At 39.3% G+C, this 121,896-nt stretch overlaps 4 protein-coding genes across 8 annotated transcripts; 2 read left to right on the plus strand and 2 right to left on the minus strand.

Moving 5' to 3' along the window:
• Positions 1–6,506: 6,506 nt before the first annotated feature.
• On the minus strand, positions 6,507–13,882 carry moxd1l (monooxygenase, DBH-like 1, like). Its single transcript, XM_035763584.2, has 12 exons — positions 13,322–13,882; positions 12,451–12,597; positions 11,397–11,549; positions 10,808–10,891; positions 10,524–10,679; positions 10,319–10,421; positions 9,932–10,104; positions 9,649–9,740; positions 7,999–8,095; positions 7,706–7,896; positions 7,152–7,260; positions 6,507–7,063 (listed from the first exon to the last, which is right to left on the minus strand). Exons 1-12 carry the CDS (start codon positions 13,586–13,588, stop codon positions 6,866–6,868), a joined length of 1,770 nt encoding a protein of 589 aa, XP_035619477.1. The 5' UTR covers positions 13,589–13,882; the 3' UTR covers positions 6,507–6,865.
• A 14,019-nt stretch (positions 13,883–27,901) lies between these two features.
• On the plus strand, positions 27,902–57,828 carry snx9b (sorting nexin 9b). Of its 5 annotated transcripts, XM_052523848.1 has the most exons (20): positions 27,902–28,333; positions 36,337–36,423; positions 36,976–37,050; positions 38,200–38,316; positions 46,594–46,671; positions 49,368–49,545; positions 49,992–50,027; positions 50,627–50,750; positions 51,045–51,129; positions 51,280–51,405; positions 51,606–51,723; positions 51,900–52,030; positions 52,166–52,269; positions 52,359–52,462; positions 52,548–52,625; positions 52,750–52,826; positions 55,138–55,227; positions 55,494–55,608; positions 55,814–55,905; positions 56,235–57,828. In XM_052523848.1, exons 1-20 carry the CDS (start codon positions 28,322–28,324, stop codon positions 56,280–56,282), a joined length of 1,875 nt encoding a protein of 624 aa, XP_052379808.1. In that variant the 5' UTR covers positions 27,902–28,321; the 3' UTR covers positions 56,283–57,828. The 5 variants fall into 5 exon arrangements, with proteins under 5 accessions (XP_052379808.1, XP_035619478.1, XP_035619479.1 ...); XM_035763585.2 differs by lacking the exon at positions 49,992–50,027 and having other exon boundaries at positions 27,904–28,333; positions 51,042–51,129; XM_035763586.2 differs by lacking the exon at positions 49,992–50,027 and having other exon boundaries at positions 27,904–28,333.
• Positions 57,829–63,521: 5,693 nt separating this feature from the next.
• Positions 63,522–103,920, minus strand: LOC118376803 (angiopoietin-related protein 7-like). The gene is made up of 8 exons (XM_052523850.1): positions 103,779–103,920; positions 102,680–103,144; positions 69,751–69,870; positions 69,299–69,413; positions 68,880–69,017; positions 68,270–68,486; positions 65,756–65,951; positions 63,522–65,469 (listed from the first exon to the last, which is right to left on the minus strand). The coding sequence occupies exons 2-8, from the start codon at positions 103,046–103,048 to the stop codon at positions 65,323–65,325; spliced, it is 1,302 nt and encodes a 433-aa protein (XP_052379810.1). The 5' UTR covers positions 103,049–103,144; positions 103,779–103,920; the 3' UTR covers positions 63,522–65,322.
• An 8,478-nt stretch (positions 103,921–112,398) lies between these two features.
• LOC118387016 (pro-opiomelanocortin-like) lies at positions 112,399–121,341 on the plus strand. The gene is made up of 3 exons (XM_035775102.2): positions 112,399–112,566; positions 119,547–119,679; positions 119,872–121,341. Exons 2-3 carry the CDS (start codon positions 119,560–119,562, stop codon positions 120,430–120,432), a joined length of 681 nt encoding a protein of 226 aa, XP_035630995.1. The 5' UTR covers positions 112,399–112,566; positions 119,547–119,559; the 3' UTR covers positions 120,433–121,341.
• Positions 121,342–121,896: the final 555 nt, after the last annotated feature.

Below are 121,896 nucleotides of genomic sequence, written 5' to 3' on the forward strand. Positions count from 1 at the left end.
ACGTAGGTATAACTCTGTGGGCGCAATTCAGATAATACATTTCATAACAACAAGATAACCTCCATCCTCTCTCACGCTCTCCCCACTGCCAAATTTCAGTCACGTCTCTTGCCCTACACTTCTCTGTCCAATGCATGTAAATAGCTTGCCCGCTCCATAGCTATCTGCACTGATTGTGAAGTAATTTAATGTTGAGTTAAATGTTTAAAAAAAATAAAAATAACAGAAAGGAACAATTTAACTTGTCAATTTTGGGGGTTTGAACCGGTTCAGAACTTTGTTTTGGTGTTCGGAACAATGGAACGGAACAAAAAAATAGAATTATGTATAGAACTAAACGATTGGAAAATCATTTTGGTTCCAGCCCCTGCTCTTCTCCACTTTTTCCTCCTTAATCCTCCACCTCCTCCATCTCTCAGTCCAACTGAGTCCACTGGTCTCATTCACACAGTACTACGTTACGCCTTGACCTCTTTCTCCCCTCTCTCTCCAGATTAAATTCTGTGACTAGTGAAGTCTGGTTGTCCGACAACCTGCCCCCATCCCCTCCTGCCTTCTCCAGACCTCTTTGCAGACCTTCTCACTTCCCTCATCAACTCATCCCTGACCATTGGCTGCGTCCTCTCTGACTTCAAGATGGTCAAAGCCGCTTCCCTCTTCAAGAAACCAACACTCAACCCATATGACATGAAAAACTATAGACCATCATCCCTTATTTATTTTCTTTCCAAAACACTTCAGTGTGCTGTCTATGACCAACTCCTTTGTTATGTCTCTCAGAATGATCTTCTTCACCTTAACCAGTCAGGCTTCAAGGAGGCTCACTCAACTGACACCCCTCTCCATTGTGTCACAGAGGCTTTCCGCTCTACCAAAGCTGACTCTCTCTCCTATGTTCTCATCCTCCTAGATATATCCACTGCCTCGCCACCGTTATCCATCAGATCCTCCTCTCCACCCTCTCAGGACTGGGCATCTCATCTCATCCTGTGTCTGCACCATGGGTTTGTACTACAGGGCTCGGTTCTAGGCCCTCTCCTCTTTACACTAAGTCACTCTGCTCGATCATATCCTCAAATTTATTTTATTTTTATTTTTTTATTTCACCTATATTTAACCAGGTAGGCTAGTTGAGAACAAGTTCTCATTTGCAACTGCGACCTGGCCAAGATAAAGCATAGCAGTGTGAACAGACAACACAGAGTTACACATGGAGTAAACAATTAGCAAGTCAATAACACAGTAGAAAAAATGGGCAGTCTATATACAATGTGTGCAAAAGGCATGAGGAGGTAGGCGAATAATACAATTTTGCAGATTAACACTGGAGTGATAAATGATCAGATGGTCATGTACAGGTAGAGATATTGGTGTGCAAAAGAGCAGAAAAGTAAATAAATAAAAACAGTATAAAAACAGTGTGGGAATGAAGTAGGTGAAAATGGGTGGGCTATTTACCTATAAACTATGTACAGCTGCAGCGATCGGTTAGCTGCTCGGATAGCTGATGTTTGAAGTTGGTGAGGGAGATAAAAGTCTCCAACTTCAGCGATTTTTGCAATTCGTTCCAGTCACAGGCAGCAGAGTACTGGAACGAAAGGCGGCCAAATGAGGTGTTGGCTTTAGGGATGATCAGTGAGATACACCTGCTGGAGCGTGTGCTACGGATGGGTGTTGCCATCGTGACCAGTGAACTGAGATAAGGCGGAGCTTTACCTAGCATGGACTTGTAGATGACCTGGAGCCAGTGGGTCTGGCGAAGAATATGTAGTGAGGGCCAGCCGACTAGAGCATACAAGTCGCAGTGGTGGGTGGTATAAGGTGCTTTAGTGACAAAACGGATGGCACTGTGATAGACTGCATCCAGTTTGCTGAGTAGAGTGTTGGAAGCCATTTTGTAGATGACATCGCCGAAGTCGAGGATCGGTAGGATAGTCAGTTTTACTAGGGTAAGCTTGGCAGCGTGAGTGAAGGAGGCTTTGTTGCGGAATAGAAAGCCGACTCTTGATTTGATTTTCGATTGGAGATGTTTGATGTGAGTCTGGAAGGAGAGTTTGCAGTCTAGCCAGACACCTAGGTACTTATAGATGTCCAAATATTCAAGGTCGGAACCATCCAGGGTGGTGATGCTAGTCGGGCATGCGGGTGCAGGCAGCGATCGGTTGAAAAGCATGCATTTGGTTTTACTCGCGTTTAAGAGCAGTTGGAGGCCACGGAAGGAGTGCTGTATGGCATTGAAGCTCGTTTGGAGGTTTGATAGCACAGTGTCCAATGACGGGCCGAAAGTATATAGAATGGTGTCGTCTGCGTAGAGGTGGATCAGGGAATCGCCCGCAGCAAGAGCAACATCATTGATATATACAGAGAAAAGAGTCGGCCCGAGAATTGAACCCTGTGGCACCCCCATAGAGACTGCCAGAGGACCGGACAGCATGCCCTCCGATTTGACACACTGACCTCTGTCTGCAAAGTAATTGGTGAACCAGGCAAGGCAGTCATCCGAAAAACCGAGGCTGTTGAGTCTGCCGATAAGAATATGGTGATTGACAGAGTCGAAAGCCTTGGCGAGGTCGATGAAGACGGCTGCACAGTACTGTCTTTTATCGATGGCGGTTATGATATCGTTTAGTAACTTGAGTGTGGCTGAGGTGCACCCGTGACCGGCTCGAAAACCAGATTGCACAGTGGAGAAGGTACGGTGGCATTCGAGATGGTCAGTGACCTGTTTGTTGACTTGGCTTTCGAAGACCTTAGATAGGCAGGGCAGGATGGATATAGGTCTATAGCAGTTTGGGTCCAGGGTGTCTCCCCCTTTGAAGAGGGGGATGACTGCGGCAGCTTTCCAATCCTTGGGGATCTCAGACGATATGAAAGAGAGGTTGAACAGGCTGGTAATAGGGGTTGCGACAATGGCGGCAGATAGTTTCAGAAATAGCGGGTCCAGATTGTCAAGCCCAGCTGATTTGTACGGGTCCAGGTTTTGCAGCTCTTTCAGAACATCTGCTATCTGGATTTGGGTAAAGGAGAACCTGGAGAGGCTTGGGTGAGGAACTACGGGGGGCGGAGCTGTTGGCCGAGGTTGGAGTAGCCAGGTGGAAGGCATGGCCAGCCGTTGAGAAGTGCTTATTGAAGTTTTCGATAATCATGGATTTATCGGTGGAGACCGTGTTTCCTAGCCTCAGTGCAGTGGGCAGCTGGGAGGAGGTGCTCTTGTTCTCCATGGACTTCACAGTGTCCCAGAACTGTTTGGAGTTGGAGCTACAGGATGCAAACTTCTGCCTGAAGAAGCTGGCCTTAGCTTTCCTGACTGACTGCGTGTGTTGGTTCCTGACTTCCCTGAACAGTTGCATATCACGGGGGCTATTCGATGCTATTGCAGTCCGCCACAGGATGTTTTTGTGCTGGTCGAGGGCAGTCAGGTCTGGAGTGAACCAAGGGCTGTATCTGTTCTTGGTTCTGCATTTTTTGAACGGAGCATGCTTATCTAAAATGGTGAGGAAGTTACTTTTAAAGAATGACCATGCATCCTCAACTGACGGGATGAGGTCAATGTCCTTCCAGGATACCCGGGCCAGGTCGATTAAAAAGGCCTGCTCACAGAAGTGTTTTAGGGAGCGTTTGACAGTGATTAGGGGTGGTCGTACTGCGGCTCCGTGGCGGATACAGGCGATGAGGCAGTGATCGCTGAGATCCTGGTTGAAGACAGCGGAGGTATATTTGGAGGGCCAGTTGGTCAGGATGACGTCTATGAGGGTGCCCTTGTTTACAGAGTTAGGGTTGTACCTGGTGGGTTCCTTGATGATTTGAGTGAGATTGAGGGCATCTAGCTTAGATTGTAGGACTGCCGGGGTGTTAAGCATATCCCAGTTTAGGTAACCTAACAGAACAAACTCTGAAGCTAGATGGGGGCAATCAATTCACAAATGGTGTCCAGGGCACAGCTGGGAGCTGAGGGGGTCGGTAGCAGGCGGCAACAGTGAGAGACTTGTTTCTGGAGAGAGTAATTTTCAAAATTAGTAGTTCAAACTGTTTGGGTATGGACCTGGAAAGTATGACATTACTTTGCAGGCTATCTCTGCAGTAGACTGCGACTCCGCCCCCTTTGGCAGTTCTATCTTGACGGAAGATGTTATAGTTGGGTATGGAAATCTCTGAATTTTTGGTGGCCTTCCTGAGCCAGGATTCAGACACGGCAAGGACATCAGGGTTAGCAGAGTGTGCTAAAGCAGTGAGTAAAACAAACTTAGGGAGGATGCTTCTGATGTTGACATGCATAAAACCAATACTTTTTCGATCACAGAAGTCAACAAATGAGGGTACCTGGGGACATGCAGGGCCTGGGTTTACCTCCACATCACCCGCGGAACAGAGAAGGAGTAGTATGAGGGTGCGGCTTAAGGCTATCAAAACTGGTCGCCTAGAGCGTTGGGGGCAGAGGATAAGAGGAGCAGGTTTCTGGGCATGGTAGAATATATTCAGGGCATAATGCACAGACAGGGGTATGGTGGGGTGCGGGTACAGCGGAGGTAAGCCCAGGCACTGGGTGATGATGAGAGAGGTTGTATCTCTGGACATGCTGGTTGTAATGGGTGAGGTCACCGCATGTGTGGGGGTGGGACAAAGGAGGTAACAGGGGTATGCAGAGTGGATCTAGGGGCTCCATTGTGAACTAAAACAATGATAACTAACCTGAACAACAGTATACAAGGCATATTGACATTTGAGAGAGACATACAGCGAGGCATACAGTAATCACAGGTGTTGAATTGGGAAAGCTAGCTAAAAACAGTAGGCGAGGCTAATCAGCTAGCACAACAAACAGCAGGTAAAATGGCGTTGACTAGGCAACTGGGCCGACAGATAAACAAACAAGCAGAATGGGGTACCGTGATTAATGTCCTCCTATCATTGCTATGCAGAAAACACTATACTACTTTTCTCATCCTCCCTTTCTGATACTCAGGTAGCAACGCACATCTCTGTGTGCCTGCCAAACATCTCAGCTTGGATGTCAGCCCACCACCTCAAGCTCAACCTTGATAAGACAGAGCTCCTCTTAAATGCCACCGTGGGGAGGCAGGAATAGCTAGTAGCATTAGCTAGCATGCCTTGGCAAGTTAGCTAGTCTGGTTAACATGCTATGCAGTGTTTATCTAACCTTGTCTCAACAGTCTCATAGAACCAGATCACTGAGGCGAGCCTGACCCTTCTTTGACCAAGTCTGGGAAATTAGGAAAGTGGCGCTTTACCAAGGCAGGCACAGAAGGCAGGGAGTCCCCACCGAACCTGGCCGACCTCTCCCTTCAAGAGTAGCCTCCCGCAACCGGCGACAATGCGCACAAGACCCAGGTTGAACGAGAGCAGCTTCTGCATGCAACAAGCCCAGGCTAAACAAGACATTTGATCCGACCAAAGACCCAAATCCATCCCGCAACTCAGACTCAGCCGAGGGACAGGCCTCCGGGAGAGGACGGTCACTATTGGAAACACCAAGCAGCCGGTGACAATGTGCACGTGAACTGGTTAAAGCAAGGGCAGCCTGAGCATGCACCAAACCGAGACATACAAAACAACAAACATGAGTATATTTTGTTGATATGGTGTGATATGGCATGACTGGGCGCATGGTCGCTAACCTGAACCCGGTTTGTTGGCTTTTGTCGTTTCGTTTGCGTTAGCCATCTCACTCTTTGCTATAGCCAGGCGTAGCAACCTGAAGAATAACTAATTGGTTTGTAGGTAGGAAACTACAAAAACAAAATACAAACTTTATCAGGGAACATCCAAAGGGGGGCTCAACCACAAAAGGAGAGTTTAGTTGGAGCAAAGTATGATAAACAAGCTGAACTGAATTGTTCTGCTCAGCTCAATGCGAAGAGCAAAATTGAAGGAATGAATCAGAGCCTCAGTGTTATCACCTGTGGAAGGCGGGGCTTCTAGCGAGGCACGGCTTTCATTGGCCTTGTCAGGCTTGATTGTAAGTTCTTCAGTCGAGCTCGTGAGAATGCGTCTCAGTGTTCTATTGAGGTAGCCTAGCGGTGAAGAGTGTTGGGACAGTAACAATGGTTTGAATCCCTGGGAAGACAAGGTGGAAAAATATGCTGTTCTCCCAATAGCGACTGCTCCCTGGGCATCAATGACGTGGACGTCGATTAAGGCAGCCCCCATAACTTTCTGATTCAGAGGGGTTGGGTTAAATGTGGAAAACACATTTCGGTTGAATGCATTCAGTTGTGCTTCTGACTAGGTATCCCCTTTCCCCTGAAATGGAACAGATAGACGGAGAGAAGTCTATCATTTGGGTCAAGCGACTTGCATCTATCCCTCCTGGCATGTTCATCATGAACCATGAAGCATCCATGTCTGACGAGATGCCAGAGATGACACCTTTAATCTGTACCTTACTCCACTTAATGAGTCAATATTTTTCTCAGCCACAATGCATGTATGATTTTGATTTTTAGACCAATGAGATAAAACAGAATAGAAGACAGACACAAAGAGCGTCAAGGTGATGAAACACATTTTAATCTAATCACAAGAGTACAAACATATGCAGTAACATTGAATAGACCTACTTTACAGAAATATCATGGAAGCTCCAGGCTAATATTTATTGCCATGAATAAACAAAGACCTGTCATCAAAATCAAAGTTTGGTTGATTTAATGTAGTGCAATCAAAGAGCAATCAATGCTAAATAGGCATAGCCAGTGGCTATTTTGATTAATTCATTGTAATCATTAGAGCATGAATGGGGGGATTTATATAATGGACAAAAAAAAACATTCAGGGACCTACCCAGAGCAGGGCGAAATTTAATGCATATGTTGATGTTTATTCTCATCTTGGCCTGGACGGATTCTTATAGCATTGTCGTCCAGAGCATCAGGAAGATACTTCCAGCAGCAGAGGTCACGACCCAGGAACCGCTTCCTCTGGGGGACGTGTTGTAGTTAAATGGCCCCAAGGGCCCAGCCTGTAAGGATGAATCACTCCTGCAACTCACTGAAAGAGTAGCCGTCATGTTGCGGATGTTTCCCTCATACATGGAGTAGTTTTTCTGTAGATGGAACAAACATGACATGGATGGAGAGGATGTTTTGAAATGACAGCATGAGCATTTACATTTTTATTGAGTGGATGCTTACATTGACATCTATGATGAACCCAATCTGAGGGACCCTCTTCATTGTGGCCTCGTGCACGGCAGTAGACGACTGGTCCCAAGCTGCAGTCTTCAACATCTCCTCAATGTTTCTGTGGGGCACACAAAGTCATTCTGGTTTACATGTAACAACTTAATATAATATGCCATTTAGCAGATACTTTTATCCAAGCGACTTACATTAATATTATTTTACTGCTCTAGGGATGTAATTATTCTTTGGATTACCTTACTTACTATTATGTATTGATTTACTTATTATTATTTTTTCACCCTTTCAGTGATGCGCAATGCAGAGAACGCCAGAAGAAGAATTATCATTTAATTACCACAGTGAATTATGGTAATGTTTGTTTTTGTGTCAATTAATCCCACCAATTGGTGATTTGACACCTATTTTTTTTCATTCATTCATTCATTCATTCATTCATTCATTCATTCATTCAGTCATGCGTAACTAGCCACCAAAACAAACAGGCACAGTATCAGTCTAAAAATGTAAATGTGTGAAAACTGTGACAATGTGAAGGCTCTTACTGGTTGACTGTCTTCCCCATCATGGCCATGTATGCATGCATGTCAGGGTGGCTGCAGCAGCTGGTGACGGGGATGGCTGGGTAGTAGAAGACAAAGGCTAGACACATCTCATCAGTGGTGGCCAGCCCTAACTGTGTGATTCCTTTGCGATTGGTTGTGTTATAGGTGCACTCCACAACAATCTCATCGCCCTGCAGTGGAGAAGAGATACTGCTTTAAGAAAGATCTAATGACTAACAATACCACTCATCCATGACACCCATTTGAAATACAGCAAATACGTGGATGCTCACTGGTTTGATGGTCTTAATATTTCCCAGATTGGTGGCCTGCTGCATCTCAAAGTTGAAGTTCTCATCCAAACCCAGGAAGTCTATATGCTCTCCATTCCTGTGGAGGTTAGAATCAAGAGCACATCAGTGGTGAGAGTGAAGAATCATCCAGAAGGATCATCAAAGCTTATCGCTAATTATCCAGACAATGAGACCATGTACGGGTCATATCATAGGCTGGTATCATGGATCATATTTTTGGCTGTCCTCTCTCCAGGGACACAACTTTGGTTTTAGAATTGGGGGGGACATATACAGTGGGGCAAAAAAGTATTTAGTCAGCCACCAATTGTGCAAGATCTCCCACTTAAAAATATGAGAGAGGACTGTAATTTTCATCACTTCAACTATGACAGACAAAATGAGAGAGAAGAAATCCAGAAAATCACATTGTAGGATTTTCAGAATTTATTTGCAAATTATGGTGGAAAATAAGTATTTGGTCACCTACAAAAAAGAAAGATTTCTTGCTCTCACAGACCTGTAACTTCGTCTTTAAGAGGCTCCTCTGTCCTCCACTTGTTACCTGTATTAATGGCACCTGTTTGAACTTGTTATCAGTATAAAAGACACCTGTCCACAACCTCAAACAGTCACACTCCAAACTCCACTATGGCCAAGACCAAAGAGCTGCCAAAGGACACCAGAAACAAAATTGTAGACCTGCACCAGGCTGGGAAGACTGAATCTGCAATAGGTAAGCAGCTTGGTTTGAAGAAATCAACTGTAGGAACAATTATTAGGAAATGGAAGACATACAAGACCACTGATAATCTCCGTCGATCTGGGGCTCCATGCAAGATCTCACCCCTTGGGGTCAAAATTATCACAAGAACGGTGAGCAAAAATCCCAGAACCACACAGGGGGACCTAGTGAATGACCTGCAGAGAGCTGGGACTAAGGGCATTGAAGATGAAACGTGGCTGGGTTTTTCAGCATGACAATGATCCCAAACACACCGCCCGGGCAACGAAGGAGTGGCTTCGTAAGAAGCATTTCAAGGTCCTGGAGTGGCCTAGCCAGTCTCCAGATCTCAACCCCATAGAAAATATTTGGAAAACATCACTGCTCTAGAGGAGATCTGCATGGAGGAATGGGCCAAAATACCAGCAACAGTGTGTGAAAACCTTGACCTCTGTCATTGCCAACAAAGGGTATATAACAAAGTATTGAGAAACTTTTGTTATTGACCAAATACTTATTTTTCACCATAATTTGCAAATAAATTCATTAAAAATCCTACAATGTGATTTTCTGGATTTTCTCCCCTCATTTTGTCTGTCATAGTTGAAGTGTACCTATGATGAAAATTACAGGCCTCTCTCATCTTTTTAAGTGGGAGAACTTGCACAATTGGTGGCTGACTAAATACTTTTTTGCCCCACTGTATATATGTGTATATATATATATAAATAAAAAGTATATATTTGTTTGTTTTTTCCAGTCGGATAAACACTTCAAACAGCCTACCCAACCACTCGGAGGAGTCCTCGTGGTCCTAAAGCGCACCGTTGCCCTGTATCACATTCCAATGATAGAACTGGGGGGGAACAAAAATGAAATTTCAGAATTTCCCAAGTATAAGTTACGACCCCGCTGCTCTCTCTCACCTGATGTGGCCAGCTTGCACCTTCCTCCCAGCCAGGTGAGTGTGCAGTGCCACGGAGAACACAGAGAGGTCAGGGACAGGGTCAGGCATGATCTGGGGAAAGACAGAAAGCAGGCTAATTTTGAACAAAATCCTGTTTTGTTGAATTCAGAGATGGCTATGCATAGTATACCAGAAAGGAAAGAGTAAGCTGGTGCTTTCCTTTTTTGACGACAATCTGCTCTACAATGTCATCAAATTCAACCATCCTTCTTCAATCTAGTGTCAAAGGGCACTGAACGTACGTCTGAGAAGTGTGATGTGTTGCAGAGGCCGTAGCTGTGGAATGCTGTGGCATTGGGAGGGATAGCGTAGCCCCAGCCAATGGCCACCATTAGGCCTGTAGTCATGATGCCCACGTCATGCTGCCTGAGCTGGGCAGTGTAGTACAGCCTCAGGCCTGAGCTATCCCTCCGGCCTGCAGGGGGGGACAGAGGAGAAGACATGATGATGAGGGCTTTAGATGATCGCTAAATTCAATCCAAGTCTTGAAGAACCTCAGGGTGTGCAGGCTTTGTTCTGTTCAAGGACTAGCACATGGTTCACCTTTCATCAAGATTGGAGCAGGGTAAACCTGTTAATCCTGTGTTAGTGGATTGGAACATTTTAATTATTAGCTAGTGAATGGTTACCTGCTTCTTGGGCCAGGTTGTTGTAGTGAATTTCCAGCCTGTAGAACTCATCATTATTCTGTCCTCCAATAGGAATCCCAGCTATTTCTGGAAGCTCAAAAGCCTGGAATGGAGAAGACAATGTAGAGACAGAGATCAGACTAGCATGTGTGTTCATGCATGCATGTGTGTATATTAATGTTTTCAGAAGGGGGCAGTCTCTCACCCCTCCTCCCACCCCCCAGGCAGACACCACTCTGATGCAGTCCTCCCCTGATCCTTCCGTGTAGCATTTCTTCTCGTAGGTCTGGTTCACAGAGGAGGGGCAGCCATAGAGAAGCATGTGGTGGACCAGGTCCAGGTGCTCAATCACCGGCTCAATCTGAGCGACAGGGAGAGAGAAGGAGGCATAGAGAGAAGACGCAGGGAGAGGGAGAGATGACTCCAATGACAAACATATGATGTAATTGCAAAATGATTAGACCATGAAATGAGAGAGGGCTCATTTACCCGATAGATATGATGTTTGCCGTTGAGCTTTGGCACCTTCATGACTTTGCAGTGGTAGTATGTACGTTCGGCAGGGACAGTAAGCTGCAATGGAAGAAGGACTAGTGTTAACGATGCAGTCCGGGATCTTAAGTACAACAGATTTGTAACATATTGTATGAATTGGATTCATAACCTATCATACGAATTGCAAAGAAAATAACAGATGATAATAAGAATTTGCAGGACATAACATTTCATACAAAACGGATGAAGTAGTACACAAAAAACAGGGACCCGTCTTGGCTCGTGAGCACCACTTTGAAAACTACTGGCTGAAATTATACAGAAGTTCTGGAGCACCACTTTAATAGTATAAGTGTTGCCAGTCCATTCTGTTCCACAGTCACATGTTGTAGACTAAAGATACCACCTCCTGTATATTCAATATCACAATATTAATTCAAATTAATTTCATTCAATCATCTTTGACCTGTTCCACCCCAGGAGTAAAGTAAAATATTTGACTTCAAACTAAAAGTCCCGCTGTGCCTGATCTAGAGGAAATAGATGATTCCCCTTCAGGACATGTGTGTGAGGTCACTCTTACATTCTCCACAACGAAGTCTAGATAGTTGCTTTCTGGGGGTCTGGATCTGGGCATGAACTTGAGTAGATTGACCTCCTTGGTCCCCCTTCTATTGGCATGGTACCTTATGTCATCAGATGTACCATAGGCATAGATCAGCTTCACTGGACTGTCCTATGAGAAGGATGGAACAAAACAACATCAATTGACATAAAACATACAAAAATCACAGAGTGAGGACTAGATGTGAAGAAAAGGCCTAGAAGCCAGTAGACACTTAGACACCTGCATAATTTAGTGACATTGGTGTTTTGACACTTGTTATGGCACCATTGTCTTTATTAATGCTGTTTTTTGTAAACCATCTAGGGTTACAACTGCTCACTTTTGAAAATGTTTGCCTGCCTCCCTGTGTTTAGGCCATTGTTCCAATCCCCTGATTAATTGTGTTGAATTACTCTAAATAAAATAATCAGTAGGTGCATGTAAACCAGAGATGGTCTCCAGAGTGCTTTCAAAGAGCAGGTACATTGAACACACTGAACAGACGATAAATTAATCCGGGGATTAGGAGGAAACTGGAGCTTTGCATGGAGGCCTGTTGTGAGATTATGAGAAGATGTAAAAGTACAAACAATGAAGCACAACAATGAAATGCCAGAGAACCACAATAGTGTAAAAAGATTGTGGTCCAAACAATGGAACGTATCACACCTTAATCTCAGCATTGAACCATGGGAACGGCCATAGGAGCAGATCTTATTTCTCAGGGGTGTGAGCGCCTGAAGGCCATACCATTATTACCATGGCAACAGACGGGGAAAGGATATTTTGGCCCACCATCACTTGAGAAACTAACTAACTCTATGTGTTATTAAAGAACACATTTATTTAGGTTAAAAAGGAACAACTCTCAAAACCGGCTTCGGTTGCTTAGATATTTGTAAACTAACCTTTTATGAATAGAAATAGTCAATCATGATAACGGAACATGATTTTCCTCTTCAATCCTTTCAAGACTTTTAGTACAGATGAATTGTTAACAGTTTGTGTCTGTGTGAAAACGTTGACTTACGGTGATGTGGAAGTCTTCCTCGTCACAAGACTGGATGGGCCTCCTGAAGGTCATGGTGGTTTGACCATCTGCCTCGGTCAGGGACAGGAGGGTGTAGCTCTGTTTCTTATCCACCAGGGGAAATGAGTTCCCTGTGGCATGATAATCCTGAAAGAGAGACAACACAGAAATACTGAAGTTATCTGGAGTCTATATGAAGCTTAATAGAGTTCTGTGTTGTTAAACAAAAATGTTGTGGCATTTCTGAAAGAGCAACACATTCACAGGTAACTTTAAATAGTAATTTAATCTTCCAACGGTTTGCAGGTGTTGAAAACCAATACACCTACAACTCCTCCTTCTTTGGGTCGGCAGATAGCGTAGCGGTTAGCGCGTTAGTCCAGTAACCGAAAGGTAAAAATATGTCATTCTGCCCCTGAACAAGTCAGTTAACCCATTGTAGGCCGTCATTGCAAATAAGAATTTGTTCTTCCCTAGTTAAATAAAGGTAAAAATAAACTCCATATGACAAGATCAGTGTTCCCCAACAGCGCACATTTTTGCTGTAGCACCGGACAATCACACCTGATTCAACTTTTCAACTAATCAAGTCCTTAATGAGTTGAATCAGATGAGCTTGTTCAGGGCAACAACAAAATTGTTGGGGGTACTTGAGGACTGGAGTTGGGAAACACTGAACTAGATAATCATGATTACTGCTACTACTATAGCCACTTCACTGTTACAGTAGCCTACTTCTATCCCTACAATATAACTACTGCTATTCCTGCACGTAACAGAACAACAACTACTACAATACATTACCACTCATTCTCTTGTGTCTAATAGTAATAGATTAGAAACTAGAATAACAGGTTAATAGTTTAGATACCATGAAATAGGTGCCATTTGGTCCGACCCCTCCCATAACGATGTCCGATGCAGCCATGTCTCCATTTGGGCTGAACCCGAATCCCAGCCAGCCAATCGTCTTAATGGTCAGCTGGAACATGATGGTGCCCTGGACCTCACTGAACCCCCACTTCAGGATGACGTTACTGTCTGCGTCAAGGTTCTCCATGAAGGGCATGAGTGGGTCCTGCTGTGCCCCTGACCCTGGAGGCCAAGCCAGGAGCAGGGAGAGAAGTAGAGGGATCATACTGTCTTGTCACCCTCAGATAGACCCTGAGACCTCTACCTGCTGAGAGACACACACTCCCAAACAAACAGCTGTTTCTAGCTACGGAGCACCGCTAAGATTCTGATACACACTCACTCACTCAAACAACAGAGTCCTACAGGGTCGCTACATGCTCACACACACTCCCTAGCTCTAACTTATCTCAGATGTTCTCTCTCCTTTTGCCACCCTCCTCTCCTCTTCCTGGGTCCTTCCTACCTCCTCCTTCCTTCCTCATATAAACCTGTTCCCACATCTCCCTCCTGCCGAAATGACACTGTCAGTGGATTACTGGAAGTCCTGAGTCTGGAGTCATATACTGTGGGAGTGATATATGATATGAGGAGGAGAGGAGGGATGCCTTTGATTTGGAGTTGGGGAACAGGTGAACAGTTCTGTATGTTTTGATCCAAAAGAATGGAAGGAATCCCAACAAACATGTTCACATTGGGACAATGTGTACGCTCCACACATTGGGCCAATGCACCTTTCCACATTGCACCCAAGGCATGAGCCGAGTGTGGGAAACCCATATCTGGTGAGGGCAGCCCCCATCTTTTCTCAGTAAACATGCCCACATTAGCACTGTACAGAATTCCGCCTCCTGGACATTATGGGCATACAGTGTTTCTAGCCTCTGATTGGCCAGTTGGTCCGACCCATGCTCTTACAAGGGTATAAATAGATCCCAGTCCCCGACCGTCCTTTGTCCCTGTGTGATTTGTTGTGAGAGCATGGTCAGACTTATGCCTTTCGGATGTGTAGAAAAACATAAGTTCACTATTTTTGGTAGCATTGTTATTATTGCAGTGTGTGCTAGCTTAGCTTAGGGTTTATTTAGTTACTCCTTGTTGTTATTGTGTTATTGTTACCTTCGAAACAAAGTTGTTTGATATTGGGGACGCTGACGTAGATAGATGAAGTTAACAAGCTAGCTAGTTTCATAATTAACTCCATCACGATATGGTATTTGGTCACGGTATGGCGCTTGTATTTGCTAGTGTGATATATTACTGCTTCCCTGATTTGGCCATGAGAATGTTGTCATGGCATTGATATTTTCCACGGCAAACTAAATTGTGTTAAGCCATAAGCACAGCTGGTTCTCTAAAAACAACTAGCTAACTCAGGAACGCTTAACTCCGTTCTCTTATATTGAGGCGGTTCGGAAAGTATTCAGACCCCTTGACTTTTTCCACATTTTGTTACCTTACAGCTTTATTCAAAAATGTATACAATTATTTTATTCCCCTCATCAATCTACACACAATACACCATAATGACAAAGTGAAAGCAGGTTTTTAGAAATTGTTGCAAATTAAATAAAATTAAAAACAGAAATACTTTATTTACATGAGTGCTCAGACCCTTTGCTATGAGACTCGAAATTGAGCTCAGGTGCATCCTGTTTCCATTGATTGCTATGTAGAGTAGGCAGACAGGCATTGAGGCATTCAGTTATTCAGTTACTGTTTGATTGAACGTTAGACTGGGAAAAACGAGTGACCTAAGCGACTTTGAGTGCCAGGAGTGCCAGTTCCAGTATCTAAGAAATGGATGGCCTCCTGGGCCTTTCAGTACAAAACGGTGCAGTACAAGAATGGTGTGCAGAATGGCATCTCGGAACACACAACTCGTCGGTCCTTGTCACGGATGGGCTATTGCAGCAGACAACCAAACCGGGTTCCACTCCTATCAGTTTAAAACAAGAAGAAGAGGCTCCAGTGGGAATGCGATCACCAACACTGGACAACTGAGGAGTGGAAAAACATCACCTGGAAATCTCAGTTCCTGTTACATCATGCAGAGTCAGGATTTGGCGTAAACAGCTTAAGTCCATGGCCCCATCCTGCCTGGTGTCAACAGTACAGGCTGGTGGTGTAATGGTATGGGGAATATATTCCTGGCACACATTAGGTCCCTTGACACCAATTGAGCAACGTGTCCATGCCCCAAAGAATTCAGGCTGTTCTGGATGAAACCTGGCCGACCCGGTACTAATTAATAAACTTGCCACTGAATGTATATCAATATAAGAGAACAGAGGTGAGCATTCCTCAGCTAACATCTAGCTAGTTAGACCTGTTTACAGTGAAGAAAGGGTCCCGAGGATCCCCATTGTTTTTTGTTGTATACTTGCCTGTGAAAGTGAATATCTAACTAACTCACCGTTTGAACAGGTTGTTGGTGAGTGGAGGAGGTATTTTGTTATATTTTAGCTAAAATGGTGTTGCAGCTGGTAACGCACGTACATTATTATTTCTGTTACAATCATATACATAACATAGCTATCCATAGCCTACACATTTGTATGATAGCTAGCTAAATCTATCCAGCTGGGCTGTTGGATAGAGCTACAAAGGGAAGCACAACCGAGAGCTGCCCAGTGACACGAGCCTACCAGACGAGCTGAATAACTTCTGTGCTCACTTCGAGGCAAGTAACACTGAAACATACATGAGAGCATCAGCTGGTCCGGATGACTGTGATCACGCTCTCAGCAGCCAATGTGTAAACAGGTCAACATTCACAAAGCTGCGGGGCCAGACAGATTACCAGGATGTGTATTCTGAACATGGCGGACTAACATGGCAGACCACCATAGTCCCTGTGCACAAGAACACTAAAGTAACCGACCTAAATGACTACCGACCCGTAGCACTCACGTCTGTAGCCATGAAATGCTTTGAAAGACTGGTCATGGCTCACATCAACACCAATATCCCAGACCCAGAAACCCTAGACCCACTCCAATTTGCATACCGCACCAACAGATCCACAGATGATGAAATCTCTATTGCACTTCACACTGCCCTTTCCCACCTGGACAAAAGGAACATCTGTGTGAGAATGCTATTCATTGACTACAGTCCATCGTTCAACACCATAGTGCCCTCAAAGCTCATCACTAAGCTAAGGATCCTGGGACTAAACAACTCCCTCTACAACTGGATCCTGGACTTCCTGACGTGCCGCCCCCAGGTGGTAAGGGTAGGGAACAACACATCCGCTACGCTGATCCTCAACACAGAGGCCTCTCAGGGGTGCGTGCTCAGTCTCCTCCTGTACTCCCTGTTCACTCAGGACTGCACGGCCAGGCACAACTCCAACACCATCATTAAGTTTGCTGATGACACAACAGTGGTAGGCCTAATCACCGACAATGATTAAACAGCCTATAGGGAGGAGGTCAGAGACCTGACCGTGTGGTGTAAGGACAACAACCTCTCCCTCAATGTGATCAAGACAAAGGAGATGATTGTGGACTACAGGAAAAGGAGGACCGAGCACCCCCCCTTTGTCATTGATGGGGCTGTAGTGGAGCAGGTTGAGAGCTTCAAGTTCCTTGGCGTCCATATCACCAACAAAATAACATGGTCCAAGAACATCAAGACAATCGTGGAGAGGGCACGACAAAATCTATTCCCCCTTAAGAGACTGAAAATATTTGGCATGGGTCCTCAGATCCTCAAAAGGTTTTACAGCTGCACCATCGAGAGCACCCTGACAGGTTGCATCACTGCCTGATATGGCAACTGCTCGGCCTCCGACCACAAGGCACTACAGAGGATAGTGCGTACGGACCAGTACATCACCAGGGCCATGCTTCCTGCCATTCAGGACCTCTGTACCAGGCGGTGTCAGAGGAAGGCCCTAAAAATTGTCAAAGACTCCAGCAACCCTAGCGGTACCACAAGTCTAGGTCCAAGAGGCTTCTAAACAGCTTCTAACACATATGGAATCGTGGAGTAACCATAAAAGTGTTAAACAAATCAAAATATATTTTATATTTGAGATTCTTCAAAGTAGCCACCCTTTGCCTTGATGACAGAGGATGGAAGTTCAGTATGTAGCTAGATGTAGAAGGCAAATGTTAACTACAGTAGCTAACATTGCCCATGAATGGAAGAGAGGCTTGCGAGCAAGCATTTTAGCCAGGTAGCCTAGGACAACAAAAAATAAAAGCGTGTACAATATGACAGGGTGATAGACCGTTTCGTGAACAGGAAGGAGAGGAGGATGGCATTGGCGTTTCTCTACAATTAGGGTGAGTCAACTTGCTACCTGCATGAACGCACACGCACACACAAACACACACGCACACAGAAATCAGAACCATGGACAGCCACATCATATTTAGCTTTCAGTTGATTGGAATAAATTGTTTATGGTATCCTTAGTTGTCACTGTATTAAACTAAGCAGAGGTGATTTGATCATGTTGAAATGTTGAAGTTGAAATGGCGCTGGAATAGTGGAGGCAGCTCTTGTTTTCATTGCAACTTGCCGTAACTCTGTGGTTCTCAATCAATAGTTGTTTAGACCTGCCTAAAATAAATAATGGATTTATTGTGATGGTGTATATTCAGCTGATTTAATAGACTTTTAAAATGTAGATGTTCCAAAGGTGCGCATCAACATTTGTATGAGGCTTGTATGTGTGAAGGCCTGGATATGCTAAACATGTTTATGTTAGCTCCTTGACTACCTGGGTAAACAATGACTACCACAGCCCTACTCTGAGCTCCTTGACTACCTGGGTAAACAATGACTACCACAGCCCTACTCTGAGCTCCTTGACTACCTGGGTAAACAATGACTACCACAGCCCTACTCTGAGCTCCTTGACTACCTGGGTAAACAATGACTATCACAGCCCTACTCTGAGCTCCTTGACTACCTGGGTAAACAATGACTACCACAGCCCTACTCTGAGCTCCTTGACTACCTGGGTAAACAATGACTACCACAGCCCTACTCTGAGCTCCTTGACTACCTGGGTAAACAATGACTACCACAGCCCTACTCTGAGCTCCTTGACTACCTGGGTAAACAATGACTACCACAGCCCTACTCTGAGCTCCTTGACTACATGGGTAAACAATGACTACCACAGCCCTACTCTGAGCTCCTTGGCTACCTGGGTAAACAATGACTACCACAGCCCTACTCTGAGCTCCTTGACTACCTGGGTAAACAATGACTACCACAGCCCTACTCTGAGCTCCTTGACTACCTGGGTAAACAATGACTATCACTTTTTTTTATTTTTCTACTGTATTATTGACTGTATGTTTTGTTTATCTCCATGTGTAACTCTGTGTTGTTATATGTGTCGAACTGCTTTGCTTTATCTTGGCCAGGTCACAGTTGCAAATGAGAACTTGTTCTCAACAAGCCTACCTGGTTAAATAAAGGTGAAATAAAAAAATAAAAAAATAAACTCAGTCACTGTGTTTCTCAAATACTTCACCATAACCCACCAGTGTTATTACTCCGTGAGGTAGACATTCATCATGCAGTCAATTCTCCAATCAGTCAGTGTTATTACTCCGTGAGGTAGACATTCATCATGCAGTCAATTCAGTGTTATGATTTATTATATGTTTCCTTAACTCAAGGTTTTTCCATTTAAGTAGTACATTCTTCACATTGTTATTGATATGTTTAGTCATTATGTTGTGTCTCTCTTTCAGACTCTCAAGACAGTGGCTGTCTGTGCTTCTGTTCCTGTTGGTTACTGATCTGAGTTCTCCTTCGAGAACATCCTGTCCCTTTGTGAGTTGAATGGATGTGGGCGGATACTACTGTACAGTACACACACACTCACACACATAACACTCATTAGAAACACTCACATGTAGCCGACACACACAGCATGGAAAAAAACACCCATATCTTTACAATATCAGGAAACACAATATATGCAGCTTGTATGTAAATGAATATACACTGAGTTTACAAAACTTTAAGAACTGCTCTTTCTATGACAGACTAACCAATCCCTGATTGATGTCACTTGTTAAATACACTTCAATTAGTTTAGATGATGGGGAGAAGCAGGGGCGCAACATTCAACGGGGTTATGTCCCCCCACATACTGAAATTGCATGTTTGTCTCCCCCAGTTTTATCAAAACAATGTGATACAAAAGGCGGCAATGGTGTGCTTTAGGACCATGCGGACACCTAGAGTGGTCGGGTAGGCTGTTTGGAGTGTTGAGAAGGCTGGATTTAGGACTGAGTGGACACCACAGAGCGGCTGATAGGCTGTGTGAAAGCAAAGCTTCTGGAAGTCTGGCTGGACCAGCAAGGGAGAGTTGAGCATATTTCAGTGTGTTGAGCTCTTTCACCGAGTTGTAAAAGTAAGCAGAGCAGAAACTGGCTACTCTTTAGTTGACTGATGTAGCTGGCAAGATAACTGCTGTTGAAATTAAAACCTCTTATGGATCGGCTCCTTTTTTTCAATTTTCGCCTAAAATGACAAACCCAAATCTAACTGCCTGTAGCTCAGGCACTGAAGCAAGGATATGCATTTTCTTGGTACCATTTGAAAGGAAACACTTTTAAGTTTGTGGAAATGTGAAAGGAATGTGGGAGAATGTATATTTTATTTTTTTAAATTTATCTGTTATTTTATCTGGTAATTTGACTGAGAACACATTCTCATTTAAAGCAACGACCTGGGGAATAGTTACAGGGGAAAGGAGGGGGATAAATGAGCCAATTGTAAACTGGAGATTTTTAGGTGACCGTGATGGTTTGAGGGCCACCGGGGTTAACACCCCTACTCTTACGATAAGTGCCATGGGATCCTTAATGTCCTCAGAGAGTCAGGACACCCGTTTAATGTCCCATCCGAAAGACGGCACCCTACACAGGGCAGTGTCCCCAATCACTGCCCTGGGGTATTGAGATATATTTTTAGATCAGAGGAAAGAGTGCCTCCTACTGGCCCTCCAACACCACTTCCAGCAGCATCTGGTCTCCCATCTAGGGACTGACCAGGACCAATATAACACATTAGATCGGGTAGAAGATAATACAAAGGGGAAATAACTATGTTTTTTTGTATTTTCATTGTACCATCATCTTTGAAATGCATGGCCATAATGATGTATTCCAGTCCAGGTTTAATTTAGATATTGCCCACTAGATGCCAGCAGTGTATGTGCAAAGTTTTAGTCTGATCCAATGAGCCATTGCATTTCTATTCAAAATGTTCCATCAAGACTGCCCAAATGTGCCTAATTTGTTTATCTACTAACTTTTCATGTTCAAAACTGTGCACTCTCCTCAAACAATAGCTTGGTATTCTTGCATAATAATAGCTACTGTAAATTGGACAGTGCAGTTAGATTAACAAGAATTTAAGCTTTCTGCCAATATCAGATATGTATATGTCCTGGGAAATGTTCTTGTTACTTACAAAATCATGCTAATCGCATTAGCCTACGTTAGCTCAACCGTCCCGCAAGGGACCCACCAATCCTGAAGAAGTTTAACAGAAACAAACTAAACTAGTGTTTATTGACAGAGCCGAGCTAGTATTTTAACTGTCATGTAACGTTAGCAAATGTTTCATCCCCTCTCGACTGAGGTGAATGAATTAGCTACGCTACCTAGTACAGCTACCACAGCCAGGTCTAGCATCTAGCTATATGTCAGATAGCAATATGAGGTGGTTATTACTACTATCTAACAGCTGTTGTTTGTTTGGACATGCTTTGAATCCTTTGTTTTGTCCCGTTTCAACAAAAGTAAATGAACTTGGCTAGCTTTCGCCAGTTGATGTACAGTTAGCGAGAGAGCTGGCCAAGAGTTGGCAAACATGAGCTATTATTTTTGCCACAATCACACTAGACCTGAATCAAACGATGAAACCATAGGCCAAACGATTGAAGATTGATATTGTGATGTTTTTTCAGTGTAATGTGAGTTTTATTAGTCAGTATGGCAATGTAATGTTATTGATCTGTCAGTTTCCCCAGCTAATGCCCTACTTTTCACACTGACACAGTAATAAACAGCTCTAACTTTACAGGCTTCACGGTCTACAGCAGAGGTCTGGACCGATTTCTTCATCCTGCTCCTGCCTGCACCTACAGCTTTTCATATTGCACCCGCTGGCTTTCTGTCCAACTCCCACTACCTCAAGAACTGGTCCCAAACCCAACCAACCATAGTCCCACAATGTTATTTTAGGCGTATGTGACGCAGCTCACTTACCAGCCATGGTCCCAGCAATTTTGCACCCTATAGGCAATATTAAATGCCCAAAAATAACTTAAGAAATAGGTTAAATTTACAGAGATTCTTACACGGCCCTTATATTTGGCTATCTGTATTACTGGGCTAGATCAGTCAATATGCTGGAGGTACAGTACCAGTCAAAAGTTTGGACACACCTACTCAAGGGTTTTTCTTTATTTGCCAAGCGTGTAAAAGCTGTCATCAAGGCAACGGGTGGCTACTTTGAAGAATCTCAAATTTAAAATATATTTTGATTTGTTTAACACTTTTTTGGTTGCTACATGATTCCGTATGTGTTATTTCATAGTTTTGACCTATTATTCTACAATATAGAAAATAGTAAAAAATTAAGAAAAACCCAGTAATGAGTAGATGTGTCCAAACTTTTGACTGGTACTGCATGTAATAATGATCTCTCCCCTAGCTTGAAGACTGTGGGCATTTTTACATTTTAAAAAAGGGCCAACACTGATTTTGAAGTTGCATTACGTGACCTTGAGCAACCATGACCGGCTCATGTCCGCTACACACTGTATAAACTAGCTTGACTGATTTTGAAGTTGCAGGCGGGGCTATCTTATTAAGTGACCTTTTGGGCTAATGGCCAACTGTAAGGGGTGCGTAACTGGTGGCAGGGAAGTCAGACGCAGGAGAGCAGAACTAGGTAATAGCCGGAGCAGTTTAATTGAAAAACCAACGGCATAAAGAAATAACCAACATGGGTACAAAACCCGACGCGCACCAGTAAACATGTGCACAAGCACTTACAACAAACAATTCCACACAAAGACATGGGGGGAACAGATGGTTAAATACACAACAATAAATGAGGGAAATGAATACCAGGTGTGCAGGAAAACAAGACAAAACAAATGGAAAAATGAAAAATGGATCAACGATGGCTAGAAGACCGGTGACACCGAACGCCGAACGCAGCCCAAACAAGGAGAGGAACCGACTTCGGTGGAAGTCGGGACACCAACACTGATTTTGAAGTTGCAGGCGGGGCTACTTCATTGCATGACCATGAGCAACCATGACAGACTCAAGTCCACTACATATAAATTAGCTTGATTGCTAATTCCAGAAGTTAGATGTGTCGATTGTATCCCCTGAACTACTATCTTCAGCCCCTAACTATGTTAGCTAGCTAACAGGCTAAGAAGCTAGCTAGCAAGTTGATTCACACAAATGTCTGTGGTCATTTAGCTAAATAGCTGCAGTGCAACATAACCAAAGCCAAAACCAACTTTTCCTAAACACATCAATCTATGAATATATGGCCAGTAACAATATCATCAGAGTAGATTACATAACCTTGGCCTTAACATTCTTTGATTAGTTGAGTTAGTCCTCGGTGAGGCAGTTAACAAAGCTGTTTCTTAACTCAATACTGTTAAAGCTGCAAGACATGAGGTGTTATTGCAGGTTTTTCCTTTCTAATGTAAACTGGAAAATGAGAGGCATAAAGCAGATAACAGTGTTCAATTAATTTATTGATTTGTCATGTCCATATCGATTTGTCATGTCCATACCGTAGCAATCAGTCTGCAAAATTAACTATCACAAATGATTTGATGAAGGCTGTATCCCTTACTGTACACTTGGAGATCTGTGATAGAGACAGGTAACACAGGTAACACAGGTAACACTGTTGTTATTATTCTTAAAATAATCACTGGTGTTCAAGAAACAGGTTAGAATTTCAACTAGTTTACCTTGATAATGATTTACAACTTACAACAAAGATTGGAAGAACTTCACGAAAGAGCAAGAACATTTTTGTATTGAAAAATTATGTGAACCCTTTGGAATTACCAGGATTTCTGCATAAATTGGTCATATAATTTGATCTGTTCTTCATTTAAATCACAACAATAGACAAACACAGTCTGCTTAATCTGATAACACACAAACAATTATATGTTTTATGTCTTTATTGAACGCACCGAGTAAACATTCACAGTGCAGGGTGGGAAAAGTATATGAACCCTTGGATTTAATAACTGGTTGACCCTCCTTTTACAGCAATAACCTCAACCAAACGTTTTCCGTAGTTGCGCATCAGACCTGCACAACAGTCAGGAGGAATTTTGGACCATTCCCCTTTACAAAACTGTTTCAGTTCAGCAATATTCTTTGGATGTCTGATGTGAACCACTCTCGAGGTCATGCCACAGCATCTCAATCGGGGTGAGGTCAGGCGTATTTTCTTCTGTTGAAGCCATTCTGTTGTTGATTTACTTCTGTGTTTTTGGTCATTGTCCTGTTGCATCACCCAATTTCTGTTGAGCTTCAGTTGGCAGATAGATAGCCTTACATTCTCCTGCTAAATGTCTTGATAAACATGGGAATTCATTTTTCCGTCGATGATAGCAAGTTGTCCAGACCTTGAGGCAGCAAAGCAGTCCGAACCATGATGCTCCCTCCACCATACTTTACAGTTGGGATGAGGTTTTGATGTTGGTGTGCTGTGACTTTTTTTTCTCCACACATAGTGTTGTGTGTTCCTTCCAAACAACTCAACTTTAGTTTCATCTGTCCACAGAATATTTTGCCAGTAGCGTTGTGGAACATCCAGGTGCTCTTTTGCGAACTTCAGACTTGCCGCAATGGTTTTTTTTGGAGAGGAGTGGCTTCTTCCGTGGTGTCCTCGCATGACCATCCTTCTTGTTTAGTGTTTTACGTATCGTAGACTCATCAGCAGAGATGTTAACATGTTCCAGAGATTTCTGTAAGTCTTTAGCTGACACTAGGATTCTTCTTAACCTTATTGAGCATTCTGCACTGTGCTCTTGCAGTCATCTTTGCAGGACGGCCACTCCTAGGGAGAGTAGCAACAGTGCTGAACTTTCTCAATATATAGACAATTTGTCTTAACGTGGACTGATGAACATCAAGGCTTTTAGAGATACTTTTGTAAGCATTTCCAGCTTCATGCAAGTCAACAATTCTTAATGTTAGGTCTTCTGAGATCTCTATTGTTCGAGGCATGGTTCACATCAGGCAATACCTCATGTGAATAGCAAACTGACATTTTGTGAGTGTTTTTTTATATTGCAGGGCAGCTCTAACCAACATCTCCAATCTCGTCTCATTGATTGGACTCCAGGTTAGCTGACTCCTGACTCCAATGATCTTTTCTCCAATACTTTTCCCGAGCTACACTGTGAATGTTTAAATTATGTATTCAATATAGACAAGAAAAATACAATAATGTGCGGGTTATTAGTTTAAGCACATTGTGTTAGTCTGTTGTTGTGACTTAGAGGAAGATCAGATCACTTTTTTGACCAATTTATGAAGAAATCCAGGTAATTCCAAAGGGTTCACATACTTTTCCTTTCAACTGTATTTGCAAAATTATTGAACATGTGACTAGTAGCTAACAAATTGACACTGTAAACTTGACTGAACACAGCTGAGTGGCAATGGATACCCTTGCAAAAGTAATAATTAGCTGCAAACTTCCAGCAAGTTTGTGGCAAATTTGCTGCAAACTAAATTGTGTGCCACAAAACGTTGCCAGAAGTTTGCAAATGTTGCCACTAGTGGTGAAACTGCGGCAAACCTTTGGCAACAATAAAATGTATTGGCACTAGTTGCAAACAGTTCAACAGCGTTCTTTCTGGCAAATAATTATCTCGAGATTCTGTTTCAATCTGTGGCAAAAATGTGGCAACAACATGTATTTGCCACAAGTGGCAAGCAGTTTACCAGAATTACACATGCGTTTCAAGACCAGTAACCGGTAATTTTTCTGCCCTTTTGGTGCCACTCCAGCCTTTGCTTACGATGGGAGAGCATCTCCACCTGGCTGATGGGGGCAGCTTGGTCAGCAGCATCTGGAAGGCAGGAGGGGGCAGTCTGCTGGAAAAGCTACTGGGGTTTGCCTGCACACAGCAATGACTTTAGCAGAGAGGAAGAGGCAAAATGAGAGGTTTCACTCTTGACAAGATCTGTCCAAAATAAGCCCAATGTGTTTCCATGGGCTTATTTTGGACCTATGGGCTTGTTCCCTGCCTTCCCGCTTTTGGGACAATGATTCCCATTGTTAGGGCGGAGACATAAACATCTCGTCATGATATAGGCCTACAGATCTTTGACGTTAGTCAGGTGAACCACTCCCTTCTCATAGTTTCCAAAGGGTAAGATCACAAAATAGATGAGTTGAAAGGAACAACGTAAGGTCTGGACTGGACCAAATAAGTGAATATAGGAAAGGCTTTTCATCCCCCAAAATGTTTTGTACCCTTTAGACAACAGAAATTCAGAAGAATCAGATTGATTACAGTCCATATCATAGATCAGCCCCCTTACAGAGTCTCTGGTATTGTCCCCTGTGAGATATAATAACTCACTACTGTAGTGTTGACAATTGACAATATTTACTACTTGTATGCAAACAGAAACTTTACTTGCAAACAAAATGTCACAAGAACTGTGGTGGAGGATGGGACTACAATAACCTGAACACTACCATGCTGTAGAGTAGCACTTACATCCAGAATATTTTGCTGTAGGCTTCAGCTACAGGACTTGGCATAGAAGGTGGCTGAGAGAGCGCTGTAGGCTTCAACTACAAGGGCTCTTCTCCACCCTTCTCCTGAAGTGTGCAGTTGCACACTCCTCGTCATGGATTTAAAAGCATAGGATAGTTTCCAGCATTGCTTTGCTAAATCCGTACAAGAAAGTGTGCTTTGGGAAAAAGGTGGGGAATCGGGATGCAATTCACACAGAAACATTACATTTAGGTCAAACTCATATTAGTACTGCCTATGAGGAGAAACAGTGCCAAGTAATGACTTGCAACTATAGAATTAGATACTGTAGACATTATCAACATTTATCCTCCACCTCCTATCTATCCAAATAGTAATAGTGAAGAAAAGGACTAGGGCAAGGACAGACTGTAAGCTAGTTTCAGGACTGTTGTTTCCACCGTGGCACATTGGTCAGAATGCAAATGAGGAGATTGAGTAGGAATCCAGGTTTAGGGGTATTTATTACACAAACACACTTGAACACAGGAACGAACAGAGGCACGTTGGGAGAGGGTTTGGAATGAAGGTTTTGTAGGGCTTGTAAGGCCGGTGGGAAGGTTAGGAAGGATGCTTTAGGAGTGGTGTCTTGTAAAGGCCTTGGAGATAGGATGTGGATAACAAGGATGTGATGATCTGGACAGAAGATACAAAAGGGAAACTTTATCAACACATAACATAGAGGTGCAGACATGACAAAGTAGTGCCAGGTGACTATGGGGAATTGGCTTAACATATAGCATCCAACGCAGGAGACTGCCAGGATAAACATAACAAAGGAGTAATTAGCATTATCAAACTGATGACATGGGTATCAAAGGAATATAACGTAGGGCAACAAATATAAATATATACTGTATATATATGATTATTTAGTGCTTACATTTCTCCAAACAGTACAATAACAAGGGGCACATATTTCATCATATCATACACATTGGAAGGAGTAAGGATAGGGCCGCCCCGTGGCATCACCAAGCATAAACTGAACTGGACTCAGTTTCCCAAAAGCATCTTAAAGCTACGTTCATCGTTAGAACCTTTGTTCTAACAGGAATAAGTTAAACTATTAAATTACTTTCCTCACAAGATTTGTATTACATTTCCAGAATCTACCTATAACTATGACTCCAAATCATTTTAAACAGTGGGACAAACTCCTGAGCAAATTTATCTAGGAAGGAAGAAAAGCCTGTGTCAAACTTAAAACAATTTGAATGCGTTTCTACTGGACTGACACTGTAAATTCATTAGGCCTTTGGACCTTTAACCATGCTTTAGTCCAGCAGATGGCGACATTTTTATTAGTCCTCTTTTGAACAGCGCCCTTCACACCTGCATGTCATGTGCTGTCAAACTGTCAAAACTTTTTCACAGGGATACATTGTAACAATTAAATGATTATATTGAAATATCATGGCACTAACCAATTCTTATTTGAATCTAATTTGACATACAATTAAATGCTATTCACTGATCTTTCTGTATGATAAATACAATTTCAAAATAAAAGACAACATACCTAAATGTTTTAAAATAAATTATTATTATTATTATTAGAAGTATACGTAGTAGTAGCGGTAGTTTTATGTTATTATTAGGCCTTACTATTATTGTTGTTAGTATTATTATACGTTTGATTATTATTATTGTTTTTTTAGCTTGGCCAAGGCTACTAGGGAAAGGAGAGTCCTGACCTGGATCTACAAACTCACACAACTAACTTGTCATATACATAGTCTATAGGCCTGCTTGTCTTGGGAGAACCATTGGACTGAGCCCACTATCTTTCCGGTTTCTTACTACCGGTAGGCTACAGGAATCTTGCTCCCCGGGCTCTGGAGTCAATTCAGCTATTTACCCGCTATAAAGAAATGTCCTATTTTTGTTGACTGGATATACACAATTGGGATTGACTGTCGCGGATTTTTTCGCACTCAACCATTTTAGCTGTCTCTCTCAGGTTTGAGGTTAAAGGGCATCTCGTATTTAGTGATGTATTAAAATTTGTTCTGCGACGACTCGCCCCAAGAAGTGCCTTGTTTTCGCCCAGTTGAGCTGCGAGGAAATGTCTGGCTGAGGATTTGTAACCCACGAAAACCTTGGCCCGTTTTGTAATGATAGATTAATGCACCGACAATGGCAAACAAGGTAGGATGACATCTTTACAGAAGTGTTTTTTTTTCTTAAAGCTGGCGATCTATCCATTTTGAATTGTTTTAGCACCAGAGTTAGTCGGAGAAGGAGAATATCGGGGCTGTGAGAGTTATATTTTCAGTCTGGCGCTCACCTCGAAATTGGTTACATTTGTGAACTATTTCCCCGGTATGACAGGGGAGAAGACATTTTATTTTCTCTGTTGTTCGTACTTCAAAATGGCTTAGGAACGCTTTTATATGAACATGGAAAATATGTATCATTAAAAAGTGTCTTGTGACATTTTATTACCCTTCCAGTGCGGGTCATTTCTTTACGCTAAGAACTCTGGGAAGTGTAGTGCTTTGAGCACAGAACTTTGTGGCAGAGGGTGAAAATGTTAAACGCTATGGTGTTAACTTATTGATACGCATAAAAGCCCACTAAAGATAACTAAGGTACCAAGCTACTAACATTGCACTATGCAGGGTACTATGTAATCTATAGCTGTTATTATTATGTGCAAAATGCTACGATGAGGCTAGGCGTGAAATAGACTGGCTTGGAATGAAAGGGAAAGGCCCATTCGTTCTATGAAGGATTCCTCCTCTAACATTCTATAATGGACCATCCTAGAATTCTATGGAGGTGTACGTTGTAAAAAAGATGCTGTCTTTTGAGTTAATCTCTGGTGATTTCGCTTGAGACTGCATGCTTCCTTTTGGGGTAGCGTTTGAAGGACAGAATTGAAATTGATTTCACATTCTAAGGAATCTTGACTATGTGGTTCCGCCTTTCTATGGAGTATTCAACTGAAACATGTCAGACATTCCTGTACTTTTATCATCAGCAAGAGTATGTAGGCTACACGAGGGCCACATCAAGAGTATGTAGGCTACACGAGGGCCACATCAAATAGATCCTATTAAGTTCTGCATTCCTTTTTATGGTCTGTCCAGACGTTCCAAAGAATGTTGGCTATTTGCTTCCACCCTCTCTCTCATTGTAATCCATTCTATGAATCATTAGGAATGTTGTATTAGCCAACGCTCTTCTCTTCCATCAGCTTCAGTGTGTAGCCTAGCTGTAGATCCAGACACTGAGCTAAAGAGCACCCAAAAGTCTTCTGACAACTTGCATTTCTGCCAAAACTGACTGACTCACTCTGTCTATGGTATCATTCTTTCTTCCTCCCCCTCTCTGTCCCCCGTCTTCTCCCGGCCTAGTGGAAGCTGGCTGGGAGGCTAACATTAAAATAGACCTCTATTCAGAGGCTGAAGGTGCTAAGCAGACAGACAGGCAGACAGACAGACAAGCAGACAGACAGAGACAGAGACAGACAGGGGCATTTCCATGGAAAAGGACCCGTGAGTACCAACATGTGAAATTCATAGGAGCATATCAAATTGGGTGTCAAATGAAAGTATATATTTTTGGGAAATTAAGGCATAGATATGTTTTTCAACCATTTTACATCCTAAAAATTAGGTATAAGAAAGGCTTTGATTTCTGGAAAAAAACAGATGGAAAAGGGGTCTTAGAAAACATATACCAGAAAGTCTTAAAGGGTATCAGAAATAGATAAAGACCGCTGTCAACTAATATCAACACTTATATTTCGTTTTGGAGAAATTCCTTACCTTCTGTAAAATTAAGACATCTTGCCTTGTGCCTTTAAATTCCGTTACCAAAAACCCACATACTGTATCTTTAAAATATTTTCTAATTTCATGCCCTTATGAAGAGGGACGATAATGAAATTTCATAGAACTAGCAAATACAGTGTCTTCAGAAAGTATTCACACCCCTTGACTTTTTCCACATTTTGTTGTTACACATTCTGAATGTAAAATTGATTAAATTTAGATGTATTTTGTCACTGGCCTACACAAGACCAGGGAAGTTTTCTAATGCTTCACGAAGAAGGGCAACTTCAAACATTGAATATCCCTTTGAGCATGGTGAAGTTATTAATTACACTTTGGATGGTGTATCAATACACCCAGTCACTACAACGATGCAGGCATCATTCCTAATTCAGTTGCCGGAGAGGAAGGAAACCGCTCAGGGATTTCGCTATGAGGTCAATGGTGACTTTAAAACAGTTACAGGGTTTAATGGCTGTGATAGGAGAAAACTGAGGATGGATCAACAACATTGTAGTTATTCCACAATAGTAACCTAATTCACAGAGTGAAAAGGAGGCATGTACAGAATAAAAATATTCCAAAACATGCATCATGTTTGCAACAGGGCACTAAAGTAAAATTGTAAAAAAGGTGGAAAAAGCTATTCAAAAAGCTATTCAAGCTATTTTCAAGCATAGTGGTGGCTGCATCATGTTATGGGTATGCTTGTAATTGTTTAGGACTGGGGGGTGTTTCAGGATAAAAAAAGAAACAGAAGGGAGCTCAGCACAGGCAAAATCCAATAGGAAAGCCTGGTTCAGGGTGCTTTCCACCAGCCACTGGGAGATGTGCGCCAAATCTACACTGGAGTTGCTTACCAAGAAGACAGTGAATGTTCCTGATTGGCCGAGTTACAGTTTTTCCTTAAATCTACTTCAAAATCTATTGCAAGACATAAATGGTTGTCTAGCAATGACCAGCAACCAATTTGACAGCGCTTGAAAAATGAAAATAATAATGTGAAATGTTGCACAATCCAGGTATTGAAAGCTATTAGACTTACACAGAAAGACTCACAACTGTAATCGCTACCAAAGGTGCTTCTACAAAGTATTGCCTGAGCTGTGCATGCTTATATGAATGAGATATTCTGTATTCCATCTTCAATACATTTGCTAACATTTTTTAAAACATGTTTTCACTTTGTCATTATGGGCTATTGTGTGTGTATATTGGTGAAAAACTCAAATGTAATCAATTTTGAGTTCAGAATGTAACACAACAAAATGTGGAATCAAGTCAAGAGGTAGGAACACTTCTTGGCACACCCATCCCGTTTGCGGGATCATTTTCGTCAACATTCGCTGAATTGCAGAGCGCCAAATTCAAATGAAATTACTGAAAATATTACATTTTCATGAAATCACAAGTGCAATATAGCAAAACACAGTTTAGCTTGTTGTTAATCCACCTGGCGTGTCAGATTTCAAAAAAGCTTTTCGGCGAAAGCAAACCAAGCGTTTTATGTAAGGACATCTCTCTCAGCAGACAAAACATTACAAACAGCTAGCAGCAAAGTAGATTGGTCATGAAAGTCAGAAAAGCAATAAAATGAATCGTTTACCTTTTATCTTCGGATGTTTGCACTCACGAGACTCCCAGTTACACAATAAATGTTCCTTTTGTTCCATAAAGATTATTTTTATATCCAAAACACCTCCATTTGGTTGGCGCGTTATGTTCAGAAATCCACAGGCTCGAGCGGTCACGATGGGGCAGACGAAAATTCCAAATAGTATCCGTAAAGTTTGTAGAAATATGTCAAACGTTTTTTATAATCAATCCTCAGGTTGTTTTTACAATAAATAATCGATAATATTTGAACCGGACCGTAGCTTTTTCAATAGGAGAGAGAGAGAGAAAATGTCTGCTCCAAGCTGTTGGCGCATGCAAAACTCTGCTGGCACCCAGCCATCCACTGACGTGATGTGATTGTTCTTGCTCATTTTTCAGAATAAAAGGCTGAAACTATGTCTAAAGACTGTTCAGACCATGTCGAAGCTATAGGAAAAGGAATCTGGTTGATATCCCTTTTAAATGGAGCGAAGGCAGGCAATGGAACAGGGAGCTTTCAAAATAGAAGGCACTTCCTTGTTGAATTTTCCTTAGGTTTTCGCCTGCAATATCAGTTCTGTTATACTCACAGACAACATTTTGACAGTTTTGGAAACTTTAGAGTGTTTTCTATCCTAATCTGACAATTGTATGCATATTCTAGTTTCTGGGCCTGAGAAATAGGCAGTTTCATTTGGGTATGTTTTTCATCCAAACATCAAAATACTGCCCCCTACACTCAACAGGTTAATGAAGGCACTGGTTAAAGGCACTGTTAATGAAGGCACTGGTAGACCTACCAATGAGTTATAGTAATTTTACTCCTCTTTGTTTGAATGATTAAGTGATTCATTACTAAATTGTTAATGGAATTACCAAAAAATCAGTAACGGAATTACTGCAACGGAAGTTGCTACAATGGGAAATCATGATAGTCACAAACCACAGTTGGGTTACCTGCTACTGTCCTCCCTTCCACTGGCATACTGTTCAGCTCATAATTGTTTTCTTTGAAGAATCTCCAATACAGCACCAGTCGAAAGTTTGGACACACCTACTCATTCAAGGGTTTTTATTTAATGTCTACATTGTAGAATAATAGTGAAGACATCAACTATGAAATAACACATGGAATCATGTAGTAACCAAAAAACTGTTAAACAAATCAAAACGTATCTATTTAAGATTCTTCAAAGTAGCCACCCTTTGCACACTCTTGGTATTCTCTCAACCAGCTTCATGAGGTAGTCACCTGGAATGCATTTCAATTAAGTGTGCCTTGTTAATTTGTGGAATTTCTTCCCTTAATGCGTTTGAGCCAACAGTTGTGTTGTGACAAGTTAGAGGTGGTATACAGAAGATAGCACTATTTGGTAAAAGACCAAGTCCATATTATGGAAAGAACAGCTCAAATAAGCAAAGAGAAATAACAGTCCATCATTACTTTAAGACATGAAGGTCAGTCAATCCAGAACATTTCAAGAACTTTGAACGTTTCTTCAAGTGCAGTCGCAAAAAGCTTTCAAGTGCAATGATTAAACTGGCTCTCATGAGGACCACCACAGGAAAGGAAGACCCAGAATTACCTCTGCTGCAGAGGATAAGTTCGTTAGAGTTACCAGCCTCAGAAATTGCAGCCCAAATAAATGCTTCACAGAATTGAGGAAACAGACACATCTCAACATCAAATGTTCAGAGGAGACTGTGAATCAGGCCTTCATGGTCAAATTGCTGCGAAGAAACCACTACTTAAGGACATCAATAAGAAGAGACTTGCTTGGGCCAAGAAACATTAGCAATGGACCATAGACCGGTAGAAATCTGTCCTTTGGTCTGATGACTAAAAAATCTCAAATTTGGGTTCCAACCACCGTGTCTTTGTGAGATGCAGAGTAGGTGAACGGATGATCTCTGCATGTGTGGTTCCCACCGTGAAGCATGGTGGAGGAGGTGTGGGGGTGCTTTGCTGGTGACACTGTCAGTGATTTATTTAGAATTCAAGGCACACGTAACCTGCATGGCTCCAAAGCATTCTGCAGAAATACGACATCCCATCTGGTTTGCACTTAGTGGGACTATCATTTGTTTTTCTACAGGACAATGACCCAACACACCTCCAGGCTATGTACGGGCTATTTGACCAAGAAGGAGGGTGATGGAGCTCTGCATCAGATGACCTGGCCTCCACTATCACCCAACCTCAACCCAATTGAGAGAGTTTGGAATGAGTTGTACTGCAGAGTGAAGGAAAAGCAGCCAACAAGTGCTCAGCATATGTGGGAACTCCTTCAAGACTGTTGGAAAAGCATTCCAGGTGAAGCTGGTTGAGAGAATGACAAGTGTGCAAAGCTGTCATCAGGGCAAAGGGTGGCTACTTTGAAGAATCTAAAATATATTTTCATTTAACACTTTTTTTGTTTACTACGTGTGGGCGTCACTACAGTCCCTGGTTCGATTCCAGGCTGTATCACAACCGGCCGAGATTGGGAGTTCCATAGCCCCAATTGGCCCAATTGTTGGGGTTAGTTGTTAGGGTTAGGGTCATTGTAAATAAGAATTTGTTCTTAACTGACTTGCCTTTTTAAATAAAGGTTAAATAAATAAATAACATGATTCCAATTGTGTTATTTCATAGTTTTGATGTCTTCACTGTTATTCTACAATGTAGAAAATAGTAAAAAATAAAGAAAAACCCTTCAATGAGTAGGTGTGTCCAAACTTTTGACTGGTACTGTATGTTTCACAAGTTTGGACAGTACAGTGAGTAGAGTACAGTATTGAGTACAATACTGTCAGTAGAGCACTGTCGAGTACTGTACAATTTTGCTTTTACACCTGCATTGTTTGCTGTTTGGGGTTTTAGGCTGGGTTTCTGTACAGCACTTTGAGATATCAGCTGATGTACGAAGGGCTATATAAATAAATTTGATTTGATTTTGATTTACAATAGTGAGTAGGGCACCACAATATAGTGTAGTAGAGCACAGTAGAGTACAGTCCGATGTGGTATAGTACAGTATATTGGACTGTATTGAACTATGCTCTACTTTACTGTACTGAACTCTACCCTACTCTGCTGTACTGTATTGTATCGTACTGCACTGTACTCTCCTGTGCTCCGCTGCACTGGGCTGTGATGTCCAAAGTTACACATCAGGGACCCATGATGTAATTCTGTTACCGTAATTCTGTTGCAGGGTGTAAATCCACTTCACTTACTGTAGTTCAATAACCAAAATATATATATTTTTTACTCAAGGTGCCATGTCATTGCTGACACACAATTCTTTCTGCAGACATCTTTGTATCTTAATTTAGAATACATAAAACATCTGGTCCCATTAACCTGATGTAGATTTTCCCGTAATTCCATTACCAAAGATTGCATTGGCACAGTTCTTTTTTTAATTTAATTTTTCTACATTTTCTGTTGAAGTTATTAAATTGTTGAACTTTGGAATCAATGTTTTAAATTTTTTTTTTGGTAAATTTTAAAGTGAAAATACTGAGTCAAAGTCTAATTCCGTTACCGTGGAATTGCCCACAGACATTGCTTCAGTCTGTCTAATCGATACGCTAGCTGCCCAAGCACTGACGTAGCTCTGTGAATTCTACACCATTATGACAGTAGCATTCCCTCTTCTGTCCGGGACTCTCATCCCCTCTTTTATCTTCTGTACATAGCATAGGCCAGGAGGTTTCCCTGACCATGTGACCTAACCAGGACCTAACTCTTGGCCCTAGCTATGGCTTCCTACCTCTCCCAGAGGCCTTTCATACTGAAATGCTACAATGTTCTTTGAAGTTACTGCTGTAGCCTTGGGCTAATCAATAGACCAATCTGTGCAGAGGTCAAGCTGAGCTGTCTAAAAATGGCATCAGTGAAGAAGTGAACGAGGTTCATCTTGGAGTGATATGATCACTTGTTTCTCTCTCACTTCCCTCTTAGAGAGGCGTAGAGGGAATTGGGGGGGGGGGTTACTGTTTCTCGAAGGAGCCCCTTGTCAAGAACACTGTTCCCACTGTCAGATCCCTCCCTGCACACGCGCTTATTTCTATGGGCACAAGCTCTGTTTATCTCACAAACTGTTCACACCCCTCTTGTTGGCGGAGAGAACATTTAGCAGGTTTAAAGCTTATTTCCTTTAATTCTACATATTTTGTCATGCGGTGCATAGAAAATGTTTCCATTTTTAAGATAACTCTGCACATTTTGCCAAGTCTAATGTGTATTCATGTGATGTTTGAGTGACTCAAACATTACAACAATCTATGGGAAAAACATCATAGCTAAATAACATTAACATGGGCTTGTTGATCTGGACATTTCTGACAAGTTATAAATATCTATAAATGTTTAAGTATGTAATGACTGACATGACAAGAGGAACTGATGATGCACTACCCCATTTCTAAATGACACCTTGTGCTTTCTACTATTACAACTTTCAAGAGTAAGTTTATAACCCCCCACACACACACACACACACGCACACACACAGTTTGAGAACCACTGATCTAGTGAACTGAGTCACTAGGGTGAGTTGAGGCCGTCGGAATGGGCCTATCAGGGTTCAAGCTCTGTGTTTGAGATGTATATACAGGTGCTGAGGTTGAGTCCGCACAGCAGAAGTCCTTGGCAGCAGAAGTAGTTTAGCTTGTTTGAGGTTGAGATTTCCTCACTCCACTCCTCAGCAGATAAACGATGATGTGTGTCTGTGTTTGGCCTGATTGGCCTGGCCCTGATTGTGTTGACTCTTGTTGTGTTTCTCTCAGGCACAGGTTTTGTATGACTTCACTGCTGAGCCTGGAAACAATGAGCTGACCGTGAGAGAGGGAGAGACAGTCACTATCACCAATCAGGTGAGCATGTGACTGACCCCCCCCCCCTTCATTACCCCGTTTCTCTCTTTCTTTTCCTATCGTTACCCATCTCTTTTTCTATCGCTGTCTTTCTCTTCCACATATCTCTCTATCTGTCTCTATTTTTGTCCTCATACAGTATCTTTTTCTCTCAAACTCCCTTTCTCTCGTGCTCGCTCTTACCCCCCCATCTAACTTTCTCTCATTTTCCCCCTCACACCACACTATGCACATCATCAGTTCTGTGTGCATTTATGTGAGTATAAAAGTATCATGTCTTGCTGGCTCAACTGTATTCTGTGTCCTGTTTACAGCCCTGTAAAGTCACATGATCAATATCTCACATGATCACATAGACAATAAAAGCTCCTCTCTGTAGTGTAATGAGCCAACGTGATGTCACTACTATCATGCGGGAACGGCAGTTCAAAGGTCACTGCAGTGACTAACTGTTTCATCATCAAATCTGTCATCAGCCAATCACGTCATATCATGACACTCTCTTCTCACAAAGCCAATCACAGTCTCTCTTATTGGTGTGTTTTGTTTCAGGGTGTTGGAGGAGGCTGGATAGAAGCACAGAATTCCAGAGGAGAGGTTGGACTAGTGCCAGAAGACTACATTGAGGTTAGGGAGTGGCTTGGAGTGTTGTCGATGGAACTGGCTTCATTTACACTTTATATCAATGTCTTATTCCTTCTCATATATTGTTTCACCGTTTTTAAAATCTTAATTGTATGTATAATGTATAATTTACTTTTCTTTTTCTTTTTTTACCAGTTGTTTTCGCCTTGTAGCCTGAACCTGTTAGTAGTGTACCTACAGTGTTACTACACATGGATAAGCAGCTTGTGTCGTGTTACTGGGATTGTCAATGGGAATGGGCTCAGGGTTGTGGAAAGGGGTCAAGGAAAAGGCAGCACTCGCCAAGTTTCTCTGCTTTTGGGAAACCAGGACAGGATATACCTCCTTCGGGACTGGGGGTTGTATCACTATGTTTATGTAATGCAGTGGTGTAGGGACCCTTCTGAGTAGTGTGTTTCTGTGATACAGTATCAACTTCAGTATGGCGTGAGTCACTCTGTGGTCTTCTTAAAGCCAAGACAGAGATGTGAGTTCTGTCCAGTCAGTCGATGGCAGAGAGAGGAGAGGTCTGCTAAACAGTTTAGTCTTACTCCAAACAGCACCGAGTAGTCACAGATCACGCTGTGTGTGTGTGTGTGTGTGTTTGGAGGACCAGTAAAAACTCATCACCCTAACTGCTCAGTGCTTACTTTCTTTATTCACAAGATGGAAGTGCGTGTTTGTTACTATAGGGCAGACTCCCACCAGCTATTTGACCCTTAGTTACCTCCCCAGCTGTCCTAGATAGTTTTGGTTCCACACAGGGTCATAATATTCCCATTGACAACTGATATCCACATGCTGTTATTGTTCTCTTCAGTGAAAACAGCAGGACTAAAGTTCACTGTGTCTCTAAAGCAAGTGGATTCTATCTCCGTACACCAGGCTACAATCTCGGGGGGAGGTGTATACAAAACAGGGCTACTTCTGCTGAGTAAAGAGTTAGTTAGGATTTAATTTTGTTCATCAGTGTATGGCTACTCAATTAGTTTCACTATACCATTTCAGTGGCCTCCCAGGTGGTTAGCCACTCAACCTTCTGTAAATCAACCATAACTTGAGTTTAGAACTTGAAGGTGTAAAATGTGGTTGTTTGTAAATATGTTTGTCTCTCTCTGTGTCTCTCCTTTGTCGCTTCTCTTCTGTCTGCAGCTCCCAGGAGGAGGGGGAAATATAGGACATGTAGCTGCCCCAGTATCTGCCCACGCCCCAGACCTATCATTCTTTGACGCCTTCGCTGCCCCAGCCAACAACACCACTCAGAACCAGGTAGCACACTGAAGAAGTAATGACATGTTTATCCACAGTGAGAAAATATTTAATTTCAAATAGGAGCTAATGTCTTTTAAATCATCATAATTGTGGTGTAACCTCATGTCTCTGTCTGCCTCTGGGTTTTATATCATACTTCCCTTGTCTCTTCTCCTCTGCTTTTACATGTGACTCGCCCCTTACTAATTCTTATCACTCTATACTAGTCCCTCCCTGCTACAGTGGCCTCTGTGCCAAGCTAGACCACAATGCACTGCTCCCAACGATACCATGGTGGTGTGACGTTTTGAGTGAAAGAGATAGCAGAGTGCAGAATTGAGGGATGACCTCAGTCTTTTATTCATCTAATGAATATTATTCTACCCATCCGAACCTTTGAAATGAAGAAGGAAGAGCAGCTGCCGTAACTATTTCTGCACGGTTGTGGGTTTTAAATGATCCCTGTTTTTAGATATTGGTCTTAGGACTCAGCAAAAGACAGGGGGTTACATTGTGTGATTGTGTATGTATTGAAAAATACAATGGAATGTGAGTATGAGTGAATGGGAACTACAGTGCCTTGCAAAAGTATTCGCATCTCTTCGATTTAATTTTGTTGCAAAGTTGGATGAAAATGTATTTAATTTCCATTTTGTTGTCAATAATCTACACAAAATACTCATGTCAAAGTGGAAGAAAAATTATATATATTTTTTGTAAATTAATAAAATAACTCAAATATAGTCATTGCATAAGTATTCAGCTCCCTCAGCCCATACATGTTAGAATCCCCTTTGGCAGCCATTACAGCTTTAAGTCTCCTTGGAGCTTTACACACCTGGATTGTGCAATATTTGCCTATTATTATTTTAAGATTCTTCAAGCTCTGTCAAGCTGTAGGGGGTCATGGCTAGACAGCAATTTTCAGGTCTTGCCATAGTATTTCTAGCAGATTTAAGTAAAAACTTGGTAAGTAACTACTGTGTAGATATGGCCTTGTGTTGTAGGTTATTGTCCTTCTGAAAGGTGACCTCCTCGCCCAGTGTCTAGTGGAAAGCAGACTGAAGCAGGTTTTGCTTTAGGATTTTGCATGTGCTTAGCCCCATCCCGTTTATTTTAATCCTGGAAAAACTCCCCAGTATTTGCTGATGTCAAGCATACTCATACCATGATGCAGCCACCACCATGCTTGAAAATAAGGAGGCAGTTACTCAGTGATGTGTGGTGTTGGATTTGCCCAAAGGCCAAAACATGTATTCGTTTGCCATGTTTAATTTTCACTATTACTTTAGTGCCTTGTTGCATACAATATGCATGTTTTGGAATATATTTATTTAGTATGTTTGTGTTCTTCTTTTCACCCTTGTCATTTAGGTCATTTATTGTGGAGTCACTACAATGTTGATCTATCCTCAGGTTTCTCCCATCAGTCATTGTATCTGTTTTAAAATCACCAATGGCCTCATGGTATCATTCCCTGAGCAGTTTCCTTCCTGCTCAGTTCAGAAGGATGACTGACTATCTTTGAGGTGTCTGGGTGGTTTAATACATAATGCACAGCATAATTATTCATTATACAACAGGTGGTTCGAATACTGAATGCTGATTGGTTAAAACCACATTCCAGCCGGTGTCTGTTCCACAAGTTACCACTGGCTAGATCTATGACTTTAAAATGCCTATTTACTCTTCCATCTGACTGCGCAATCCAGTGTCTCATCAGCCCAGCCAGGCAATTTATAAACTTGATTTCCACTATAAATAGCATCTAGACATTCTCACATTTATTTTAGACTAACATTTAGTTTTGAACAGCAGAGATTTGTATAACCTTGCTGTCTGTCTCTCTGACATTTGCAACATTGTTTCAATATTCCAATTCGATCTCCAGCTGTTCCATAGTAAATGAGTCGGGACGAGAGAGAGAGAGGCAGGCAGTGTTTCTCAGCCAGTCGAAATCATGAATCAGCTGACATAATTTTTATGGATATATACAAAGAAATGTAAATTGATAAAAGGTAGAACATAAACAAAGGTCAGCTGGTTTGTGGTCTTTCCAGCTAAGTTTGAAGTTATTGTGTTAGGTGTGTTGTTGGCTAGCTCCTCTGAACTAATCGATTGCAGAGGCCATGGGGATGGTACAGTCCAAGAAGAAGGGGAGTGTGGCTAAGATGCACATCTCTGTCCAGAATGCGCTCTCTCCGCCAATTATGTACTCAGTATATTATTCCAGTCTTTTGCTGTTCGCATTGTCGGAGTGGACACGTTGTTTCCAGAGTGCACAACCTATGCTACACTTGTGAGAAACATTTTTTGGGTCATTTCATTCCACTTCCAAGTTGTCAATTTAGTCATTGTCTTTTGTTTGGAGCACTCCCGTCAATGTTGATTACCCATAGAACTAGGCCTATAGGCTACCTGGCCTGCGCACTGATGTAGGCATATAAATGTGCCAATGTGCCACCAGTAATGAGCTGTGGAGCTTCTCAAAGTAATGTTTTCCTCACCTCAAACAGCAAACAAGCGAAGTCTGTTTTTACATCCATTGAGAATGACAATAGTTCCTCAATGAATTTAAAAACTCTTTCCAGCTCTCTCCCTAAGGATATTTAATTTTATCCAAATATTTTCTACCTGCAGGCTGCAGTGGTTTATTTGTTGGCTTTATAGGCTATATTTACGTAGTGTGCATGGTACCAAATGGTAAGATTAAATTGGCATTCCACATGAGAAAGATTGCAGTCACGGCAGAATCTGCAAAAGCAGGTAGGAGTGGGAAGAGGATGGTCAAAAATCTTAATCTTAATCTCGGGCTCCGTCTTTAGTCATTTGTGTCTTATTTCATCAAACAGTGGGCTTAAAGCATCAGACAAGCTCAATGTGAATTTATAGTTGATTTTATTAAAACACAAAGGGTGTGTCTAGGGCTGTGTCGGTGACTATTACCGCCACACCGGCGGTCACAAGTCATGAAGGCAGTCAAATTCCACATAACCATTTAGTCACGGTAATTAGGCTTCTCCAAGCTCTGATGCTGCTGATGGTCATTAGTAGCCCTTCAAACTTGCTAACTGCCTGGTACTCAGCACTCTATTGTCCCTCTAATCACTTTGACATCAATGCAAATGTGTAGAAAATCCCGCTACCCCTGTGTGTGATAATGGTCTATTCTATATCAAAACAAATGTCACATGTATTATTTAGTATATGTAAAGACAATATTAAATCAAGAATAGTCTGATGGATGACAATATTAGCCTATTACTGATATGATATATTATCACTTGTAATTTATGTCTAGCATAAGAAGCAATGACTTTTTATAATCATAGTCGCAAACCTCATGTAGCCTAGCCCATAGACCTATATGTTTTAAATGTTTGTAATCACAACTAAAGTGGCTGGCCAAATAATTTCTTAAAGTGATGCACATTAATCTGCTTTACAAGGGGTGTAGAGCCTAACATGTGAGTTTCAAGTTTGGGGAAGATCATTTTCAGCATAAAAATGCACCTTTTTATAATCAAATAAATACATGCATAATTGCATTTTGTGGTCACTTTTGATAATGGTGTTTTCCCGCTAATGGACTATTTGCATTTATAGCCTACTATCCATGTATGTGTGCATTGCTGCGCTGTTAATGTGAAGAAGTAGCCTAATAGTTTATCAACATTTTAAGCTAAACATTCTGATCCGTTGCATCAGCCTCATTGCATAAAAACATTTTTTTAATGCTAGTGGTTATATTAATGTGTCTATCGCATCCCACAACGGTCTAAGACGATGTTTGGAATAGTTATTTATTACACAAAATATAATTACTTTTGTGCTATGGGGGATAGTAGATTGACATAGGCTAGTGCTTTTGCCGTTTGTTAGGTCTACTCATCTTTTTGTCTGACGAAAAGTGAACGAGGACAGTTATTCTATTATCTTCAATATGCACTTCGGAATTGGAAAAGGACGTGCGCAGTTACGTCCCGGATGTGTCTGTCTTCACTTGTAAGCCTGTAAGAAAGATCTGATCAAGTGACTGAAAGCCATGTGAGTGAGAGGCGCTTCAGATTGCGCCGCACACTCATGGAGAAGAGCGCAACGCAGCACTCCGAGCCACAAAAGGCATGGATTTTTTAGGATGCATTACGGCCACGAAGGGGATGCCACCGTGAAATTCGAGGCATTATCATGTGCTTGTCAAATTGTGAATGAGAGACTATTGTGGTGTGTACAGCCTGCACAAAAAGCCTGCGCAAAAAAAAACAAAGCAGAGCTCATGCCTTTCAAGCAACTTTTTTCAAATCATCATTCGTCTAATCATATATATAGCCCAACGTTTGTAGAACAACTAAAGTTACATGAATAACTCTATATTAAGCATATAGGAAGACCTATTTTTTTCTTAACACAGAATAGGCGCATGTGCGCACTCCCTCAAATCGTTTGGAGAAAATATATATATTTTATTCAGCTTTGTTCAATTGTATTCTTCATACTATAAAATAATGCCACGGAATTATAAGCAAATCTTGTCTGCTAAATGAACTAGTGTAGCCCACATCAGGATCTAACATAAGGACAACTCAGAGTATGCTATTCTTTTCTTCTGAAAGAGACTACATTTTCTTCATATCATGCTTCTTTAGAACTGTCTAAAATAAATAGTGGATTTATTGTGTAGGTGTAGGCTATATTACATGGATTTATTGTACTTTTTAAAATGGCTTGTAGGCTATGTGTGAAAGCCAGGAGATGCTAAATGTGTTTGTTAATTAACAGTCAATTACTGTGAGACCGACAGTTATTTGCTTGACAATCACCAGCTGACCAAATGTTGTGACCTCCACAACCCCAGGTGTGCCCAATGTTCCCTCAATTGTTTTCCCGGCACTGAGCAAATTTCAGGTATGCCGAGTGCAAACTTGAAGTTGTTCAAATCCTGTTCAAATTCCAGTGCGCGTTTACTGTGAACACTGAGTCTGTACCCGCTTTAAGTTAACAGTGGCCATGGCTATTTCATCATGATGTAGGCCTACCAGAGTGGCATAGCATCAAAATCAATGGAGAAAATGCATCCCATAACATTTTAACATGGAAACCATTCAGCCTACAGTAGCAGCCACTGTGTGGTGTTCAATGTAGGCCTACATTCCGTGAGACTTTTGGAGAAGAAAAAAAGCATGCAGGGCTTGACATTAACCTGTTAATCTACTTGTCCTTCAGACAAGGTGACTGAAAGTGTTGTGGAATGCAAGAAACCACTTGACAAAATAAAATGCATTATTATTCCCATACCGTTATTACAGAGAATCAGACAAATTATGCTTCCCTCTGCCTATTGGTTTCTTAGCTTATTCAAGACTGTCTCAAAATACAACACTACCTGTTTATGACAAAAAAAGCTCTTTACTTTACTCGCTTTTCAAAGATGTCTAGAAATGTACATATTCTGTGCTCTTGTAGGAAGCAATCACTCCCCTATTGCTGACTACAAGTGATCTATAACTGGGCTAATAGCTCAGTAACTAGCAAAGGATATGAACAAACTGTGCACACGTGGCTACATGCAGCTCTCACTTTGATCTCAAAACAAGCGCATCAACTCACGACCACTCATGCTGTAAACACAGTCCAGTTCAAAGTAAATGGTACAGATCCATATACAGTGCATACAGAAAGTATTCACTTTTTCCACCTTTTGTTACATTACTGCCTTATTCTAAAGTGGATTCAATTGGTGAGGGGGAAAAAAACAATCTACACACAATACCCCATAATGACAAAGCAGATTCCCGGGACCACCCATACGTAGAATGTATGCACACATGACTGTAAGTCGCTTTGGATAAAAGCGTCTGCTAAATGGCATATATATTATATATATATATATATATAAACAGGTTTTTAGAAATGTTTGCAAATTAAACTGAAGTATCACTTTTACTCCCATTCGTCTCTACAGATCCTCTCAAGCTCTGTCAGGTTGGATGGGGAGCATTGCTGCACAGCTATTTGCAGGTCTCTCCAGAGATGTTAGGTCGGGTTCAAGTCTGGGCTCTGGCTGGGCCACTCAAGGACATTCAGAGACTTGTCCCGAAGCCACTCCTGCATTGTCTTGGCTATGTGCTTAGGGTCATTGTCCTTTTGGAAGTTGATCCTTCTCCCCAGTCTGAGGTCCTGAGCATCCTGGAGCAGGTTTTCATCAAGGATCTCTCAGTACTTAGCTCCTTTCAGCTTTTTCGATCCTGACAAATCTCCCACTCCCTGCCGCTGAAAAACATCCCCACAGCATAATGCTGCCACCACAGTGCTTCACCATAGGGATGGTTTTGGCCAGGTGATGAGCAGTGCCTGGCTGTAATGTGATGCTTGTTATTCAGGCCAAATAGTTCAATCTTGGTTTCATCAGAACAGAGAATCTTGTTTCTCATTGTTCGAGAGTCCTTTTGGGGCCTTTTGGCAAACTCTATTTGGCCGAGCGTCTTGGTGGAAAATGCTTTATTCAATCAATTTTAGAATAAGGCTGTAACGTAAGAACATTTGAAAAGTTAATATGATCACACCAGTAATAGAATTGACGTTGTATTACTTGTGAAGCACAGCTGAGTAAGCATTTAATTAATTCGCTTTTTATTTTTATTTTACTGGGCTGATGGTGCCTGCATCTGATGGTCAGTCTCAGCAGAGGGAGAGAGCAGCAGACTGAGGGTCCACTTCTCAACATCCCTCCGCTCTTCCTTTCCTCCACTGACCAAAAAGTCACACTGTCTTCCAGCTAATGGAGAAACTTGAGTCGCACCGCATTATTTCTGCCTCATCCACAGATTCATGTTGTTACTATGAACAGAGAAAGTTAAATATTCCTCGATATAAAAAAAAGACCCAAGCTGTTAATGATAATAATAATATCCTATAGATAACACTTTCCTACTCGTTCATTACTGCTGCAGTGCTTGTTGTAGCGCTGAGTGGAAATAGGAAGAACGCACATTTTATGGTTTATAAAAGTGTTGAATACAAAGTGCTGAGTAAGAACATGAACTCCTACAAACAGCAGCTCTTTGATTTATTCGCTGACAGTCTCTCTCCTGTCATGGTTTTAAACTTTTTCAAATATCACAGTATGAATTTTACTGTAGATTTATTTTATGCCTGTTACGTTACTGTAGACACGGTCATCTGAGCCAGCCGATTGGCCAGCGGTAGACCTATAGTGCACTTGATATGCTTTCTGGCCCGCTGGAAAGGCTGAGTTTGTACCTTCAGACACATTAAATGGTTCAGAATGGCAACAGTTCGCCTACCTGGCGCAGGGAAGCTAAATCGGGTGCATCTATCGCCAACAGCCTGAGACAAATACAAAACAAAAGAGGAAAACAAGGCTTTATCGTTGTTGTTTTTTTACAGAAATGTTTGGCGATCGACTAGAAATGCCTTGGAGATCGACCAGTCAATCGCGATCGACCTGTTGGTGACCACTGCTCTAGAAAGTGAAGTTTAATCTTGTGCTTCTCTCTGTGGGCTGGTATTTCTGCGCGGCAGTCCCGGAGGAGCTGCTTGGCAATCTTGGGCTACTGTGCACACGCATGCAGCTTAGAGGGAACATTGGGTGTGTCTATATATATATGCAAAAAATACATGTTTTAAAATTTCGACCAATCGATTGTTTGAAAGAACAGACTACTTCCGGTCGACAATAAAAAATTAAAAAATGTTTTTATGTTGTTGTCGGCGACAGCCCTATTTGTTACCTATCTACCAAACCTATTATTTCACGCATAAGTGAATCCATGTAACTTTTTATGTGATTTGTTAAGCCAAATTTGACTCCTGAACTAATTTAGGCTTGCCTAAACAAAGGGACCGAACACTTATGCAACAACTATATTTTAGTTATTACATTTTTTATTCAGAATATTTTTTTTTTACTTATCCACTTTGTCATTACAGAGTATTTTGTGTATATTATTGACAAAATATGACAATTAAATCCCTTTTAATGCCACTATGTAACACAATAAATCCAAGAGGAATCCAAGGGGTCTGAATACTTTTACAAGGCACTGTATGCTAGATGCAAGCTATTTATTTTTCTTGGAAAATGGGATAGCTATACAACTGTGAAGACATGGTACCCCTATTATAAGTTAGAGGTGAGTCAACAACAGAACACCAAATTACTGTCTCTCATCAAATATTCCTACTTCACTGTGGCCCCTGCTTGGGGTCTGCGTTGCCCAGGTTACCCTTCACTCGCAGGCGCTTTGTGATGATGTCACCTTCTCTCCCCTCAAGGTGGATGTTGGGGCCTGTAGTCCTCAGCCGGACACCCCCGACACCCAGGCCCCCCCTTCCTCCTCTTCCCCTGACGAGGTAACCAGCACTGAGCGGTGGTCAGGGCCCCGTCCCCCACCTCCCATCTCAAATCCCACCCCCCCACCCCCCTGCAACCCCCCCCACACCCCCAGCTCAGCCTGCAAGAGCATGATCTTACATTGTACCACCCCCACCCTCTCCTACACCCCACTCCCTAAACCAGGGTCCACTTACTTTCTGTCCATCAAACTACAACTGACCTGGAGCCAGTTGATAAGGGTAACTGTTAACTGGAACCTCCAAATCAGAGGCCGAATCAAGCCTACCGACCCCCTACACCTCCAGACACGCATCCCATCACAGATGAATGAAATTGATCAGCACATCTCTGATACAACATGTACCGCTATGGATCAATGTTTCTTATTACCAGCACTAAACACCAAACGAATGATCTCAACATTCACGGTTCCCAATAACCAATCAATTATTGCAGTGATCAGTGAACAAACTCTCCCACCAGGCAAGAGCCAGCAATCATTTGTCTCAATTTTACCATTGTTTTTATATGTTGTAAACAAATTGTTGGACAATTCAGCAGAATAAGTCAAAACTCCTGCAGTTTGTTCTGTGGTAACACACTACAGCTGCTATGAGCTTGTGTTCCCCACCACTGTGGTCCTCTAATGTACTCTCTCTCCCTCTGTTTGTTTTGTGGCTTACTGTAAGTAGCCTATAATGGAGATGTTTGGTCAGCAACTTCCTATCCAAACGTGCACACATACACACACATCCACACAGGGCTCTCCAACCCTGTTCCTGGAGCGCTACCATCCTGTAGGTTTTTTGCTCCAACCCTAATCTAGCGCACCTGATTCTAATAATTCGCTAGTTGATGAGATGAATCAGGTCAGTTACAACTGGGGTTGGGGTGAAAACCTAGAGAAGGGTAGCACTCCAGGAACAGTCCTGATCTACACACACATGCTTGCGGCATGGCCAACGTCTGCCCCATACGCATGGCATGCAGTTGTCCTGTCGATTGTCTTGATGCAACATTTTTCTATAGTCTCAGTGAATGAATGACTGTAGAACGCATGAGATGTGTGTCTGTTCTGCTTGTGTTGTCCTTCACCACATGTAGTCCTCCAGCCATGGAAATGACTGGGAGAAAGGCTTACAGTGACGTGCTGCCTCCTGCCGTGCCTTGGCATGATCTAAATGGTACAGTGCAGTGCGTCACAATGCTGGACTTGAATACGAGGCATGAATTTCTCAATTATTTAGATAAGCGTGAGAGTGGCATTGTGCGCGAGAGACGTTTTTGCATAATTTTGTGTGACTTGAGGAAACACGCTGTACCTGCAAGTCCAGGGTTCAACTTCCATACCATTCAACACACAGTCACATGTGAGTGTGTTGCCTGACTCTGTATTTTGAGTGGGATGTGTGGGGAGGGAGTCTGCCAGGTAAGGGTTGGAGTGAGAACACCATCTTTTCTTCCTTGTTTTATGTCCATTTTTCTCAAGCAGTCTTACAGTGGGGCAAAAAAGTATTTAGTCAGCCACCAATTGTGCAAGTTCTCCCACTTAAAAAGATGAGAGAGGCCTGTAATTTTCATCATGTACACATCAACTATGACAGACAAAATGAGAGAAAAAATCCAGAAAATCACATTGTAGGATTTTTTATGAATTTATTTGCAAATTATGGTGGAAAATAAGTATTTGGTCACCTACAAACAAGCAAGATTTCTGGCTCTCACAGACCTGTAACTTCTTCTTTAAGAGGCTCCTTGGTCCTCCACTCATTGACCTATATTAATGGCACCTGTTTGAACTTGTTATCAGTATAAAAGACACAATACATTTTTTTTTAAAGAGCAATTATTAGGAAATGGAAGACATACAAGACTACTGATAAACTCCCTCGATCTGGGGCTCCACGCAAGATCTCACCCCATGGGGTCAAAATGATCACAAGAACGGTGAGCAAAAATCCCAGAACCACACGGGGGGACCTAGTGAATGACCTGCAGAGAGCTGGGACCAAAGTAACAAAGCCTACCATCAGCAAGTGCATTGAAGATGAAACGTGGCTGGGTCTTTCAGCATGACAATGATCCCAAACACACCGCCCGGGCAATGAAGGAGTGGCTTCGTTAGAAGCATTTCAAGGTCCTGGAGTGGCCTAGCCAGTCTCCAGATCTCAACCCCATAGAAAATCTTTGGAGGGAGTTGAAAGTCCATGTTGCCCAGCAACAGCCCCAAAACATCACTGCTCTAGAGGAGATCTGCATGGAGGAATGGCCAAAATACCAGCAACAGTGTGTGAAAACCTTGTGAAGACTCACAGAAAACGTTTGGCCTCTGTCATTGCCAACAAAGGGTATATAACAAAGTATTGTGATAAACTTTTGTTATTGACCAAATACTTATTTTCCACCATAATTTGAAAATAAATTCATTAAAAATCCTACAATGTGATTTTCTGGATTTCTTTTCCTCCTTTTGTCTGTCATAGTTGAAGTGTACCTATGATGAAAATTACAGGCCTCTCATCTTTTTAAGTGGGAGAACTTGCACAATTGGTGGCTGACTAAATACTTTTTTGCACCACTGTATATTTAAATTTCTATCAAGTCAAGTTATATACCCTGTAATTTCTTTCCCTGACAAGTCATTTAAAACCAGTATTGGTTGATTGTTAAAAAGGCTGTCCTCTACCCCTACCTATTTTTCTCGCTCCTCTAGGCGAGTAACGGTAAAGACCCGTGGTCGGTATGGAACCAGGACACCACGGGAGGTTCCTCCAACAACTGGGCGGCCCAGCCAGAGGGCACCATTACAGGCACCATTACAGGCAAGAGTGCTGCCCCTGACCCCTGGGGCTCCACAGCACAGAGCCATCCTCAGGCCTACCAGGGCCCAGGTAAGAGTCACTGTTCTAGAGGAACTAAAGGGCAATGAGGGCCCCTTTATTGACCTTAACACTTTGGTAATAATTTGCTCGTAATACTGTAGGGAAGACCTACTTTAGCAAGTTTCTGGCAAAAGACTTGCAGAAATGTCTACAGAAATGATTTTTCCCCCTTGTTATACCTCTTCTTAGGAACTTTATCCATTGTTAATATCTATGTTCTGGGTTTTAAGAATATAGCCTTTGGCATACATGAAGGGTGGTGTTTTGCAATGCATTTTCTAGGTGTGGTCTTAAACAGGGGACGGTGTTGTCATCGATAGTTATGAGATCACTTGCCTTTGCAGAGTTTTTGCTGGCTTTGGTTTTTCACTTCCCGTTTTAAAACTATATTCTGAATTAAGACGTGACTGACTGAATGAACGAAATAACAGTGCCTCTTCTTTTTCCTTCCAAAGATATCTATCCATATCCCTACCTTATTGACTGGTCAGGTATCCCACCATGCATTGCCTGCTGGGAGGGTTTCCCTGTTTGTGCGAGTGACTGTTTCTTGTTTTAAGAAAATGTCTGGCATGTGTATAACCAGTAAATGTACATTATTTTCTCTATTGCAGGCATGTGTTTGCATTGTGTGTATTTTCTCTCGAGAAAGCTATTCACAGTATTTATAGCTTAACACTTAATTGGTTGGTTTTGAGGATATATCTAACTGATTATCTAGACTGATATAATAGGTTTGTTGTTTCTGTTTGGATACATACTGTACAGTATATTTACAATTTTTCTCTCAAAACATAGCACGGGGTAGTGCAATGCAGTGGTCTTCAAACCTCTCATCGGGCACCCAAGATTTTCCCTGAAGTAGCTCACCTAATTCTCTCATCAAGGGCTTAATGATTAGTGATTGGAATCAGGTGTGTTAGCTCTGGAATAAGAATGTCTGGGGGTCCTGGAGGAGAGGTTTGAAACCCACTGGTCTAGTGCATGTTCTCTGATCTCGGTTTTAGGCTTTTTATGCTGTATGATCTCTCTTCCATGTATTTGGTTACTAAGGGTGTGTGGGTGTGTGTGTGTGTGTGTGTGTGGGTAGGAGCGGAGGACGATGAGTGGGATGATGAGTGGGATGATGTGAAGTCGAACTCCGAGTCTGGAGATGGAGGGGCCATCCAGAGAGGAGGGGCTACTGGCTCCTCCATGAAGATCTCCCTCAACAAGTAAGACAGCTGACTACTACTCCAAACCATCACACTGAATCCACAAACACTAGCCATGACCTGAAGACCACTTTTACCCAGATTTTACCCACGGTAAACATAAACATTGAGTCAATATACAGAGTTTGTCCATCTTAGTTTGCGGTTTAGAATCTGAGACGTTTGGCGGAGGATAGTTGGCCCAACTCTGTTAAACCATTGCTGTTGGATTTCCAGACTGTCAAGTGTCCCTTTCTACCTAACCACTGACACTTAACCCCTGACCTTTACCCCTGTGTGTTCCTCTTTGAGCAGGTTCCCCGGGTTCTCCAAGTCTGGTCCTGAGCTGTTCCTCCTCTGCAAGCAACCACCCAAGGGAAAGGAGAAGATAACCATCTATGTGAGTTGGTGGAGGACTTTCATCAGGACTGGACATTGAATGGAGTGTGGTTGGCTGTGTTGTTTAGCCATTTTTTGTACTGTAGTCTTTTCAAATTGATGTAGGATTTATCTTGTAGGATTTAGTAGGGTTGTCTCTGCTCCGTCTCAGATGGGGGAGGTTGGTCCAGTGTGGTCCTATCCAGAGGCTCAGCTGGACTGTGTCGTAGCCGACCCTAAGAAGGGTACCAAGATGTACGGCCTGAAGAGCTACATCGAGTACCATGTCATACCCAACGTAAGTGTCTGTGGGACCACTACTAGTATCAATGTGAATGGTCATTAATGTTTCTGGCTCGATCATTTCTAGGGACAGATACATTGTCCAAATGCCTGATAACAAGCTGTCTCAGATAAAAGCTGCAGTTGCGGAAAGCCAATATTATGCCAACCCATTGGCATTATAGTGCATGTTAACTTTGTGTGATTGGTTTGCAGACCACAAACAGACCTGTCAATCACCGATACAAGCACTTTGATTGGCTGTATGAGCGGCTACTGGACAAGTTTGGTTCAGCCATCCCCATTCCCTCTCTACCGGACAAGCAGGTCACAGGTGAGAGACTGACCTGCTAACCTCTCCTCTCCTCCACTGAGAAACCCTCTGTCTATCCTATAGGAGAGGAGTTCACTTAATGTAGGAAGGTATATGTGGAGCCTGGGGTGCTCCTTTCAATGCACACCGCTTATATCTGCTCTCTCTCCCTTTCTCCCTCCCTCCCTCTCTGCCAGGGCGTTTTGAGGAGGAGTTTATCAAGATGAGGATGGAGAGGTTGCAGGGCTGGATGACCAGGATGTGTCGGCACCCTGTGGTCTCCAACAGTGACGTCTTCCAACTCTTCCTGACCTACAAGGACGAGAAGGTACAGTAGGAGTCTTCCTCATCTTCCTCCCCCAGGAACAGCAGAGGGGTACAGTATCAGACTGGACATGGAGCTCTGACTGTACAGGACTGGTAGTGACACTGAGGATTGGCTATTGAGCACTGTGTGTTGCAGGACTGGAAAACAGGGAAGAGAAAAGCAGAGAAAGACGAGGATGGGGGAGTGATGATCTTCTCCTCCATAGAGCCTGAAGCCCCCGACCTGGACCCCATCGAAGTGTGAGTGACATCACACCACTCTGCAGTAGACATACACAATATGAAATGTTATGGGGTGTTTTTCTTCATTTGTTTCCATTGCGTAACAGGGAGCAGAAGTGTGATCAGTTCAGTCGTTTCACCAAAGCTATGGATGATGGTGTGAAGGATCTACTCACAGTGGGCCAGGAGCACTGGAAGAGATGCACAGGACGTATGTATGCACTACATAAACTCTACATAGCAGCTATGCAGGCTACATAGTTATAACACATGACCGAATCTGTGTGTGTCCTCAGCTTTGCCCAAAGAGTACCAGAGGATTGGCAAGGCCTTCCAGAACCTCTCGTCTGTCTTCACCAGCAGTGGATACCAAGGTAGGCCTGCTTGGACAGACATTTACCCCACTAAATGGGATATATATGGATCTCTGTATGTTTTAGTTTGTTCTATATAAGTGTTGTTGTATAATATTTAAAAAACAGGTTCTTGTATCTGCAGGAGAGGCCACCCTCACCGATGCCATGACTTCAGCAGGAAAGACCTATGAGGAGATAGCTCAGATGGTGGCTGAGCAGGTACAGTACCAGTACAGATGTGTCATAACCTGCAGATCTCTCTCTTAACCCTATATCTCCTCTGGGTTCAAATAAATTATCAGAATGTGTGGTTATTTTCAGTGTCAGAATTTAATTTCCATGTTATTTTATTTGATCATTTAAAAGCAAGATACTGTTAGGTTCTGAACAAACAGAGTGAAAACTCAAACGGATGACTAGGAAAAATCTGCAAAGACAATGCATGATTACACAAGCACATATGTTTATAACCTCCTACTAGGCAGGGTCAACTCCTTACACGTCTAGACAGCCAATACATCTCTGTCGCCAGGCAGGAGCTCAATTGGTTTCTCTCACTGGTGTAGTCATGGTCCTTCCTGATGCTCGAGTGGAAGTGTGTGTGTGAGATAGGACTGTTGTGGTGGGCCCCTCTGGCCCCCCTCCCAGAGGTTTCTTCTCACTTCATCTGTTGACTTAACCTCGAGCCGAATTCCACGCTCCTCTCTAGTTTCGCAGCTGGCCTGCCCTAACAGAGACTAACTACACTGTTGCCCTTTACCTCCCTCCTTAGGACACACACCAGATTCCTATCCACCCTTCATTGACCCCAACATATACATTCCTTGTACATGTAAAGTATCAATACGTTTTAGTATAGTAAAAGTATATTTCAAGCTAGAATCCAACAATATGCATACAAAATTATTCAATTGATTAAGAATCATTGAGGATGAACACAAAAAAGCACAAATGTCTGTGACTTATTTCCATTGTGGTCCTCTTTCATGATAGTGTTTGGCATAATGTGGCACGATAAAAAAAATATACATCTAAATTTGGCAGGTCAATTTGGTTAATTAATCATAAGAACACAAAAACATCCAGTTTACACACTATACACAAAGGAACTAGGAGGGATGGCTCACACAAGCACACTATCCATTAACTAGGATTTCACCTTCATTTTAATGCTACTCAGAGAGGGAATCGTTTTAACACAGACAGATTATTCTACTCAGAGGCTGCCGAAGAGTCTCCTGTTGAGAGTGTAGTTGCTCAAGGGCTGTAAATATGTGTATTAGTATTTGAAAGGGAATGTGTGCTATACGTCAGATGTAGCCTTGGTTTTTTTTTTGTCTCAGTTGTTGAGGCCTTGGAATCCAAAATAAGCCTTTGAGGGAATGTATGCTAGTCTACGTTGAGGAGCAGCTTTGGGCGAGTGGGGGCAACTTCCTGTTGCTCTGTGTACTTCCTTTAGCCCCAAAGGCCTTGTGCTCTATTCCCGTTCCTTTGGTCTCTCTTTTTTTCTTCATCGCCCCAAGCTGCTCCTGTCTGATGTCACTTCCTGGATGTCTGCGTGCGTTTCCTGTGACCTCACAGTGTCTGTTTTACATCCTTGTTCTGACCTTCTTCTGACCCTTTCACTAAGCATCCTGTGTGTGAGGTGTGTGTTATCTGCAGGGAAGAGGTCAAGACTTGTATGATTACTCCATGACATTCATTTAAGGCCACCAGCACTAAATATAAGGCCACCAGAGCAAAATATGTTCTCTATGTTCCTCTGACAATTCAGTTGAACATAATGTTTGAATATCAGGTCTCTGATTTATGTCCATGACGGTGTAGTGTGGTTTGTAATGAAATCAAAGCCCCACCATGTTTTTGATGTTGTCGCAGCAGCATCGACAAGGAGGACTCATCTGGTAAGCATGTGTTGCTCCAGTCCAGAGGTTTCTGTCCTTGGTCCAGACTCTGTTTGACTTCTTTTTGACCTTTTGACCTCCACCAATCATTAGCATTAGCTGTGTAGTTCCAGTCCTAGGTAGTTACTAGCACTCAGACACAGTGCTGTCTATATATACACGTGTGTGTGTGTGTGTGTGTGTGTGTGTGTGTGTGTGTGTGTGTGTGTGTGTGTGTGTGTGTGTGTGTGTGTGTGTGAGAGAGAGTTCCACATTATAGTAAACCTACAGTTCCCTACCTTGGTTCTCTGGTAATGTTTGGATGGATGTGTTATGGATCTCTTCCATGACCAAACACGCCTTTGTGGATGTCGTTTTCCCTACATGGTCCTTTATTATCTCTGTTTTTGGTCATATTTCTATAGTTTTTAAGTGGTTTCCTGTTTTTTGCTATTTGAGACATTGCTACTACATTTCTTTGTGAAGATGTCACAGTTGTATTATTGTACTCATCTTGTTCATTGGCTTTTCTGGCTCAGTACCAAAAGTGTAATGTGAATTGGCTTTTGCTCTGTTTACAGAGGATATTGGGTTGTGCGGCTGTGTGTGTGATTTGATATCTAATTGTCCATGTTCTCTCCCTGTAGCCCAGGAAAGACCTGCACTTCCTCATGGAGAACAACAATGAGTACAAAGGCCTTCTGGGATGTTTCCCTGACACCATTGGAGTACACAAGGTAGGCTCCTACAGGGGGGGAGGGAGAGCGAGAGAGAGAGAAATTGGTATTCACATGATACTGAGCCTAGGGCAGAGGAGAGCGAGCGAGAGAATAACAACCATATGAAAATAACATTGCTAAAAGAACAAAACCATTTTATTTTGGTTAGGACCTACAGTGTCTTTGCTATTAATGTAGATCCCTGTTTAATCCAGTATAGCTGTAAAGTTGAATCCCTGGGATTTTGTGTAAAGCTCAAGACTGCTCTGTCTTTTCACTGTTAGGCGGCCATAGAGAAGGTGAAGGAGGGAGACCGGCTGGTGGCAGCTAGCAAGATCACCCCTCAAGACAAAGTGACCATGGCTAAACGTGTTAGCACCATGTCATATGCACTACAAGGTAAGGCTACTGGTCTAATGCTAAACGTGTTAGCACCATGTCATATGCACTACAAGGTAAGGCTACTGGTCTAATTCTAAATGTGTTAGCGATGGTTAAATGTGCTAGCACAAAGTACTGTAAGCCTATGGCGTATAAAGAGATGGTTCCATCATCTATACTAAATCACGTGACAGTGGATTTCCTGTTTTCCCCCCGCCCACAGCTGAGATGAACCACTTCCATAGCAACCGTATCTACGACTACAACAGGGTGATGCAGCTGTACCTGGAGGAGCAAGTGAAGTTCTACGAGACGGTAAGAACACAATTTTAAAATGTCAGTAGCTTATTTTTCTCAAATAGAAAACCTAGGAGTTCTTTGCCTGAATGACAGTGGATCTAAAGCAAATGAGTATTTCTCGCATTGAAATTATATTAATGAATGGGTCATTTCCACATGCTCACATGCAATTGTCTCTGACCCTGGTCACAAGGTCTGCTATGAGAGGGACTGCTTTGAATAGATGCATCTGTACATACAAATAGTAGTCCATCAACAATGCTTCAATCTGATGAATATTTTTATTTAGGTATTCAGCACATGGCTTTCAATGGGATTTTTCTCTTTATTCCTGGTTTGGGCAGATTGCTGAGAAGCTGAAGCAAGCACACAGTCAATTCACCACCATGTAAACCTGCCTCCTAAGACTGAAAATGCAAGAAACAGCTTAACACCCAAGAGATCTCTCTTTTTCTATTTCTCACTCTGTTGCTTTTTCCCTTTGCGCAATTTCATTTCCTGCAGTCGTTAGCTAATGATGCTAATGTAATCCGTTTTAAACAGTCTAGGAACTGTTTAGGAAGAGGTGTAGACAGTCGAAACCCAGATGGGTGGATTGCAGCAGTGCCTGATGCACAGTGGGTGCCACATACAGCACCAAACAGCCCAGTCCCACAGGAAACAACACTGACTTCTTCCTGTGTCTCAGGTCAGGGTAACATGACAAACCATCAGGCCCTCATTGAACATATTGCACAGTTAAGCATTGCCCTCACTGCCTCAGTGATTCACTCAAAATGCAGAGGTCAAAGAGCAGCTCTCTTCCCCTGGCAAAGAGGATACTGTTTGCATTTCCTTGTTTGACTGAATCCATGGGCTAGTCATGTGGAACTGACTTCCTCAGTTCCACATTATAGTAAACCTACAGTTCCCTACCTTGGTTCTCTTGTAATGTTTGGATGGATGTGTTATGGATCTCTCCCATGACCAAACACGCCTTTGTGGATGTTGTTTTTTGCTCCATGGTTCTTTACTATCCCCTGGTCATCTTTTGGACCTTACCCCAGCATCACAGCATTTCAACACAAATTGTGTTTATGATTTTTTTAAGTGATTGAAACACACTCACAGTTCAGAGTAGAGATGTTGCATTATGCCTTGTCAGTTAAGTTCCAGCAGATATGAGAGAGAGTGTGTCACCACGCCCCTTGCTTGTGAGTGTGTCTGAACACTGCTGGCAGTGCCCCGCCTCTTCCTTCACTCACTTCCTCGATCTCTAACAGGAAGCTCGACCCTTTCCTGCCACTGTGCCTTGTTGACGTTCTGTAGAAAATAGAACTGCATGCTTCGCTAATTCCCCCCCCGACTCATTTTTAAAAAAACATTTTTTTTTACTATTCACATCTTTCCAAAAACATGGAGTTCTGCTTTTCTCCCTTCTGGAAGGACAAATCCTGGTGGGGAATGTTAGAGGTTATGCAATGGGAGCCTACTCCTCGTCCATGGAAGCCAAACATCAGCGAGCCAATGCTTCTCCCAAAGCCAGTGCCAAACATGGTGGCTGGGTCCCAATACTCGTAAATTACTCCCTTGTTTTCTTTCCTTCAAAAACAGCTGAGCGGTTTCACAATATTGCTTTCACCTATCAAATCCTTACATAGCAGTGGTTAGTAAGGAAATGTGTTAAGACAATTGGGACACAGCCATGCCTTTATCCAGGTGTCTATGACAGCTCTTCTCTGCCTCACTCCACTTAATACCGCAGTGCAATCTTCCATCATTATTTAATCTCCCTCTTTCTATTCTTGTCACATAAATACAAATAAATCTATATTCTATCTGATGCATGTGCTTTTTGGTTGTTGAGGTATTATTTTATGTATAGAAATATTTGCGATACGTTGTCACCCAGAAAGAGGAGAAACTAAGTTTGATTTAATAAAAATGATTTGTACTCTCCGTGTACACGTTTGCATTTCTTTGAGTGTGTTTGTGGGAGTGAGTGTGAGTCATGTCTTGTTCTGCCGGACTTGTGTATTTGGGACGACACCCACCCACCCACACACACTCATATACACACACAGCCGGCCCCGTCTGAAAATTCTGTAGAGATGGATAGGAATGAAAATGAGTTGGTCTATAAGCAGAGCGGAGCGTCAAAGAGCGTGTTTGTGCTGATTATGAGGGTGGAATGAAAGAGGTCTTTCACCCTGTACTCTGCCTGCACCCAGCTATGACTGAAATCAGGTGCAGCTGGGTCTCTATCTCTACACCCAGAAAGAATGAAATATTTCACTCCATAAAGAGTTAAATACGCTATATATACAGAAGTATGTGGACACCTCTTAAAATGTGTGGATGTGGCTGTTTCAGCCACACTCATTGCTGACCGGTGTTCAAAATCGACTACACAGCCATGGAATCTCCATAAACAAACATTGGCAGTAGAATGGCCTTACTGAAGAGCTTAGTGACTTTCAACGTGGCAGTGTCATAGGATGCCACCTTTCCAACAAGTCAGGTTGTCAAATTTCTGCCCTGTTAGAGCTGCCCCGGTCTACTGTAAGTACTGTTATTGTGAAGTGGAAATGTCTAAGAGCAACAACGGCTCAGATGTGAAGTGGTAAGCCATACAAGCTCACAAAATGGGACCACCGAGTGCTGTAGTGCATACAAAACTGTCTGTCCTCGGTTGCAACACTCACTACCGAGTTCCAAACTGCCTTTGGAAGCAAGGTCGGCACAATAACTGTTCATCGGGACTTCATGAAATGGGTTTCTATGACCGAGCAGCCGCACGCACATAAGACCAGTAGCGATTTTAGCATGTAAATCTTGATGGGGGAAAATAAATAAAAGAGGGATGCATCCTAGCAAAGCCACTACACAACACAACACTAAACAATACATAAATTGCACTATAACAGTGACAAACAATGCCCACAAACTGTTAGGGCCTACATAAAGCTTTCCCAACCAACAGCAGTCCCAACACCTTACCACTGCTACACCTGGCTATCAGCAGAGCCTTGTCTGGCAGTGAAAAACTGTTTATTCAGCCTCATTTACTGCCTTTAAAAAAACATAGCTGATATGGCTGACTTGCTTAAACAAATGTGGTGTCTACTGACAATTGAGATGTACAAACTATGATATAAGGTGACGACAAGCAGATGAGGCTATCTGTAATTTCGATTAAGACATTGAGCGAGCTACAGTAGGACGGACATAGTCAATATAACTATTTGTTTTGCACTATTGAAATGTACAGTGACACAATTCAGAACATGGGCCATTCTTATAGTGTTCTCCCTGTACACCAAGTCAGAAGAACCGTAGGATAAATAAAGGGGGCATATAAGCAGACAATGAAAGCTCTTACAATATTCGATGATTACAGTTCTCTAAAACAGGTTAAATGCTACATGTACACCACCAAGTCAGAACAGTAGGCAAAATTTAAGAGGGGTATATGGACCAAATGATTAGTGTGAGGCACATGGGGTACTAACATCTTACTGCACAACATACACTTAGTATTACTTTCTTAGCTACAGTATGCATATGTCCCTGGTGTATTACATAATTTATGCAGGAGCATACAATACATTTTTGGACTCACCTTGTTGTGCTGTGCTCACTTGAACAGGAAGGTGGCACGTCCTTCATGGGCATATTTTGTCATCAAAGTCTGTCATTCTCTGGATTTATGGTGGTTTCAAAACAACTGGGAACTCTGGGGGCAAGCTAGCTGCTATCTGAGTGTCTACTCCTGGCTAACGTCTCTGTCCGGAAGCAAGTACCAGTTATCTTGGAGCTAGCCTTGAGCTAGGCCCATCTCCTGGCTAGCTGAAGAGGTCCATCAGCCAATTTTTGGGGTTACAATACCTATTTTGCCAATTGGCCTGGACCCTTTTACTGCCGACACGGAGTGCCAACGATCCATCACAACTGGTGTGCCGATGTAATCTTCCGAGGGGGTCCACCGAAGGCCCTTCTGCTAGCCTGCTAGCTCCGGCCCCCTAGCTGTCTAAATTGCCGTGTCTCCAGCTCGCCTAGCTACTCACTGGACGCTATGATCACTCAGCTACGCATGTCTCTCCCTAATGTCAATATGTCTTGTCCATTGCTGTTTTGGCTAGTGATTATTGTGTTATTTCGATGTAGAGCCTCCAGCCCTGCTCAATATGCCTTAGCTAGCCCTTTTGTTCCACTCCCCACTCATGTGGTGACCTCACCTGGCTTAAATGGTGCCTCGAGAGACAAAACCTCTCTCATCGCCACTCAATGCCTAGGTTTACCTCCACTGTATTGATATCCTACCATACCCTTATCTGTACATTATTCCTTGAATCTATTCTTCCGCGCCCAGAAATCTGCTCCTTTTACTCTCTGTTCTGAACGCACTAGACAACCAGTTCTTATAGCCTTTATCTGTATCCTTATCCTACTCCTCCTCTGTTCCTCTGGTGATATAGAGGTTTACCCAGGCCCTGCAGCACCTATCTCCACTCCCATTCCCCATGTGCTCTCATTTGTTGACTTCTGTAACTATAAAAGCCTTGGTTTCATGCATGTTAACATCAGAAGCCTTCTCCCTAAGTTTGTTTTATTCACTGCTTTAGCACACTCCACCAACCCAGATGTCCTAGCCATATCTCAATCCTGGTTTAGGAAGGCCACCAAAAATCCTGAAATTTCCATCCCCAACTACAACATTTTCCGACAAGATAGAACTGCCAAGGTGGACCGAGTGCCTGCAGAGTTCTGTTATACTATCCAGGTCTGTTCCCAAACAATTCAAGCTTCTACTTTTAAAAATCCACCTTTCCAGAAACAAGTCTCTCACTGTTGCCGCTTGTTATAGACCCCCTTCAGCCCCCAGCTGTGACCTGGACACTAGGTGACCTAAACTGGGATATGCTTAACACCCCGGCCGTCCTACAATCTATGCTCAATGCCCTCAATCTCACACAAATTATCAAGGAACTTACATTTACATTACATTACATTTAAGTCATTTAGCAGACGCTCTTATCCAGAGCGACTTACAAATTGGTGCATTCACCTTATGACATCCAGTGGAACAGCCACTTTACAATAGTGCATCTAAATCTTTTAAGGGGGGTGAGAAGGATTACTTTATCCTATCCTAGGTATTCCTTAAAGAGGTGGGGTTTCAGGTGTCTCCGGAAGGTGGTGATTGACTCCGCTGTCCGGCGTCGTGAGGGAGTTTGTTCCACCATTGGGGAGCCAGGGCAGCGAACAGTTTTGACTGGGCTGAGCGGGAACTGTACTTCCTCAGTGGTAGGGAGGCGAGCAGGCCAGAGGTGGATGAACGCAGTGCCCTTGTTTGGGTGTAGGGCCTGATCAGAGCCTGGAGGTACTGAGGTGCCGTTCCCCTCACAGCTCCGTAGGCAAGCACCATGGTCTTGTAGCGGAGGCGAGCTTCAACTGGAAGCCAGTGGAGAGAGCGGAGGAGCGGGGTGACGTGAGAAAACTTGGGAAGGTTGAACACCAGACGGGCTGCGGCGTTCTGGATGAGTTGTAGGGGTTTAATGGCACAGGCAGGGAGCCCAGCCAACAGCGAGTTGCAGTAATCCAGACGGGAGATGACAAGTGCCTGGATTAGGACCTGCGCTGCTTCCTGTGTGAGGCAGGGTCGTACTCTGCGGATGTTGTAGAGCATGAACCTACAGGAACGGGCCACCGCCTTGATGTTAGTTGAATATATATATATATATTTTTTTTCACCTTTATTTAACCAAGTAAGCTAGTTGAGAACAAGTTCTCATTTACAACTGCAACCTGGCCAAGATAAAGCAAAACAGTGCGACAGAAACAACAACAGAGTTACACATGGAATAAACAAGCGCACAGTCAATAACTAAATAGAAAAAAAAGAAAGCCTATATACAGTGTGTACAAATAGCATGAGGAGGTATGGCAATAAATAGGCCATAGTAGCAAAGTATTTACAATTTAGCAGATTAACACTGGAGTGATAGATGAGCAGATGATGATGATCAGATGATGGTGTGTAAGTAGTGATACTGGTGTGCAAAAGAGCAGCAAAGTAAATCAAAACAATATGGGGATGAGGTAGGTAGGTGGGCTATTTACAGATGTACAGCTGCAGCGATCGGTTAGCTGCTCAGATAGCTTACCAGGTACAACCCTAAATCCGTAACCATGGGCACCCTCTTAGATATCATCCTAACCAACTTGCCCTCTAAATACACCTCTGCTGTCTTCAACCAGGATCTCAGTGATCATTGCCTCATTGTAAAACTGACTATCCTACCGATCCTTGACTTCGGCGATGTCATTTACAAAATAGCGTCAAACACTACTCAGCAAACTGGATGTAGTCTATCACAGTGCCATCTGTTTTGTCACCAAAACCCCATATACTCCCCACCACTGCGACCTGTATGCTCTCGTTGGCTGGCCCTCACTACATATTCGTCGCCAAACCCACTGGCTCCAGGGCATCTGTAAGTCTATCCTAGGCAAAGCCCCGCCTTATCTCAGCTCAATGGTCACCATAGCAATACCCACCCGTAGCACGCGCTCCAGCAGGTATATTTCACTGGTCACCCCCAAAGTCAACACTTACTTTGCCCGCCTTTCCTTCCAGTTCTCTGCTACCAATGACTGGAACTAATTGTAAAAATCACTGAAGCTGGAGACTTATATCTCCCTCTCTAACTTTAAGCATCAGCTGTCAGAGCAGCTTACCGATCACTGTACCTGTACACAGCCTATCTGTAAATAGCACACCCAACTACCTCATCCCCATATTGTTACTTATCCTCTTGCTCTTTTGCACCCCAGTATCTCTACTTGCACATCATCATCTGCATATCTATCACTCCAATGTTAATGCTAAATTGTAATTATTTCGCTTCCATGGCCTATTTATTGCCTACCTCCCTACTCTTCTACATTTGCACACACTGTACATAGATTGTTCTATTGTGTTATTGACTGTACGTTTGTTTATGTGTAATTCTCTGTTGTTGTATTTGTCGCACTGTTTTTCTTTATCTTGGCCAGGTTGCAGTTGTAAATGAGAACTTATTCTCAACTGGCCTACCTGGTTAAATAAAGGTGAAATACAAATAAATAAAACATGATCAGTCTAATCAAAGCTGCTGTACATATAACTTCATTTGATGTCATTTTATCTGTGGCCAATGACCTTGAGCTTTCTTGGATGGGCACTTCTAATGTAACTCTATGGCAGCACCCAAGGGACTAGAATTTTCTAGCTCTAATTTTCTAGTTCTTGTGGGGCGGCAGGTAGCCTAGTGTTTAGAGCGTTGGGACAGAAACTGTAAGGTTGCTGGATCGAATCCCCGAGCTGACAAGGTAAAAATATGTCGTTCTGCCCTTGAACAAGGCAGTTAACCCACTGTTCCCCGGTAGGCCGTCATTGTAAATAAGAATGTGTTCTTCACTGACTTGCCTAGTTAAATAAAGGTTGCATTACCATTAGACTTGGCAGTGACATAGTGTCCTCATGAGTGACAGAACACTGAGCTAGGCTGAAACACCTGCATTTTGGAGTTGCCTTACTCAAGAAAACAAAAAGGAGACCGTGTTTGTATGCGGCTTTATTAGTAACATGCCCCCCCCCCCAAAAAAAATAAATAATTGTTTTTGTAAAAATGTTGGCCTCAAAACAGGTTTCCAGCGTTTCAACTGCACAAGACTAAGATCACCATGCCAAGCGTCACCTGGAGTCCGACGAATCTGGGTTTGACAAATGCCAGGAGAACGCTACCTGCCCAAATGCATAGTGCCAACTGTAATGTTTGGTGAAGGAGGAATAATGGTCTGGGGCTGTTTTTCATGGTTAGGTTTAGGCCCGTTACTTCCAGTGAAGGGAAATCTTAACGCTACAGCATACAATGACATAATAGATGATTCTGTGGTTCCAACTTTGTGGCAACAGTTTGGGGAAGGCCCTTTCCAGTTTCAGCATGACAAAGCCCCTGTGTTCAAAGCGAGCTCCATACAGAAATGGTTTGTCGCAAATCGGTGTGGAAGATCTTGACTGGCTTGCACAGATCCCTGACCTTAACCCTATTAAACACTTTTGGGATGAATTGGAACGCGGACTGCTTATCGCCCAACACCAGCGCCACTCCTCACTAATGCTCTTGATGCTGAATGGAAGCAAGTCCCTGCAGCAATGTGGAAAGCCTTCCCAGAAGAGTGGAGGCTGTTATAGCAGCAAAGGGGGGACCAACTCCCATGTTAGTGCCCATGAATTTGGAATGAGATGTTCGACAAGTAGGTGTCCACATACTTTTGGTCATGTAGTGTATCTCAATCTACACACACAAATAGGTAAATATCTCAATCTGCACACAAGCCGTAAACACCCCCACTTCCTTGTGTTTGAACGCTAACTGCAGTTTAAGAACTGCGGCAGTTAGCCTAGTGGTTAATAGTGTTGGGCCAATAACCGAAAGTTTGCTGGTTTGAATCCCCAAACCGACAATGTGAAAAATCTGTCTGTGCCCGTGAGTAAGGTACTTAACCCTAATTGCTCCTTTAAGTCAGTCTGGTTAAGAGCTAAAATGTAAGAACGTTATATTTACATTAATCTGAGTTTTGTGTTTTTCTAGTTGGGATTCAGCCCTTAGTCTTCACACTAACACACATTGCAGTTTAAACAGTGTCTTTTCTCATCTATATATTATGTATGGTATAATATATAGCATTTTATGTAATGTATTGTCCACCTGCCTGTGGATCTATAGGAGGGAAGTTCCCCTTCATCCCTCCAGCAATAGGCTGTTAGTTTGGCACAGTCATGTTATTATAGTACAGGACTGTGGAATCTATGTAACTCCAGCCATCTTCTAGACAGGTCAACACACACACAAAGAACTTCTCGACGTGTGCCACACCTTTCATTCAATACTTGTTTCTCAGAGTTCACTGGACAATATCTGTTGCTGTGTCTGTATTGGTCAGAAGACTTTAGTACAACATGCCACAGTATCCAGGACTGAGCTTCTCACTGAGCACAGGTGGCTGGTGGCACCTTCATTTGGGAGGATGGACTCAGTAATGGTTGGAACGGAATAAATTGAATGGTATCAAACATGTGGTTTCCATGTGTTTGATAATATTCCATTCACTCTATTCCAGACATTATTATGAGCCGTCCTCGCCTCACCAGCCTCCTGTGCCTGTCAGGCTTATTGGTGGCATGGCCACATATGCAAATTTAAACATTATGCAAAAATATATCCACACACATTCAAAAATATGTGCACACACTGAAAATCCATCTCCAGACCGGTGAGTAAGGTTTACAGCACATTTCACTGTAAAGTGTGGAGCATGTACGTCTGGTGATGTCATCAGATCAGACGAGCCATTATGGAGCCTGACCGTCATCAGGGGTGGTTGTCATGGCCATGCGGTGGTTTCTCAGGGCGACATGCGTGGGCGGAAGGTACGTGGGCGGATCATCATACTGACTTTCCTTAGAGAGTAGTAGTCCGAGTCCTTCCAGGAATACCACACGATTCCGTCTGGTCCTAGAGGGTTCTTCCCCTTGGGGGAATACCGGCCTCCCTGTGGGGTCACAAACACAGTCAGAGTCAGCGGTCAGGGTGGTAACAGGGAGGAATACTGGTGACCAGATACCTATAGGTCTGTAAATATCTGTCAAGCACTTTGTGACAACTGCTGATGTAAAAAGGGGATTATAAAAAACATTTGATTGTTTGATTGGTTATGAATATACTTTTGATTACCATTAGACACATACCTCTATCAAACATTCACATACCATTCACATTCTATCTGACAAGGTCATTTATTGTGCAGTGTGTGTGTGTCTGTATGGTGAGGTTGTTACTCTGTAGTAGACTCCGTTGAGGTTGGCGTAGAAGCACTGGTTGTACCACCAGCCTCCGTGGGATATCTCAGCACAGATGTTGCCAGTGTCGGGGGTGCTGAAGCCCTGCTTGTCATGGTACCAGCTGAATGAGTCCTCCGTCGTCCCACTGAACCCAGACACATGGAGACAGTACTGGCTATCCTCCCCATCCACACTGTATGGACGCACATGGACAAGCAAAAGTTAAAATGCCACCCAAAAGAGAATGTCTAGGTCATTCCAAATTACATTAACAGTGTGTGTTTTCATTCAAATAAAAATTGAAACTCCGCAGAAAATTACCATTTTGAAATGTCCAACTTCTGAAAAAATGTTAACCCACTCAACCCCAAGGTTTTCACAAGTTTTCACCATTGTTGTTAAGCCCTGGTTATTTTGTTGCTTTGGACAAGTAATGTTACTTATTTAATGCGATTAGTGATTAATTAAGGTTAATCAGCTTTAAGGTCTACCCTGAAATGTGAACTGGACTCTCGTTTTAAAATGGTAAAACTATTTCTTTTGAAAAGGGAACATTGAACATTAATAGTCAAATCATAGTGTAGAAGCAGATGAGATGATTCTACTGTTTTTTGGGGGTGTTTTGTGTTGGAAAATTGAGTACATTGAGTATAACATGTCAACCCTGTTACTCATTATAGGCTAGAAATGTTTTAACATGTTAAAATATTATTGTTAAGCTTGCATTCAATTCCCCCTCCCTGTTCCACACAACAAGCTTCCATTTCCCCTGTCACATGGGGAGTTACGGCTGATAAAGATTCAATTGTCAACCCTTTTACTGTCAACCCAGTCCCTTTTACTGTCAACCCAGTCCCTTTTACAGTCCGTTTTCTAGTCATTTGTCTTAATTTAACCTCTTGAAGTTGGAAAAGTTTTCTTATTGACAATGTTCAAATTACACTACCCATCACACTACCCAAAAGGCACTCTATTGGTAGAATGTTTGTGTGTGATGTGACTGCATGCCTAGGCGTGTTTGTCTCTAACCCCCACCTGAAGCTCTGGGAGAGGGCGTGTTTGTATCTAACCCCCACCTGAAGCTCTGGGAGAGGGTGTGTTTGTCTCTAACCCCCACCTGAAGCTCTGGTAGAGGGCGTGTTTGTCTCTAAACCCCACCTGAAGCTCTCGTAGAGGGCGTGTTTGTCTCTAATCCCCACCTGAAGCTCTCGTAGAGGGCGTGTTTGTCTCTAAACCCCACCTGAAGCTCTGGTAGAGGGCGTGTTTGTCTCTAACCCCCACCTGAAGCTCTCGTAGAGGGCATGTTTGTCTCTAACCCCCACCTGAAGCTCTCGTAGAGGGCGTGTTTGTATCTAACCCACACCTGAAGCTCTCGTAGAGGGCGTGTTTGTATCTAACCCACACCTGAAGCTCTCGTAGAGGGTGTGTTTGTTTCTAACCCCCACCTGAAGCTCTCGTAGAGGCCGTGTTTGTCTCTAACCCCCACCTGAAGCTCTCATAGAGGGCGTGTTTGTATCTAACCCCCACCTGAAGCTCTGGGAGAGGGCGTGTTTGTCTCTAACCCCCACCTGAAGCTCTCATAGAGGGCGTCTTTGTATCTAACCCCCACCTGAAGCTCTGAGAGAGGGCGTGTTTGTCTCTAACCCCCACCTGAAGCTCTCGTAGAGGGCGTGTTTGTATCTAACCCCCACCTGAAGCTCTGGTAGAGGGCGTGTTTGTCTCTAACCCCCACCTGAAGCTCTCGTAGAGGGCGTGTTTGTCTCTAACCCCCACCTGAAGCTCTGGGAGAGGGCGTGTTTGTTTCTAACCCCCACCTGAAGCTCTCGTAGAGGGTGTGTTTGTCTCTAACCCCCACCTGAAGCTCTGGTAGAGGGCGTGTTTGTCTCTAATCGCCACCTGAAGCTCTGGGAGAGGGCGTGTTTGTCTCTAACCCCCACCTGAAGCTCTGGTAGAGAGCGTGTTTGTCTCTAACCCCCACCTGAAGCTATCGTTGAGGGCGTGTTTGTCTCTAACCCCCACCTGAAGCTATCGTTGAGGGCGTGTTTGTCTCTAACCCCCACCTGAAGCTCTGGTAGAGGGCGTGTTTGTCTCTAACCCCCACCTGAAGCTCTGGTAGAGGGCGTGTTTGTCTCTTACCCCCACCTGAAGCTCTGGGAGAGGGCGTGTTTGTCTCTAACCCCCACCTGAAGCTGTGGTAGAGGGCGTCTTTGTCTCTAACCCCCACCTGAAGCTGTGGTAGAGGGCGTGTTTGTCTCTAACCCCCACTTGAAGCTGTGGTAGAGGGCGTGTTTGTCTCTTACCCCCACCTGAAGCTCTGGGAGAGGGCGTGTTTGTCTCTAACCCCCACCTGAAGCTCTGGTAGAGGGCGTGTTTGTCTCTAACCCCCACCTGAAGCTGTGGTAGAGGGCGTGTTTGTCTCTAACCCCCACCTGAAGCTGTGGTAGAGGGCGTGTTTGTCTCTAACCCCCACTTGAAGCTGTGGTAGAGGGCGTGTTTGTTTCTAACCCCCACCTGAAGCTCTGGTAGAGGGCGTGTTTGTGCTTGTTGCTCCAGTCCTCTAGGTCAATCCTGAGGCTATAGTCTCCCTGGCTGGTCAGGTCATGGATGTGGTCGTTACCCAGCCAGAACTCAGAATGCATATCACCAAACCCGTCCTTATACTCCCTCCAGCTCCGGTCAAAGGTCACAGAGCCATCCACACGCCGCTGGAGCATCGTCCAGCCACCACCTGGGAGAAGGAGAGGATACGTATACATTAAATATGACATACACTACCGGTCAAAAGGTTTAGAACACCTACTTATTCAATAGTTTTTCTTTATTTTTACTATTTTCTACATTGTCGAATAATAGTGAAGACATCAAAACTATGAAATAACACATATGGAATCATGTAATAACCAAAAAAGTGTTAACCAAGTTAAAATATATTTTATATTTAAGATTCTTCAAATAGCCACCCTTTGCCTTGGTGACAGCTTTGCACACTCTTGGCATTGGTGGTGTACAAGTTATGTAAACACACATTATGAGGATATGTTATTGACTGATCAAACTGGTTCTTCAAACCACAAACCAACTCTGTTCATGTGTGACACTTGTGAGTGTATATAACCCTCACCCTCTGTCTCCATGTCACAGTAAACCTCGACAGGCATAACCCCCAGTGAAGGCACCACCGTGTACAGACCAGAGCGCCTCACACCGTTATAGTAGATAGACGCACAATCTATAGGACAGTTCCTCACATGCTGTACCTCTGGCGGACAGAGAAAACACAGAGTGTTTCATCAGTATTTGACACAAATTTAAAAATGCAGTATTTGAGCAGAGATTAACAGTGGGATATTGGACTCAGAGAATACTTTTAAAGAGGTTTGTCACCCCCTACTGGTAAATTGTAGACCTTGGCTACAATGAATTCTAGATATGTTAAATAAGTCCAAAATGAGGCAATAATCATTTATATATATATATATATATATATATATATATATATATGATAGTGTGTGTGTTTATCAATAATGGGTATCTATGTACCTGGATGCAGGGCCTCCTCTGAACTCATCTGAGGGCTGGTACCGACAATGTTGATCATACAGCCAGGGTTCCTCCGTACACTCTCTACCAGCCGAGACAGGTTATGGATCTGGGCCTAGAGAGACAGGTTATGGATCTGGGCCTAGAGAGACAGGTTATGAATCTGGGCCTAGAGAAACAGGTTATGGATCTGGGCCTAGAGAGACAGGTTATGGATCTGGGCCTAGAGAGACAGGTTATGGATCTGGGCCTAGAGAGACAGGTTATGGATCTGGGCCTAGAGAGACAGGTTATGGATCTGGGCCTAGAGAGACAGGTTATGGATTTGGGCCTAGAGAGACAGGTTATGGATCTGGGCCTAGAGAGACAGACGACAAGCTCTCAACATGTTTGAAAAATGTACTTCGATTATTACATTACTGGTACTATAAGATGTGTACTGTAATGTGTACCTGAAGGTCGTAGATGAGGGTCCCTTGTAAGTGCACTAGTGTGGTGGCCTCGGCATAGTGAGTCTCCAATTCATGGAAACGATGCTCCAAGGATGAGTTAATACGGGTCTTCTCCTCGCTCTGATATATATATACACACACACACATTAAGACAACATTGCATGGATATTTACACAGCAAAGAATAAACTCCACAGCTGGCCATTTCAAAATCCATGCAAGTAATGGAACAATGCTTGAAAGTGTTGATTGTTTGAAATATCTGGGTTTGAGGATATATTCTGAATGATCTTTTGAAAAGCACATTGATTATATTCGAAAAACAATTAACTATAAGCTTAGATAACTACACAGATCTAATAATTGTTTTACTTAATCCATTAGAAAGACCTTAGTAACTCAACTGCTGCTTCCTATAATAGATTATGGTGACATCATCTATAAAAACACAACCACGACCTTACTTTATGAATGAGATGTAATTGATATCAATCTTTGAAGATTGATTCCTGGATGCCATTATAAGGCACATCATTGCACAATGTGTGAATCACTAAATGGTCTGTCACTGTCAAACAGAAGACAACTGCATTGGTACCAATTTATTTCTAAATGTATCTATTTAAATCTCTCTGTATCAGTGGAGGCTGCGGAGGAGGAGGACAGCTCATAATGTCTGGAACGGAGTGAATGGAATGATACCATTCCACATATTCCCCTCCAGCCACTATCACGAGCCCATCTTCCCCAATTAAGGTGCCACCAACCTCCTGTGCCCTGTATATACTCACTTTACAAGACACACACTGCTCCTTTCAAAAACAGTAGCAATCATACATTCTACAGGTATATCATGAGGTTGGAGTAAGATCTTTCAGATACAAAGGCCCAACTTACTGAAATAATTTACATACAGAAATCAGGACATTACAATCGCACAGGGAATTTAAGAAAGGCCTTTTTCGAATGTTAAGAACAAACTGTGTTTTTAAGTAATAGAAACATCACCATGTGAAGATGTTTGTAAATATGTATCTATGTATTATAGGTACTTGGTTGTATTAGTAGTGTTTGCAGTAGTTTTTATTAGTTGTATTAGTAGTGTTAACAGTAGTTTTTATTAGTTGTATTAGTAGTGTTAGCAGTAGTTTTTATTAGTTGTATTAGTAGTGTTAGCAGTAGTTTTTATTAGTTGTATTAGTTGTATTAGTAGTGTTAGCAGTAGTTTTTATTAGTTGTATTAGTAGTGTTAGCAGTAGTTTTTATTAGTTGTATTAGTAGTGTTAGCAGTAGTTTTTATTAGTTGTATTAGTAGTGTTAGCAGTAGTTTTTATTAGTTGTATTAGTAGTGTTAGCAGTAGTTTTTATTAGTTGTATTAGTAGTGTTAGCAGTAGTTTTTATTAGTTGTATTAGTAGTGTTAGCAGTAGTTTTTATTAGTTGTATTAGTAGTGTTAGCAGTAGTTTTTATTAGTTGTATTAGTAGTGTTAGCAGTAGTTTTTATTAGTTGTATTAGTAGTGTTAGCAGTAGTTTTTATTAGTAGTGTTAGCAGTAGTTTTTATTAGTTGTATTAGTAGTGTAATGACCTGACTAGATCATAAATGAACAATTGTCCAGACAGAGTCTTGAGTTTGCGAATTGACGGTTTATTAAACCAACTTTACACAGGCTACTGTTTGGGCCGTAGCACACGCCAAATAGATGACAGATAACCCACAAGCCAATCGTGACCTTCTCTTGTGAAGCCCAGATGTAAGAGAGAGAGAACAAAGGCTGAACCTGGTCTTAACTTCCAATGCTCCACCCCCCTGCCCAACCCCCCTCCACGCCACTCCGCCAACCACCAGGATGCCCGGCATCAGAACATTCCAGGCATTCCCGTGATTGGCAGATAGCAGGTTGATTGACATGTCGGACCCCGCGAACACCGGGTACTGGTCAGTACAACACAACCACCTTCTAGCCTAACACATAACACACAGCTGTCTGTGCGGGTCGCTACAGTAGTGTTAGCAGTAGTTTTTATTAGTTGTATTAGTAGTGTTAGCAGTAGTTTTTATTACTTGTATTTGTAGTGTTAGCAGTAGTTTTTATTAGTTGTATTAGTAGTGTTAGCAGTAGTTTTTATTAGTTGTATTAGTAGTGTTAGCAGTAGTTTTTATTAGTAGTGTTAGCAGTAGTTTTTATTACTTGTATTTGTAGTGTTAGCAGTAGTTTTTATTACTTGTATTTGTAGTGTTAGCAGTAGTTTTTATTAGTAGTGTTAGCAGTAGTTTTTATTAGTTGTATTCGTAGTGTTAGCAGTAGTTTTTATTAGTTGTATTAGCAGTGTTAGCAGTAGTTGTATTATTTGTATTAGTAGTGTTAGCAGTAGTTTTTATTAGTTGTATTAGTAGTGTTAGCAGTAGTTTTTATTAGTTGTATTAGTAGTGTTAGCAGTAGTTTTTATTAGTTGTATTAGTAGTGTTAGCTGTAGTTTTTATTAGTTGTATTAGTAGTGTTAGCAGTAGTTGTATTAGTAGTGTTAGCAGTAGTTGTATTAGTAGTGTTAGCAGTAGTTGTATTAGTTGTATTAGTAGTGTTAGCAGTAGTTTTTATTAGTTGTATTAGTAGTGTTAGCAGTAGTTTTTATTACTTGTATTTGTAGTGTTAGCAGTAGTTTTTATTAGTTGTATTAGTAGTGTTAGCAGTAGTTTTTATTAGTTGTATTAGTAGTGTTAGCAGTAGTTTTTATTAGTAGTGTTAGCAGTAGTTTTTATTACTTGTATTTGTAGTGTTAGCAGTAGTTTTTATTAGTTGTATTAGTAGTGTTAGCAGTAGTTTTTATTAGTAGTGTTAGCAGTAGTTTTTATTACTTGTATTAGTAGTGTTAGCAGTAGTTTTTATTACTTGTATTTGTAGTGTTAGCAGTAGTTTTTATTAGTTGTATTAGTAGTGTTAGCAGTAGTTTTTATTAGTTGTATTAGTAGTGTTAGCAGTAGTTTTTATTAGTTGTATTAGTAGTGTTAGCAGTAGTTTTTATTAGTTGTATTAGTAGTGTTAGCAGTAGTTTTTATTAGTTGTATTCGTAGTGTTAGCAGTAGTTTTTATTAGTTGTATTAGCAGTGTTAGCAGTAGTTGTATTATTTGTATTAGTAGTGTTAGCAGTAGTTTTTATTAGTTGTATTAGTAGTGTTAGCAGTAGTTTTTATTAGTTGTATTAGTAGTGTTAGCAGTAGTTTTTATTAGTTGTATTAGTAGTGTTAGCAGTAGTTTTTATTAGTTGTATTGGTAGTGTTAGCAGTAGTTGTATTAGTAGTGTTAGCAGTAGTTTTATTAGTAGTGTTAGCAGTAGTTGTATTAGTAGTGTTAGCAGTAGTTTTTATTAGTTGTATTAGTAGTGTTAGCAGTAGTTTTTATTACTTGTATTTGTAGTGTTAGCAGTAGTTTTTATTAGTTGTATTAGTAGTGTTAGCAGTAGTTTTTATTAGTTGTATTAGTAGTGTTAGCAGTAGTTTTTATTAGTTGTATTAGTAGTGTTAGCAGTAGTTTTTATTAGTTGTATTAGTAGTGTTAGCAGTAGTTTTTATTAGTTGTATTAGTAGTGTTAGCAGTAGTTTTTATTACTTTTATTAGTAGTGTTAGCAGTAGTTTTTATTAGTTGTATTCGTAGTGTTAGCAGTAGTTTTTATTAGTTGTATTAGCAGTGTTAGCAGTAGTTGTATTATTTGTATTAGTAGTGTTAGCAGTAGTTTTTATTAGTTGTATTAGTAGTGTTAGCAGTAGTTTTTATTAGTTGTATTAGTAGTGTTAGCAGTAGTTTTTATTAGTTGTATAAGTAGTGTTAGCAGTAGTTTTTATTAGTTGTATTCGTAGTGTTAGCAGTAGTTTTTATTAGTTGTATAATCAGTGTTAGCAGTAGTTGTATTATTTGTATTAGTAGTGTTAGCAGTAGTTTTTATTAGTTGTATTAGTAGTGTTAGCAGTAGTTTTTATTAGTTGTATTAGTTGTATTAGTAGTGTTAGCAGTAGTTTTTATTAGTTGTATTAGTAGTGTTAGCAGTAGTTTTTATTAGTTGTATTAGTAGTGTTAGCAGTAGTTGTATTAGTAGTGTTAGCAGTAGTTGTATTAGTAGTGTTTGCAGTAGTTGTATTAGTAGTGTTAGCAGTAGTTTTTATTAGTTGTATTAGTAGTGTTAGCAGTAGTTTTTATTACTTGTATTTGTAGTGTTAGCAGTAGTTTTTATTACTTGTATTTGTAGTGTTAGCAGTAGTTTTTATTAGTTGTATTAGTAGTGTTAGCAGTAGTTTTTATTAGTTGTATTAGTAGTGTTAGCAGTAGTTTTTATTAGTTGTATTCGTAGTGTTAGCAGTAGTTTTTATTAGTTGTATTAGCAGTGTTAGCAGTAGTTGTATTATTTGTATTAGTAGTGTTAGCAGTAGTTTTTATTAGTTGTATTAGTAGTGTTAGCAGTAGTTTTTATTAGTTGTATTAGTAGTGTTAGCAGTAGTTTTTATTAGTTGTATTAGTAGTGTTAGCAGTAGTTTTTATTAGTTGTATTGGTAGTGTTAGCAGTAGTTTTTATTAGTTGTATTAGTAGTGTTAGCAGTAGTTTTTATTAGTTGTATTAGTAGTGTTAGCAGTAGTTTTTATTAGTTGTATTAGTAGTGTTAGCAGTAGTTTTTATTAGTTGTATTAGTAGTGTTTGCAGTAGTTTTTATTAGTTGTATTAGTGGTGTTAGCAGTAGTTTTTATTAGTTGTATTAGTAGTGTTAGCAGTAGTTTTTATTACTTTTATTAGTAGTGTTAGCAGTAGTTTTTATTAGTTGTATTCGTAGTGTTAGCAGTAGTTTTTATTAGTTGTATTAGTGGTGTTAGCAGTAGTTTTTATTAGTTGTATTAGTAGTGTTAGCAGTAGTTTTTATTACTTTTATTAGTAGTGTTAGCAGTAGTTTTTATTAGTTGTATTCGTAGTGTTAGCAGTAGTTTTTATTATTTGTATTAGTAGTGTTAGCAGTAGTTTTTATTAGTTGTATTAGTAGTGTTAGCAGTAGTTTTTATTAGTTGTATTAGTAGTGTTAGCAGTAGTTTTTATTAGTTGTATTAGTAGTGTTAGCAGTAGTTTTTATTAGTTGTATTAGTTGTATTAGTAGTGTTAGCAGTAGTTTTTATTAGTTGTATTAGTTGTATTAGTAGTGTTAGCAGTAGTTTTTATTAGTTGTATTAGTAGTGTTAGCAGTAGTTTTTATTAGTTGTATTAGTAGTGTTAGCAGTAGTTGTATTAGTAGTGTTAGCAGTAGTTTTATTAGTAGTGTTTTCAGTAGTTGTATTAGTTGTATTAGTAGTGTTAGCAGTAGTTTTTATTAGTTGTATTAGTAGTGTTAGCAGTAGTTTTTATTACTTGTATTTGTAGTGTTAGCAGTAGTTTTTATTAGTTGTATTAGTAGTGTTAGCAGTAGTTTTTATTAGTTGTATTAGTAGTGTTAGCAGTAGTTTTTATTAGTTGTATTAGTAGTGTTAGCAGTAGTTTTTATTAGTTGTATTAGTAGTGTTAGCAGTAGTTTTTATTAGTTGTATTAGTAGTGTTAGCAGTAGTTTTTATTACTTGTATTAGTAGTGTTAGCAGTAGTTTTTATTAGTTGTATTAGTAGTGTTAGCAGTAGTTTTTATTAGTTGTATTAGCAGTGTTAGCAGTAGTTGTATTATTTGTATTAGTAGTGTTAGCAGTAGTTTTTATTAGTTGTATTAGTAGTGTTAGCAGTAGTTTTTATTAGTTGTATTAGTAGTGTTAGCAGTAGTTTTTATTAGTTGTATTAGTAGTGTTAGCAGTAGTTTTTATTAGTTGTATTAGTAGTGTTAGCAGTAGTTTTTATTAGTTGTATTAGTAGTGTTAGCAGTAGTTTTTATTAGTTGTATTAGTAGTGTTTGCAGTAGTTTTTATTAGTTGTATTAGTGGTGTTAGCAGTAGTTTTTATTAGTTGTATTAGTAGTGTTAGCAGTAGTTTTTATTACTTTTATTAGTAGTGTTAGCAGTAGTTTTTATTAGTTGTATTCGTAGTGTTAGCAGTAGTTTTTATTAGTTGTATTAGTGGTGTTAGCAGTAGTTTTTATTAGTTGTATTAGTAGTGTTAGCAGTAGTTTTTATTACTTTTATTAGTAGTGTTAGCAGTAGTTTTTATTAGTTGTATTCGTAGTGTTAGCAGTAGTTTTTATTATTTGTATTAGTAGTGTTAGCAGTAGTTTTTATTAGTTGTATTAGTAGTGTTAGCAGTAGTTTTTATTAGTTGTATTAGTAGTGTTAGCAGTAGTTTTTATTAGTTGTATTAGTAGTGTTAGCAGTAGTTTTTATTAGTTGTATTCGTAGTGTTAGCAGTAGTTTTTATTAGTTGTATTAGCAGTGTTAGCAGTAGTTGTATTATTTGTATTAGTAGTGTTAGCAGTAGTTTTTATTAGTTGTATTAGTAGTGTTAGCAGTAGTTTTTATTAGTTGTATTGGTAGTGTTAGCAGTAGTTGTATTAGTAGTGTTAGCAGTAGTTTTATTAGTAGTGTTAGCAGTAGTTGTATTAGTTGTATTAGTAGTGTTAGCAGTAGTTTTTATTAGTTGTATTGGTAGTGTTAGCAGTAGTTTTTATTACTTGTATTTGTAGTGTTAGCAGTAGTTTTTATTAGTTGTATTAGTAGTGTTAGCAGTAGTTTTTATTAGTTGTATTAGTAGTGTTAGCAGTAGTTTTTATTAGTTGTATTAGTAGTGTTAGCAGTAGTTTTTATTAGTTGTATTAGTAGTGTTAGCAGTAGTTTTTATTAGTTGTATTAGTAGTGTTAGCAGTAGTTTTTATTACTTTTATTAGTAGTGTTAGCAGTAGTTTTTATTAGTTGTATTCGTAGTGTTAGCAGTAGTTTTTATTAGTTGTATTAGCAGTGTTAGCAGTAGTTGTATTATTTGTATTAGTAGTGTTAGCAGTAGTTTTTATTAGTTGTATTAGTAGTGTTAGCAGTAGTTTTTATTAGTTGTATTAGTAGTGTTAGCAGTAGTTTTTATTAGTTGTATTAGTAGTGTTAGCAGTAGTTTTTATTAGTTGTATTAGTAGTGTTAGCAGTAGTTTTTATTAGTTGTATTATCAGTGTTAGCAGTAGTTGTATTATTTGTATTAGTAGTGTTAGCAGTAGTTTTTATTAGTTGTATTAGTAGTGTTAGCAGTAGTTTTTATTAGTTGTATTAGTAGTGTTAGCAGTAGTTTTTATTAGTTGTATTAGTAGTGTTAGCAGTAGTTTTTATTAGTGTTAGCATTAGTTGTATTAGTAGTGTTAGCAGTAGTTTTTATTAGTTGTATTAGTAGTGTTAGCAGTAGTTTTTATTAGTTGTATTAGTAGTGTTTAGCAGTTTTAGTTGTATTAGTAGTGTTAGCAGTAGTTTTATTAGTTGTTTAGTAGCAGTAGTTGTTTTATTAGTTGTATTAGTAGTGTTAGCAGTAGTTTTTATTAGTTGTATTAGTAGTGTTAGCAGTAGTTTTTATTACTTGTATTTGTAGTGTTAGCAGTAGTTTTTATTAGTTGTATTAGTAGTGTTAGCAGTAGTTTTTATTAGTTGTATTAGTAGTGTTAGCAGTAGTTTTTATTAGTTGTATTCGTAGTGTTAGCAGTAGTTTTTATTAGTTGTATTAGTAGTGTTAGCAGTAGTTTTATTATTTGTATTAGTAGTGTTAGCAGTAGTTTTTATTAGTTGTATTAGTAGTGTTAGCAGTAGTTTTTATTAGTTGTATTAGTAGTGTTAGCAGTAGTTTTTATTAGTTGTATTAGTAGTGTTAGCAGTAGTTTTTATTAGTTGTATTAGTAGTGTTAGCAGTAGTTTTTATTAGTTGTATTAGTAGTGTTAGCAGTAGTTTTTATTAGTTGTATTAGTGGTGTTAGCAGTAGTTTTTATTAGTTGTATTAGTAGTGTTAGCAGTAGTTTTTATTAGTTTATTAGTAGTGTTAGCAGTAGTTGTATTATTTGTATTAGTAGTGTTAGCAGTAGTTTTTATTAGTTGTATTAGTAGTGTTAGCAGTAGTTTTTATTAGTTGTATTAGTAGTGTTAGCAGTAGTTTTTATTACTTTTATTAGTAGTGTTAGCAGTAGTTTTTATTAGTTGTATTCGTAGTGTTAGCAGTAGTTTTTATTAGTTGTATTCGTAGTGTTAGCAGTAGTTTTTATTAGTTGTATTAGTAGTGTTAGTAGTAGTTTTTATTAGTTGTATTAGTAGTGTTAGCAGTAGTTTTTATTAGTTGTATTCGTAGTGTTAGCAGTAGTTTTTATTAGTTGTATTAGTAGTGTTAGCAGTAGTTTTTATTAGTTGTATTAGCAGTGTTAGCAGTAGTTGTATTATTAGCAGTGTTTTTATTAGTAGTGTTAGCAGTAGTTTTTATTAGTTGTATTAGTAGTGTTAGCAGTAGTTTTTATTAGTTGTATTAGTAGTGTTAGCAGTAGTTTTTATTAGTTTTATTAGTAGTGTTAGCAGTAGTTTTTATTAGTTGTATTCGTAGTGTTAGCAGTAGTTTTTATTAGTTGTATTAGTAGTGTTAGCAGTAGTTTTTATTAGTTGTATTAGTAGTGTTAGTAGTAGTTTTTATTAGTTGTATTAGTAGTGTTAGCAGTAGTTTTTATTAGTTGTATTAGTAGTGTTAGCAGTAGTTTTTATTAGTTGTATTAGCAGTGTTAGCAGTAGTTGTATTATTTGTATTAGTAGTGTTAGCAGTAGTTTTTAGTTGTATTAGTAGTGTTAGCAGTAGTTTTTATTAGTTGTATTAGTAGTGTTAGCAGTTTTTAGTTGTATTAGTAGTGTTAGCAGTAGTTGTATTAGTAGTGTTAGCAGTAGTTGTATTAGTTGTATTAGTAGTGTTAGCAGTAGTTTTTATTAGTTGTATTAGTAGTGTTAGCAGTAGTTTTTATTACTTGTATTTGTAGTGTTAGCAGTAGTTTTTATTAGTTGTATTAGTAGTGTTAGCAGTAGTTTTTATTAGTTGTATTAGTAGTGTTAGCAGTAGTTTTTATTAGTTGTATTCGTAGTGTTAGCAGTAGTTTTTATTAGTTGTATTAGCAGTGTTAGCAGTAGTTGTATTATTTGTATTAGTAGTGTTAGCAGTAGTTTTTATTAGTTGTATTAGTAGTGTTAGCAGTAGTTTTTATTAGTTGTATTAGTAGTGTTAGCAGTAGTTTTTATTAGTTGTATTAGTAGTGTTAGCAGTAGTTTTTATTAGTTGTATTGGTAGTGTTAGCAGTAGTTGTATTAGTAGTGTTAGCAGTAGTTTTATTAGTAGTGTTAGCAGTAGTTGTATTAGTTGTATTAGTAGTGTTAGCAGTAGTTTTTATTAGTTGTATTAGTAGTGTTAGCAGTAGTTTTTATTACTTGTATTTGTAGTGTTAGCAGTAGTTTTTATTAGTTGTATTAGTAGTGTTAGCAGTAGTTTTTATTAGTTGTATTAGTAGTGTTAGCAGTAGTTTTTATTAGTTGTATTAGTAGTGTTAGCAGTAGTTTTTATTAGTTGTATTAGTAGTGTTAGCAGTAGTTTTTATTAGTTGTATTAGTAGTGTTAGCAGTAGTTTTTATTAGTTGTATTAGTAGTGTTAGCAGTAGTTTATTATTAGCAGTAGTTTTTATTAGTAGTGTTAGCAGTAGTTTTTATTAGTTGTATTAGTAGTGTTAGCAGTAGTTTTTATTAGTTGTATTAGTAGTGTTAGCAGTAGTTTTTATTAGTTGTATTAGTAGTGTTAGCAGTAGTTTTTATTAGTTGTATTAGTAGTGTTAGCAGTAGTTGTATTAGTTGTAGTGTGTTAGCAGTAGTTTTTATTAGTTGTATTAGTGGTGTTAGCAGTAGTTTTTATTAGTTGTATTAGTAGTGTTAGCAGTAGTTTTTATTACTTTTATTAGTAGTGTTAGCAGTAGTTTTTATTACTTGTATTTGTAGTGTTAGCAGTAGTTTTTATTAGTTGTATTAGTAGTGTTAGCAGTAGTTTTTATTAGTTGTATTAGTAGTGTTAGCAGTAGTTTTTATTAGTTGTATTAGTAGTGTTAGCAGTAGTTTTTATTAGTTGTATTAGTAGTGTTAGCAGTAGTTTTTATTAGTTGTATTAGTAGTGTTAGCAGTAGTTTTTATTACTTTTATTAGTAGTGTTAGCAGTAGTTTTTATTAGTTGTATTAGTAGTGTTAGCAGTAGTTTTTTTATTAGTTGTATTAGTAGTGTTAGCAGTAGTTTTATTAGTTGTATTAGTAGTGTTAGCAGTAGTTTTTATTAGTTGTATTAGTAGTGTTAGCAGTAGTTTTTATTAGTTGTATTAGTAGTGTTAGCAGTAGTTTTTATTAGTTGTATTAGTAGTGTTAGCAGTAGTTTTTATTAGTTGTATTAGTAGTGTTAGCAGTAGTTTTTATTATTTGTATTAGTAGTGTTAGCAGTAGTTTTTATTAGTTGTATTAGTAGTGTTAGCAGTAGTTTTTATTAGTTGTATTAGTAGTGTTAGCAGTAGTTTTTATTAGTTGTATTAGTAGTGTTAGCAGTAGTTTTTATTTGTAGTTGTATTAGTAGTGTTAGCAGTAGTTTTTATTAGTTGTATTAGTAGTGTTAGCAGTAGTTTTTATTAGTTGTATTAGTAGTGTTAGCAGTAGTTTTTATTAGTTGTATTAGTAGTGTTAGCAGTAGTTTTTATTAGTTGTATTAGTAGTGTTAGCAGTAGTTTTTATTAGTTGTATTAGTAGTGTTAGCAGTAGTTTTTATTAGTTGTATTAGTAGTGTTAGCAGTTTTATTAGTTTTAGTAGTGTTAGCAGTAGTTTTTATTAGTTGTATTAGTAGTGTTAGCAGTAGTTTTTATTAGTTGTATTCGTAGTGTTAGCAGTAGTTTTTATTAGTTGTATTAGCAGTGTTAGCAGTAGTTGTATTATTTGTATTAGTAGTGTTAGCAGTAGTTTTTATTAGTTGTATTAGTAGTGTTAGCAGTAGTTTTTATTAGTTGTATTAGTAGTGTTAGCAGTAGTTTTTATTAGTTGTATTAGTAGTGTTAGCAGTAGTTTTTATTAGTTGTATTAGTAGTGTTAGCAGTAGTTTTTATTAGTTGTATTAGTAGTGTTAGCAGTAGTTTTTATTAGTTGTATTAGTAGTGTTAGCAGTAGTTTTTATTAGTTGTATTAGTAGTGTTAGCAGTAGTTTTTATTAGTTGTATTAGTAGTGTTAGCAGTAGTTTTTATTAGTTGTATTAGTAGTGTTAGCAGTAGTTTTTATTTTGTATTAGTAGTGTTAGCAGTAGTTTTTATTAGTTGTATTAGTAGTGTTAGCAGTAGTTTTTATTAGTTGTATTAGTAGTGTTAGCAGTAGTTTTTATTAGTTGTATTAGTAGTGTTAGCAGTAGTTTTTATTGTTAGTTTTTTATTAGTATTAGTAGTGTTAGCAGTAGTTTTTATTAGTTGTATTAGTAGTGTTAGCAGTAGTTTTTATTAGTTGTATTAGTAGTGTTAGCAGTAGTTTTTATTAGTTGTATTAGTAGTGTTAGCAGTAGTTTTTATTAGTTGTATTAGTAGTGTTAGCAGTAGTTTTTATTAGTTGTATTAGTAGTGTTAGCAGTAGTTTTTATTAGTTGTATTAGTAGTGTTAGCAGTAGTTTTTATTAGTTGTATTAGTAGTGTTAGCAGTAGTTTTTATTAGTTGTATTCGTAGTGTTAGCAGTAGTTTTTATTAGTTGTATTAGCAGTGTTAGCAGTAGTTGTATTATTTGTATTAGTAGTGTTAGCAGTAGTTTTTATTAGTTGTATTAGTAGTGTTAGCAGTAGTTTTTATTAGTTGTATTAGTAGTGTTAGCAGTAGTTTTTATTAGTTGTATTAGTAGTGTTAGCAGTAGTTTTTATTAGTTGTATTGGTAGTGTTAGCAGTAGTTGTATTAGTAGTGTTAGCAGTAGTTTTTATTAGTTGTATTAGTAGTGTTAGCAGTAGTTTTTATTAGTTGTATTAGTAGTGTTAGCAGTAGTTTTTATTAGTTGTATTAGTAGTGTTAGCAGTAGTTTTTATTAGTTGTATTAGTAGTGTTAGCAGTAGTTTTTATTAGTTGTATTAGTAGTGTTAGCAGTAGTTTTTATTAGTTGTATTAGTAGTGTTAGCAGTAGTTTTTATTAGTTGTATTAGTAGTGTTAGCAGTAGTTTTTATTAGTTGTATTAGTAGTGTTAGCAGTAGTTTTTATTAGTTGTATTAGTAGTGTTAGCAGTAGTTTTTATTAGTTGTATTAGTAGTGTTAGCAGTAGTTTTTATTACTTTTATTAGTAGTGTTAGCAGTAGTTTTTATTAGTTGTATTCGTAGTGTTAGCAGTAGTTTTTATTAGTTGTATTAGTAGTGTTAGCAGTAGTTTTTATTAGTTGTATTAGTAGTGTTAGCAGTAGTTTTTATTAGTTGTATTAGTAGTGTTAGCAGTAGTTTTTATTAGTTGTATTAGTAGTGTTAGCAGTAGTTTTTATTAGTTGTATTAGTAGTGTTAGCAGTAGTTTTTATTAGTTGTATTAGTAGTGTTAGCAGTAGTTTTTATTAGTTGTATTAGTAGTGTTAGCAGTAGTTTTTATTAGTTGTATTAGTAGTGTTAGCAGTAGTTTTTATTAGTTGTATTAGTAGTGTTAGCAGTAGTTTTTATTAGTTGTATTAGTAGTGTTAGCAGTAGTTTTTATTAGTTGTATTAGTAGTGTTAGCAGTAGTTTTTATTAGTTGTATTAGTAGTGTTAGCAGTAGTTGTTTTATTAGTAGTGTTAGCAGTAGTTTTATTTGTATTAGTAGTGTTAGCAGTAGTTTTATTAGTTGTATTAGTAGTGTTAGCAGTAGTTTTTATTAGTTGTATTAGTAGTGTTAGCAGTAGTTTTTATTAGTTGTATTTGTAGTGTTAGCAGTAGTTTTTATTAGTTGTATTAGTAGTGTTAGCAGTAGTTTTTATTAGTTGTATTAGTAGTGTTAGCAGTAGTTTTTATTAGTTGTATTCGTAGTGTTAGCAGTAGTTTTATTAGTTGTATTAGTAGTGTTAGCAGTAGTTTTATTAGTTGTATTAGTAGTGTTAGCAGTAGTTTTTATTAGTTGTATTAGTAGTGTTAGCAGTAGTTTTTATTAGTTGTATTAGTAGTGTTAGCAGTAGTTTTTATTAGTTGTATTAGTAGTGTTAGCAGTAGTTTTTATTAGTTGTATTAGTAGTGTTAGCAGTAGTTGTATTAGTAGTGTTATTAGTTAGTTTTTATTAGTTGTATTAGTAGTGTTAGCAGTAGTTTTTATTAGTTGTATTAGTAGTGTTAGCAGTAGTTTTTATTAGTTGTATTTAGTAGTGTTAGCAGTAGTTTTTTTATTAGTTGTATTAGTAGTGTTAGCAGTAGTTTTTATTAGTTTTATTAGTAGTGTTAGCAGTAGTTTTTATTAGTTGTATTAGTAGTGTTAGCAGTAGTTTTTATTAGTTGTATTAGTAGTGTTAGCAGTAGTTTTTATTAGTTGTATTAGTAGTGTTAGCAGTAGTTTTTATTAGTTTATTAGTAGTGTTAGCAGTAGTTTTTATTAGTTGTATTAGTAGTGTTAGCAGTAGTTTTTATTAGTTGTATTAGTAGTGTTAGCAGTAGTTTTTATTAGTTGTATTAGTAGTGTTAGCAGTAGTTTTATTAGTTGTATTAGTAGTGTTAGCAGTAGTTTTTATTAGTTGTATTAGTAGTGTTAGCAGTAGTTTTTATTAGTTGTATTAGTAGTGTTAGCAGTAGTTTTTATTAGTTGTATTAGTAGTGTTAGCAGTAGTTTTTATTATTTGTATTAGTAGTGTTAGCAGTAGTTTTTATTAGTTGTATTAGTAGTGTTAGCAGTAGTTTTTATTAGTTGTATTAGTAGTGTTAGCAGTAGTTTTTATTAGTTGTATTAGTAGTGTTAGCAGTAGTTTTTATTAGTTGTATTAGTAGTGTTAGCAGTAGTTTTATTAGTTGTATTAGTAGTGTTAGCAGTAGTTTTTATTAGTTGTATTAGTAGTGTTAGCAGTAGTTTTTTATTAGTTGTATTAGTAGTGTTAGCAGTAGTTTTTATTAGTTGTATTAGTAGTGTTAGCAGTAGTTTTTATTAGTTGTATTAGTAGTGTTAGCAGTAGTTTTTATTAGTTGTATTAGTAGTGTTAGCAGTAGTTTTTATTAGTTGTATTAGTAGTGTTAGCAGTAGTTTTTATTAGTTGTATTAGTAGTGTTAGCAGTAGTTTTTATTAGTTTTATTAGTAGTGTTAGCAGTAGTTTTTATTAGTTGTATTAGTAGTGTTAGCAGTAGTTTTTATTAGTTGTATTAGTAGTGTTAGCAGTAGTTTTTATTATTTGTATTAGTAGTGTTAGCAGTAGTTTTTATTAGTTGTATTAGTAGTGTTAGCAGTAGTTTTTATTAGTTGTATTAGTAGTGTTAGCAGTAGTTTTTATTAGTTGTATTAGTAGTGTTAGCAGTAGTTTTTATTAGTTGTATTCGTAGTGTTAGCAGTAGTTTTTATTAGTTGTATTAGTAGTGTTAGCAGTAGTTTTATTATTTGTATTAGTAGTGTTAGCAGTAGTTTTTATTAGTTGTATTAGTAGTGTTAGCAGTAGTTTTTATTAGTTGTATTGGTAGTGTTAGCAGTAGTTTTTATTAGTTGTATTAGTAGTGTTAGCAGTAGTTTTTTAGTTGTTGTATTAGTTGTATTAGTAGTGTTAGCAGTAGTTTTTATTAGTTGTATTAGTAGTGTTAGCAGTAGTTTTTATTAGTTGTATTAGTAGTGTTAGCAGTAGTTTTATTAGTTGTATTAGTAGTGTTTAGTAGTGTTAGCAGTAGTTTTTATTAGTTGTATTAGTAGTGTTAGCAGTAGTTTTTATTAGTTGTATTAGTAGTGTTAGCAGTAGTTTTTATTAGTTGTATTAGTAGTGTTAGCAGTAGTTTTTATTAGTTGTATTAGTAGTGTTAGCAGTAGTTTTTATTAGTTGTATTAGTAGTGTTAGCAGTAGTTTTTATTAGTTGTATTAGTAGTGTTAGCAGTAGTTTTTATTAGTTGTATTAGTAGTGTTAGCAGTAGTTTTTATTAGTTGTATTAGCAGTGTTAGCAGTAGTTGTATTATTTGTATTAGTAGTGTTAGCAGTAGTTTTTATTAGTTGTATTAGTAGTGTTAGCAGTAGTTTTTATTAGTTGTATTAGTAGTGTTAGCAGTAGTTTTTATTAGTTGTATTAGTAGTGTTAGCAGTAGTTGTATTATTTGTATTAGTAGTGTTAGCAGTAGTTTTTATTAGTTGTATTAGTAGTGTTAGCAGTAGTTTTTATTAGTTGTATTAGTAGTGTTAGTAGTAGTTTTTATTAGTTGTATTAGTAGTGTTAGCAGTAGTTTTTATTAGTTGTATTAGTAGTGTTAGCAGTAGTTTTTATTAGTTGTATTAGTAGTGTTAGCAGTAGTTTTTATTAGTTGTATTAGTAGTGTTAGCAGTAGTTTTTATTAGTTGTATTAGTAGTGTTAGCAGTAGTTTTTATTAGTTGTATTAGTAGTGTTAGCAGTAGTTTTTATTAGTTGTATTAGTAGTGTTAGCAGTAGTTTTTATTAGTTGTATTAGTAGTGTTAGCAGTAGTTTTTATTAGTTGTATTAGTAGTGTTAGCAGTAGTTTTTATTAGTTGTATTAGTAGTGTTAGCAGTAGTTTTTATTAGTTTTTATTAGTAGTGTTTAGCAGTAGTTTTTATTAGTTGTATTAGTAGTGTTAGCAGTAGTTTTTATTAGTTGTATTAGTAGTGTTAGCAGTAGTTTTATTATTTGTATTAGTAGTGTTAGCAGTAGTTTTTATTAGTTGTATTAGTAGTGTTAGCAGTAGTTTTTATTAGTTGTATTAGTAGTGTTAGCAGTAGTTTTTATTAGTTGTATTAGTAGTGTTTTCAGTAGTTTTTATTAGTTGTATTAGTAGTGTTAGCAGTAGTTTTTATTAGTTGTATTAGTAGTGTTAGCAGTAGTTTTTATTAGTTGTATTAGTAGTGTTAGCAGTAGTTTTTATTAGTTGTATTAGTAGTGTTAGCAGTAGTTTTTATTAGTTGTATTAGTAGTGTTAGCAGTAGTTTTATTAGTTGTATTAGTAGTGTTAGCAGTAGTTTTTATTGTTAGTTGTATTAGTAGTGTTAGCAGTAGTTTTTATTAGTTGTATTAGTAGTGTTAGCAGTAGTTTTATTAGTTGTATTAGTAGTGTTAGCAGTAGTTTTATTAGTTGTATTAGTAGTGTTAGCAGTAGTTTTTATTAGTTGTATTAGTAGTGTTAGCAGTAGTTTTTATTAGTTGTATTAGTAGTGTTAGCAGTAGTTTTTATTAGTTGTATTAGTAGTGTTAGCAGTAGTTTTTATTAGTTGTATTAGTAGTGTTAGCAGTAGTTTTTATTATTTTATTAGTAGTGTTAGCAGTAGTTTTTATTAGTTGTATTAGTAGTGTTAGCAGTAGTTTTTATTAGTTGTATTAGTAGTGTTAGCAGTAGTTTTATTATTTGTATTTTTTTTAGTTGTATTAGTGTTAGCAGTAGTTTTTATTAGTTGTATTAGTAGTGTTAGCAGTAGTTTTTATTAGTTGTATTAGTAGTGTTAGCAGTAGTTTTTATTAGTTGTATTAGTAGTGTTAGCAGTAGTTTTTATTAGTTGTATTAGTAGTGTTAGCAGTAGTTTTTATTAGTTGTATTAGTAGTGTTAGCAGTAGTTTTTATTAGTTGTTATTAGTAGTGTTAGCAGTAGTTTTATTAGTTGTATTAGTAGTGTTAGCAGTAGTTTTTATTAGTTGTATTAGTAGTGTTAGCAGTAGTTTTTATTAGTTGTATTAGTAGTGTTAGCAGTAGTTTTTATTAGTTGTATTAGTAGTGTTAGCAGTAGTTTTTATTAGTTGTATTTGTAGTGTTAGCAGTAGTTTTTATTAGTTGTAGTTTTAGTAGTGTTAGCAGTAGTTTTTATTAGTTGTATTAGTAGTGTTAGCAGTAGTTTTTATTAGTTGTATTAGTAGTGTTAGCAGTAGTTTTTATTAGTTGTATTAGTAGTGTTAGCAGTAGTTTTATTAGTTGTATTAGTAGTGTTAGCAGTAGTTTTTATTAGTTGTATTAGTAGTGTTAGCAGTAGTTTTTATTAGTTGTATTAGTAGTGTTAGCAGTAGTTTTTATTAGTTGTATTAGTAGTGTTAGCAGTAGTTTTTATTAGTTGTATTAGTAGTGTTAGCAGTAGTTTTTATATTAGTAGTGTTAGCAGTAGTTTTTATTATTAGTAGTGTTAGCAGTAGTTTTATTAGTTGTATTAGTAGTGTTAGCAGTAGTTTTTATTAGTTGTATTAGTAGTGTTAGCAGTAGTTTTTATTAGTTGTATTTGTAGTGTTAGCAGTAGTTTTTATTAGTTGTATTAGTAGTGTTAGCAGTAGTTTTTATTAGTTGTATTAGTAGTGTTAGCAGTAGTTTTTATTAGTTGTATTAGTAGTGTTAGCAGTAGTTTTTATTAGTTGTATTAGTAGTGTTAGCAGTAGTTTTTATTAGTTGTATTAGTAGTGTTAGCAGTAGTTTTTATTAGTTGTATTAGTAGTGTTAGCAGTAGTTTTTATTAGTTGTATTAGTAGTGTTAGCAGTAGTTTTTATTAGTTTAGTATTAGTAGTGTTAGCAGTAGTTGTATTAGTTGTATTAGTAGTGTTAGCAGTAGTTTTTATTAGTTGTATTAGTAGTGTTAGCAGTAGTTTTTATTAGTTGTATTAGTAGTGTTAGCAGTAGTTTTTATTAGTTGTATTAGTAGTGTTAGCAGTAGTTTTTATTAGTTGTATTAGTAGTGTTAGCAGTAGTTTTTATTAGTTGTATTAGTAGTGTTAGCAGTAGTTTTTATTTTTATTAGTTGTATTAGTAGTGTTAGCAGTAGTTTTTATTAGTTGTATTAGTAGTGTTAGCAGTAGTTTTTATTAGTTGTATTAGTAGTGTTAGCAGTAGTTTTTATTAGTTGTATTAGTAGTGTTAGCAGTAGTTTTTATTATTAGTAGTGTTAGCAGTTTTATTAGTAGTGTTAGCAGTAGTTTTTTTATTAGTTGTATTAGTAGTGTTAGCAGTAGTTTTTATTAGTTGTATTAGTAGTGTTAGCAGTAGTTTTTATTTGTATTAGTAGTGTTAGCAGTAGTTTTTATTAGTTGTATTAGTAGTGTTAGCAGTAGTTTTTATTAGTTGTATTAGTAGTGTTAGCAGTAGTTTTTATTAGTTGTATTAGTAGTGTTAGCAGTAGTTTTTATTAGTTGTATTAGTAGTGTTAGCAGTAGTTTTTATTAGTTGTATTAGTAGTGTTAGCAGTAGTTTTTATTAGTTGTATTAGTAGTGTTAGCAGTAGTTTTTATTAGTTGTATTAGTAGTGTTAGCAGTAGTTTTTATTAGTTGTATTAGTAGTGTTAGCAGTAGTTTTTATTAGTTGTATTAGTAGTGTTAGCAGTAGTTTTATTAGTTGTATTAGTAGTGTTAGCAGTAGTTTTATTAGTTGTATTAGTAGTGTTAGCAGTAGTTTTTATTAGTTGTATTAGTAGTGTTAGCAGTAGTTTTTATTAGTTGTATTAGTAGTGTTAGCAGTAGTTTTTATTAGTTGTATTAGTAGTGTTAGCAGTAGTTTTTATTAGTTGTATTAGTAGTGTTAGCAGTAGTTTTTATTAGTTGTATTAGTAGTGTTAGCAGTAGTTTTTATTAGTTGTATTAGTAGTGTTAGCAGTAGTTTTTATTAGTTGTATTAGTAGTGTTAGCAGTAGTTTTTATTAGTTGTATTAGTAGTGTTAGCAGTAGTTTTTATTAGTTGTATTAGTAGTGTTAGCAGTAGTTTTTATTAGTTGTATTGGTAGTGTTAGCAGTAGTTGTATTAGTAGTGTTAGCAGTAGTTTTTATTAGTTGTATTTGTAGTGTTAGCAGTAGTTTTTATTAGTTGTATTAGTAGTGTTAGCAGTAGTTTTTATTACTTGTATTTGTAGTGTTAGCAGTAGTTTTTATTAGTTGTATTAGTAGTGTTAGCAGTAGTTTTTATTAGTTGTATTAGTAGTGTTAGCAGTAGTTTTTATTAGTTGTATTCGTAGTGTTAGCAGTAGTTTTTATTAGTTGTATTAGTAGTGTTAGCAGTAGTTTTTATTAGTTGTATTAGTAGTGTTAGCAGTAGTTTTTATTAGTTGTATTAGTAGTGTTAGCAGTAGTTTTTATTAGTTGTATTAGTAGTGTTAGCAGTAGTTTTTATTAGTTGTATTAGTAGTGTTAGCAGTAGTTTTTATTAGTTGTATTAGTAGTGTTAGCAGTAGTTTTTATTAGTTGTATTAGTAGTGTTAGCAGTAGTTTTTATTAGTTGTATTAGTAGTGTTAGCAGTAGTTGTATTAGTAGTGTTAGCAGTAGTTTTTATTAGTTGTATTAGTAGTGTTAGCAGTAGTTTTTATTAGTTGTATTAGTAGTGTTAGCAGTAGTTTTTATTAGTTGTATTAGTAGTGTTAGCAGTAGTTTTTATTAGTTGTATTAGTGGTGTTAGCAGTAGTTTTTATTAGTTGTATTAGTAGTGTTAGTAGTTTTTATTAGTTGTATTAGTAGTGTTAGCAGTAGTTTTTATTAGTTGTATTAGTAGTGTTAGCAGTAGTTTTTATTAGTTGTATTAGTAGTGTTAGCAGTAGTTTTTATTAGTTGTATTAGTAGTGTTAGCAGTAGTTTTTATTAGTTGTATTAGTAGTGTTAGCAGTAGTTTTTATTAGTTGTATTAGTAGTGTTAGCAGTAGTTTTTATTAGTTGTATTAGTAGTGTTAGCAGTAGTTTTTATTAGTTGTATTAGTAGTGTTAGCAGTAGTTTTTATTAGTTGTATTAGTAGTGTTAGCAGTAGTTTTTATTAGTTGTATTAGTAGTGTTAGCAGTAGTTTTTATTAGTATTAGTAGTGTTAGCAGTAGTTTTTATTAGTTGTATTAGTAGTGTTAGCAGTAGTTTTTATTAGTTGTATTAGTAGTGTTAGCAGTAGTTTTTTTGTATTAGTTTTTATTAGTTGTATTAGTAGTGTTAGCAGTAGTTTTTATTAGTTGTATTAGTAGTGTTAGCAGTAGTTTTTATTAGTTGTATTAGTAGTGTTAGCAGTAGTTTTTATTAGTTGTATTAGTAGTGTTAGCAGTAGTTTTTATTAGTTGTATTAGTAGTGTTAGCAGTAGTTTTTATTAGTTGTATTAGTAGTGTTAGCAGTAGTTTTTATTAGTTGTATTAGTAGTGTTAGCAGTAGTTTTTATTAGTTGTATTAGTAGTGTTAGCAGTAGTTTTTATTAGTTGTATTAGTAGTGTTAGCAGTAGTTTTTATTAGTTGTATTAGTAGTGTTAGCAGTAGTTTTTATTAGTTGTATTAGTAGTGTTAGCAGTAGTTTTTATTAGTTGTATTAGTAGTGTTAGCAGTAGTTTTTATTAGTTGTATTAGTAGTGTTAGCAGTAGTTTTTATTAGTTGTATTAGTAGTGTTAGCAGTAGTTTTATTAGTTGTATTAGTAGTGTTAGCAGTAGTTTTTATTAGTTGTATTAGTAGTGTTAGCAGTAGTTTTTATTAGTTGTATTAGTAGTGTTAGCAGTAGTTTTTATTAGTTGTATTAGTAGTGTTAGCAGTAGTTTTTATTAGTTGTATTAGTAGTGTTAGCAGTAGTTTTTATTAGTTGTATTAGTAGTGTTAGCAGTAGTTTTTATTAGTTGTATTAGTAGTGTTAGCAGTAGTTTTATTAGTTGTATTAGTAGTGTTAGTAGTTTTAGTTTTTAGTAGTGTTAGTATTTTTATTAGTGTTAGCAGTAGTTTTTATTAGTTGTATTAGTAGTGTTAGCAGTAGTTTTTATTAGTTGTATTAGTAGTGTTAGCAGTAGTTTTTATTAGTTGTATTAGTAGTGTTAGCAGTAGTTTTTATTAGTTGTATTAGTAGTGTTAGCAGTAGTTTTTATTAGTTGTATTAGTAGTGTTAGCAGTAGTTTTTATTAGTTGTATTAGTAGTGTTAGCAGTAGTTTTTATTAGTTGTATTAGTAGTGTTAGCAGTAGTTTTTATTAGTTGTATTAGTAGTGTTAGCAGTAGTTTTTATTAGTTGTATTAGTAGTGTTAGCAGTAGTTTTTATTAGTTGTATTAGTAGTGTTAGCAGTAGTTTTTATTAGTTGTATTAGCAGTGTTAGCAGTAGTTTTATTATTTGTATTAGTAGTGTTAGCAGTAGTTTTTATTAGTTGTATTAGTAGTGTTAGCAGTAGTTTTTATTAGTTGTATTAGTAGTGTTAGCAGTAGTTTTTATTAGTTGTATTAGTAGTGTTAGCAGTAGTTTTTTATTAGTTGTATTAGTAGTGTTAGCAGTAGTTTTTTATTAGTTGTATTAGTAGTGTTAGCAGTAGTTTTTATTAGTTGTATTAGTAGTGTTAGCAGTAGTTTTTATTAGTTGTATTAGTAGTGTTAGCAGTAGTTTTTATTAGTTGTATTAGTAGTGTTAGCAGTAGTTTTTAGTGTTAGTTAGTTTTTATTAGTTGTATTAGTAGTGTTAGCAGTAGTTTTTATTAGTTGTATTAGTAGTGTTAGCAGTAGTTTTTATTAGTTGTATTAGTAGTGTTAGCAGTAGTTTTTATTAGTTGTATTAGTAGTGTTAGCAGTAGTTTTTATTAGTTGTATTAGTAGTGTTAGCAGTAGTTTTTATTAGTTGTATTAGCAGTGTTAGCAGTAGTTTTTATTAGTTGTATTAGTAGTGTTAGCAGTAGTTTTTATTAGTTGTATTAGTAGTGTTAGCAGTAGTTTTTATTAGTTGTATTAGTAGTGTTAGCAGTAGTTTTTATTAGTTGTATTAGTAGTGTTAGCAGTAGTTTTTATTAGTTGTATTAGTAGTGTTAGCAGTAGTTTTTATTAGTTGTATTAGTAGTGTTAGCAGTAGTTTTTATTATTAGTAGTGTTAGCAGTAGTTTTATTAGTTGTATTAGTAGTGTTAGCAGTAGTTTTTATTAGTTGTATTAGTAGTGTTAGCAGTAGTTTTTTATTGTATTAGTTGTATAGTTTTTATTAGTTGTAGTAGTGTTAGCAGTAGTTTTTTTTTTTATTAGTTGTATTAGTAGTGTTAGCAGTAGTTTTTATTAGTTGTATTAGTAGTGTTAGCAGTAGTTTTTATTAGTTGTATTAGTAGTGTTAGCAGTAGTTTTTATTAGTTGTATTAGTAGTGTTAGCAGTAGTTTTTATTAGTTGTATTGGTAGTGTTAGCAGTAGTTGTATTAGTAGTGTTAGCAGTAGTTTTTATTAGTTGTATTAGTAGTGTTAGCAGTAGTTTTTATTAGTTGTATTAGTAGTGTTAGCAGTAGTTTTTATTAGTTGTATTAGTAGTGTTAGCAGTAGTTTTTATTAGTTGTATTAGTAGTGTTAGCAGTAGTTTTTATTAGTTGTATTAGTAGTGTTAGCAGTAGTTTTTATTAGTTTTATTAGTAGTGTTAGCAGTAGTTTTTATTAGTTGTATTCGTAGTGTTAGCAGTAGTTTTTATTAGTTGTATTAGTAGTGTTAGCAGTAGTTTTTATTAGTTGTATAAGTAGTGTTAGCAGTAGTTTTTATTAGTTGTATTCGTAGTGTTAGCAGTAGTTTTTATTAGTTGTATTAGTAGTGTTAGCAGTAGTTTTTATTAGTTGTATTAGTAGTGTTAGCAGTAGTTTTTATTAGTTTATTAGTAGTGTTAGCAGTAGTTTTTATTAGTTGTATTAGTAGTGTTAGCAGTAGTTTTTATTAGTTGTATTAGTAGTGTTAGCAGTAGTTTTATTAGTTGTATTAGTAGTGTTAGCAGTAGTTTTTATTAGTTGTATTAGTAGTGTTAGCAGTAGTTTTTATTAGTTGTATTAGTAGTGTTAGCAGTAGTTTTTATTAGTTGTATTAGTAGTGTTAGCAGTAGTTTTTATTAGTTGTATTAGTAGTGTTAGCAGTAGTTTTTATTAGTTTTTTTATTAGTAGTGTTAGCAGTAGTTTTTATTAGTTGTATTAGTAGTGTTAGCAGTAGTTTTTATTAGTTGTATTAGTAGTGTTAGCAGTAGTTTTTATTAGTTGTATTAGTAGTGTTAGCAGTAGTTTTTATTAGTTGTATTAGTAGTGTTAGCAGTAGTTTTTATTAGTAGTATTTTATAGTGTTGTTAGCAGTAGTTTTTATTAGTTGTATTAGTAGTGTTAGCAGTAGTTTTTATTAGTTGTATTAGTAGTGTTAGCAGTAGTTTTTATTAGTTGTATTAGTAGTGTTAGCAGTAGTTTTTATTAGTTGTATTAGTAGTGTTAGCAGTAGTTTTTATTAGTTGTATTAGTAGTGTTAGCAGTAGTTTTATTAGTTGTATTAGTAGTGTTAGCAGTAGTTTTTATTAGTTGTATTAGTAGTGTTAGCAGTAGTTTTTATTAGTTGTATTAGTAGTGTTAGCAGTAGTTTTATTAGTTGTATTAGTAGTGTTAGCAGTAGTTTTTATTAGTTGTATTAGTAGTGTTAGCAGTAGTTTTTATTAGTTGTATTAGTAGTGTTAGCAGTAGTTTTTATTAGTTGTATTAGTAGTGTTAGCAGTAGTTTTTATTAGTTGTATTAGTAGTGTTAGCAGTAGTTTTTATTACTTTTATTAGTAGTGTTAGCAGTAGTTTTTATTACTTTTATTAGTAGTGTTAGCAGTAGTTTTTATTAGTTGTATTAGTAGTGTTAGCAGTAGTTTTTATTAGTTGTATTAGTAGTGTTAGCAGTAGTTTTTATTAGTTGTATTAGTAGTGTTAGCAGTAGTTGTATTAGTAGTGTTAGCAGTAGTTTTATTAGTAGTGTTAGCAGTAGTTTTTATTAGTTGTATTAGTAGTGTTAGCAGTAGTTTTTATTAGTTGTATTGGTAGTGTTAGCAGTAGTTTTTATTAGTTGTATTAGTAGTGTTAGCAGTAGTTTTTATTAGTTGTATTAGTAGTGTTAGCAGTAGTTTTTATTAGTTGTATTAGTAGTGTTAGCAGTAGTTTTTATTAGTTGTATTAGTAGTGTTAGCAGTAGTTTTTTATTATTTGTGTTAGCAGTAGTTTTTATTAGTAGTGTTAGCAGTAGTTTTTATTAGTTGTATTAGTAGTGTTAGCAGTAGTTTTTATTAGTTGTATTAGTAGTGTTAGCAGTAGTTTTTATTAGTTGTATTAGTAGTGTTAGCAGTAGTTTTTATTAGTTGTATTAGTAGTGTTAGCAGTAGTTTTTATTAGTTGTATTAGTAGTGTTAGCAGTAGTTTTTATTAGTTGTATTAGTAGTGTTAGCAGTAGTTTTATTATTAGTAGTGTTAGCTTGTTTTTAGTAGTGTTAGCAGTAGTTTTTATTAGTTGTATTAGTAGTGTTAGCAGTAGTTTTTATTAGTTGTATTAGTAGTGTTAGCAGTAGTTTTTATTATTTGTATTAGTAGTGTTAGCAGTAGTTTTTATTAGTTGTATTAGTAGTGTTAGCAGTAGTTTTTATTAGTTGTATTAGTAGTGTTAGCAGTAGTTTTTATTAGTTGTATTAGTAGTGTTAGCAGTAGTTTTTATTAGTTGTATTCAGTAGTGTTAGCAGTAGTTTTTATTAGTTGTATTAGTAGTGTTAGCAGTAGTTTTTATTTGTATTAGTAGTGTTAGCAGTAGTTTTTATTAGTTGTATTAGTAGTGTTAGCAGTAGTTTTTATTAGTTGTATTAGTAGTGTTAGCAGTAGTTTTTATTAGTTGTATTAGTAGTGTTAGCAGTAGTTTTTATTAGTTGTATTAGTAGTGTTAGCAGTAGTTTTTATTAGTTTATTAGTAGTGTTAGCAGTAGTTTTTATTAGTTGTATTAGTAGTGTTAGCAGTAGTTTTTATTAGTTGTATTAGTAGTGTTAGCAGTAGTTTTTATTAGTTGTATTAGTAGTGTTAGCAGTAGTTTTTATTAGTTGTATTAGTAGTGTTAGCAGTAGTTTTTATTAGTTGTATTAGTAGTGTTAGCAGTAGTTTTTATTAGTTGTATTAGTAGTGTTAGCAGTAGTTTTTATTAGTTGTATTCAGTAGTTTTTAGTTGTAGTTTTAGCAGTAGTTTTTATTAGTTGTATTAGTAGTGTTAGCAGTAGTTTTATTAGTTGTATTAGTAGTGTTAGCAGTAGTTTTTATTAGTTGTATTAGTAGTGTTAGCAGTAGTTTTTATTAGTTGTATTAGTAGTGTTAGCAGTAGTTTTTATTAGTTGTATTAGTAGTGTTAGCAGTAGTTTTTATTAGTTGTATTAGTAGTGTTAGCAGTAGTTTTTATTAGTTGTATTAGTAGTGTTAGCAGTAGTTTTTATTAGTTGTATTAGTAGTGTTAGCAGTAGTTTTTATTAGTTGTATTAGTAGTGTTAGCAGTAGTTTTTATTAGTTGTATTAGTAGTGTTAGCAGTAGTTTTTATTAGTTGTATTAGTAGTGTTAGCAGTAGTTTTTATTAGTTGTATTAGTAGTGTTAGCAGTAGTTTTTATTAGTTGTATTAGTAGTGTTAGCAGTAGTTTTTATTAGTTGTATTAGTAGTGTTAGCAGTAGTTTTTATTAGTTGTATTAGTAGTGTTAGCAGTAGTTTTTATTAGTTGTATTAGTAGTGTTAGCAGTAGTTTTTATTAGTTGTATTAGTAGTGTTAGTGTTTTTATTAGTTGTATTCGTAGTGTTAGCAGTAGTTTTATTAGTTGTATTAGTAGTGTTAGCAGTAGTTTTTATTAGTTGTATTAGTAGTGTTAGCAGTAGTTTTTATTAGTTGTATTAGTAGTGTTAGCAGTAGTTTTTATTAGTTGTATTAGTAGTGTTAGCAGTAGTTTTTATTACTTGTATTAGTAGTGTTAGCAGTAGTTTTATTAGTTGTATTAGTAGTGTTAGCAGTAGTTTTTATTAGTTGTATTAGTAGTGTTAGCAGTAGTTTTATTAGTTGTATTAGTAGTGTTAGCAGTAGTTTTTATTAGTTGTATTAGTAGTGTTAGCAGTAGTTTTTATTAGTTGTATTAGTAGTGTTAGCAGTAGTTTTTATTAGTTGTATTAGTAGTGTTAGCAGTAGTTTTTATTAGTTGTATTAGTAGTGTTAGCAGTAGTTTTTATTAGTTGTATTAGTAGTGTTAGCAGTAGTTTTTATTACTTTTATTAGTAGTGTTAGCAGTAGTTTTTATTAGTTGTATTAGTAGTGTTAGCAGTAGTTTTTATTAGTTGTATTAGTAGTGTTAGCAGTAGTTTTTATTAGTTGTATTAGTAGTGTTAGCAGTAGTTTTTATTAGTTGTATTAGTAGTGTTAGCAGTAGTTGTATTAGTAGTGTTAGCAGTAGTTTTATTAGTAGTGTTAGCAGTAGTTTTATTAGTTGTATTAGTAGTGTTAGCAGTAGTTTTTATTAGTTGTATTAGTAGTGTTAGCAGTAGTTTTTATTAGTTGTATTTGTAGTGTTAGCAGTAGTTTTTATTAGTTGTATTAGTAGTGTTAGCAGTAGTTTTTATTAGTTGTATTAGTAGTGTTAGCAGTAGTTTTTATTAGTTGTATTCGTAGTGTTAGCAGTAGTTTTTATTAGTTGTATTAGCAGTGTTAGCAGTAGTTGTATTATTTGTATTAGTAGTGTTAGCAGTAGTTTTTATTAGTTGTATTAGTAGTGTTAGCAGTAGTTTTTATTAGTTGTATTAGTAGTGTTAGCAGTAGTTTTTATTAGTTGTATTAGTAGTGTTAGCAGTAGTTTTTATTAGTTGTATTGGTAGTGTTATTAGTTGTATTAGTAGTGTTAGCAGTAGTTTTATTAGTTGTATTAGTAGTGTTAGCAGTAGTTTTATTAGTTGTATTAGTAGTGTTAGCAGTAGTTTTTATTAGTTGTATTAGTAGTGTTAGCAGTAGTTTTATTAGTTGTATTTGTAGTGTTAGCAGTAGTTTTTATTAGTTGTATTAGTAGTGTTAGCAGTAGTTTTTATTAGTTGTATTAGTAGTGTTAGCAGTAGTTTTTATTAGTTGTATTAGTAGTGTTAGCAGTAGTTTTTATTAGTTGTATTAGTAGTGTTAGCAGTAGTTTTTTATTAGTTGTATTAGTAGTGTTAGCAGTAGTTTTTATTAGTTTTATTAGTAGTGTTAGCAGTAGTTTTTATTAGTTGTATTCGTAGTGTTAGCAGTAGTTTTTATTAGTTGTATTAGCAGTGTTAGCAGTAGTTGTATTATTTGTATTAGTAGTGTTAGCAGTAGTTTTTATTAGTTGTATTAGTAGTGTTAGCAGTAGTTTTTATTAGTTGTATTAAGTAGTAGTGTTAGCAGTAGTTTTTATTAGTTGTATTAGTAGTGTTAGCAGTAGTTTTTATTAGTTGTATTAGTAGTGTTAGCAGTAGTTTTATTAGTTGTATTAGTAGTGTTAGCAGTAGTTTTATTATTGTATTAGTAGTGTTAGCAGTAGTTTTTATTAGTTGTATTAGTAGTGTTAGCAGTAGTTTTTATTAGTTGTATTAGTAGTGTTAGCAGTAGTTTTTATTAGTTGTATTAGTAGTGTTAGCAGTAGTTTTTATTAGTTGTATTAGCAGAGTTGTTAGCAGTTTTTATTAGTTGTATTGACAGTAGTGTTAGCAGTAGTTTTTATTAGTTGTATTAGTAGTGTCTAGCACGTAGCTTTTATTACTTTATTAGTAGTGTTAGCAGTAGTTTTATTAGTTGTATTAGTAGTGTTAGTAGTTTTTATTAGTCATATTAGTGACCTCACATGGTTTTATTATTGTATGCAGTACGTTGTTTTTGTACAGTAGTTTTTATTAGTTGTATTAGTTTCCCCCTTCTTTATTATTGACCAGTAGTGGCAGTAGTTTAGCAGTGTCTGGCAGACATTAGTTGTATTAGCAGTGTTAGCAAGTAGGACTTGTATTATCTTGTATTAGTGTCCTCCTCCCAGTAAGAGTTTTTATTAGTTGCAGTAGTTTTATTAGTTGTATCCTAGTGTTAGCAACATTAGTGTATTCGTAGTAGTTTTAACATCAGTAGTTGTATTATTTGGTAGTCCCGTTGTATTAGGTTCAGTGTTTTATTAACATCCGTTTTTATTAGTTGTATTAGTAGTGTTAGCAGTAGTTTTTATTAGTTGTATTAGTAGTGTTAGCAGTAGTTTTATTAGGCTGTATTATTAGTAGCAGTAGTTTTTATTAGTTGTATTAGTAGTGTTAGCAGTAGTTTTTTATTAGTTGTTTAGTTAGTTGTATTAGTCCAGTTTTTATTAGTTGTATTAGTAGTGTTAGCAGTAGTTTTTATTAGTTGTATTAGTAGTGTTAGCAGCTACAAGTTGTATTATTTGTATTAGTGTGTTAGCAGTAGTTTTTATTAGTTGTATTAGTAGTGTTAGGTTTTTATTAGTTGTATTAGTAACAAGTGTTAGCACTAGTTTTTCCATTGGATGCTGCCTCCCTATTAGTAGTGTTAGCTGTAGTTTTTACTAGTTGTATTAGTAGTGGAACAAAGTTGTTAGCCAGTTACAGTAGTTCAATCACCACCTTCCGGAGTGTGAAAGCCCAGTTGTTTAGTTGTACCTAGGATAGGGTTAGCAGTAGTAGTGTTAGTAATTTATTAGTTGTCACCCCCAACAAGTTTAGATGCAAGTAGTTTTATTACTGGTTGTCATAGTGTTAGCAGTAGTTTGTAAGTAGCTCTGGTATAGTTTTTTATTAGCAAAGTGTTAGCAGTAAATGTAATGTAAATTAGTTGTATTAGTAGTGTTAGCAGTAGTTTTTATTAGTTGTATTCGTAGTGTTAGCAGTAGTTTTTATTAGTTGTATTAGCAGTGTTAGCAGTAGTTGTATTATTTGTATTAGTAGTGTTAGCAGTAGTTTTTATTAGTTGTATTAGTAGTGTTAGCAGTAGTTTTTATTAGTTGTATTAGTTGTATTAGTAGTGTTTTTATTAGTTTTTATTAGTTGTATTAGTAGTGTTAGCAGTAGTTTTTATTAGTGTATTAGTAGTGTTAGCAGTTTTTAGTTGTATTAGTAGTGTTAGCAGTAGTTTTTATTAGTTGTATTAGTAGTGTTAGCAGTAGTTTTTATTAGTTGTATTAGTAGTGTTAGCAGTAGTTTTTATTAGTTGTATTAGTAGTGTTAGCAGTAGTTTTTATTAGTTGTATTAGTAGTGTTAGCAGTAGTTTTTATTAGTTGTATTCGTAGTGTTAGCAGTAGTTTTTATTAGTTGTATTAGCAGTGTTAGCAGTAGTTGTATTATTTGTATTAGTAGTGTTAGCAGTAGTTTTTATTAGTTGTATTAGTAGTGTTAGCAGTAGTTTTTATTAGTTGTATTAGTAGTGTTAGTAGTAGTTTTTATTAGTTGTATTAGTAGTGTTAGCAGTAGTTTTTATTAGTTGTATTAGTAGTGTTAGCAGTAGTTTTTATTAGTTGTATTAGTAGTGTTAGCAGTAGTTTTTATTAGTTGTATTAGTAGTGTTAGCAGTAGTTTTTATTACTTTTATTAGTAGTGTTAGCAGTAGTTTTTATTAGTTGTATTCGTAGTGTTAGCAGTAGTTTTTATTAGTTGTATTAGTAGTGTTAGCAGTAGTTTTTATTATTTGTATTAGTAGTGTTAGCAGTAGTTTTTATTAGTTGTATTAGTAGTGTTAGCAGTAGTTTTTATTAGTTGTATTAGTAGTGTTAGCAGTAGTTTTTATTAGTTGTATTAGTAGTGTTAGCAGTAGTTTTTATTAGTTGTATTAGTAGTGTTAGCAGTAGTTTTTATTAGTTTTATTAGTAGTGTTAGCAGTAGTTTTTATTAGTTGTATTAGTAGTGTTAGCAGTAGTTGTATTATTTGTATTAGTAGTGTTAGCAGTAGTTTTTATTAGTTGTATTAGTAGTGTTAGCAGTAGTTTTTATTAGTTGTATTAGTAGTGTTAGTAGTAGTTTTTATTAGTTGTATTAGTAGTGTTAGCAGTAGTTTTTATTAGTTGTATTCGTAGTGTTAGCAGTAGTTTTTATTAGTTGTATTAGCAGTGTTAGCAGTAGTTGTATTATTTGTATTAGTAGTGTTAGCAGTAGTTTTTATTAGTTGTATTAGTAGTGTTAGCAGTAGTTTTTATTAGTTGTATTAGTAGTGTTAGCAGTAGTTGTATTATTTGTATTAGTAGTGTTAGCAGTAGTTTTTATTAGTTGTATTAGTAGTGTTAGCAGTAGTTTTTATTAGTTGTATTAGTAGTGTTAGCAGTAGTTTTTATTATTAGTAGTGTTTAGTAGTTTTTATTAGTTGTATTAGTAGTGTTAGCAGTAGTTTTTATTAGTTGTATTAGTAGTGTTAGCAGTAGTTTTTATTAGTTGTATTAGTAGTGTTAGTAGTAGTTTTTATTAGTTGTATTAGCAGTGTTAGCAGTAGTTTTTATTAGTTGTATTAGTAGTGTTAGCAGTAGTTTTTATTAGTTGTATTAGCAGTGTTAGCAGTAGTTGTATTAGTTGTAGGCCTATTAACTTTTTTATGCTGTTAATGTACTTTTTTGTTTGTTATTATTTCATTTGTATTATTTTTAGACCGTAGTTGCCATATTATTCTTGTTGTAAAGTATGGTTTGTTTGTTCCATTTTTTTTTTGACACGAGTTGGTGCCTCTCAAGAGATTTCATCCTTGAAAATATCTAATAAATATATATAAGTACATTTTCATAAACAAAGATCTCTGTACATGCTAAGAAAAGTCTGCTATGCAGTAACTGCTATGCCCTTTTCCCCTGTAAGGTGAGAAGTGTTGGGATATAATAGTGGGGCAATATACTGTATGACCCCAGAAAAAGACATTTGCAGAGAGAGAAAGGAGTAAAATGGATAAGGGAAATGACAGAGACAGACATACAGAGGGGATTCAACCACCTATTATGGTGGAATTTACAAGATTATGTTATAATACTTTTATTGCATCAAATGGTTGTTTTATGCAACCGAATAGAGGATTTTTATAACAATTGTGTGTGTGTTCTACTGAGAATGGGCCTCTGGGAGATAACACTGACAGAAGATTTATGATGTCTTTTGAGTGATAAAACCTAGAGACCTCATTCCAGAGCATGAGTTTCTGTTTCTGTTCTATATGGTACCAGGGAGAGATGACCCCAGTGCCAGACACTGGTCTCTACGCAAAGATAACTGTTTTTACAACAGATACTTATAATTCACAGCAGACAGTATCTTTCATACAAATCTTAACCTTGTGACCCATTCTATGTATCTGTTGTTCATCATGTAGGTTGAAAGGGGTGTATCTTAGCTATAAAAGACCTTTGTACTTTTGTCTCAGGGCTCTCAACGAGTCTAAGGGTGACTCGATGACCAGCCATCATTATCGTAGAGCACTCAATCGATTCACTTTAATCGATTCACAAGCTGAACCTCGGCAAGACGGAGCTGCTCTTCCTCCCGGGGAAGGACTGCCCGTTCCATGATCTCGCCATCACGGTTGACAACTCCATTGTGTCCTCCTCCCAGAGTGCTAAGAACCTTGGCGTGATCCTGGACAACACCCTGTCGTTCTCAACTAACATCAAGGCGGTGGTCCGTTCCTGTAGGTTCATGCTCTACAACATCCGCAGAGTACGACCCTGCCTCACACAGGAAGCGGCGCAGGTCCTAATCCAGGCACTTGTCATCTCCCGTCTGGATTACTGCAACTCGCTGTTGGCTGGGCTCCCTGCCTGTGCCATTAAACCCCTACAACTCATCCAGAACGCCGCAGCCCGTCTGGTGTTCAACCTTCCCAAGTTCTCTCACGTCACCCCGCTCCTCCGCTCTCTCCACTGGCTTCCAGTTGAAGCTCGCATCCGCTACAAGACCATGGTGCTTGCCTACGGAGCTGTGAGGGGAACGGCACCTCAGTACCTCCAGGCTCTGATCAGGCCCTACACCCAAACAAGGGCACTGCGTTCATCCACCTCTGGCCTGCTCGCCTCCCTACCACTGAGGAAGTACAGTTCCCGCTCAGCCTAGTCAAAACTGTTCGCTGCTCTGGCTCCCCAATGGTGGAACAAACTCCCTCACGACGCCAGGACAGCGGAGTCAATCACCACCTTCCGGAGACACCTGAAACCCCACCTCTTTAAGGAATACCTAGGATAGGATAAAGTAATCCTTCTCCCCCCCCTTAAAAGATTTAGATGCACTATTGTAAAGTGGCTGTTCCACTGGATGTTATAAGGTGAATGCACCAATTTGTAAGTCGCTCTGGATAAGAGCGTCTGCTAAATGACTTAAATGTAAATGTAGTTGTATTGACCTGCTCCCTTATTAATAAGTGATTAAATATTTAGTTTAAGGATAACTCTGACTTGTGTGATAAGGTTGTCTCTCCTCATTTGATAGTAAAGAAATGAACCACCACACAAACCCCAACCATCCCACCTACAGGTGCTATATTCCCAGCCCATATCCCAAACCACATCCAAGTGGCACTAACCCCCTTTCGTCCCAGACCAGGTAAAAGCCATGGTTAGCCAAAGGGCTGAGTCCCAGTGCCACAGACACGCGAGGCAGCACGTGGTGGAGGAGGGCCAGGAGAGCCAGGCCAGAGTACCCAGGGCTAATCCCCTTAGCACCAGGGTCAAGGACTTGCTAGGAGGGAGGGACACCTGGGGAGATACCGTACACTACCGGCTGCCACGGCGTAGGGGGAGTAACAGAGACAGGTGTCAGTGTGTATGTGTGTGTGTACAGTATGTGTGTTAGTTGGCTGAAGTCCTCCTTTATGAGGTAGGGTTAGAGTGTGTTCCGGAGGCTTTTAGCATTCAGTTTAACGTAAAGTAACCATAGCAGTATCTCAAGAACAGTTGCTCACCTGCAGTTCTAGACCACTGGCACATGTCCTGCTCTGAGTCTGAATCAGTGGCTCACCTCCAGCCTTACACACTCATACAGAAACTAGAGCACTGTATCTCAGTCATTTAACTTTTATTTCCATTAAGCTTTATAACCCTGGCCTACTTGTTTTTCCCTGAACTCTAGTTCTAGAATTTGAACGCCATCTATTTCTCTACACCATTAGCCTATTCCTCCAGTTCTATCTCTAGAACCCACCTGCAGCTCCAGAACCTTGACGCGGTGCCTGTGGTTCCTCAGCTCCTCCTGAAGCTCTGAGATGGTCTCCCTCAGCGACAGAATCTGCTGTTTCCTCTCCTCGTTCTCATGCAGCCAATAGGAGACTTCGTCTGTGCAACGGAACATGTCTGGACAGCGCTGGTCCTCGGTCTGGGGCAGGGTGGCCACCAGACGGCACATGCCATCCTCCATCACCTGGTTACTGTAGTCCCCGCACTGGGAGCCCCCGCCACCACCGCCAATCTGATGACTAGTGGGGTCTTCTCCATGGACCTCCCGGACCAGGAGGACATACAGAGCAAGCCACAAGCCCAAGAGGGGGGTACAGTGAGGGGGTAGGAAGGCCATTGTTCTCCTCTGGTTGGAACGTCCTAGCTTGGTCAGAGAGAGTGGTCTGTCTGGCTCTGGAGACTGGCAGGTTCAGGTTCAGGTTTAGCTTTCTCTCTGTAGGATGGGCAAAAAAAGCTTTAGTACTATAACATCACTGCACACTGGTAGGCCTATATGTACCACCAGATCATCATTACATTACTTAGCAGACGTTCTTATGCAGAGCAACTAGGGTTAAGTGCCTTGCTCAAGGGCACATCAACAGATTTTTATACCTAGGCAGCTCAGGGATTCAAACCAGCGATATTTCAGCTATTGGCCCAACGCTCTTAACCAATAGGTTACCTGGCGCCCCATCGTAGTCCAGACACTAATGTCGGACATATTCATAGCTCACACCAATGCCCATTTCCCAACCACAACCTTTGACCTGCTCTAATAGCGTGATTAATAGGTTGTGAACTCTGAGCACTGAAATGAAAACTAGGTGAACCTACCATGTTATAATAGTTGAATTGCATCATAACTGATATACATGTTTTCAAATAACTGAGTAGCATTTACTGACTCACAAATACATAAGCCAATGTATCTCAAACCCCCCTCCAAAACAACATACTATTTAATCACTCCATTTATTCACACAACACAATAAAACCCAACAACAGACCCAGTATAGAACCCCCCTGTGCATGTACAGAGTTAGCTACAGAGCTGCTGTAAACAAAGAAATGTGGTATTTCTTTACCTCTCTCCTGGCCAGTCTCTCACCCCTGTCCTTACACCATCCTGGTCGTAAGACCCTCCCCATTCCTCTCCGTCTCCGTCGTTCCTTCTCTCCTCCAATCTCCACCTCTCTTTCTCTCTCTCTCTATGTGAAAGAGCAGATTTAGAGCAGTGTGGCTGTAACACAGTGGACATCTTATCCCCATAATCCACCTTAGAGGATTCCCCTGGGGGAGAGGGAAAGTGAGGGAGGGAGGGAGGGAAGGAAGGAAGGAGGGAAGGAAGGAAGGGAGGGAGGGAGGGGAGGGAGGGAGGGAGGGAGGGGAGGGAGGGGGAGGGAGGGGGGGGGGGAGGGAGGGAGGGAGGGAGGGAGGGAGATGCTGTGAAAATAGGATTAGGGATGAGCTGGGATGTGGACATGAAGCAGGGTTAGGGGTAGGGATGAGCTGGGATGTGGACATGAAGCTAGGGTTAGGGGTAGGGATGAGCTGGGATGTGGACATGAAGCAGGGTTAGGGGTAGGGATGAGCTGGGATGTGGACATGAAGCAGGATTAGGGGTAGGGATGAGCTGGGATGTGGACATGATGCAGGGTTAAGGTCAGGGATGAGCTGGGATGTGGACATGAAGCAGGGTTAGGGGTAGGGATGAGCTGGGATGTGGACATGAAGCAGGGTTAGGGGTAGGGATGAGCTGGGATGTGGACATGAAGCAGGGTTAGGGGTAGGGATGAGCTGGGATGTGGACATGAAGCAGGGTTAGGGGTAGGGATGAGCTGGGATGTGGACATGAAGCAGGGTTAGGGGTAGGGATGAGCTGGGATGTCATCCTGGTCTCAGAACATTTTGTTTTATTCTGTACGTAAATACGTAACACTCCATTTAGTATTATGTTATATTTTTGTCTCTATGTATTCATTTGTGGATATCCATCACCCATTTCTTATAATTTACGAATTACAATTCATATTATAAACTCAACAAAAAAAGAAACGTCCTCTCACTGCCAATTGCGTTTATTTTCAGCAAACTTAACATGTGTAAATATTTGTATGACCATAAAAAGATTCAACAACTGAGACATAAACTGAACAAGTTCCACAGACATGTGACTAACAGAAATGGAATAATGTGTCCCTGAACAAAGGGGGGTCAAAATCAAAAGTATCTCCTCCTCATGGACTGCACCAGATTTGCCAGTTCTTGCTGTGAGATGTTACCCCACTCTTCCACCTAGGCACTGGCAAGTTCCCGGACATTTCTGGGGGGAATGGCCCTAGCCATCACCCTCTGATCCAACAGGTCCCAGACCAGCTCAATGTGATTGAGATCCGGGCTCTTCGCTGGCAATGGCAGAACACTGACATTCCTGTCTTGCAGGAAATCACGCACAGAGCGAGCGGTATGGCTGGTGATGCTGGAGGGTCATGTCAGGATGAGCCTGCTGGAAGGGTACCACATGAGGGAGGAGGATGTCTTCCCTGTAACGCACAGCGTTGAGATTGCCTGCAATGACAACAAGCTCAGTCCGATGACGCTGTGACACACCGCCCCAGACCATGACGGACCCTCCACCTCCAAATCAATCCCGCACCAGAGTACGGACCTCGGTGTAACGCTCATTCCTTCGATGATAAACGCGAATCCGACGATCACCCCTGGTGAGACAAAACCACAACTCGTCAGTGAAGAGCACTTTTTGCCAGTCCTGTCTGGTCCAGCGACGGTGGGTTTGTGCCCATAGGCGATGTTGTTGCCGGTGATGTCTTGTGAGGACCTGCTTTACAGGCCTACAAGCCCCCAGTCCAGCCTCTCTCAGCCTCTCTCAGGCCTTGGGCTAACTAGCCGTGCTGCTTGGAGTAAGGCCACTGCACCAGAGCGGCGGAAGATGGTAGTGCAGGAAGTACGCCATCAGGAGGAGGCTGCAAGGTGGGCCAAGGCAGTCTCTCTTGCCAAACAGGGACAGTGGACTCGATGGGACAGTGTGGAGAAGAGGAAGATCAGCTGGAAGGATCTGTGGGCCATGGAAGCGAGGCGGTTGAGCTTTTCCATCAGAGCAACATATGACGTCCTTCCAACACCAGTTAATCTTCACCAATGGTATGGTGAAGATCCGGACTGTGCCCTCTGTTCCATGCCAGCCAACCTCAGGCACATTCTCACAGGGTGTAAAACAAGCCTCACCCAAGGACGCTACACTTGGCGTCACAACCAAGTCCTTAAAAACCTTGCGTCCGCCCTGGAGGACAAGCGAGCTGCCACCAACTCCCTACCACCCACAGCAGCATCACACTCCTTACGGACAAACTTTGTCCGCGAAAGGGCTAAACCACCGAAGAGCGGCTCTACACCATTAGAGCGAGACCAGCTGCGCTTGGCCCGCGACTGGAAAATGCTAGCTGACATTGGCCGGCAACTTGTGTTTCCTCCGGAGATCGCAACCACCACCCTAAGACCTGACATGGTGCTCTGGTCCCGTTCACTCAATAAGGTCTTCATCATTGAGCCCTGGGAAAACTCAGTAGATGAGGCTTATGAGCGAAAACATCTGCGCTATGCTGATCTAGCTGCCGAAGCACGGCATCATGGCTGGAACACAGAAGTCCGACCAGTGGAGGTGGGCTGCAGAGGTTTTGTGGCAACATCTACAACCAGACTGCTTAGAGACCTGGGAATTAAGGGCCAGAGCCAGCGTTCGGCAATCAAAGCTGTATCAGAGGCGGCAGAAGGCAGCAGTCAGTGGCTCTGGATGAAGAGGAAAGACCCCAGCTGGGCCCCGAAGTGAGAGGGCCAGGAGGTATGCGGTCAACAATGCTTGACTCAGGGAGGAGGACGCCCCTGCCATGCATAGTCCCATGGGATGTTGGCTATCAACAACAAGGCAACTCCTATGACTAATTGGGAATGGGACGCAAGCGTAGGATTGATCACCCTGTCGCTGGCCGCCTTTGGGGAGGGTGTATAGTGTGAAAGGCCGAAACACCCTAGGAACGAAAGGTACACTACTGACGATGCGCTCCCCAAATTTCACCACGCTCACTGTTCATTAACTCTTGGAAGTGCTTGCACAAAGGATAGTAACATCTCATCCTGTGTTCTTGGAATCAGCCTATTGCGGACAGTCTGAGCACTGATGGAGGGATTGTGCGTTCCTGGTGTAACTCGGGCAGTTATTGTTGCCATCCTGTACCTGTCCCGCAGGTGTGATGTTCGGATGTACCAATCCTGTGCAGGTGTTGTTACACGTGATCTGCCACTGCGAGGACGATCAGCTGTTCCTCCTGTCTCCCTGTAGCGCTGTTTTTGGCGTCTCACAGTACGGACATTGCAATTTATTGCCCTGGCCACATCTGCAGTCCTCATGCCTCCTTGCAGCATGCCTAAGGCACGTTCACGCCGATGAGCAAGGACCCTGGGCATCCTTCTTTTGGTGTTTTTCAGAGTCAGTTGAAAGGCCTCTTTAGTGTCCTAAGTTTTCAAAACTGTGACCTTAATTACCTTCCCTCTGTAAGCTGTTAATGTCTTAACGACCGTTCCACAGGTGCATGTTCATGAATTGTTTCTGTTTCATTGAACAAGCATGGGAAACAGTATTTAAACCCTATACAATGAACATCTTTGAAGTCACTTGGTTTTTTACTAATTATCTTTGAAAGAAAGGGTCCTGAAAAAGGGCTATTTCTTTTTTTGCTGAGTTTATGTCACGCGTTTGCAAAAATATACTATAAAATACAAAACATTGTATCTAGTCTATGAGACCAGGCTGGGGATGTGGACATGAAGCTAAGGTTTGTTTTTATTTTTTACCTTTTTATAACTAGGCAAGTCAGTTAAGAACAAATTATTATTTACAATGACTGCCAGATGACACTGGGCCAATTGTGCGCCGCACTATAGGACTCCCAATCATGGCCGGATGTGATGCAGTCTGGATTTGAACCAGGTACTGCAGTGATGCCTCTTGTACTGAGATGAAGTGTCTTAGAACACTGAGCCCTTCGGGAGCCCATAAAAAAGGTTAGGGGAAGGGAGGAGCTGGGATGTGGACATGAAGCTAGGGGTGGGGCAGTGGCGGCCCTTCATTCAGGGCACCTGTTTGAACCCAACAATTTTTGCAAAAAATAATAATAAAATAAATGTTTTAAAAGAATTGGGCTTGCATGTTTTGCATGTTATTTTAGAATTAATACGTGTCACATATCAGTTTGCAAACAATGTAAAAAAAAAGTACATATCATTAAGTTAATAAAGCTGCATATAAACATTCTGTCTTTTTAGTTTTCTTGAGTAAGGCAGCTTCATAATACAGGTGTTTCAGCCTAGCTCGTTGCGTCATGATTGGTTCAGTGTTCTGTCACTCATGGGGACACTACATCACCACCAAGTCTAAGGGTAGAGCTAAAAAATGGTTGCCCCTTGGGTGATGCCATAGAGTGATATTAGAAGTGCCCATCCAAGAAGGCTCAAGGTCATTGGCCACAGATACAATTACGTAAAATCACGTTATACAGTATCTACTGTAGATTTGATTGGACTGATCATGTCAACATCATACTTTCAAAATGTCAGCGAGCAGTCATCATGAATCACGTCGACAACCTACTGGTAAATCCTTTTAAATTCTTGTCATGTGAAGATAAATAATGTAGAGAAATTATAGATAAAACGTATCGGTGCTCATCGACCATTGGACGTAAACATTACACAACAAGTTGGAAATCTCAAATTCAACAATGAGTGGTTTGGAAGGAATCAGTGGCAAACTGCAGGCATTGCAAAGCAATCATTAGCCTGCTATTCAGTGGAGTGGCTTTGTGGTCCCAAGTCTAAGATCTATGGGTCCATTCTCCTAGTGTAAAATGATAAACATTCAACATTGGCCATGCTGTCCGATTTGTGCCGCACTCAAAACAACTGTTAACTCGGAACTGAAAAATCTGACTTTAGTGAATTCAAAACAACTGGGAAATCAGGAAAAATGAGCTACGACTGGGAAAATACATTTTGAACTTTCATCCAACTCGGAATTGTAAATCAGGAACTTGGGCCTCTTTCTAGAGCTACAATCAGTTGTCTCGAAAGCAGCATAAATCCAACGAGTGACAGACTTTGATGACGAAGATTGATGACAAAATTTGCCCACGAAGGGACGCCGCGCCATCTTCCTGTTCAAGTGAGAACAGCACAATAAGGTGAGTAGCCCATGTGCCTCACCCTAATCATTTGGTCTATGTTCACCTCTTAATTTCACCTGCTGTTCTGACTTGGTGGTGCACATTTAGCCTATAACCTGTTTTTGAGAAATGTAATAATAGAATATTGTAAGAGCTTTCATTGTCTGCTTATATGCTCCATTTATTTATCCTACTGTTCTGACTTGGTGTACAGGGAGAACACTGTAAGAACAGCCCATATTCTGAAGACAAGGCTCTGCTGATAGCCAGGTGTAGCAGTGGTAAGGATTGAAGCCATGGTGCTGAAAGTAAAGCTCTCCTGTTGGGACAGCTTTATGTAGGCCATACTGTAACATTGTGGGCATCATTTGTCACCGTTTTAGTGCAATTAATGTATTGTTTAGTGTTGTGGCTTTGCTGGCATGCATCTAAAATAATGTTGGAGGGTTTGTCCCACCAAGATTTACACGCTAAAATCGCCACTGTGGTAGGATTTAGGGATGAGCTGGGATGTGGACATGAAGCTAGGGTGAGGGTTTATAAAGTTTGGGAACCTCTGGGTTAGGCTAAGCCTAACCCTAACTCTAGTTTCATGTCCACACCCCGGTTCAAATCCATCCCTAGCCATAACCCCAATCCTAACCCTTAAAACTTTACAGGTTGTCATGTAAAGAAAGTTGCCCTTTCCCTGAGTTTATAGGGCTCTTAAATCAACCTGAAATCTTTTGTTTTGATGGCTCATAATAAAGAATATACAGGGGTAAGATCTTAATTTGATCAGTTTCTCACAGCAGGAAAATAATCATGCAGCAACGGGAAATGTGAATTATTGTGTGAATTATAATTAATGGACATTTTTGTAGGGGTTGATACATTTTTTTGTTAGGGCAAATCAAGTCTGACATTTTTAAGTGGAAATTGCAAACTTTAGAAGCCTTTTAAAACCTTGAATACACTACAAATGTGCAGGAAATTTCCAGCAACAACAAGGTGATCAAATTAATATCCTACGCCTACAGGTTATGTTGGAGCATTTTGACATTTCCATGGCATCAATGTAGATTACTCACTTCACACTTTGGTCATGTTCAGACAAGCTTGCTGTTGAATAACTATAAGGCACAAAACAACTTTCCTAGAATGCATTCCAAATATCAAAGTGTGTGTTCATCTGGTGTAATGTATATTTGAGTAACCAACCATTAAAAGCCTCCTAACCCAACCAAAACAAACACACACACACACACACACACACACACACACACACACACACACACACACACACACACACACACACACACACACACACACACACACACACACACACACACACACACACACACAGACACACAGACACACACACCCTTTTAAGACCAAGTTCAGTCTTTGAGCTAATGGTAGGCTTTTCATTTTTTTTTAAATCCATCTTGAAAGTGGCAATCTGCAGTAGCTACATCCATGTTTGGATGTGTAAATTAATTATATGAACCCATTGATTCGTTGAAATGTATCTTATACATGCCTCATACCCCATCAGAACCCCAAATATAAGCTTGTTTTACTCCGATGTTTGTAAACTAGGTAAATGTAAACGAACACTATATAGCCTCAAAAACTTGGTTAAAACTCTCATTTTGATATCATGGATGGCCATAGCCATGCATCCATAGCTCTGTCAATTACTTTGAGAGTGGGTACATTTATCCAACCTCATCCATCCCTCAGCTTTCTACCGAATCAGATGCGGAGGTAAGCTTTGTTAAAGTTTCAACTGCTGATATCCCCTTTAAAGCAAGAAATACAATTGTTCAATACGCTTTTCAATATACTTCTTGCAACATTTTATTGGAGAGAGAAAAGCTTTATATTTGGGATCCACCATGTCACCCTCTGCCATTCTGTGGCTAGCCTAAAGTTCCCTTTCTTTTTACAAATCAATTCAAAATGTACTGTAAAGTGTGTAAAACCTTTGTTTCTAGAAAAATCAGTCAGTAACTAAATGTAATTGCTTTCTTTCTCCAGCCCTTAACAGAGATTTCTGTGGTATTCTTTTGTATCTTGTTTCCTTTAATTATATGGAGCAGTCACAATGGTGCATTCAGATCATCCTCCACTGCAATGGAAGCCATTGTTTTTCACAATGTGTGTGTAGCACAAGAGGTTGGTGGTACCTTAATTGGGCAGGACAGGCTTATGGTAATGGTGGAGTGGAATACATGGAATGGTTTGAATGATTCAAACACATGGGTTCCATATGTATGATGTCATTCCATTTGCTAATTTCCAGCCATAATTGTGAGCTGTCCTCCCCTCAGCAGCCTCCACTGATGTGTAGGGTTGCAAAGGGAGGGTATACTGTATTTCTGGTAACTTTAAAAGTTTATAACATGTCAAATAAATCACATTGTAAATTAAGACCATTTTAATATTGACTTTTTTTTTTATGACAAAAGCTGTATAACATAATCCTAAATATAACCCATCAACTTTGTGCATATCATTGGCGTTTAAAAGGGAGGGTTTCAGCATGAAATATCCTTTATATTTTGACGTGCTTTTATTTATTTTCATCTGTCAATATGTGTTTGTTGTAAATGTAAATAGGGTTGCAGAGTTCCTTGGAATTGATTTAATTGTTGATTAGATGCTTTTTAAAAAAATAATTAGGCTGTTTTCTCTTGATCATGATGGTCTATACACTAAAAACTTGTGGACAATAATATGGACACAGATCTAAATATGAAGAGAAATTAATATTTTACATGAATACATTTCAAATATATATTTAAGAATAAATTCCTAATTACCATAGATTGCCAAAATTATAGATAATTCTGTTTTGCAACCCTACAGTGTGTGTGTGTGTCTGCTTCAATCCTGCTTGCGTGTGTAAGGTGGAAAGAGTGTTTGCTTGCCCCTCTACAACCCAACTTCTAAGGGTTTATTAAGGTGTAGCAATGATGTGTGATCATCAATGAGTCAGATTTCTGAGAAAATGTTGATTTGGCCTTAAATGTTATCCTTGATGAAAACCAATGGAACCAACTCCATTTGCACGCTGCCCGCTGCTGCCCTTTCTCCTATGAAAACAAGTTACTCCACATCACTCCTCCGTAGCTGATTAGGTAGCAGTGTTTAGCACCTCCATGAGTATCCATCTACTGACAATAGGGGCTGGAGAGAACCTCAGATCCGGTGTCTGCGTCACCTTTTAAACCCAGAAAGAGATGTGTCAATTTTTCCACATATGATTCAAAAACTGATCAACGCAAAGAAACACAACGTTAGTTGCTATGGCATGACTCAACAAGTGGCAGCTACCTGCTAAGACCTCACCTGTCATCTGGTAACGCGAGCCCCCATCGATTAGAGAGAGAGAGAGGGAAAGTGTGTGGGGGTGGAATTTCCTATGACCTCCCCACCCCTAGCCTCCTACCCACCCACACGTGTCTTTGGCTACAGTATAAAAGGAGCTCCCAACTCACAGACATAGACACAGGACAAATTCCCAGTAAGAAATTGATCAGACAACCAAGGGAAGAGAGAGAGAGAGAGGAGTGATTCCATTCTGCTCTGTGAGATCCTGCAGAGAAAGACAGGAGACCTGTGGAAGAACAAAACAAGAAAGTGAAAGAAGGTAAGGAAGATGAACCTGCTCAAGAGCAACAGCAAACTTCTGCATAATTTTCCATTCATGCTCTGAATTAGCTGTTGTCTTATTTTGTTGAGAATTATTAGTAAGACTTAGCACTAGGCTGTGTGCATAAGTATGATTTTAGATAATTGCACAGCTCTGTTGCATGTTAACATTCCTACCCTGAATATTAGCAGAGGTAAGCTGACTAATCTGCTTATCTGCAATATATATTTCATTATGTTTGAAATAGATTTGTTGGATAAATTTAAGGCTGATAATGTTCATCTCTATTAAACACAGATTAGTATATTGGCATTTAAATAAACATTGAAACATTGGACATTTACTGTATATCAACTAGGTTAACTAATATTCCAATTAGTTAGGACACAAATGATTGGACACATCCAATACTTGTACTATCAAATAATGATGAAATCAATGTTAAGTTAAAAGTAAGAATTCACATTTGGTAACGCTTAAGGTTTCCTGATAATTGAAACAAAGTTTCATGAAGTTCTTGCTTGGTGAATATCAAAGGTGTAATAAAAATGGCTCCTGATAATAATCATTTCAGACAATAATGTAATGCACTACTATACTGCTGTGTATGTGAGAGCCTCCTTGGAGAGCAAAGCTTCGTGCTAAAGGACGGTTCATAAAAGGTACGCACTGTTGAAGGCACAGACTTATTGTGACTGTGAGGTCTGCCCACATACCATCTATTCATTACAATAGCGAAGAAGGTGTGATTATTCAATTCCAATACAATCCAATCTGTCTAATACAACACCAAATCATTCAGTGAGATTATTTGTCCTAAAGTAGTGAGATGAGAAATATTGATTAGGTATCAATTGATCAGGGATAGGAAATATGAACATGCATGCATGGACTACCAACTCATAACATCACTTTTTGCAGTAATAATAATATTAAAACATATATAAACTACTTTGTTAGTAATTAGAAGAATTTGGGGGGAATACTTATTTTACTGTAACTTTTGGACACAAAGGTATACTTGTCAATGTATTAGTCATCATCAATTGAGTTTAAAAGTTACTGTAAAATCAATGCTAATTTCCCCCCCAAGATAACCTTTTTTTGAGCCATTCACAAGCAAATGGCATTTCCTCCTCTAGTCTTTCTGACAAAACAAGTGGCTGACCTTTCTGCAATGCAGAGCTCAACTTATTCTCAGAAAACCCGGGAACATTCCCAGGACATTTTTGTTCACCAAATACAGTATATACTTGGAATTTTCTCCTAACATTCACTAACATGTTGTGCACAACACCTGTTAAAACTACGACAGGACATTCTCCTAAGGTTCTCATTAGGTTGCCATGGAACGTAATAACACAATGTTCCGGTATATTCTTAGAACATACTGACAAAATGTAGGAGCAATAGAAATGGTTCTGTGGAAACGTTACAGGAACGTTCTGCTTATTTTGATGGATATGAAAAAAATACATTTTTTTTTTTTAAAGGGCATATTTCTACAATGAATGGTCTCAAAGTTAGTGTGACGTTTTGACCTCATGTTCCAAAAACATTCCTTGAACATACTTCATGAAATGATGTCTGGATTCAGTTGAATTGGTTATGACAGCATTGCAGGACCGTTCTGCTAATGTCCATGGAGACTCTCACATAGGTACAGTGTGATGTGTCCATTAGCGTTCCCTGAACATACTTCAGCAATAAAATGTAGGACAAATAGAAAATGTTGGAGAACATTCCTGGAATATTCAACTAATGTTGGTGGATATACAGTATTACTACTGACACCTACAACAAACAAACAAGAAACATTCCTGCAAGACTGTTATAAAGTTATTCTGCAAATTCATGTCATGATGTCCCAATACATTCAGTACATCACTGAGCCGAGCTTCCTGCCATCCAGGACCTCTATACCAGGTGGTGTCAGAGGAAGGCCCTAAACATGGTAAAAGACTCCAGCCACCCATGTCATTGACTGTTCTCTCCACTACCGCATGGCAAGCGGTACCAGAGTGCCAAGTCTGGGACTCCTTAACAGCTTCTACTCCCAAGCCATAAGACTAATGAACAGTTAATTACATTTACATTACATTTAAGTCATTTAGCAGACGCTCTTATCCAGAGCGACTTACAAATTGGTGCATTCACCTTATGACATCCAGTGGAACAGCCACTTTACAATAGTGCATCTAAATCTTTTAAGGGGGGTGAGAAGGATTACTTTACCCTATCCTAGGTATTCCTTAAAGAGGTGGGGTTTCAGGTGTCTCCGGAAGGTGGTGATTGACTCCGCTGTCCTGGCGTCGTGGGGGAGTTTGTTCCACCATTGGGGGCCAGAGCAGCGAACAGTTTTGACTGGGCTGAGCGGGAACTGTACTTCCTCAGTGGTAGGGAGGCGAGCAGGCCAGAGGTGGATGAACGCAGTGCCCTTGTTTGGGTGTAGGGCCTGATCAGAGCCTGGAGGTACTGAGGTGCCGTTCCCCTCACAGCTCCGTAGGCAAGCACCATGGTCTTGTAGCGGATGCGAGCTTCAACTGGAAGCCAGTGGAGAGAGCGGAGGAGCAGGGTGACGTGAGAGAACTTGGGAAGGTTGAACACCAGACGGGCTGCAGCGTTCTGGATGAGTTGTAGGGGTTTAATGGCACAGGCAGGGAGCCCAGCCAACAGCGAGTTGCAGTAATCCAGACGGGAGATGACAAGTGCCTGGATTAGGACCTGCGCCGCTTCCTGTGTGAGGTAGGGTCGTACTCTGCGGATGTTGTAGAGCATGAACCTACAGGAACGGGCCACCGCCTTGATGTTAGTTGAGAACGACAGGGTGTTGTCCAGGATCACGCCAAGGTTCTTAGCGCTCTGGGAGGAGGACACAATGGAGTTGTCAACCGTGATGGCGAGATCATGGAACGGGCAGTCCTTCCCGGGAGGAAGAGCAGCTCCGTCTTGCCGAGGTTCAGCTTGAGGTGGTGATCCGTCATCCACACTGATATGTCTGCCAGACATGCAGAGATGTGATTCGCCACCTGGTCATCAGAAGGGGGAAAGGAGAAGATTAATTGTGTGTTGTCTGCATAGCAATGATAGGAGAGACCATGTGAGGTTATGACAGAGCCAAGTGACTTGGTGTATAGCGAGAATAGGAGAGGGCCTAGAACCGAGCCCTGGGGGACACCAGTGGTGAGAGCGCGTGGTGAGGAGACAGATTCTCGCCACGCCACCTGATAGGAGCGACCTGTCAGGTAGGACGCAATCCAAGCGTGGGCCGCGCCGGAGATGCCCAACTCGGAGAGGGTGGAGAGGAGGATCTGATGGTTCACAGTATCGAAGGCAGCCGATAGGTCTAGAAGGATGAGAGCAGAGGAGAGAGAGTTAGCTTTAGCAGTGCGGAGCTTAATCAAATGGCTAACCCCCCCTTATTTTATTTTATGCACTGACTCTCTTGCACAGGCTTGATGTACACTCACTGGACTCCAACCGCACAACCACACATGCACTACATGGCCAAAAGTACGTGGGCACCCCTTCAAATTAGTGGTTTTGGCTGTTTCAGCCACACTGTTGCTAATAGGTGTATAAAAATCGAGCACATAGCCATGAAATCTCCATAGACAAACATTGGCAGTAGAATGGCCCGTACTGAAGAGCTCTGTGACTTTCAACGTTGCACCTTTCCAACAAGTTAGTTAGTTAAATTTCTGCCCAACTAGAGCTTCCCCGGTCAACTGTAAGTGCTGTTACTGTGAAGTGGAAATGTCTAAGAGCAACAGAGGCTCAGCCTCGAAGTGGTAGGACACACAAGCTCACAGAACGGGACCGCCGAGTGCTGAAGCTCGTAGCGCTTAAAAATCTTCTTTCCTCGTTTGCAACACTAACTACCAAGTTCCAAACTGCCTCTGGAAGCAACGTCAGCACAATAGCTGTTAGTCGGGAGCTTCATGAAATGGGTTTCCATGGACGAGCAGCAGCAAACAAGCCGGAGATCACCATGCTCAATACCAAGCTACGGCTAAAGTGGTGTAAAGCTCACCGCCATTGGACTCTGGAGCAGCGGAAATGCGTTCTCTGGAGTGATGAAACACGCTTCATCATCTGGCAGTCAGACGGACTAATATGGGTTTGCCAGGATAATGCTACCTGAATTCATAGTGCCAACTGGGCTGTTTTTCATGGTTCGGGCTAGGCCCCTTGGTTCCAGTGAAGGGAAATCTTGAAGCAACATCATACAAAGACATTCTAGAATATTCTGTGCTTCCAACGTTGTGGCAACAGTTTGGGTAAGGTCCTTTCCTATTTCAGCATGACAATTTCCCCGTGCACAAAGCGAGGACCATACAGAAATGGTATATCGAGATCTAGATGTTCCAACATGTTCCAACCTCCCAGAAGAGTGGATGCTGGTATAGCAGCAAAGGGGGGACCAACTCCATATTAATGCCCATTACTTTGGAATGAGATGTTCGACGAGCAGGTGTCCACATACGTTTGGTCGTGTAGTGTATCTCACTACACTGACACTCCAACACACAAACACGCACACACACACGGGGACAAACACAAAACACACACACATGCATTTTGACACCACACACACATGCACACACATGCTTCACATACACTGCTGCTACTCTCTGATTATTATCTGTGCATAGTCACGTTACCCCTACCTACATGTACATATTAAATAATTTACCTCAACTAACCCGTACCCCTACACATTGACTAGGTACCGGTACCCCTTGTATGATAATTTATTAGGGTATTTCAAAAAATACTTACAGCTTTAAAAAAAATGGTAATCAAGTAGAATTGAACCAGCAATCTGCTGTCTTACAGCGCTGATAGTCTGCTAAGCCACCAGGAGAGAGCTCATCTGTTTCATTCTGTACATAAAGCTGTTCAGTCACAGACACAGCAGGGGTTCAAACTGTGGAACCCAATTCCTACATTTGAATATAAAAACTGATTTTATCAAACAAAACTATGCTACATTTGATCTCTGGGACCCTCAGGATTACCAATCAGAGCAAGATTCCTGAATGTAAGTACATTATTAACCTTCAGAGGTGAATGTATCAAACCAGTTGCCCTGATAAAAGTGTTTTGTTGTTGTGCACTCTCCACAAACAATAGCATGGCATTTTTTCACTGTAACAGCTACTGTAAATTGGACAGTGCAAAATAAGATTAACAAGAATGTAAGCTTTCTTCCCATATAGGACATGTCTATGTCCTGGGAAATGTTATTTTTTACTTACAACGTCATGCTAATCACATTAGCGCACATTAGCTCAACCATCCCACGGGGGGACACTGATCCCGTAGAGGTTATTAATCAAAGACTTATGTCTCATATTTACCTTTGCAATTGATATAGACAAATTATTAATTCACAAGTATCCTCTCTTTCTTTCAAATCCCAATGTTTCCATTGGATTTCCCTTTGCATTGAAATCCTTAAATTAAGATTGAAATTATGGCTATATAACTATGGCTTATTCTTAGTACATATTCACATCTATTTACACCTCACCACAATCGATCAGGCAATAATAAAAATGTAATATGATTTCTGAAATCAAGTTTGTAGGGAACTGTCTATATAATTGATTGGTAGAGTAAGAAATAATAAAGGGTACATATTTTTCTAGATGTAGTTATCCTCTCTCTGCAAAGACAAACATCACAACCTGGAACTCTTATCATAACGCTGTTAACAGCTTTGTACTTGTGTTAGTCCCATCCTAGTGGTGTGGTGGATTCATTCCTGGGATAACACTCCAAAAGATCCCAACTAAATGTTTCGGGAACTTTTAAATAACATTCTGATTAAGATGAGACAAGTTTCCACAGACATAGATCTATTGAGTTTGTCAGAGAACTCCACAGCAGTAAGAATGCCATGACAAAACACTCAGTTACATTGTAACTCAATACTTTGTTCCTTTTTTCAGTCACTGTTTTAGTATGTTCAGTAAAAGGAGTTTCTTTATTATTTAAAGGCAACACATTCCTGCCTTCATACAGTACCTGGTGTTAGTAAAGTATGTTCGGAACATTCTTGCAAAATCAGAGGTATGTTAACATCCTAATACAAAGATTGTATAATCATCAACACAACTGGACAGATTTTGTGTTATTACCATTTTTGAGGGGAATGTTCTTAATAATATGTTCTGGGAACATTTACAGAAGCAGTTATGGTTTGCTGGAATCTTTTTCTGAATGAAAATACATAATTGGATGTTCTAGGTTCTATTATAGAACACATCAGTGATGGGATGACTGAGGTACAGCCACAAAGTTAAGGACATAGGGAGCAGGAGCGGTGGTTGGTCAACTTTAACTTGTGCTAACTTAAAGATAACAGGGGGCAATAGACAAGGGGAGATGCGTCACAAGGCCATTGAAGGCTGCCTCCCATTCAGAGACTTCCTTTGCACATCTTCCACAATATTTGATAGAAAATGTTCCAGTGTATGTGTGGGACAGGGGCATGAATGAGCTCCTTATCTGTGTTGTGTGTGTGTGTGTTCACAACGGCACTGATATATAGGAGCAACAGATAAACAAAGGTCAGTGAAGTCATCTTTGTAAAGAATGTCTGAGCGTCACATACGTTGGGTGATAGAATTCCAATGCTATGGGTTCTAATCCATCCTTCTTATAGTTTGTCCTTCACCAGTTTACTTGTGAATACTGCATTCATTCACTTTTGTGTCATACATACTTTTTATTCAGTGTAAGGGATTATTTCAGATTGATGCAGGACAGGGTTAATCAAGAGGAAGTAGAACTGCTGGTGAAATGACCACAGACTCAAGCCCTATTCCTCTATGCGCCTCATCATCTGCAGTCTATTTTCATGACGTGCTTCTGATCAGAATTAAATAATTGTAATAATTGTAAATAATTGTAAATAATTGTCTTTGTCATTGGCTAATCCTCCCTGTGCGTCTGTGTGTCTTGCGCAGTATTTGGTTGAATATGGTGTGTGCGCCCTGGCTGTTAGCGGTGGTGGTGGTGTGTGTGTGCAACCCCGGGGTAGGGGGGCAGTGCTGGGATAGCTCCCACTGCAAAGACCTCCCTTCAGAGGACAAGATACTGGTGAGTCAGAGTTAAAATCATCACCTTCATTCAGTAATCATCATCAAAATCAGTATGAGATTTAATCATCATCCATAGCAATATTCATCACTTACTATTCATGGATTGTTCTTTAACCCATATCACTAAACACTGTTCCTGTCCGTCCATTTGTATTGAACTCCCGTCTCCTGTTCTTCTTCCGTCTGGCAGGAGTGCACCCACCTGTTCAGGTCTGGGCTCCAGGACGAATCCCCAGAGCCCAGATCGGCTGCCCAGCAGTCCACTGAGGAGAGCCTCTCCCTGGGCATCCTGTTGGCAGCCCTGACCTCTGGAGAGAGAGCCCTGGATGCTGACCCTGAGCCCCACAGCGACAAGAGACACTCCTACTCCATGGAGCACTTCCGCTGGGGCAAACCCATTGGGCACAAACGCCGCCCCATCAAAGTCTATGCCTCCAGTCTGGAAGGGGGGGACTCCTCCGAGGGCACCTTTCCCCTGCAGGCACGCAGGCAGCTGGGCAGCTGGGAGGACGAGATGGTGGGAGCTCTGGGGAACCAGGGGGCCAAGGCTCAGACCAAGGTAGTCCCCAGAACCCTCACTGTGACGGGGCTGCAAGATAAGAAGGATGGGTCCTATCGGATGGGTCACTTCCGCTGGGGCAGCCCAACCGCTATCAAGCGCTACGGTGGCTTCATGAAGCCATATACCAAGCAATCCCACAAGCCCCTGATCACGCTGCTCAAGCACATCACCCTTAAGAACGAGCAGTAGAGGAGGGCAGCAGGAACAAGGGATAGAGGGAAGGGAGGGGAGGGATGGGATGAGTGTAGTAAAGAGGAAAAGATGAAAGATGAACTGAATGTTTTGAAGACCAGTGGCAACCGTTCCAGAGTAACACAAAAAACGAATTATAGCTCTGCAATATAAAACAATGAAACAACAAATAAGTCCAAAAAACAAATCTTATATACATTTCAGACAAGATATGGTATGTTACCTGTAAAAAAGAGAAGGCAATGTTCCCATTCAAACAGCCCCTTATTTACAACTTATTTGCAGGTATGCCCTTTTATACATATCAGTGGGTAACTGGCAAATTGGGAGGGTGGGGTGTGCCGTTAAACAATCAGTGTTAATTCATTTACCTGCAAAGAAGCGGAGAACCATAATGTACACAGACCTGATACCTGTATTTTGGTTAGAGGGTCTGTGAAAATACAGGAATCATGACTAGGTCTTTAGGTGGGTTTTAAATTACCATGTTTTTTTTAACCCTTACCCCTTTCAGAATGACAAAAAAAAGCTTGTACTGTATAAAAAGCTGGCATGGTAAAATAGTGTGATTTTTGTCTGTATATGAAAGGGATATTAGCATTGCCCTAGATACCCCGTAACGGTTTTGATTGAATATGGCCATTGATAGCTGTATAATTCATTTATGGCCTTTGCTTGAATGCTGTATGAGAAAGTATAAATTGAAGGAAGTACTTAGAAAGTATTCGGTAACAGTGACCATACTGAATACTGTGTATAGATGACAGACTGGGGTAGGGAGTGGGTATGAGAGAAGATCATTTCAAATGGAATACTATTTTTCCTCATTATTTTTATTGAGATAAATTGTACCATATTGTAAATGTATGTATTAAACAGATACTGCTTTGTGGCAAGCAACACAAATGACTTCCTTTTTTGTGCTGTACATTACGTTTATTTGAGGTCTACCAAACAAGCAACCAAGATAAAATCAATGGTGCTGTCATTATACAGGTATAAGCAGTGCCGATTTTAGCATGTCAATTTTGGTGGGGCAAAAATAAACAAGTGGGGTGCATGCCAGCAAGGCCACAACACAACACAACACTAAACAATACAGTGATTGCACTATAACAGTGAAAAATGGTGCCCACAAACTGTTTGGGCCTACATAAAGCTGTCCCAACAGCAGTCCCAACATCTTACCACTGCTACACCTGGCTATCAGCGGAGCCTTGTCTGGCAGTGAAACAGTTCATTCAGCCTCATTGACTTCCTTTAAAAAAAATATAGCTGATATGGCTGACTTGCTTGAACAAATGTGGTTTCTACGAACAATTGAAATGTACAAACTATGGCATAAGGGGGCGACAAGCGGATAAGAGGCAATCCTTAATTTCAATTAAGACATTAATGAGCGAGCTAGGATGTACGTAGTCAATATAACTATTTGTTTAGCACTATTGAAATGTACAGCGA

This window comes from Oncorhynchus keta, chromosome 8 (genome assembly GCF_023373465.1).
Source record: "Oncorhynchus keta strain PuntledgeMale-10-30-2019 chromosome 8, Oket_V2, whole genome shotgun sequence".
Taxonomy (NCBI): domain Eukaryota; kingdom Metazoa; phylum Chordata; class Actinopteri; order Salmoniformes; family Salmonidae; genus Oncorhynchus; species Oncorhynchus keta.

Bases quoted from the DNA above. Each gene is read 5' to 3' on its own strand.
- moxd1l (XM_035763584.2), bottom strand. From the start codon at position 13,588: ATGATCCCTCTACTTCTCTCCCTGCTCCTGGCTTGGCCTCCAGGGTCA. The intron at 12,598-13,321 runs GTATCTAAACTA...TCTCTCTTTCAG, and splicing joins CAAATGGCACCTATTTCATG to GATTATCATGCCACAGGGAA. The intron at 7,064-7,151 runs GTAAGCATCCAC...TTCCATCTACAG, and splicing joins GGTTCATCATAGATGTCAAT to AAAAACTACTCCATGTATGA.
- snx9b (XM_052523848.1), top strand. The intron at 50,751-51,044 runs GTAAGACAGCTG...CTCTTTGAGCAG, and splicing joins ATGAAGATCTCCCTCAACAA to GTTCCCCGGGTTCTCCAAGT. The intron at 52,827-55,137 runs GTACAGTACCAG...CTCTCCCTGTAG, and splicing joins CTCAGATGGTGGCTGAGCAG to CCCAGGAAAGACCTGCACTT.
- LOC118387016 (XM_035775102.2), top strand. From the start codon at position 119,560: ATGGTGTGTGCGCCCTGGCTGTTAGCGGTGGTGGTGGTGTGTGTGTGC. The intron at 119,680-119,871 runs GTGAGTCAGAGT...TCCGTCTGGCAG, and splicing joins CTTCAGAGGACAAGATACTG to GAGTGCACCCACCTGTTCAG.
- LOC118376803 (XM_052523850.1), bottom strand. From the start codon at position 103,048: ATGGCCTTCCTACCCCCTCACTGTACCCCCCTCTTGGGCTTGTGGCTT. The intron at 65,952-68,269 runs GTGGGGGTTAGA...GCGTCCATACAG, and splicing joins GCCCTCTACCAGAGCTTCAG to TGTGGATGGGGAGGATAGCC. The intron at 65,470-65,755 runs GTAACAACCTCA...GTGACCCCACAG, and splicing joins TCAACGGAGTCTACTACAGA to GGAGGCCGGTATTCCCCCAA.